The following is a 121,896-nucleotide window of genomic DNA, read 5'->3' as shown; positions in this document are numbered from 1 at the left end:
CCCCATTTGCAGCCGGTGTGACGTCACGTGACGTCACATCATGTGATCTCACTTCATGTTCAATAATGGCCACCGCCGGGAGGCGACCGACGGCGCGATATGAGGCCCCATCTGCAGCCGGTGTGACGTCATCACGTGACGTCATGTCACCTGACCTACTTGGTCACTTGAAGGTCAATGGTGGCCACCGCGCCGGGCGTCGCACGAAGGCCCGAAACCTACGTTAATATGCTTCGCATAAAATTCCTTAAAAAGATACTTGGTATGCCACTGCTCCTATCAGCTGTAAATTGATCTAGGTGCTCGTCGCTTCTTTACAAGAACAAAACCACACATACTTTTATAAACAACAATACTCTTTATTAAAAGCAACGAAATATACGACAATAGAGGGCAGCACTTGCGAAAAGTCCAGTCGCTCGCCAAAATGCACGATATGGCATTCCAACCCTCACCTTCCAAAATTAATAAAAAAAAGGTCACTTAAATGCAAGCACATAACCGCTGCAGACACACAAAAAAGTTGTCAACTCCAAGTGTACAAACTAGACAAACACTTCAATGGTAAAGTTAGTACACACTTTCAAACAAATTCAAGTGCAGCAAGTAGTAAGCAACGCTGTTAACGTCTAGCAATGCCATCTGCTACGATCAGCCAACCTTCAAACAATAACTGAAGCAAACTGCGTCAACATTTCAGTGTTCTAAGCACAGCCTACAGAAGCGAACAAAAATAAAAAATATACAGGTGTGAGATTATGTCGTAATTGTTTCAATGTCGCTACTAAAAAGAGTTGCGTGTCGTGAGTGCTTGTTAAACAAGGTCGTGCATTGTGACTTACATAAAACTGTTCACCGCAATGTAATTTTTGGTGCTCGTGCAAAAAAAAAAAAGAATGAACATATTGTGCATGGTTAAACTATAAAATGTATGCAGTAAAAAGGTCTTCTATGAAACTGTGCCAAAAGCTAACACAGACTGAGGAACTAATGCTAAGCGAGTTAGGTTCTGAAATCATACACATTTGTTGACAAACACCTGTGACCTTACATGAGACAACAAAACTAAGTGTTGTGAGGGGCGTCACAAATAACACAGACTTACTAAATGAACCAACCTTCCGAGGAGGCCATAATAAATAGGTTGCTGTTTTCAGAACAGGACAAGAAAACAAATACTGGCTCCAAAGCAAATGGCCTTCCAGGGAATGTGTACAAAACTGTGTATAAGTTTTTGGTTTCTTAATAAAAGCTAAAAAATCGCACTTGTCCAAGAAGAGAGAGAAGGAGTGTTCCTGCTGACTCATCACTGTGACCGTGTGCTGAGACTTCTGTCCCAGGTGAAGCAAAGTTGTGATGTTAAAACAAAAAAATTAAACCGTGACCATACAGGCAACAGCTAAAGATTTCAAACCTACTCCTAAACAGAGAGCTGTGCTGTATCTACAGAACACAGTGCAAATGTAGAATGCACATAACAAATTGAGCATCAAGCGACATTTGTGCCATGACTTACAACCTAGACAACAGAGTTGCACTTGCTGTGCACATACACATCCATACACATTGTTGCACACTCTCGACCTCCTACACAGGCTCTCAGCACTCTAGCCAATGCTCAGCAAGGATATAGGGATGGCAAAGCCATTGGCGACGCACACACGCAAGTTGAGTAGAACACCTGTAACTGCACACAGTCTCTGTTAAAAGTTAGTAGTCCACTGCAGTCGTGGCCGGAGCACGAGCGCCACCAGGCGGCGCTCCAGCTCCGACTACGACTGTGGTGGACTGCAAACTTTTGACAAAGACCGCACACATAACTATGCTCATGCAGAATAGTCGCACATGAGTGGAACACCCTCCAAGTGCAACCAGTCTTTAAAGGCCTGCACTTATGGTCACAGACACACATGAATGATGCGGACATTGGTCACTGAAAGCTAGAAGTTGCACAGTTGGCCTGTTTTCTCGTCACTAGATTTTTTTTTTGTAGTTTACACTACTATCTTCTACTATCTTAAGTATGAAACCACACAGGTGCAGCAGGCCCTCAATTCACGGACAACTGTTGACAGAGAGACCTGCTCTGAGCCCCAAATAAATATCAAGACTTGACAATGTCATCCACTTTTCAGTCTGAGAATGATCCATGCAGTGAACCCATACCCTGCACCATCATGAAACTAAGCCTGAACAGAGCCCCTGCCACTGCTTGATATCACATTGAACAACGGGCATAAAAAAAAAATTGGATATCTGCATTCCTGCTGCTTGAGTCAAAAGCAGTATACAGCAGTTACCTAGACACATGTCATGGCGATTAATTTCTTTGAAAAATTTAGCACGATGACCAAAAGAATGGGCAGTGAACTTCCTGTCAAACCTCCCTGACATGCAATACTCAAAAGAGCTTGTCCGCCATCAGTATTTCACATTGTTGCATAATGCAATGTACACGCGAGAGCGCAATATGTTACACAACGGACGTTGCACCCCATATTTCTACGAGCAAGCATAATCGTGTTGTTGTATACAAATAAACAAACAAACAAAAAAAGAAAAAAGTGGGGGAAGACGGAATGACTAGCATCTCATAAATAAACCAAAGAGAAAAAAAGTGCTGTAACTGGTAAGAACGATCAGGAATAATAGCAGAGAAGCTGTTTAGTGACAAGTCAACCACTCTCTCCAATTATGATTTGAAATCGGCAAGTTCCAGGCTAAGGCTTTCCGGATAAGCTTTTGGAAAAGTCCAAACTTATCACCACACAAACACTAACTTACAAAAATTAAGCAAAAAGAAAAACACCTGCATTCAACAATCAGTCCTACTAGTCAAGACACCATCGGGCCTATTTGTCAGCGCACGAAAGCCAAGTCTCCTCAGGTCTGGTAATATAAAAGCAAGCGTATGCACAGTCAGCAAAAAAGCACACAAACACACACACACACACATAGACCAGCGCAAGATTAGTAATGTTTCAGCATGCACATATGGTGGTATTAAAAGCCACAATATTGTAAGTTGTATACAGTAGACCATTGACCAGTCACAGTAAGCTTAGACTACATGTGACCCGCAGGTTATGTATGACAAATAGGAAAACATGAGCACTAGGCTTGACAAAAAGAATTGAAAGAAATACATAATTCAGGAATATAACCAAGCCATATCAGAACAAAGCTGACACCACAGTACAGCGTGCACTGTACCAAGGCATGTCATGACCAGAGTCCACATCTTTATGCTTACCACATACACTAGTGATACATGCTTTCAAACCTTCCTTGAACTCATTAAAAGTGAACGTACCCAAGTACACCGTGCATGAGCACATGTGTGTTTAACGACGTGAATTCAAGTGACTTTAACAGAGCTTACTCTGTGGACTTGTTCCACTGCTGAGCTTGAGTTATCAATGGTCTACTGCAAATAGCATCAATCCTTCCATGCATTAGGCAGACCTCTCCTGTATTCATTAAAGTCTCTCTCCTCCTCCCATGCATTCACCTCACACGAGCTCCCACGCATTTCCAACTTCGATGCGAGCTTCAGTCTCCTAGCCTACCACTGCCTTCTCGGGGGTCCTTCCAAAAATAGCACCTCTTTCTACAAGCCTACACGGTGCAAACCCTGGTAGCAAAACGGCCACCATACAGCAGCAGCCGCGGATGATGCTCAGGCAGAAAAAGCAATGCCTTTACATAAAGAGTGGTTTGGCAGTATATCTTGGTTTGCAATGCGCCTTCTCTCTACCAAAGTTCGCCGGAAGACATCCTATTACGATTCGTTCAAAGAACTATCCGTCAAAAGGAGCGGCGCTGTGCCGTCCGTGAACAATTTCATTTTTGTGTAGCTCTTGCTGCTCTTCGAAGCTATACAATGTATTTGGAGAATATCGTCGGAAAGAATGCCAACCCGGTAGGACTCTGGGCCACTACTGTTGAACTCGTTCAGTTACAATCCATTTCCTGGCCTAGAGCTGTGCATGCAGCAATACTTTTTTTTCACCACTACAGTGAGACACCCTGTACAACATTCAGCAACCCTGTTGCCCCTCTATACAAGAACCGACCATTTTTCCAACAGCCTTCCACGATTCAGCTTGTTCGGAGAACAGGTTTGACACATGCCATATCTCAACCTCCACTGCGGAACAATGACCAAGGTGCCCTTGTTTTAGGATGCTAAACGATATTTTGCTCATTTGAGCTTGCAGGTTCACAAGGCCAAAATTCAGAGGGGGGGGGGGGGGGGGGGGGAAGCATTTTATCCCAACATGAAAGCATGACCTGCCTAACTCTGGACCATATTGCCTCATTTCAAATGCTATAAGTGCCACCTAGTCCTAACCTTCGTAGCGTGTTTTCACAGCAAAGCAGGCATGAAGGCTAAAAGGCATGCCCTACACACTATGAAGAGATGCTTCACGTTAATTTTTTTGTACACTGATGCTTGTGGAAATTATGGCTGAGATTGCAGTAAATCATCACCACTCCCCAGTCCTTTCTGGTGAGGAAAACAACATTTTCTCTTCCTACATTTCATTCCAAACAAACAAGACTAATCTGAATCCATGAATGCAAAGCAGGGAGACACGACTTGAAAGTCTTTGTGGTAGACCACATCCCAGTGCTGCCTCTGCACTGTCCATGGTATGATGGGTAAGATATATGTTTGTTCGAAAGCCCACACGTCATTCACTAGACGACAGCAACCATCAAAAGGCCAAGTCATGTCTCCTCGGTTTGCTGACAGACAATGCGGACACAACTTCACAACAGTCTGCCCCTTCCTTCCAAGCTCAGGGCCCATACTGTCGAACAATCACTTTTGGTGACACTGTTTTCGGCGTGCATGTATGCACCACAGCTCCGAAGCTAAATTCGGTGAATGCAGTACTGCGCACAGAAGAACAGGTACACCGTTGGTTCGCTTTAGAACATGCAAACAATATTCCTGCAAACCATGGCTTAACCGACATCGGCCCCACCAACTGAAACGAAGCCCTCATTACCACTGCAGAACCCTCAACTACAGCTTGGCTACCCCTACTACACCATTTGAGGTGGTGGGCTTTACTGCATTTCACAAAACATGTTACCAGAAGCACTGTGATGAGAAAAAAAAAACTCGAGTGCAACACAATACTGCACTGAATGTTCCATCACAGGGAAGAGACAGTGTCACTGTTGCAAGATAACGACCCTTATTTTCTCCAGACATATTCACCACTGTCGTCACAGCCTGATTATGCCCAGTGCAGGATAAAGGCCTCCCCCATAGTTCTCCACTTAACCCTCTCTTGTAGACCCTTAAAGGGACCATGCAAAGAATTAAAAGCCGCTTGTAAATGTTAGAAGTGATGCTCAGAAGCATTGACACCAAGTATGAGTCTTCGGAACTGAGCCGGCAATTTATTATGAATTTTTAAAAATCGTGTTTTTTAAAATTCGCGGGCCGTTTGGTGTCTTCGTAGGGAGCCATTTTGGAACCAAAACGGGGAAAACAGACGTCACTAGTCCCATGACGTCGGCAGGCCACCACACGCTGTCATTCACTCGAGTCGCGGCAGCTACGACGTCACGGGCACACTTCCGGTAGCGGTGAAAATCGTCTGCTCGAGCCGCCGCGCGACCCCGTCGGGCAAGCGCGAGCCAGCTAGGCATTGCCTTCGCGCGTATGGTATCAATTTACCTCTGCCGCCTCTTTCTGTCGCGAGTTCGGGAGCCAAGAAAGCGCAGAGACCGGAGAGACGCTGCCGACGCACGCTGCTCCTCGGGGGTGCGACAACCGGAAGTCGTAAACCGAACGTCAGCGAATGACGTATTCATGGGTGGTGCCCAGTCCCGGAGCTGTTTTCTTAATTTTTTTATGGTGCCCCGCACGTACGAGTTGAGGGGGGAGAGGAGAGGCATGATTTTTAATCGTCTATAACTTCGTTGTTATTGATGCTAGCGCAAAAATTCTTGCGCTGGGGTGACAAGTGATGGATTGCCTATCTTCACGTAATCTCGATAAATTTATTTCGTAGTCCCTTTAAGTGCGATCCATAGGAGCCGGGTATAAAACCTTGCCCAGTGGAAAGTAAGCCGTTCGCTGCTACTTTTCCCTTCCTTGCCACAGCTATGCAACACAACGTACAGGCTTTCCCTCTCGACAGTCAGATAGAAAGCATGGAGAATATGTCCTCAGAACGCCACTTATATTACTTGTAAACTTACGGTAGCAACATCGGTACCCTTGCACGCCACACTACACTCGCACCCAATACATCGTGCAACACACGAGCTGCGTCAGAAAACTGCATTGACACAAGCTTTGTTGTGCAACTACATGAAACAGTCCTAAGAGAACAAGATTTCCACGTGACAGCACACAAATTCCGTAGAAAAAGCTTAACATCGTCGTGGTACAAAAAAAAAAATGCACACAAGCCTCAGCACAGCTTGCCACTGTGCGGGCCGGCAGTAATTCGAACTAGACAAGACGTCATGCAAAGTTCCGCGAGTTAGCCAGACGTGCATGCATGCATAAGAAAAATGAGAGAAAAAAAAAAAACCAACGTGGGGACACTGACTGCGTGGCACGAGACACACACAGGACTGGCAGCTACTGTTAACCATCAGGGCTTAATCACAAATAAAGCAGGAAAAGTGCCCTAGTAAAGGAAGTTGAAAACCCAACTTAGAGGGTTAGAAACAGACCTGAGTCAATGTAAAACCAATGGTTAAGCAAAAGCAAAATAACAGGACGGTCACAAATGCGAAAGGCTAAAGGCAAAAAACGTCCTAAAAAAAAAAAAATCTGTGCGAAAGCAGAGTAAGAGGATACAAACATGACCAAAGCAAAAGCAGAGTCAAAGAAGTTCCCGCAAACAAAACAATAAAAACAAAAAAGGGGTGTAAAAGCAGTCGAGGACCTAAAGCAAGCGAAAGCTGAGTCGGGAGTTAAGACCAAAGCTAATGCAGGCACGACAAACTGGACCAAACATGTGTTCCTCCAAGCAGACAGGTTCCTTGTCAAGAGGAGGCCAGGAACACATCCCAATTCCTTTCCAAAGATGCAAGAGCGTAATAACCGACACTCAGAGCGCAACCCGTATGCCACGTCCAAACCATGGTGAAGAGGAAGCAACAAGTTGAACGTTGAAACGTCTGTCAATGCACACGACAAGAAGACAACAACAGTCCACTGAATGTGCACCCCGTAGCCTGCTCAACACAGTTGTGACCAGCGAGTGAGTGCCATTAAAAAAAAAAGGGGGGGAGTGGTCCAGTTCACTTCCGTCAACCTGTCCCCACCCACTCTCGTTGTAATGAAACGGAAAAAAAGAAAATCACAGATGCTGTTTAAAATACAAATAAAAAAAGCACTACGTCCAGTGCAGCGCGATGGCCGCAGATGTCCGCGATGACGACAGAAGACAACAGGCAGGCGGAGGAGCAACGCCCGAAGAAATGACTGCCGCAGCACGGTTCAAGTCAGGCCAGCAAACCTTTGATGTTGCGTGGTGTCGTCTCGTCATTGAGGTGACGAGTTGTGTACCTGGGTGGATTAAAAAACCCTGTTCAACCCAAACATCTCACGACAATCCACACATGCGCTGCTTGCTGCATAATACCCACAGCAGTGTGTGGGTTCAGGGGGACACTGGCATCGAACTAAACTAGACCTTCATTGAAGCTTACCACAGTTTAAAGGGACACTGAGGAGAAATTGAAGTTGGCTTGTATCGACAGAATACCAGCTCCTGATTACAAAAACGCCACTCATACTGACAACAAAGCTCTTGTAACGTAGAAAAGAGCAAGAACCTAAATACAGGTATCGCCGCCACAGGCCAAACTCACAAGTACAAGTGTGATGACGTCATAGGACAAAACAGTGTTGATAGAACCAATAGTTCTAGCAACTCTAGGACACGAGAAGCCACGAATCACTGAGGCGCAGCAAATGCATGCGCAAATCTCCTTGACGTCGCCAGATGGCGCCACGTACCCGACAGCTGCGCGCGCTCCTGCAGCGCTGGGACCAATCAGCGCCTGCTCACAGCGGTATGGGGGCTCCCGGTATTCCGCTAACGGTAACAAGGTACACGGTATGCTAAAGGTGTCTATTGGCGAGAACTTCGTTGACGACTTCGAGAACGGGTACCATTGTAACGCTGGCAAAACGCCGGTGCAAACGTAAACGAAGCGACGGCCGCAATAGCCGATAGATGGCTTCAACGTGCGGCCGGCGGTAGCTTTCTTTTCGGCTGCTGCTGGGCCGCACTGCTGGCCGCCAGAAATCACGGAGTCTGCGTTACGTCATGTGCACGCCATGTTTCACGTCACTTAGTCCTGTGTCGTCATAGGAGAATCCCAAGTTTGAATCAGAGCGGCGGGAAAAACTTTTTCAACTTCGAATCCAAATTTCTTAGAAATAAATGCATCTTTCGCTGCGGGCCAAGTGGCAACAAAGCCATGAAATGCCGAACTATCGGATTTTATTATAAAAAAAATATGAATAGAGCTCTCCTCAGTGTCCCTTTAATGACAGAGATGACACTTTCATCGAAAACAAGGCTTTCATAAGCTAGAAAAGGTAACAAAGTGAAACGTAGGAATCCTTATCGGAGACCATTTTTCAGCAAGAAAACTCAGTTGGTGGTGCTTTGCGCGCGGATCGCCAAGGCTAGACGATATCATCTTTTACTTCAAACGGTGATCACGGAGTTCTTTTGGTCTTGATGACATGAGTCTGAATTGAGTGATAGGCAAGTATTCAAGTCCAATTTCCTCAGCGTTACCATGTTTTGATGTTGAAAAAACAACATGGCAGGAGATAGCCATGGAATCAATTTGTACTAAGAATGCGAACTGGACTTCAGTGTCCTTTTTACAGTAAAAGCTCGTTAATTCGAACTTCACGGGACCAGGAAAAAAGTTCGAATTATCCGATGTTCGAATTATCGAATGGCCGCGAAAAAACTGGCAAGAACCATTTGCATTACGGTATATATGTCCCGTATTAATTCGCGCAAGCAACGAACCCACTCACATAATGAACCCACCCACCCCCCATTTTTGCCAAAGAATTTTGAAAAAAAAAAAAAAAATGCGTCGCTCCGTTTCACGCCGTCGCGGTCCACAACGCAAATTCATTCCTTGGCGGCGCGCCAAGATGCTGCTGCGCAGCGATAACATCACGGCGTGTTTACTTTTGGCGTTAGCTCTAGCAAGGGGGGAAGCGAACTTGGCAGAGTGCCAACGCTTGTCCGGATGTGCAAGCCTCGTTTTCAGTACGTTCGCCTTATCGTGCCATGGGCGATTGGGGCGGACACCGTCTACTGACACTCAATCATTGGAACGCGCGATAGCAGCAGCAAACGATGCTAAAAGCCGGCGTCATGATCGCGGCGGACCATGTGCTTCCGTTCGCAACTGATGGGTGGAAGGATATATACGACACTCGCAAAAAAAAAAAAAAAGTTTTTCGCATGTAATTTGTAGCCCCCGTCCGAAGTTATAGCCTTCGCGCCGACAGTACTTATCTGTATTTCCGAATCAACAGGGCTGGAATTAACGAGCTTTCACTGTAGTACCTTTTGATTGCAAGTGTCCTATGATACTATATGCAGGAAAGACAATTACGTGACATAGCTGAAGCGCACCTTCAGTTGGCGAAAAATGAATTCGAGAGACTCATTGGCACAGGCAACAGGTTAAAGTAGGCAACAGATCCATCCATTTGCATCGAAATGTTGCCGATTTTCTGCACTCCAATGATCAACCATGTACTACACTGGTCACAGTTAACCTCTCGAGGCGCTCTGTACACAATTGTGCATGCAGTAAACCCGCAGCTTTTTCTCACAGTGTGCTACATCTCGCAGTAATTTCTTCGTTTCTGGCCAATTCAGCACCCCTCATGTTGCAAACAGGACGCCTTTTTTTTTATGCCAACCAGTGAACGCAGTAAATATTTTTCAAACCCGTGAGCTGGCAGCGCATGCTCTCCACTATTTTCATGCATGAAAATTTGGCTGCCAGTAATGATATTTAATATTTCTTCTTTTAATTTCTAGCATCAAGTCTTTGAAATATTAAGTGATTCCAACATCCCTGAGATATTCATCTGACAAATCCGAGCGTTTTTGGTGTTCCGACTTGTAATCATTGTAATGCTTAGAACAAAATTTTCGTACGTGTCTGCAAATAATTAAATGCTGGTGTTTGGCACTGGAAAACTAATGAATTAGCTTTCTTGCCTGGTTATGCTATTTGAGCAGAAAGATACCTCCTTTGAATCGAAATAATGAGCAGTGCATGAATGGGCTAAAACAAAGCCCCACATAGGTCAGAAAAATGAGGGACACTTGCGGCAGTAATATACAATGAGTCACGTGTACAGTTAATATACAATGAGTCACGTGCATCTCAAGCAGATAAAATGATGCCATAAAGGTTGCAGAATAAGCTGCACAAGGTACTACTAAACATTTCAGCCACTCTCTCAGGCTCTTTACATAAATGCAGAAACAGAGAAGGTCAGCAGCGACTCCATGAGCCACAATGCGTGAACTAATTTGTGCGACATGTATCACGACAATTCATTCCCATTGCTTTGAGCATTCTGTCTTAGTTGCATGTTAGCTGATGCTGTGGGCCAAAGAATACAACCCATTTATGCCAACGAGTTGGCACCTATCTAAAAAAAATATGCTGCGTGATTTGACTTTCACAGCTGTCATGACATAATGTATAAATTTTCCAAATGCATTATGACAGTGGCAATGCACAGTTTTTGTCAAAAGTAACCAGGCGGCACGTTTTTCTTCTCAGACGTATAGTAAAGCTATTATGCCAGCCCTCAAGCTCTAAATCTCTGTATGGTAAGGAGAACACCTGTCCTCACCTTAAAAGAACTTTTCGACCTTAGGGAAAGCCGTAAAGGCTATACTATACCAATGAGAAGCAAACCATGCAACCTGGTTACTTTTGACAAAGGCTGTACCAATACTTCCGTGTTGCCAAAAAATTAGTTGTGCTTACTCATTGATCTTGCATGTGAAATGCACAAGCTGTAGTAGGTTCTTGAGCTTCTCACAAAGAGTCAGGCATGTCGTACTCTCTCAAATATGATATAGAAGAAAAATTTCGCTTATTCCAACCAAGCAAGCTGCATAGCATCCTTTGTTGTTAACTGCATTGCTACAGTTCACAAAAAAGACTAGCCTGCCTGCTATTGCCATATTGCCATATCAGGAAACTTAAGGGGGGACGTGGCTTTTAACACCTACTTTCTTATTTTACGACGGATTTCGATGAAACTTCTTTTGCATGTTAACAATGCTTTCAAAATTAAGTGCACAAAATTTCAGCGTTATAACCCAAGGACTTTTCCTCACACAGACTCTTTCTCCTCTAAACCTGGTGGAACGTTGTGCCGACTAGAAAAAACTTGGTAGAAGAGTGGATAAACATTCACTGCATTTCAAAATGCATGCTGCATGTGATGACTATCTTAGATTTTTTGTTTTTTTCCGATGACACAGATTTTTGTTTTCATTTTTTTATGAAATAGTTGGCAGAGACGTGTCCAAATTGTAAAACAAGATGTCACATGAAAAAAAAAATCTACAATCCAGAGTGGAGTTTGCTGAGCTCAACAAAGAGGGCAAAAAGAGAAAACAGCCGTGAAGAAATCTGTCACACAAGCCGAGCATCTCACCGCAAAACTGGAACGGAGAAGCACACCGATCGTTCGAGCACTTCTCAGATATGCTGTGCCACCGTAGTTCACGAAACAATTTCTTTAGAGCCTTTCCGAGTTGATTTCAGCAGTGAAACTTTGGAACAGCGCATGAAACGAGGCGCACAATCAGATACAATGATTTTCAGAAAAATTGATTTTTTGGTCATTTTTTTTTGCGGTAGAAAGCCGTATCCGCTGTTAACACCAGTTTCTAGCAAAAATTTTTATCACTAATAGAAAAGAAATGCATTTCTCTTAAAAACACAAGTAAAAGCAGTGGGCAATAAGGTCTCGAAAGTCAAACCGATGCTAGTGGTTAAGACTAGATCATGGTTGGTTGGTTTATGGGGTTTAACGTCCCAAAGCGACTTAGGCTATGAGAGACGCCGTAGTGGAGGGCTCCGGAAATTTCGACCACCTGGGGTTCTTTAACGTGCACTGACATCGCACAGTACACGGGCCTCTAGAATTTCTCCTCCAGAGAAATTCCAGCCGCCGCGGCCGGGATCGAACCCGCGTCTTTCGGGTCAGCAGCCGAGCACCATAACCACTGAGACACCGCGGCAGCCCTACGACTAGATCATGGTCAATCAGTCTCACCTTAGTGCATTCAGGAGTCCCTCTACGACATTAGGGGGCTGCTCCTTCAGGACCCTTATGGACCTTTTGACCTGTGGACAAGAAATATGCTTGCATTCAATGGACATATTGCAACAGCCTTGACAGAAACAAAGTTTCCACACAGCACCTCGCCTTAATCATTTTGGAAGACGCTAAGCTAAGTTATGCGATGCGATACTTCAACAGTCCACTAGGAAACTGCCGTACTACACTGCAGCTACAACTGATGTTGATGATGACTTGATTTTCAACAATGCAAGGGCAGTTTGGCAAAAGAATGCCATGGGTAACAAGTTTTCGGTACGCTTAAGATGTGATCAAAGACCCATTTTCCAAAGAATTTCACCCACGAGAAAGCCAAGCAAAAGCCAGATGAGGGGAAAGCCTGTACTCAGTGAAAAAACCAGTGAGTGCCCAGTAGGTCCCCGTTGGCACCAGGGAACAATCCCCGCACCTACCGTACACATGGGGGATGCTCGAGCTATAAGGCCACAACTGTGGTTTGTCTTAGTTAAAACCAAGAAAGGGTGTGAAATGTTTTAATACACAAGTAGGCAGATAATAATGTACTAACTGTATCGGGGTCGTGAAAAATGTCAACTATTAACTAATTCCAAAGCTTTCTTCCCTTAGGCGCACTAATTTGGTTGTCTTTTTGTCACGTTCTCACTGTAAGTATGCGCACTGTCATGTTAACACGTGCCCTTACGGTACCAAGTGCGCATGCTCATGCTTGTACCTGTCCTTATATAAGCAGCCGCTTGTCTGATAATAAACACACTTTGTTCCCTGCCTCCCGGCTGTTCACATGGTGTCAGAAGTGGGGCGGCGACGCGTTTTGCAAGCCGCGTTCGCCGCTGTTCTTCGCCGCCCCCTCGTCCAGCTGCACCCCTAGTACCCTCCAGAGAAAGAAGCATGGCCTCGACGGTTCTTCCACCGCCAAAGCCACTGGAAAGTATGGGTGACGCTTACCAGAATTGGATCATCTGGAAAAGTGAGTTTACTCTGTTTTCTACGGCGACCGGACTAAGGAAGCAGCCTAAAGACGTTCAGGCAGCAACCCTTCTTGTGACGATTGGAGAAGAAGCAAGGCGGGTGTTCTATACCTTCGATTTCGCAAATGAGGACGAAAAGAAAGACCTCGATAAGCTGATTGAAAAATTTGAGGCCCACTACAAGCCAGCGAAGAATTTAACATTCAACGAGTTTCGTTTCGGCTCCCGAGATCAACGTGAGGGCGAATCTTTTAACGAATGGCTAATCGATATCCGAAGTCTTGCTCGCTTGTGCGAATTCGGAGAGCTAGAGGACAGACTACTGCGCAGTCGAATAATTCTAGGAGTTAAAGACAAGGACCTGCAGCAGAAACTTCTGTCTGAAAATCCGTCGTACGCCAAAACAGTGGAAATATGCCGAGCAAGGGAACAAGCGAAGGAGCATTTCAACGAGATCAGGGAGGCAGAAGTGAGCGGAACAGATGAGGCCGCCATACATGCAGTGAAATCGAAAGCTAGCCTCGGAATTTGCCCGAACTGCTGTTTCACGGAGCACGGAAAAGGAAAGTGCCCTGCGCAAGGAAAGCGCTGCAACAAGTGTGGAGGCCGAAATCACTTCGCGCGTGGATGCGGTCAACAAGCAAGACCGAGGGGCCAAGGACGCAAGATAAAACAGGTCGAAATGGCAGAGGACAAGGGTTACTTCCTTCAAACCTTGGAAGTCAATGCAATTGATAACCAAGACCGCTGGTCAGCGACTGTCGACATCGCAGGTTCCGCCATACGCTGCAAAATTGATACTGGAGCCAACTGCTGCGTCATGCCCGAAGCGACGCTCAGTAACATAACTACGAAGCCAGCACAAGACTGCTGCTCTACGCTACGGTCGTTTTTCGGGCACATAGAAAAGGCCACGAAGAAGATTGAGCTTCCGGTCGCCAGTACAACGCAGGCTACCACTGCGCTATTCTTTATCATTAAACAAGCAGTTCCTGTTACATTGAGCGGCAAGGTCGCTGAACGCTTAGGGCTGATTGGCCGCATAAACACCGTGGACGCCTCGGAAAGTAAGGAAATAGTAGAAAGATTTGAAGATGTTTTCCAGGGTTTGGGAGAAATCAAGGACGTAGCCTACCACATGGAGCTGAAACCTGAAGCTCGAGGCGTCGTCAAGCCAGCGCGACGAGTCGCCATCGCACTTCAGGAGCGCGTCCGAGCTGAGCTGGACCGGATGGAGCACGACGGCGTCGTTGCTAAGGTAACAGAACCGACTTCCTGGTCTAGTCACATGGTTGTAGTGGTAAAGAAAGAAAAAGTACGCATATGCTTGGACCCTTCTGACTTAAATAAGGCACTTCTGAGGGAGCACTACCACATGCCGACGTTAGAAGATATCCTACCGCAGCTGCATGGAGCGAAATTCTTTTCTACTCTTGATGCATCATCAGGATTCTGGCAGATTAAGTTGGACGAGCCGAGCTCCCGCTTATGCACAATGAGCACGCCCTACGGACGATACAGATTCCTGCGCATGCCGTTCGGCATCGCTTCAGCGCCGGAAATTTTTCAGCGGGTGATGCACCGGGTACTAGAGGGCTTGAAGGGCGTTGCTGTCGTTATGGACGACATATTGGTTTGGGGAAAGTCGCGAGAGCAACACGACAGCAATTTAGAAGCTTTGCTGTCCCGATGTCGCGAACACAACTTGAAGCTCAATAAGAACAAGTGCAATTTCCTCCAGCCCAGAGTCCGCTACATGGGCCACATTCTGACTCCAGAGGGGCTGCGCCTGGACCCGAGCAGAGTCGAAGACATCATGCAAGTTCCGCAACCACAAAACCGTAAGGAACTGCAAGTTTTCCTCGGCATGATCAACTTCGTGGCGCGGTTTGTTCCTAACATATCCACGTTGTCAGCGCCGCTTCGCGAGCTGTTGAGAAAGGACGTCGCGTGGGTCTGGACAGACCGGCAAAGATAGCAGTTTTCTTCAGCTTCGAGCGACTCTCACGAAGGCGCCAGTCCTTGCCTATTTTAACCAAGAAGAACCAGTGACCTTGTCAGTAGACGCCAGTCAGCATGGAGTAGGAGCCGTTCTTCTACAGAATGGGCAGCCAGTTGCGTACTCATCCCGTTCGCTAACAGAAGCACAGCAGCGCTACGCGCAGATCGAGAAGGAAACATTGGCAATTGTTCATGGTTGCACAAAATTTCAAGATTATATCTTCGGGCAATCAGAGGTTATCGTCGAGTCTGATCACAGGCCTCTGGAATCTATATTCAAAAAGCCACTTTGTGAATGCCCTCTACGATTGCAACGCATGAGGCTTGTTTTGCAAAGATTCCCAATCAAGGTGACGTTCAAACCAGGAAAGGAGTTGTTTCTAGCCGATGCGCTTTCTCGCTTCCCGAGTACTAAGGAACTATCCGACGAGACAGAACAATTTCAAGTCAGCGTTGTTTCTTCGCTTCCTGTGTCCGACCAGCAGCTCGAAAGCATTCGGCATGAAACTAACAAAGACGCTAGTATGGCTGAACTGCGCCGTTACTCGAGCACAGAATGGCCGGAAATGAAGGACCATGTGCCGCATTCCCTGCGTCCATACTGGTGCTACCGCAACGAGCTGCACGTTGAGGAAGGCCTGCTACTCAGAAGCAACAAAATAGTCATTCCTCCTGCCAAGCGACCGGAAATTCTGCGCTTGCTGCACACCGCACATGGAGGCGAGGAAAAAATGAAGATGAGAGCTAGAGAAGTAATGTTCTGGCCCGGCATGAACGCAGACATCTCATCTCTAGCTAAGTCATGTGCAGCGTGCGAAAAGTACAAGCGCAGGAACACTAGACTGCCTATGCTTAGCCACGAGATACCAGGCCTGCCATGGCAAGTAGTAGGGCTTGATATTTTCCACCACGATGACCAGTCCTACCTAATCCTCGTGGATTTCTACTCGTTCTTTTTCGAGGTTCAAAAGCTACGTCAGACAACAGCGACAGCGGTAAACAATGCGTGCATGCTCGTCTTCGCGACTCATGGAATCCCGGCAAAGCTGTGCAGTGATAACGGCCCACCTTTCAACAGCGCCTGTTTCCGCTCTTTTGCTGCGCAGCTAGGAATTGCCCACGTAACGTCAAGCCCGTACTATCCTCGTGGTAACGGCATGGCGGAGCGTGCGGTGCAGGAGGCGAAAAAACTGCTCACGAAATGTCCTTTCGCAACCCTGGAATTTTACAGCGCCCTGCTGGAGTGGCGAAACATGCCAAGGGACGAGCAACTGAAGTCTCCCGTTCAAAGGTTGATGGGCCGCCAAACAAGGACCCAGTTGCCGGTTCTTCCCCAGCACCTCGAACCACAAACTGTGCCATCACAATCCGTTCGCAATCGCCTCCAGGAAATAAGAGAAAAGCAGCGCGTCTTCTACAACCGAACAGCTAAGCGTTTACCACATCTCCGCAGCGGGTCTCGAGTATCGGTGTACGACACCATACGCAGAACATGGTCGCCAGCTGTGGTTGTAGGCCCTGCAGGAACACCTAGGTCATACACCCTACTTACAGACAGCGGACAAGAGCTGCGGCGCACTAGGGAGCATCTCAGTTCCAAAGAAATGTAACCAACGTCGGACCCTGAAGCGACCATTTCTCCGGAGTCGGTATCCCAGCCTGACCAGATGGCGGAGCTACAACCTGACGGCATCCTTCGTAGAAGTGATCGTCAGCGTAGACCGCCACAACGTTACCCCCTGCCAGAGAGACCGCAGCCTTAGGTCCCTGACATGTGAATTTGGAAACTTTTTCCTTTTTTTTCTTGTTTCTTTTTCTTTCTCTTCGAAAAGAAGGAAGATGTAAGTATGCGCACTGTCATGTTAACACGTGCCCTTACGGTACCAAGTGCGCATGCTCATGCTTGTACCTGTCCTTATATAAGCAGCCGCTTGTCTGATAATAAACACACTTTGTTCCCTGCCTCCCGGCTGTTCACACTTACAAGTCATCGGGAAGGAAGCCTCCAATTAGTCCTGACAATGTAGCATCACGTTCACCTCACCGACTGCATTCGAAGAACGAAAGGAAGGGGGGGCAACTTACGTCAATGTGAGATGTCTTGGTGAAAGCTCCCTGGGGGTGAACGTGGTCGTACAGGATGATCACACCGACCATCACCCTCAGCACAAACAGGATGGTCTCTTCATTCCTGAATCTTGAACAGATTTCTCTGCACGATGCAGTGAACACTTCCAATGTAATAAAGTCTCGGTTATCATCTTTGGAAGTTATATCATGGAACAGAACAGCACTGAACAGCTTTTAGCCATCATTCTGGACATGACCTAAAACTAAGTCCAAAGAAAGCTAACAAAATTCAACAAAATTCAAAAGGTTCCCTATTATATACCAGTATCCCAGTTTCATTTTAAGAAGTCCCTAGAAATTGTAAAATACTAAATCACAGAACATTTTCTTGTGTTCATTCTCTACCTACACCAAAATGTCCAATGAAGTTCAATACAAAAATGAACGGGAATATAGAAGAATTCACAAGACTTTCCGTGCGCCTTTAAGGTAATTACAATATTAAATTTCATCACAAAATGATTATTGGCTCAGAAAGACATGTGCTCAATGCGGCCAAGCTTAATGAAGTTTTATCAGTTGAAAATTCATAAGAGTGAGTCTTAAGGTACTATCAATCAAATTATATGCACACAAAAACTGAATGTAAAAAAAAAAAAAGAAGTTCATAAATACTTTCAGGGTTAACTATCAGTTTTTCAGTGTGATTTTATCTGAAAGCAATTTGTATTCATTCTTCGATTACTAACATTCCAAGCTTTTCAGTTGAAGGAGGGAGAAGGGCCGTAAACAAAAACATTTTCTAATGGTCATAATTATGCCATTTCATTCCGTATAAAAACAGGTCCTTATGCACATACATAATGTGTTATTGAAGTTTTTTGCACAGAGCCTATGAGAAATTTTGCTGCAGGAAACTTGCTAAAATGCGTGCCATTGGTTTATCTTGGCATGAAGAAATGGCGTAAGTGTACAATTATCCTTTCATTCCCATTTCTGAAGCGGCAACTTCAGAACCTCAAACTTCAAATAGGCAGGATGATAGCTTTACCCTTGTTAATTTATTTAATTTAGTACATACTACTAGCCTCATGTATGAGGCTGTTGCAGGGTTGGGTGAATAAACACTTGCAGAAACATATAAGAAGGCGGAATGCGCATATTGACGCCAGCGCTCGTGCAGATGGAAGCGCCTCTCAAGAAGAAGAGGAAGTGTGTGTGTGAAAGTGAAAGTGATCTGGAAGCGCACGTCTGTTGACCCGCTGTGGACCCTCAGCCGCTGCTTACCAACGTGACATCTGGTGGAGGTGCTGGGTACGTCGTTAATGCACCGTACGCCCCCTTCAAGCCGCAATTCGAGCCCCGGATGATGCTGCTGACGACGAAGAAATATTCCTGAGTGCCGTCCATACCAACGATTTCGCCGAGCATCAACACGCCGACCCCGATCTTCGCGACGTCATTCGTTATCTTGAAGGAGCCAGCAGCACAGTTCCTAAAGCCTTCAGGCGCTCTTTGTCGTCTCTCTGCATACGTAACGGTGTTCTCTTTAAGAAGAACTTCGCTGCCAACACTAGGCCGTACTTGCTGGTCGTCCCCGTGTCCCTACACAATGAAATTCTTCACGCCTGCCATGACGAACCAGCTTCCGGCCACCTTGGGATTACAAGAACACAAGCCAGAATTCAAGAGAAGTACTACTGGCCGCGCCTGAGTCATGACGTTGCACACTATGTCCGCACTTGCCGGGATTGCCAGCGTTGTAAGGTCCCGCCCGTGAAGCCAGCCGGATTCCTCAAGCCCGTTGAGCCGCCTTCGCAAGCATTTCAACAAGTCGGCATGGACTTGCTGGGACCTTTCCCTACATCAGGCTCCGGGAAAAGCTGCATAATAGTAGCCACTGATTATCTCACGCGTTATGCAGAGACAGCATCCCTTCTGAGTAGCACCGCCCTCGAAGTAGCCCAGTTCTTTGTGCATCAAATCGTCTTACGTCATGGAGCTCCACAAGTTTTGATTACGGACAGAGGGGCTGCCTTCTCCTCTGAGCTCTTGCACCATATTCTAGTTTTTAGTCACACCAGTCACCGTAGGACGACTTCTTATCATCCCCAAACTAACGGACTGACGGAACGTCTAAACAAGACGCTTACAGACATGCTTTCCATGTACGTGGACGTGGAACATAAAACCTGGGACGACGTCCTGCCCTATGTGACGTTCGCGTATAATACAGCCGTACAAGAAACCACCAACATGACGCCCTTTAGCCTCGTTTATGGCCGTCAGGTGACGACAACACTCGATGCCATGCTGCCCCATGACGAAGACCACCCAAATGACGACGTTGCATCCTTCTTACAACGCGCCGAAGCTGCCCGCCAACTCGCACGGCTTCACATTCAAGATCAACAGGGCCAGGTCGCGCAACGCTACAACCTACGGAGACGGCTTGTTGAATGCCGTGACAATATAAAAAACCTTTTAAAACTTTTAGGCGGCATGGAACCTAAAAAGCCAATATTAGTACCAGCAACTCTTAAAATTCACAATAGAGAGTTTTAGTATAGCATATGAGCGCTTACGTATGCTATACGCAAGCATTTGGCGGGAGGTTGCTGTGGAAGTCGCAAGAGCACTTTTAGTTTACCGTACAACCGCCGAACGCAATGATAGCTAAGGCCGCCGTGGCGCCATCTGGTGTTATAATGTAAAAACATTCTGTGTCGTATTTTTCGCGCTTAGCCAAGGCATTGGCCAAGCTGATCCAAGTCGTATCACGTAGTTAGCCTGTTGCATAGCGTCCCCCATGGTGTCCCCGATGAGTCGCGCACTGCGCAGTCGAGGCAGGGCCTAGCTTTTTTTAATTTTTTTTAGATAAACAAACCGAGCAAGTTTTTTAAAGAACGTCATGGTACGTACTAGCATTCTTTCGGACCCCTACTGCCCTACAGCCGAAACGGCTACTTTTGGCAAGGCTATGACTACCTTGGCATAAGAATCCAAATCAAGCCAATCCACAGTCGGTGGTGTTTTCTTAGGGTTAGGAACGGCGGAATCGTTACACAGAATCCAAAATAGGGCAAGTTTATCACTCATTCGTTTTGCTGCTGGCGAGAGGAGGCAAAGCGAATATCACACGTTCCATTTAAGGGCAATGAATGTGCCTAAAAACCCAATAACATGACATTTTCTCTCCGAAGCGGGCGACATGGGCGCCGCCATGTTGACAACGCTATTTTTCCTGGCGTACGCAAGAGCACGCACGCTAAATTCGGAAAATAGCGTACGTAACGCGAATGTACGTATCACATCGGTTTGAAATAGCGTTTAGCGCATGCGCAGCACGACTCGCGTTCGCTATGCCTTTGCGTATGACTACGTACGCTATACTAAAACTCTCTAATATCAACAGTATTGCATTCCATCCTGTCAAAACAAACTAATGGCACGTATTTTAACAAGTCTCACTGCTGCAGAACTTCTTAAAAGCTCTTGGCCAAAAACTTGCATAACATACTATGTAAGTGCATATAAGCAAAATACACAGTGCCCGCCCATGCCCGAATAAGTGATCCCCCCCCCCCCCCCCCCTTTTCCTTGAGATTTTAAATCGAGGAGGTGCCGGGAGAAGTTCAAAACGACGGCAAAGACGCATCAAGTGGCCATTGTTTGGTATCTCTGCGACGCTTATCACAGAGGGAGGGGGTGAACGGACCGTGAGCTACACCATTCTCAGACAATACGCTGAAGTTCAAGGTGAAGTAGTTTCCATGGAAAAGTTCAAGAGGGTATAAAGAAGGAACCAGAAAGATCTAGGAACTAGACGAACGTGATGATAGGAGCATGGCAAACGGGAAGCCGACAAACTGTAAGTCATGTGCAATGGTGTTGATGGAGGGTCTACGATCACGTGGCCATGTTATCTGTCAGTTCGCTTTCCTTTCACGCACATTTCATTCTTGCAAGTTACCCCCTCTGTTGCGTACCTGTTGTCGACCATCCGTTGGCAGACCTTGGCCATGGTGCCCAGGGTTTCGGTGGTGTTCTCGATGGGAAGGTCCTTGTTCTCAGCCACAAAGCGTGTCGTGGCATCACTCAGCACCTTTAGCATGGGCGTTGCGTGCGCGTAGAACAGCGACATGTGGTTTGCCAGCTCATTGGGAACCTCCAGGCCATCTTCAATGTTCTCCTGCAGAGTTTTGACACGCATGAGAGTCCACGACAAAGTGTTCACAGTTCGTGCCCCTGTATTTCCTGGTTAGAATCAAACCCCGCTAACACACACAACTACAAATTCACATTCCCTGTCAAGCTTCAGCAAACTATATAAAGTAATGCAGTTAATTACCCCTCACAATGAAATTTTTTTCAGAATGGAGTTCCGCCGCAACGAAATTAATGAGAAGTAAAAATAAAATTGTCAATATATTCGGCAGTGTAAGCAAAAAAGGAAGCAGTGGAAGAAGAGGAAGCTACGCTGAGATCCTGAACAATAAAAACTGTGCAAATCTAGGAAGCATTGGCTTTAAACACAAAACAAAATGCTTTGCAATTCTGACTTTAAACAAGTCGATGCTAATTAACATTTCCTTTCACCTTATCTTATCTGAGCAGCAAAATGCAAGTAACGTACTATCTTCAGTTTCAAGGCTCAGCTTAATGCACCTTAACTTGATTAGGAAGTCAATAGGAAGTTAGCAACTCAGACTCACCTGGTTTGCCAGCCGTAACCTGCTAACCGTCCTGCGGTAGTAACTAAAATCGTTTTGGATCGCCGGGTTCGTCATCTGCAGAAAGGATGAAATAGTTCGTTTTACTTTTATTACAAAAAAAAAAAAAAAAGTTGCAATTTCAGGCCTACGTAGCCAAAATGATGGCTTAGTAGGAGTAGGGGTATCACGCACTGCAATAAGCAATCAACCCTGATCACACTCAAAGACAAGTGAGCATCAAACAAGCACGGTCATATCCTGAAGTGATGATTGCAGAGACACCTGTTAGTGGTTTAAACAACTGATTTTCCGGGTTCTCAGGTCCCACCTTTCGTGCTCACACACTGTCACGCATAGAATGGGCACTGAATCAACACCCATACATGTGCACATGTTCGCATGTACACACACTTCCATCAGCATCGTTACTGTCCTAGTGAGCTCTCAGTAATTCCAACCTGCTTAATTCAAACTATGGTTTATTTTAACTAGCACTTCGGTTCTTTCACACTAAGCATATTAAAAAGGCTACTCTTAATTCAAAGTACACATCATTCTGACCAATTTACAGTCCCTTTTGAGCTCCAGTTACAGACGGTTTATTGAACCAGCACAGCAACCATGCTGAATAAATGCAGGATGTCAAAAGTGTTAGCTTTGATGGTGAGCTGTGTTGTGTTTGTACCACCCACTTAAATGACACCCACAGAAGAACTTTATAAAGATGACTGCATGGCAATACTCATGGCCACTGCTGTCCATACATGCTACACGAGAACTTGTTCCTCGTATGTTTTTGATTACATCAAATTCACTTTAGCACAATGGCAACTGTCTACAGCAGTAGCAGACTAGATGTGGGAAAAGGATTTAACAGACACTGATCTTCTTTTTGAGCAATACTGCAGCCTGATGTGATTAAGTTTCAGAGTGTATATTGAAAGGTACCATGGAATGTGACCACTGCCTGTGGATTCATTTTGAACTGATCGAACAGCCACCTTTTTTGAGGTGAGTCCGATCCAGTTGATTGATGTCTGACGTATCTCGAGAAGCACTGCACTCCTCGTTTCATTGCAAAACGTTCACTTGGTGCGTTCACTCAAATGTGTTGCATTTCAGAATATGGAGCAGCAGTGACAACAAAGTGGTGTGTGTGACTGCCCTTTGCTGCAGCAAGACGTCGCGGCATCTGAATGTATAACAGAAACTAAATGTCAGTGGTTAGACGAGTTTGTTTGGCTTACCACTATTTCACTTTCATAGGGCCTCGTTTTCATGGCCAGATGCCGGCAAGAACACTTACATGACTCCTTCTTCGAGAGCTACACGACATCAATTTGACTATTTGAATACAAATTTTGCAGAAATCCTTTGTGTTGGAGCACGAATCACGTTATTCACTCACTACAGCTGAACGTAACAAGGAGTAAACTTGTGCTTGATACATAGGTGGTGTTCATGTTTTGATTCTGACAAGACAATATTTGCATACCATACGCCCCATCATTATAATTCTCATGATGTGCAGCTTAAGTCTGCTTCTGATAGCTAACCCCAAAAGGCCAGAACTACGGGGCCGAATATGTTCAATAATCAATCTGTTACTTGGGGTCCAACATTCAAATACTTGAAACCTAATGCTGCAACTTCAGTGAAGAGAGCTTGCAACTTGAGAATACAGTCGCTCAAATGGAATAATACCTTCATGTGTTCTTGCAGGTCTCGATAGACAAGAATGGTTAAGGTCCTACTGTGTTGAGATATGCTCTTCATTTTTCTTTTCCTTCCGGCCAGCACCAAGAAAATGTCATCCGCATATGCTAAGCCTTATTTTGTAAACTGTAAAGTAGTACTGTGTTGAATGGTTACATCTGTCTACTTTGGCACTGAGCCAGTGTGTTCAATGACTACAATAATTTTCCCATGCAACACTGTCTTGAGCCCTTGCAATGCTTAAACAACCGTGCAAACCAACAGAAAAAAATAAAATCTCCAAGCGAAGGGCAGAGAAGGCCGATGAGGCAGCAAAATTCTCAGTTGACGAGTTTCAATGGCGCGCACAATCAATGAGACCATGCTAAGCCCCACCTTGAGGTCGTCGAATTTGAGTACGAAGTCCAGGATTTCCGCAAACTGTTTGACGAGGGCTTGCTGTGTTTCCAGGTGTTCCCGTGGAGTGCGTGGACCGGAGCACAGCTCCCACAGGATGCGAGGCACAACTTCCTCTGAAGAGATCGGAATAGAAAAAAGGCGTGTGACTTGCTAGAAGTAGAAGACAGTGGCTGTTTAAGCCTCAGAGTAGATAATGAAATGAACAGCCTTGCTGAAATCACACAAGCCAATCGTATTAAGTAGCATTACATAACTACTAATTTCAACCCACAGTGTTAATTAATTACAACAAAGAGTACAGTTACAAGGAATGTGTTGGCAATCTAAAAAAAAAAACGAAACATACAGGAGACAGAACAGCACTTTCCAGAGACACATTTAACTTGCTGCCTCAGCCTACTAACGTGACTGATAAGTGAAATTGCCCGAGTGTGCAACTGATTATGACTAGGGGTGTGCAAATATTTAAATTTTCAAATATGAATTGAACGAAGATAAAAGGCCTTTATTCGCACACCCCTAATTATAACGCGCAATATGGCTACCCTCTTCTACTGCTATCTTCTACGCTGCTATCTTCTTCAGCACCCGACTGGTGCGCCCATTCGGGAACAAATCAGGTGGCAATACACAACAGCCCATAAACAATGGCAACTTTCAAAACAGCTTATCAAGGCTACAATGATTTTACTTGCTCTTTTGGGACATGAGTGGCCATAAAACTTTTCACCGCTCCCCAATCAGAGTTGAGTCAGACCAATGAGGCTTCAGTAAGCAGGGTAATGAAGACTAAAAGCTAGGACAGGCTACTTAATGCCAGCGCTCACCAAGGCTCTGGGAGAAGATGTAGAACTGCTTTAACTTGGAGACAAGGGGCAGCACAGCCTCCCAGGCTTTCATTTGTCGGGCTTCACTTCTCGGATTGGCTATGGCCTGGACAAAGCATGATCAAAATGCTGCATCAGGCCAAAGAAAAGAGCTAGACAGTCAACAAATAAATTTCATTCACACACAGTCACAAAGCAAGCACCAAGATTTAGAGCCAACAGTCTCTAAGGACACCTAGAAAAAACTGAAAAAGAAATGAAATTCAGGAATACTGTCGCCACCAGGCGCTTTCACATGCAAGCTGCAACAACGGCCACACTTTCCTTTTTTTATGCAGATCTCTCAGGCTAGACTATGCCACCACCCACATCCAATCAGTGCAAATGATATCCATAACTTTCTTGACTTTACTGTGAACATCACGAGTTTGAATTGAGTGCAGAGCCAAAAATATGCCATTATCAACTCTTATTTTCTCCGCAATGAACGCATCTTTTGCTGCTGAACGAACGTGAACAGAGCTGCGAAAAGCAAAGCAATTGAATTTTACCACAAAAACAAGATTGCACGAAGCTATGCTGAGTGCCCTTTCGATACAAATCCCCCACATCACCTACACATACCCAAGAACGGCAGTTTAATGCCTCTAGAGTCACTTGCAAATGATGCAACTGCATGCGAGCATGGTGAAAGAGGCACTTGACCTACTAGCATTTTACACGAGCACCTACGGCATCGCTGTAGCTTCGTATACCTGGTCAAAGCTCTGCCACATGGGTGAACACTTGAGCAGTGCTTTTATAAGCTTGTACCACAATGCATAGACATGGCCAAAATTTACTTTAGCATTCCTTCAAAATTCAAGTCATGGCACAAACCAATGCCAGGACACTGGCAACTATGCTGTTATAATGTTGATTATTACGCTAGTTATTGTTACGACAAAGCTAAATACTGCAATGAATGATCTAAAGAAAAAGTTAACGGACCCAACAAAGGAAACATAATTACTGCTTAAAAGTGTCACAATGCAATTCTATGTGGATGCAACTGAATGGTTACTACGAAGAAGTCTCAGTGCCCCTCCAACTTTGCTGCAGCAAGGCTCGACTATACTTCAACAGAATCCACAGCTGTGTTCCTTGGAGGCTCAGCCATGTTATTCAAGCCTTGTTAATGAGCCACCAGCTTGAAGACACCACTCTGAACCTTTTCTATCACAGCTGTGAGGCTGCCCCTGTGAAAGACGGATTTTTAGCGTTACTGCGAAATTCACTTCTGTTTTGATTTTCTGCTAAAACCTATACAGTGCCACTTCCAAGCACTTCATGTTTGAGAAAGCTCGCCATGTAGCTGCAACCAAACGAAACAATGCAGAAGGAAATTCCCACTAGGAGGTTGTCCACTAGAGAAATACACAGCCACAAAGAATCGATCAGAAATGTGCAAGTACACCTCCCGAGCTACTTCTGGCCCTGCTTTTGGCGCACACTGGCTCTAGCTGCAATAAAATTGCAATAAAATTCCAATACGGAAAGGTGTCAGGCAGGGAGACACGATCTCGCCAATGCTCTTCACTGCCTGCTTACAGGAGGTATTCCGGGGACTGGAATGGGAACAGTTGGGGATAAGAGTTAATGGAGAATACCTGAGCAATTTGCGATTCGCTGATGACATTGCCTTGCTAAGCCACTCAGGACATGAATTGCAAAGCATGATCAATCAGCTAGACAGGCAGAGTAGAACGGTGGGGCTAAGAATTAACATGCAGAAAACCAAAGTAATGTTCAATAGCCTAGCAAGAGAACAGCAGTTCGCAATTGGTGGCGAGGTGCTGGAAGTAGTAAGAGAATATGTCTACTTAGGGCAGGTAGTGACCGGAGATCCGGATCATGAGAGGGAAATAACTAGAAGAATAAGAATGGGGTGGAGCGCATATGGCAGGTTCTCTCAGATCATGAATGGTAGCTTACCAATATCCCTGAAGAGAAAAGTATATCCCTGAAGAGAAAAGTATATAACAGCTGTATCCTACCGGTACTCACCTATGGGGCAGAAACGTGGAGGCTAACAAAGAGGGTTCAGCTTAAGTTAAGAACAATGCAGCGAGCTATGGAAAGGAAAATGATAGGTGTAACGTTAAGAGATCGGAAGAGGGCAGAGTGGGTGAGGGAACAAACGCGGGTTAATGACATCCTAGTTAAAATCAAGAGGAAGAAGTGGGCTTGGGCAGAGCATGTAATGCGAAGGCAAGATAACTGCTGGTCCTTAAGGGTAATGGAGTGGATTCCAAAAGAAAGCAAACGTAGCAGGGGGCGGCAGAAAGTTAGGTGGGCGGATGAGATTAAGAAGTTTGCGGGGATACAGTGGCGGCAACTAGCAAAGGAGAGGGTTAATTGGAGAGACATGGGAGAGGCATTTGCCCTGCAGTGGGTGCAGTCAGGCTGATGATGATGATGATGATGATGGCTCTAACTGCTTACATGTCACAACACTCAACACAATGACATCATCTCTAGAGCTTCCACCCGCTAACCTCTCTGATCTCGCTGCCCGCCCCTTTGTAAGTCTGCAGCTCCAAGAGTATGTCCCTCGAGTGCTGCAGCACATCTTGCACTATGTAGTACGTTTCCTCTTCAGACTCCGATGGCTCAGCATCTGAAACAATAAAAAAGAATCCCAAACAGATCAGCTGCAACGATGCGACACTGTGAAATGGAGGTAACAGCACACACGCAGTTGAAGAACCATTGAATAGAAGGAAGAAATTTAAATCTGGCAGTAGCAATTTGCAACACACACACTAACACACACGCTTGAGCTCAGTTCCTTGTCGCATATTACTGAAGAATGAAATTCATTACCAGGTGCCATTTACTCATTTTCATCTCGCAAATCTGTACCCACAATTGAAGATGCATACACATACTGTATTTTCCGGTGTATAAGACGCGGGTTTTTTTCAAAAATCTTGCTGGTGCGCCCTATACAAGGGTGCGTCTTATATGCGAATTTTCCGGGGTTTTTTTGCGAGTTCAGAAATTACTCAGGTTCATGTTCAAGCTTTTTTCAACGAAAAATATTACTACCAATAAAGCGGTTGCAACATGGTTAATACTTCAATACGGGGACCGCCGTGCGCAACTTCTTTAGGTGAACATTATCGTGAAACGGCGAGGTTGACCACTTCCGGGATCTTAAACGCGGGGTCGTTTCGGAGGCCCCAAGCAAAGGTAATGTGAAATGCCAAAAGATGGCAACAGTCGCGCTTCTTGCCATAGTCAAGACAAGCCAAGAGAAGCCGATGTTTTTTTTTAGTCACCCTTTGCAAGTATGTAGTGCGAAGAGAATGATTCAGACGCGTTGCCTTTTCGATAGCGCATCCGAAGATGAAGACTTTGAAGGTTTTATGTAAAAATAAACTGTTATGGACAAAAAGAGAGTTCTTTCGCTTTTTTTTCTTTTGTGCTAAAACGTGGGCTGGTATGTCGTGAGTGTTGCCTTTTTCAATCACTTAGCGTTGCTTAAGAACTCACACGTACGGTTCATTTTGCGATGGTCGCATAAGCATGTTTAATTAAGCGTCACTAGCCTAACTAGGTAAATTGGGGTGCGTCTTATATACCAATTTTTTCAATGACAGCCTGCATATATGGCGGGTGCGTCTTATACACCGGAAAATACGGTAACCTTGCATTTCCGTGCCTGGCCACTTGGACATTTTCTGGCACTTTCTTTTCTGCACATCAGCTGCATTTTCGTGCAAAAGTGCATATTCATGCGCGTATACTTTATGGCCTAAATTACAACCTTTAATCCTACTACTGGCATAGCAGATCACTGTCCTGTAGTATGCAAAAATAAACAAATGAACAGATTAATGTGAAAATATGTGACAGTACTAAATGACACGCAAATAAGATCACCTCTCCCTTTCACTTTTTTTCTAACTTGGGGCTTTGGAACAGAAAGGGGGCAGTACTTGAGCGATAGAAAACGAACACTATCTGGCCTACATGTTCCCAGCTGTGGGAACATCAAAGGTGCAATTAACTTGCCGCGTTTACAACGCAGGAATAATAATGCCGTTAATCCCTTGAATGTCTACAGTGAGACATTGCACATTAACATAGCTGTGGCTGGACATACAACAGTATATACGTCCATCAGCCAAAGATAGATTGAGTAACACAGAGATTAGATTTAGCAGCTTAAAACAAGACAGTGTGAGCAAGAAACACAGTGTATAAAAACAACTTTTTTTTAACTGAGAAACAAATGCATTGCTCTGTGGCACTAGGTATTGAGCAAACAAATAAATTAACTTTGCAAGGGACGAAACACTGGAGAATAAGAAAACAGTATGACAGGAAGAACTTTCCCAGTCCAGGAGTCCGAAGAAAAGGGATTATTGTAACATGACAATATCTCGTGAATAGCACCTCAATCAAATGTGTGCATTAGCCAGGAATGTAACTACACAAAAATTCATAACCATCCCAACGTGCAGGTTAGGCAACGCTACTTACTTTCAAAGTCGACAAAGACATCGTATTTCGGGGTGTCATCCCTCGACAGCAAGCGCAGGAGGTTTCCCATCTCACATCTGTAAAGCCCAGAGTGAATACACAGGCCTTAAACACTGACGCAATTTTCTGGCAGGTGTTCAGGCAACTTCTGACTATTTGCTACACATGCTCTCATGACAGTACATGCTAGTCTTGTGATTACGCGAGACAGACAGAAATGTCTCAAGATTGCTTTGAACTTACTTGGCTTTCCTTCGATTGTACGAAATTTTTTTTATTTAAAATGGCTTCCTTCTGTTTGAGTTGTAAATGACATGGTGGAGAGCATTTCATGTTTTTAAAAAGGTTACATTTACGCTGATAGACTGTGCTTCTCATGAAAATAGACAGAGGTGGCAGCGCTTGACATGTGTGATGCCCCTAAGCACATCAGATTACATTCCAGCACACCATGCCAAAGATAAGATTAGTCATTTAATTACTACAACGAAAGCGTTCCAAGATACACACTGCAGATAACTGGCAGCACTACAACCTTCGTGACTCCACACTGTCGAGCTGCCATTCGTTTACGACAACAAAAGCGTTCCTAAAAACCCATTACAGGCAATACGGTACACTGCAATTCTCACAACCTTCCAAATGCCAATTTGCCTTTTGTTTCTGTAAACATAGGCAAAAGGGAACACTACAACCGTTATAGCTTTCCATGCGTCAGTTCACAGAACAATGACATCACTCATACTACTATGGTTTTTACTTTAAAATGAAACACTTCACGTGAAATGCAGTACACAGTGGAAATGGCAGTGAAAGGAGTTAGCAACATCAGCTTGGGATGTTGTAAGAAGTGCACAAAGGTGCCCATCTATCCCATGTCAAAATGCAGTTCACTAAAACAGAAACCTGGAGTAGCACGATGTACAATGGAGTTCCAGATATATTATGTATCTTTTCAATAGCCTGCATGACCACGGCAACATGCATCACAGTATGACTAACTTAAATGCTCCCCAAAAAACAACATGAAAACTATAATAGACAGCTATGGACATACGTAATGCCACCAATCGTAGAGAAAGCAATGCTATCTTCTAGCCAGAGTGCAGTGAGCTGTTAGTAAATGCTTGACAAAAACAGGTTACATGAAAAACATGCAAAGTACCGCTCCTTCAAACTGCATTGTTCCCAAGAGTAATACAGTCAGTGGCAAAAACTGCTTGGAGCACCTGGAACTATGGCGACAACGAACAGTGCCAACAACTGTGAAAACGTAAAATGGGGCACATTTACCGCACACACATCACGCCAGCAGAGCTCCTGGTGCTCAATCTAAAGCTTCCACAAGCTCCCATCACACAGCAAGCACAGAGGATACCGCGCCACAGAACAGAGTGGCATATTCGTCTGTCTCTCGAGGGAGCCTCCGGTGATTGCAGGAGCATCGGAGAGACGCCCTGACCCCAAAAACATGTGAGCACCCTGGCGTGACAGCACCCAGGAAAAAAAAAAAGAAGAAGAAGACACTGTCACACTCCCCTGCGACTCCCTCTGTTCTGCTCTGGCTCCTCTCGGAGGTCACGCGTCATTTGACGGAAGGAGAGGAACGTGCCGCGCGTCTCTCCATGTAGGGCAATCTCCCTTGCAAATGAAGCCTTGGCATTTGGCCAGAGTCAAGGCTGCTAACCTTCCGGCATGAGCGTTGGGACGACGCTGTTGTTGTGATGCATATGCGAGCTGCTAAATGCAGATGGAGCATGAGAAAGTCGTGAGCTGTAATGACAAGCACTTAGACCTTGGGGAAAACAAATTCGCTTGAATTGCTTTAACCTGTCGAGTTGGTAAAAGTAGCAACTTGTAGTGATGCAGCAGATATAACTATGCTGAAGAGTGATATGACTTGTGCTGGGGGATGTCACCGTATTGACAAAGAAACAAGAATTGCCCCGAAGACCAGGATAGTGAGTTGCTCGCCCTTGAAAGAGATATACACCAATTGGGGATGCCGACACTTTCCTTCACAATGTATGAAGACCTCAAATATTTGCAGCTGACGCGTTTCACTTCCAGTCAGTGTTTACGCGTAGTTGCTATAAGCAATTACAGCCAACCTGGTGTGAATGGGAACACACAACTATAGACAGCCAGCACATTACGGACAATACACACCTGCAGAGAAACATTTCGGCTATGTCTCTCAACTGGATATCAAAACTGCCAGCACCGGGTCCGCACCATGTCACTCACACATCACAAAAAACCAAGGGGGCGGATAACATCTCCGTCACCCACTTTGGGTGGATGACTAGGCACAAACACAAGCACTAGTTGCTCAGGCTTGCAACTCGGAATACAGCCCAGGGAACACGTGAAGGTGATATCAGCCGTGATTCAGCAGACGGGATCAAGCGTGGTTCCTACTTAACGAATCACTCCGCGCACACGGAAACCACAACCACTCACACAGACGGCGCGCGCACACACGGGAGTTTCAGCGGAGTGCTAAACTTGGGCACGTGTGAAGCGGTTTCGCCCCAGATGGAAGCCGAGTCTCGGGGGAGCGCGACTAAAGCGAACGAACAGAAAGAGGCAGTCGGCGGTTTCTTCCAAGATCGCCGCGCCGAGCGCTCGCCGCAGCCACACACGAACGCACAAAGGGACACGTAAAAATTAACACAGGCATAAAAGGCATATCCCTTCCTGCTATTTGTGCTCCCCGGAAGCCAGTGGCAAGGCGCCAGTTTAGAGCCCGCGATGTCGTTCACCTCAACTCGCAAAAAGAAAGACAGAAGACGAAGAAAAAGCCGCAGTAGCTACAGCAGCAGCAGCAGCGCGGGTGGCTTTCGCCTGCGGCCACCGCTTTTTGCAGGTTGTTCGGCGTTTGTGCCTACTGATACAAGGTCGCGCGATTTCGGTCCGGATAAAACATGGGCGTTGGTACCTACCGAGGCTAGGAAAAAAGGACAAAATGGAAAGGAAAAACCTTAGCAGCCGAGAGGCAATTTGGGGCAGAGTCAGACGCCACAATCTCGTAGCACATGTGTCCTTTTAGATTTCGAGCCGATTTCACGGCGTCGAACTGGTGACAGCGAAGTGTGTCCGCCAGTGGCGAGGTTTCGAATTCAGTTTTCCTTTTCTTGTCCAGATTAAAGCACCTTATCTGGTTCCCCTAGACGCGTGCCTCGATCGTGCTGGTGACTCGGCTATACATACACTGACTTCACCACCGAGGAAGGCGTCATAACGAAACTGATACGACACGCTTCTCGAGTATCGGGTAAAAAAAACACGCAAACTCGCAAAGGAACGCTATATAAAGGTTGAACGGCGACGGAAACGCGTTTGGAAACCCGACGCCCCTTCCAGGCTCCGGCAAATGCAGTCGCTGCAAAAGGAAGACCCAAATAAAGCTTGCGAAACATCCAAACACGCTTACGTTCCCGCTCGGTATCTTCGCAGGCGAAACCACCGGAGTGCACCAACTCGTCGAATGAAGCGACGGTCCTCACACAGCCGAAGCGACGATGAACGACGAGGCAGGATTACGGGTCACAAACGCTGACACGGACCGTGAATGCGTGCATAGGCAACGGGATCACCACACCACCGCGCGCTCGGGTCACTCCCTTGCACGAGATGCAACACCGCATCGGAGATCTGGCTCTACACACGAGCGGTGTAGGCCCTCGCAGTCGTCGTCGTCGTTGGGGCATGCAAGGATGAGGCGAGAGCAAGAGGCGCGCGCGTGCGGAGCGAAAAAATAGCGACTCACCGCACGCCAGACCAGGTGTGACCAAACAGGCTCGGAGCAGGCGGACGAGTTGATGACGAAAACAAACCGCGCGCACAATGGGAAGATGAGGGAAGCATGAAGTGGCGGCGCGGTGACGAGAGAAAAAAAGAGCAGAGCTGGGCGCGCAGTGACCGAGTTTCTTTCAGGAGTTACGCGCACGCTCTTTTTTTCGCAGTCGTTACGTATGTCGTATACGTCCGGGATGGTGTAGATGAAAAAAAGAGAAAAAAGAGGGCCAGGTCTGGCCGAAAAAGAGAGAGAGACACAAAGACCAGCGGTCTCTCGCCCTCAGAACAAAGCCGAGGCACGGAGCATGGTGCGTGTGTGTGTAAATGAGTGAAGTAAGAGGCATGCAACTTCGCCGTCGCCTCTCGGACGGGCCTGGGACTAGCTGGCCGCCGCCGCCGGTCTACTTCGACCGGAAACACCTGCTGCTTGCAGAGGAGAGCGCGAGCACGAGGCGGGCAAAAATAAACAAGTAGAAAAAAAAAAGGAAAACTAAAGGATCGACGCCACTCCAAGACGGCCGGCTGCTGAGAGGAAAACAGCCGGAAAGCGCTGCGGTCCGACTGACTAGTTTCCCGCAGAGTCGTTTATCGAAGACTGCTGAAGGAGAGACGGAAAAGATCCAGAGCCAGTTACGTGAGTGGAATATAGACTTGGACAGAGAAAGACGGGGAAGAGAGATTGGGGGGGGGGGGGGGGGGGGTGAGTAAAGAAAAAAAAAAGTTGTTTGGGAATGTCGTGCAACGGGGCATTTCGCTCAGCGCGCGCGACCCTGACGAGCCGACGGACGCTGGCTGGCCGACTGGCCAGGCGGTCTCCCCCACTGGCCGACTGAGATATCGCGAAAAATAAACACGCATGGAAAATCCCCCCCCTCCCCCCCCCCCCCCCCTCTTCCTTCCAACGTCGATGTATTTCCCACAACCAACACCACTACAGCACTGTTTGGAGCAATCGAAAATTAAAAAAAAAGATCGCTGCTTTGAATGCCCGCCAGAACATCGAAACACGCACGATGTGCCTCTCGTCGAACCTGCGCGGAGAGATCGCAACGGGCTATGATTATTTACAAAACGCCGCCCTCCAACCTGCCAAATCGGTTAAATAGCACGGGAACACCGGCGCGGGGAAGTGTTTTTCTTGGCTGGCTCTAAAGTGCAACACAGTCGGGAGAAACCCGGCTTGTTTGGTCCTCATTCAGAGACGAGCGCTGTTTGGTTTTGGATAATATATAGGTCGGGGATCTGCTTTCTTTTTATCCACAACGGACGTTCTCAAGGGCCCTATATGGCTAGCGAAGCGTTCCGGACATTCGAAGCGGCACTCAGAGCCATCCGGTAGCACGAGGAAGTCTACGGAAGAGTTGATATGAAGAGAAAAATAAAAGTCCCTGTCAAATCGGAAAGCACGCACGGACACATCTCGGCGCTGAACGAATTGCGCGCGCTGCTTTTCACGCTCGTGGTTGAGGTATGGACGTAAGGGGTGTACTTACAATTCGTAGCAGGCTCTCCCTGTGACTTGTGAGGGCTTGAGCAATCGTTGCGCGACTAGAAGGAAACCGGGCGAACATTATCAACGACGGCTCGAGAAGCTCCGCCGACACCCACCGACCGCTGCCATTGGGGAGGAAGTGTAGCACCGCCGTCGAAGCCAGTTTCCGGTTTTAGGGGGCGGACACGGCAAAGACGCAGTTGCGTATGAAATAATCTTTCCATTTTAAAGCCGCATCAAAACGCGCGTAAAACATAACTCTCTATATTATGTTACCGTACTAATAAATTTTATTGTATAGTTATGAAGTTTTTTTTCTGCCCATACCGCGTTTTGATTTTGAAGCAGACGACTACTACTGCCAACTGTTTTCTTTGAATTTGTTGGACTCACGTCGCTCTTCTGTTGAGGAATAATTTTCACAGCATCAGTGTTACTACGCAATATCAATATATATGATTTAAACGATGAAAGAAGTGGGGTTTTTATAATACACTTTTCAACACTGCTTACGCAGTCTCAGCTTAACCATCCAAGCATTTATCGAACCTTCGTTAACACTTGTCGCTCTGTTCTAGGTCATGGAGCAGATCACAAAGATAGGTGAGTCGTTCATTTAAATAGAATACTAAGTCATTTGCAACCCTGATTTGTTAGCAGTGTTGGATTACCGCACTCTTCACGCTGTAAATATTGTATTTATGCAGCCAACATACAGGTAATTGGTCGTGTTATCACATAGCGTTAGTTAAAAAACTGATCAGCGATAATTTTCGCTTCACATTGAGCAGTACGATGTGGTTGGGATAACACACATGAACTTTTGAAAACGCAGGAGCTGAAATGGCTGGCGTCAGCGGAGAACCAGAAACCGAAACTGAACAAACTGAGCAAGCCGGCGCACAGGAGTGTGGCGCTTCTTTTGAACCGAGAAATGGCGGCGACGACGCCGACGCCGAGCCAGCGGAGCGTCAAGGCCAGCGACGCGCCGGCGCCCCAAACGCCTTGTCGCTTGTCCTAGCCGAGCGTTCAATTGAAGAAGCCAATTGCACTTCGTTGCCCTTTCGTTTGGGTGCTACGTTCTTCGTCTCTTCATGCGAGCGTGCGACAAAGCGGAGGGCAGAGACGGCGTTCTTAACGGACAACGCTTCTACGAACTTCCCGTCTGCTGGTCTGGCGGTTAGGGCACAACAGAAGACTGCGACCAACGACACCTCAGCCGTGGTGACGGAGCGGTCGTCGGGTGATTCACTCTCCCGCTACCACGCAGCTGAAGGAGGGAAGCTTGTCTTTCATTACGAGAACCCCGGCACATCATTCACCGCTGATCTATTGACTCAGGCAGCGAGTAGGCGCGGTTTGCTAAGCCATGAAAGAGTTTTCGAAGTTGACGAAGGCCACGGTTTGCTGCTGAAGAAACTGGCCAATGAACTGCTTCCTGTGCTGCCTTGTGAAAGAGCAGAACGAGAGACAGATGCTGGGATCTCGCTTTCAACTCAAAACAGCAGTCTTCGTGCCCACATTCCGGGGCCAAGACAAGAGGTCAATGAACCGAAAGAAAACCCATGCTTTGAAACTGTGAATGTTGAGAACGAGACGGACGCCCACGCTGAAACTCAGGAAGGGGTTTTGCAATGCTGGGCCCTTCCTTTAAACGCTGAATCAGACGTTACTGTGGCCACTGACACGCCAGTTTTATCGCAAGACAGTGGATCAACAATACTGTCCCAAGTTTCATACCCAGGTGGAGGAGGGTACTTACAAGTCTGCAGAGTGGTTTCACTGAAACCTGGACTGACGAACGAAAGCATTAAGAGACCTCATGACTCTGGAGACATGGTTGCAGTGATCAAAAGAACTCGCACCATGGTCACAGACGAGGTGTTAGTCATCGACGGCGTTCCAGTAGGAGCGTTCAGGAACGGAGAAGGCACTGTCAGCTTCTACTACAGCTTAATGCGCGATGCCTGCACCGATGCTGCATACGGGGTAAAGCGTGGAGCCGAGGAAGGGCTACCCGTGATAGACGTCAGTGCTCACTTGGCTCGTGGCATGGTATTCTCCGTGAGCAACGGACTGGTGTCCATAGGATGGACTAGGTCTGCTAACAGGGACGAAACAATCCCTATCTGTTACACGAAGCGACAGTATGTCGACCCTACCGACTGGCGCCAACAGACCCGAGCTATCGAAGCAGCGCCGATGAACAATGCGGCAGAATGCCGGGAACTTTCACTTTGTCAACCGGCCGTGTTTCCAGGACCTCTTTCAGACCACGGATATTGTAAGAAAGGCATCACGTTCAACAATCCGGCTAACAGCCAATACACTTCAGTCACTCCATTGTTGCTCGGAATGAAGACACTGTTGGCGGCATGCGGGGAGCAATATAGACCACGTGGCCTTTCCGAATGCTTGTCGCAAGAATCCCTGGACGATGAGTTAGCAGCAAAGGCAAGTCGTCGAGCCGAAGAACCAACGACGTGCCCCGATGTTCAGGCAGAAAGCTACACTTTCGAAGCACGAAGTTGGACTCCAATGAAGTCCTCTCAAGCACTTTCCAGTGAAGAACTGAACTGTACCAGAGTACTTCCGATAAGCTACAAAGCATTCGCGGAAAATCCGAGTTCCGCCGTCAACGAGGATACCTGCATGCCTTCTAGTCATGCCAGGACTGAGCACACTGACTCGAGCAACTTGGAAGTACAAGATGGCAGTACTGATGCTGAGTCGAGAAGCATCACCAAGAAATACGCAACGATCTACTCCTTTCCACGGCTTTCGTTCTCAGGAATCGGTTCAGATGGTCCCAGTTGGCAGCAGTACGCAGAATCGGCTGGTTCCAGTGGTGGCTACAATGACCCCTCACTCGCACTGTCCTCACCGTGGTTTGAGACATACACAGGATTTCCTGCTGTCCACGCAGATCGACACGAAGCTTGTGATGGGCTGGTCAGTTCTTGCGGCGGGCTCCCTAATGTTGGACAGGAAATTAGGGACACCAGTCTGGAAAAAGAAGCACCCATTGGCCCAGAGGACACGGATATGGACGAATCGTCAAGGTCGCCGACCTTCAAGACCCAATGTAGCGACGACAGTTTTGAAGTGCCTTGCATTCAGCGCCCGGCCAGTCAGGTCGAAGACCAAGACGCTAGCTTCTACGATGAAAACACAGCCCCCGGGTCTAGCTTGCACCAGGAGAAGTTTCCTTACCAGATTTCCTCACGAAGCATTCATAGCGACGACGACAAAGAAAATTACAATAAGACCTCACTCTCGAACTCGCATGCAGAGGTAGGTCGCCGTCAAATCAAGCTGAGGACTCCGAATGACTCCTCCACAGCAGCTTTGGGTCCGAGTGGCATGGTACAGCGCGCCAGACTTCTGGGCTACAGGTCTTTATCAAGCATTAAACGTTACGATAGTGAAGAAGACGATGACTACTCTGAAGACAAGTCCTGCACCCTGTACTCTACGAGTGACGAAGAATACTCGTACATCACGGATTCGGATGACTTCGATGATAAGGAACCGCTATCGTCCTGCTATTCTGATTCGGATGGTTCAGAGTCTGGAAACAGTGCCTCAGCTGTAGATCTTCCGCTCAGTAATGTTGCTAAGAACCCAGAAGAAGAGGCAACGCACCCAAAGGAAAGAGAGTTAGATGAAGACACCGAATTGTTCAGCTCAGAGAGCTCTGCGTCGACTTCACCCAGAAAGAGGAAATGGGGTTCGGTCTCAAGTGATCCTTCGGAGTCACCAATAGCAGTGAAGGTCATGCGACGGTACCCTGTCCCGGGTCCTGACGACGCGACTGTTTTCGAACCCGGAGATCCGGAACGCCCTAATCAGCGTGCAGAATGTGCGTTGAACGAGCTGGGGTTTACACAGAGCTCGGAGTCGGAAGTCTGTAACTGGGAGAGTGCGCACAAATATTCATGCAGCGGAGCTGATCAGAAAAGCTGGGAGTCGTTTCATTACTTCCGGAATAATACCCCAAGCGCAGCCACTCCTTTCAGCAAGAGGACTTCGGGCGACGCAGAGAGACATGACGTTAGCGAAAGCTTCGCTGGTTGTCCCGGAAGAGACAAAAGGAGTCCTGACTCAGGAGCCTACACAAAACCAACGGGTCCTGGTGCTTTGGACAGGGAACCTGTCAGCCTGGTGGATTATGAAGAACTGACATCGGAGGACTATTGCGAGAGCAGTCCGTCTCAGCAGCAGTCTTACGAAGAGCCAGAACAATGTCTCCCAGAAGACTGCGAACAGTTGACGGCATCAGCAGAGGGCGAACAGATTGGGAAGGGGACTTACAAGAAGGTGATGGAGGTCTACTTCGACGAGGACTCCAAGCGATTCGTGGTGGTACCGACGTCGAACGAGTGTCTCGTCAAGGATGAAGCGACAAAAGAAAAGACCCTGGTAGGAGCCGCAGACAAGAAAGAAGCTTCCGCCAGCAGTGACCCTGCCCCGCCGGTTGAGCTGTGCAAGATACGAGCCCTGAACGAGAAAGTGTCTCCAGACAGAAGTGCTGCTGTCGCCGTGGATTCGTCTGAAGACACGATGTACCCAGAGGACGGCCATTGCGGAGGTGAAAACTGGCATGGAGACTGAGCTCTAACCGCTGCCATGAGCTTAATATGTGCCCCTCGGGAGAGGCATTGTTTTAGACTGAGCTGCTCGTCTCATTCTAGCTCCAGCTCGGACGTCAGTGTAACTAACTAACTAACTAACTAACTAACTAACTAACTAACTAACTAACTAACTAACTAACTAACTAACTAACTAACTAACTAACTAACTAACTAACTAACTAACTAACTAACTAACTAACTAACTAACTAACTAACTAACTAACTAACTAACTAACTAACTAACTAACTAACCGACTGACTGATTAAACAACTAATTAAATTGACTGATTAATTCATCAATAATTTAATCAACTAACTAACTATCCAATTGATCAACCACCTACTTAACAGTATTTAAATAAATATACTTGATAGTTAATTATTAAACTTCTGAAACTAATTAGTTATAACCTTTTCGAGACGAAAAATAACTGATTAAGCGGCTATCGACCTAGAAGTAGGAGAGCACGTTCTAGGGCGAGTCAGTCGCTCATTATCCCACATGTGTAACTGCGCAAACAAAAACAAGGACGTGAAGGGTGCACAAGTGCGCTTGTTGTATGGCCTTGACGTCCTTGTTCATGTTTTGCACATCTGACCGAAAGGTACGTTAAGTGTAACAAAGGAAGGCTAACCAGTAAATTGACTAAATCATGAAATCAAATGAAGAAAATCTTATTTCTTGTTGTTGTCCTTACAGTTCCAAGAAAGATGCGCCGGATCGGGCTCCCCAAGCGCTACAAGGGCCCTGCCTTGCACCCAAAATGGAAGGCTGATGCTGACAACTAACGCGAGCCTGAATTCTATTCTTCGTTACTTTCTCGACACATTTCGTTGAGTCAACGTTATGTAACATGTTTCAGTTGGAAGAGCACGTGAAAGTTCTTCCCTTTGTTTGAATGCAGCTGCTTCATGTTCCATGTTCTTCTTTGATGAGCACATTAAAGTTGTGCCCTTTTTGTTTTCACGTATAAGCCCTAAAGTATTTTGCGCACATATTCGTTAGTATCCAACGTTTCTTGCAATAAAACTACGTTCAACATTACCTTGCCTCATGTGTCATTCTTTAAAGTCAAAATTGCTACGACGTCGGTGCAACACGATGAGGAACTGATATTGTTAGCTGTAACGGAAAACTGTGTTTTCTGCTCACGCGTTGACAAGTTTTGTTGACGAGTTTATGAGCCGTGTTTATAAACTAAAGATGGACCAAACAGTCGCTTAAGACAAGATCTTTTGTCAGACACTTTGTGGGCATTAAACATCACAGGGACACCTAATTACATTATATGCTGGCAATGCGATATCATTAGAAGCTGTTGATGCTTTAGCCGGAAGTGATGGCACTTCCGGTCTGGTGACGTCACTTCAATCCAGTCAATCAGCGAATTTTAGGACTGACGACACATTTTTTTTCCCCCGATGACGCTTCTAGTGCCATTGCAGCGTCTGGTATTAGAGAGCAAACTGCTTTACCTCAGTACACCATTGCGTGAGGTGAAGCAGTCTAACTATCCAAGGAGTGCTTGGCGGTCTGGGGAGGCTAGTTTAATAATAAAATTCAATGAAGCACGAGGTGAGATAAATAGTCAGATATTTATTGCACTTGTTCAATGCAGGCACTGAAATAAATATGTTTCGTAAGTGCATGGTATATGTTCCAAAATAGTTTTTATGGGTGACACTAACACTCGAAAATCGTAACAGCAGTCATAGGATAAGTCTCTCAATAACGATTTACCGATCATGCACATTCAGTGAGTGGTCACACACTCTGTTTATGTAGCATGGTGTTGTGAGGAATAGCACAATAAATATTAGACCAGCAAGCTACATATGAAGATGATGCAGCTCAAAACACAACCTCTCGAGATAATGGTTTGTCTGTGCTGTTTTCCGGTGGTGTAAAGTTGATCGCGTCCGCTGAGATATACGAACAGTTTATAGTAACTGACGGCCTAGAACCCGCTGTTACACAAACAGTAATAAGGAAAGCTAAATATGGACGGTTCTTTTTTCGGCTTTTTTTTTTTCATTTATAAATAGGAATGGAAAACAGGGATACTCATAGATAAAAAGATTGCACTTTTATGCCAGCCTTTTCTATACTTAGTCTCTCGGGCGCTATGTCTGAATCTACAGCACAATCTTTCAAGGCAGCAACTCACACTAAATTGCTGTCATCCTCTCAGAATAACCGATTAAGGCACATTTGTAATGCAGAGTCAAATGTTGAGAACTTTGTGCCCCTTGCGGCTTCTTCAGCCGTCAATCAGGTTAGGCTTAGTTAGGCAGTACTAACGACGAAACAGAGCGACTAATTCTTTCCTGAAGTGGTCCGGTAACTATTCTTTGTTCCAGGGCTTTGCTACGGCCGACAAACTGTTTTGGAGGTTTTGCTTTTCTGCTGTATTGAAAATATACAAATATAGTGAGCCACGAGCTCCAGACGGTAAAATAAACTGACGCATATTCTGAACTGCAAGGCAGTGTCGTGTGTATTCGGATAGTGTTAGCATTGGGCCATATACTTTAGTACCAGGCGACGTCGAAATTGGAGATCTACAAGATCCAATAGCGTATCACTGTTCGCCTGAAAAGAAGCACTTCCACATCAAAGAATGTTTGCTACGCAGTGAAAAGAACAAAGTCTTACCTCGACGCTAATCAAAGGTAAAAAAATAAATACTACGTAAATTCTCAGGGCCATATTTTCCAACGTTTGACGTCATATCCCTCTATCCTGCAGAAAACATACGGTCAGGCCATGGTGTGGCCGTGCGATCCTAAGAATGCGCTTAGATCAAGAGTCACTTCTCTGACAGACAATTACTTCCACATGCTGATGAAGCTGTGCATAGCTTTTCAGTATTCGAAGTAACAATTTTTGGAAGGCGCACTATTAAAGCCTGTCGGCATCAAAAACTTTTAGGCATTTTTTTGCGTCATTTTTGTTTTCCGTATTTCAGGTATAGCTTTTGAAGCCCGATCTAAATATCTCAGAACTCTTTCTGTGTATTTCTCGGCCAGACGTAGTCCTAACAAGTGGTCGATGACCATTAACTAAGCTCACAGGTCAATCATGCACCGTTAGTCTGAAATGCTAAAAAAAAATTGTACCGATTTCTATACTGCCTTATGTCAGCAGAACTTGGATGTGAAGAAAACCGGAAACGTGTTTGAGTACGAAAGCACAGTAATGTAGATCTCTGAATGTAGGTCTACAGTAATGTTGTAAAGTAGCATCGGTGTCGAACTCGGAACAATACGCGAATCAAATCGAATCGCTGTTAATCGGTTTCGTAATTGGCAACTCACAAAGGATACCCTGGGATGCCTGGACGGTCTTGTATCGTCTCTAAGACTCTTCATAACATTCGGCAAAAAATGTGCCTCAGAAATTTTTTATGAGCGATTTAAAATAACCCGATATGCTGAAAATTATTATGTTGTCGACATCCACGACAGTTAGGAACAATATGTCGATCATGAAAGTCAGGGTCAAAAACATTGAAGTTGAAAACAGCGGTTGCGATTAAAGAAGAGATTTGTGAGCAAAGCCTTCTTCTGCAGGTTTTAACCAGGCTTTTTTTACTAAACCAGTCTTTACGCAATCCTTCTATTCAACTTGAACGTCTTTGACCTCAGACTTTCTGGTTGGAGTCTACCTATGGAAATCTAACACCCATCCGGACGTGGCTGTGTATTGCCATCCAGACGAGGTTTCCTCATGCATGCCATTGATCTCATCATGTTTCACGATTGACACAACACCGAACGCAGAGTGGCTTAGGAGGAACACATCGGCCGGTGGTTGGCCACTGACAAAAACCGGCTGCCGTGGGACGGGTGCGAAGGCCCCGAGGAACTGCTCAAGTAGTCCAGGAACGAGTCGAAGCCATCGTCCGTGGTTGGCGGGAAACGATGACCGCCTTGACAAGAAGGCTGTTGCTGATGCTGATGATGCTGCGGCTTCATCGATCGGTGTGAGGTCACAGACTCGTCACCGTCGAACACTCGGCAGGAGGCGACGTGCCGCACCTTGTTCTCAGCCTCCTCTCCCGCAGGACTGGGCAGGCGTTGATGGAACGAGAACGGCCAGGTCTGAAACGACAGCCCGCATAGTGTGTCTGTTTTGAAAGGCTCGCTTTTTTGCTTCCCTAAAGCTGTCCCTAAACGTACTAGCAAAAATTCACTATAAACTTGCGGTGCATGTCATCTTCTATTAGACTGATGGCAAGGTCGGGAATGCCCTGGACAGAATTACTTTTGCATTAAAAAGAAAAAATACTGACCACCTCTAAGGCATGATCGGCTGGCGATCTAAATGATTAGTATTACAGGGTGGCCGGGAGCTGCAATATAAAGGAAAATATAGGATTAGCATAAACATACAGTACAGAAATACTCGGTAAGTTTATTAAGACCTACACACGTCTCAATAAAAATGTAAATCAGTCTATATGTGTTAGAAATGAAGGTCCCGTAGTAGCTCATCACCGACGCTATCTTTTTTCATGCCAACCTGGTTAACGTTCCTCTGTGTCGAGGGTACATCGGACATCACTGTGCTAAGTGTTGGTTTAATTAATACTAAGCATTAACGCTGATTGCACCGAAAGTGTAATCGGAATGCCTCGAAGATAATGCATAAGCAACTTGGTCGATCATCCTTCGATGGCACAGAGTACGATGAAACCGAGTTCGATCAAACGATGTTCGACCACGATTCCGAAACTGTTCTAGAACTGTTTATAGCTACGTGGAACTCACCAGCGCCAGGGGGTGTAGACACCGCGGAGGACTGCAGGCCTCTTCAGAAGGCCCTCCCGGAGACGACGCCTGGTCGTCGTCGGCCAGTAGCACCCTCCTCAGGTGGGCAATGTAGCCGGCAGCGAGTCTCAATGTGTCCAGCTTGGACAGCTTGGTGTCCTCGGGCACCCAGGGCAGGGACGTCTTGAGCCTTGAGAAGGCCCGACTGAGGACTCGCATCCGGGCTCGCTCGCGGGCGTTGGCCGCGTTCCTTTGAAGGGGCCGGGGTTTGAGTCTTGTGCCCGAGTCGGTGTCCGAACCGGGGATCCGGCGCCGAGCTATGGAAGACGAGGCGTCGTGGGGAAGACGGCGTCTTCGCGCCATCACCGAACGTCGGAGATGATGGCCCGGAGGTAAGACGCACACGTTTGGGAGAACCTGGGCGATAATGGGTGAAGCTTAGCAGCGAATAATTTTTGTATCAGGCTCAAGACATCACAAAGTACGTTGAAATAAAAGAAAAATGTCCAAGGAGCGATCGCTTAATGTGACACGAATTTCAACGTCACCTGCAAAGGAGGTCTTGTTTAGTGAGGAAGTCATTGGGCTTACGCATGTGTATGAGGTTTAATGTCTCGCTGCTAACCTTACATTATGTGTTCATAGGGTAAACTACCCATTAATCAATAGTGCATGCGACGTTGCAATTTCATGACTTCATTTAATGCGGACGGCGACCACGAGATATGGGAGAGAGCGAGAGAGATTTTAATAGGTCTGCCTGGTTGCTAGCCTGGCATGCTACTCCAGGAGATCAAGGAGGGTTTTACGGCTAATGCTATAAAAAAACAAAGGAACAGTGATGCAGCAGATTATACCGCAGTAACGATGATCGTTTTGAATGCACTAACCTCACTAGTTGGAATAGCGTAATCGGAGAAGTTATTAAAGTCCAGGACAGTTTTTGGCTCTAGGTTCAAGACTATAGCCATTAATTCCAGATCGAGCAAGATTTATTTAGCAAGGCGGAAACTGTTTATGGCCATCGATTGAGCCAGTTCATCAGTCTGTTTTTTTGACGCATGATTGTTTAACACCTGCGTCATTCATCGTGTAGTACATGCGCCATAGTAGCCTCTGTGTAAATTAAGTGCTTTGCGGATAATAGCAGAATTTTTTAAATCATCAAATATGGTTCCGTCCAACTAAAATGAGCAACTGCTGGAAAAACGAGATACGGGAGAAAATGCTCAATATTGTCCATAAAAAACCAGTATCTGTGCACTAGAAATAAAATTAACAAAGTCGAGTTGTTAATTAACTCTAAAACTCTCCACAACGAATTGCCTCAAAGCCAGTAGTGTTGCATTTCCATGTGCACTGACATCGCACCGCAAAAGGGCGTATTTTGCGCTCCGCCTCCAACGAAACGTGGCCGCTGCAGTCGGGTTTAAAGCCGGGTACTCCGGCTCGGTAGCCGTGGGAAGGAGTAAGGTACCAAGAATCAGCACCATTAGGATTCTGGGATATTTCCTACAGCAGAATGGCAAAAACACCACTATGCTTAAAAAGCTTCAGACGTATATCGACCAAGTAACGGGGATATTCAGGCGAATCTCCCTCAGGAACAAAGGCCTCAGAGAACAATGCGTACTAAGGCTGGTTCGTGCCTTCATAATCGGCAGGATAGCTTGTGCCACTCCCTTTCTCCCCTCCCTTTCCCTGGCGAAGCGGAGAAGTTCGAGATAATGATCAGAACGTCATTCAAAAGGGCTTTAGGCATCCCCCCCAACTCCTCGACAGAGAAGCTTCTAGCTATGGGAATGCATAATACCTGGGAAGAGATTGCCAAAGCGGACAGGGAGGCGCAGATATGGCGGCTCAACTCCACTGTAGCGGGCCAAAAAATACTACAAGAACTACGGCTTCCGTCAGGAGAACGACCCTATGTCGCTGAACCCCTGGAGCTTGAAACACGGAAACTGTTCAAAATTGCACCGATTCCTAAGAATATACACGCGATCCATGACAAGGAACGAAGGGGGCACAGAACAAAATTTATTCAAAGGAAACTAATGAAAGACCCTCCTCAGGAATCAGCCTATTGCGATGCTGCCTGCAGGCCAGAAGGGGCCACAGTCATAGCGGTGGTAGATAGGAACCCCTTCCAGAAGTTAATTGGATCCATTGATACGCGTAACGCTTTAATAGCTGAAGAGGCTGCGATAGCGATAGCATGTACAGGTACCAGAGCCAAAACTATTCTCACAGATAATAAGGCGGCTGCTAGGAACTTCGGCAAAGGCCTAATTTCCAGGCAGGCGGCCAGACTACTGAGGAAGCACCCGCTAAACCAGGAGATTTCAGTCATCTGGGTTCCAGCTCATGAGGGTCTACCAGGCAATGAGGCTGCCCATCGCCTCGCTCTAGATGTATACACCCGAGCGGCCGTAGAGACCCTGCTACCCGGAGACAAGGACCCCCCTCATCACCTACACGGAGCTCTCTGAGACTCCCAGACTAGGTCGAAGGATCTATCCATCATCAGATAGGTCCCTAACAGCCTCAGAATGTAGGGCCTGGCGAAGAATTCAGGCCAATCACTTCTTACCTTAAGTTACTCTGCATAATGAGCTTACAGGCGACCCGGAGGCTTGCAATCTCTGCAACGTACCTCTGAGTCAAAATCATCTAATCTGGCAATGCCCCGCATCTCCGGGAGCTGAGCAGACTGATCCCCTTGATCAAGTTGCCTGGGAGTCCTACATCCGCAGCCCAAATGCGGATGCACAAAAGATTGTCCTGTGCCTGGCGGAGGAGGCTTACTCCAAGACCTTCTCTGCGGTCACGGCGCAGGAGTGTCGGCAAGGGGGAGACCCTCCCTCTGGCTGAGCCCCTGCCCCCGAGGCCCATGTCGGTGTGAATAAAGTCGTCTCTCTCTAGCCGAGCGCTCTAGCCATTCAGCCACCACGGCGGGTCATTTCTCACTCTATTCCGAGAGGCCTGTGTATTGTGCGTTGTCAGTGCACGTTAAAGAACCCCAAGTAGTCGAAATTTCCGGAGCACTTCACTACGGCGTCCCTCATAGCCTGAGTCGCTTTGGGACGTTAAACCCCCCTAAACCAAACCGAACCAAACGTCTTGCCCTCCTTCAGCCCGGAGCGTACTCGCCGGCCTGTCGCTTATGTGACAGCCCAAGAGCCGACTACGCTCATATCTTTTCCTCCTGCGCAGCACACTTGCCCCCTGCCTCTTGGCATCTAAACAGTCCGCAGCAGTAGGAGGCTGCTTTGTCCAGCTCCGAGCCGAATCTCCAACTCCGGCTGGTGACCTGGGCAGAGGACGTCGCGACTAGGCACGGCCTGGACGCCAACCGGCAGCCTGAAGGCCGCCCACAATGCTGCTGCATAATTTTCGTTTTTATTGCGAAAGCAATACTACGCCAGGTCACGGCCGGTCTCGACGCGCGCGCTCTCTCCTCTGCGAGAGAGCGCGCGCGTCGAGACCGGCCGTGGCCAGGTCTAACCACTCGTCGCGTGGTCCGTGGACCCCCCTTTGCCGTTGCCTAGCAACAGCTTCAGCTGCGCTCCAACAGTTGGCGCCGCGCCTAGCAAACCGAGTTACCTGCGCCTACCCGAGTTACTCGGATGAGCTGCGGCAAGTTCGGAAGAGCGTCGTGCCAGCTGCGCGAGAGGTTTCTCGGGAAGAGCAACATGGGTCGCACAAAGCCTACGGGTGGCTGGGATAGAAACAGCCACCTGCGCCACTGCGCTGGTAGTAGTATGAGGACTTAACGCCATCTACGAATGTTAAATAGAGTTTGAAAAATTCTGCATACATGTGCATTCACCTTCTGCTCGTATCGCGTCGTGCCTCCAGTTGAAGAATGAAGACCTGCTTTCGCACGTGTTCTCGGTTGAACCACGTTAAACCCTCACCAATTTTTTAGGCCTTCTTAAATAGTTTTTCACCCCCACCAGCAACGCCGGTGGCTAGGGTCTACGCGAAGACGGCCCGAGCGCATCGCGCTTTCCCTACCGATACTGGCACCCAAAACGCATGGGTTCGAATCCAACTCATATCTACACACCTCCGCCTGTGTTCTGCTTTCTGGAGTTTTCACGTGGTTCTGACCGGCGGACAAAATTCTGCGGATAAACATAGGTTTCATCGCAATCCTGCACGAAAACAGACAGAACCGACCGACCTTCGAACATTCCTTCGCTATCCACCGCTGTCCACGAAGAGAATTAATTGTGTACTGAAATGACTGGTACAGTACAAACATGACATTTCCTGCGGGGTTCTACAAAACAGAACAAAGAATGCACAAACAATGCAAAGAGTGCACTATGTCTCCCCTACAAAATCAACGCGGAATGAAAGAACCCTGAGGAAAAGCGGATAGGCACTCTGCACAAAAAAAAGGGGGTGGGGTACATATGTGCACATAACCGGAACGAAAAAAAAACGACACTCCATAAAACATCTAAACCAGAAATGAACGTTAAAGCAAAATCCAACAATACCTTCCACGGCAACCTTCTTGCTACTGTACAAAACAACCATGGACGTACTGATTTTGTAAAGAATATCTGAAAAAAATTCCTGCATTACACTGCAGGGAAACAGCCAGAAATATTCAATTACGCTTTCTCGCCGGGACCACAGAAGGCTTTTTACTTAGCGGGACACAGTGCATGCATTTTTTTTTGGACTTGGTAAAAATCTATTGCATGCCTCTTCCTGTGTATGATAACATTTGTCCAGCGCCAAAGTTTTATTATCGCCAACCGCGGCGATTTAGAGATGAGGAGGAGGAGGAGGAGAGAGACTTTAATTATTACAGGAGAGGACTGCCTGATTTTAGGGTTAGGTAAGGGCGCTCAGAGCTGCTACGGAGGGTTGGATGGATGGATGGAAACACCTTTATTGGACAAAAAAAAAGAGGAATCATCCAGGGTGGTCCCCCACTGGTCCAGGACTCCACAGGCTTGAGCTTCAGGGAGGGCGACAGGGGTCTCTGTTACAGCCGGCGTCGTCGCTTCGGCGGACGCGGTTGTTGCGACGAGCGTCTGTTCTTTCACTCTTTCCTTCCATGTCTTACAAAAAACTTGTCTCCAGGTGGCAGCGATTGTGGCTCAGCTCGAGCCAGCCAACCGGGAACAGGTGGCCTCGGATCGGGGATTCACGAAGGAGCGCATGCACTCATTCAGCGAGCTGACGCAGGCATACAGAGCCTCTCGCCAGCTCTACCCCCCGCCCCACCCCTCCCTATATATATATATAACAAACATGCAACTCTGGCGCAGACTACAGACACACTCTCTACCCTCACTCCTTACCCTAGCCCACTATCATTCCTCCTTCCCCAATCCGGCATGCGCCCTATGCCCAGAACCCTTCGCCTCTTCCCTCCACATCCTTTCCCTCTGCCCGGCGGACCCTCCCCCGCGGGACCTAGAGAACCTCAAGACCTGGGAGGACTGGGAGCCCCTGCTGCGCTCGGAGGACCCGGCCGTGCAGACTATCGCCACCGGCCGGACTGCCAGTGTTATGGACCTTAGGAACATAAGCACTTGAGTGCAGTGGGGTCGTGTGGGGACCCTGGGGCGTGCCCCAAATTCCTTGTAAAATAAAGTTTTTTTTCTCTCTCTCTCTCTCGAGCCAGTGGGCAGGCCCGTACACTTTCCTGTTCATCCTTCCTTCAGTCGCAACAACAACAACAGCTTCGTGTAAAGCCCGATCCACCAGCCATTTCTGGCCGGTGGGCTGAGCGGTCCGTAAAGCAGCCTCCCAGGAAGAATGAGTGGGATTGGGGATAGGGGGTACTGCCTTTGGGGAAGGACATTCCCAAAGGTAGTGGAAAAGTGTGGATCGGGGCACGCCACAGGTGGTACATTCAGGAGGAAAGGTGGGGTGAAAGCATGAGAGACAGTGGGGGGAAATAAAACAGCCTGCCTGTAATTGTCGCCATGTGGCGCTGGATGAGGGCGACAAGGTACTGTGGGGTGGTGGCAGTGTCATGCGGCTGAGTTTGTAGAATGTTGTGATGTGATGATATGTAGAGAGGACCAATGTCGCAGGGTTGGGTGCCTGATCATCCGGGGTCCCGGAGGAGAGTTCTCGGGCCAGCGCATGAACGCGCTCATTACCGGGGATCGAGGCATGCCCATGCAGGGACCCACGACAGAGTAACCGTTCAGTCGAGAGAGGTGACTGTGGCAAGAATACGGTGTGTTGCCAGCGTCGCCACGCCGTTTAGGCAGTGGCGGTACGCAGCCTGGGAATATGTGCAAATTTCGGTTATGCTTTTGTCAATAGTGGAGTGAGTGGGCCAGCGCAAGTGCGATGGCGGCTCCTTCCGCTTCTGCAGGCGAATCAGTTCGGATAGTGGCGGCACCGTGCCCACTGTGTCGTTTTCACAGGCTGCGACTGCCGTGAAATATCCTGCTTTAGAATTGTCTGCCGAGTCGACATAAAGGGTATCGGAGCGGTTGCTGTATGTTTCGATGTAATAGCTCGCTCGAGCCTGCCGCCTACCCTGATGGAGGCTAGAGCTCATAATGCGCGGTAGGGGCTTCTGTGGTTCTGCGTGCACAGAGAAATCATGTAAGGTGTAGGACTTGCTGGGGTGGGAATGGGTGGATTGAGACGGAGCTGTCGCAGTAGGCGTAGTCCTGTTTCCTTGCGGCTCTGCATTGAGCCTCTATTAATTCGATCACGGTATTGTGGGCACCAGTGGCCAGGAGACATTCCGTACTGACCGTCCGTGGAAGAGTTAGGGCGGAGGTGACAGCCGTGCGTATTAGGATGTCCGCCAGTTGTGTTTGGTGTTGAGTGAGTATGTGGTATGGGAGGTGGTATGTAATGCAGCTAATGATTAATGCATTGGCCATGTTGAGGGCCTCGCGTTCAGACAACCCGTGATTTCGGGCTGTCAGGCGCCTGATTAGTGCAGCGACCTGTTTGGTCTCTCTTTTCAAGAGCTGCAGGGCGGCGGTTGCCTAGAGTGTGTTGTTAATGAGAAGGCCGAGAATCTTCACTTGAGACACAATGGGCACTGGATACCAGCATGTACAGGTGCCCACAAAAGTTTTCAGAACATGCAAATTTCCACAAAGCCTAATTACTGCGCATCATAAGCATGCAGCCGTGGACTGAAAGGTGTGCTTTGTATTTCCCAGCGCGACTTGCCGAATGCGCTCCTCAGTCCAGGCCAAACACACGACAGTTTGGGTGTCGGGACATACCGACATTACGGGAAATCAGGAGGCGGATAGGATAGCTCGAGGGTACGCAACAAACCGAGCATCCAACATTCCCGACACCGCTGAGGAACCCGAGCCGGTAGCCCAAAGCTATACAGACATTCTTAACTACTACAGAGGGATCAGACGAAAATACCCGCCCCCACACAAACAACTCAATAGAGAAGACGCCGTAGCATGGCGACAGTTACAAACGGGAACATTCCCGTGCCTAAACATCCGAAGTAAAATCTACCCCACAGAGTACAAGAGCGAGTGCCCGTGGTGGGGAGACAAACCAACATTATACCATACCACATGGGCATGCCAGAAAATAGACAAGCTACCCATAATTGAAAACCCGAGTGCGGAAGAGTGGGAGAGGATGCTATCCAGTGACATCCTGAAAGTCCAACAAGGTCTAGTAAGGCGTGCACGCAGGGCAGTTACCCTCAGCGGAGCCCTGGACTAGGGGAACCGACCCTGATGATAAGATGGAAGACTCCATCTGAAGCCGCAAAAAAAATATATTGTAAAATAGAGCAAATAAACGTTTCCCACCACCACCAATGTCTGGCTTCGCTTCTAGCCAGCTAGAAAATTGAAGTTTTTCGTGGTTTCGGCGTTCTGCAAACTTTTGTGGGCACCTGTACATGTGCAGTCCAAAGCGGGGTCCATCAAGCCAGGCCGCGGCGGCCTTGTTTCGATGGAGGCGGTATACGCAGAAAGGCTTCCATGAGCTGTGCGATGTCAGTAGACGTTAAAGCTCTACAGGAGGCCGAAATTATTAATGCGAAATCATTTCTAGGCTATGTCGACTGTTTCGTGTCGGCTGTTTCGTGTCCGTGTCGGAACTACAAATAGACGCCGTCTAAAAAGTGGTTATAATCGAAGTGGGGTGCTGTGAGGATGCCGGACAAAACATTTGGTGCCAATCGGATCATTAGTTAAATAATTAGAGCCAAAAAAAGCGACCAAAAGTGGGCGGGGTCGAGGCGCGAGAGGCGCAAAATTTGAATCGCCGCAAGTGTCCTACCACGTGACGCCCCCTCGTGACCTTGATTGGCCCACGTGACAGGAAAAATGGGCGGAGCCAACGCGCGGCACGAAATTTGAATGTCCGAAATGAATACCGAGGTGAAACGATGGGTGATGGTGGTGGCGGTGCTGGTTACAACTTTACTGCCACAAAATGGAAGGGATTAATTAGTTGGGGCTGGGGCGAGTCCAGGGTGGCCTCTTGAGCTCGCGTGATGAGGCCCAGTTTCGTTGTTTTTCTTGAACTGGCCAAGAGCCTGCCCCATTCCTCCGCTGAGGGAGCTGGCAAGAGTGTCGTCGGAGGGGGTTTGCTAACGCATTCCCTTGAAAATATGGTCTTGGGTAGCGTGCTTCCCGTCACCGCAGAGCGGGAATGCAGGGTCATATTCACCGTTTGTCATTAGACATAATCGGTAGGGGCTAAGAATTGCATTTGTTTGTAGGCGTCTGAGTGTCGTGGCTTGCGCCCTGTTAGGTCGGGGTGAGGGGCGGGATACCTGCATCTTATTTACTCGCTATAAATGTTTGTAATCTCCGCGTACGAGCGAGGCACCTCGGTGGGGGCGTCCGTTCCCGCGAGGTCTTCCGTCCCCCGGTGGGTTAAACTCCGGGCTACACGGTCGACCCCCTCGTTTCCGGAGTTACCCGCGTGAGCCGGAACCCACACGAGATTGATGTTGTGATCGAGAGTTCGGTTGCGCAGGATTCGCATTGCGAGCGCGCTTACTGAGTTTTTGGCGAAATTTTGGATGGCGCTCTTAGAGTCGCTTAGAATAGTTTTGGTGCGGGGATCCGCGATGGCCAGTGCGACAGCTGCTTCCTCTGGTTCGCGTATAGAGCTAGCGTGAAAGGTTATGGCATTGACGGGGGCAGACTTTGGAGGGGCCATACATGCCACGTACGTTCCGCCTTTGATGTGTTGGGCTGCGTCCACGTACACTGCTCGTGGTTCGGTCTCGTACTGTTTCTCATGGGCCTGCGCCCTTGCTTCCCTGCGGCCGTCGTGTCTGCCTGGCAGCATGTTCTTGGCCACTGGTTTAACAAGTAGTCTGCTAGTAATGTCAACTGATAAATGGGATGTTGCACATATCTCCTCAGCGGGGTTGATGTGGAGTTTGTCGAGAATTACGCGTCCCGCAGCAGTGCGCGACAAGCGGGTCACTTGTACGTCTTATGGGCTTCGGTTAGCTCAGCGAGCGTATTAAAAATTCCCAACTGCAGCAGTCGATCTGAGTTGGCATACGCAGGCAGGCGAAGGGCCGCCTTGTGTGCTGTTCTATTGATGCTATTAAGTGCATCTTCATCCCTGCGACGCAGATGATAGTGCGGGTAGCGTCACGGCGCACCAGATAGGCGGGCTGGTGAGGCGCATTGCCACCCGTCGCAGGGGCATGAGAGAAGCCGACCTATGCAGGATCACGCAAAATCATTTATGAAAAGTCGACGCCCGTGGAACGATGGGCCTTTGGAGTTAATCGGAATCTACAATCAATAATAACAAATTACAGAAACGCCAGTAGTAAATGAAGATGAATTAAGGTGCATTAGAGCGAATTAAGGTGAATTAATCATAAATTAAAGTGGATTAATGTGGGTATAATGTGACTTAGTGATCAGTTGGAATGAATTAAGGGTAAGAGTAAACCAACTGTGAATTAAGTGTTAATTAAATTAATAAATTCCGAACAAATGAGTTAAATGTGAATTAAATTGATTGATTGCGACAAAATTTTGAATTAAGTGTGAATTAAATGCGAATTAATTATGGAATAAAGTGCATTAACTATGGTTTAAGGTGCATTACGTGATTCGATTGTTAGACGCGACGTCACAATCCACACAGAGGCAAATATGAGCAACTAGAGGCAAAGAGGAGCATTTAGAGGCGGCGAGAAGGCGTCAGTGCTTGCGCATTACTCGAATGCGGTTTCCGCAGTGCCCTCTAACGTTTTGAAGCGAAAAGCTTCAATAGGATAGTCAACACCGGGTCTGGCGTATGCTCCGTGATCATAATTAGCCACAGCTGCGCGTGCGCAGAACCAAGTGACGTCACAGAAGAAGCGCAGGTGGTCGGAGCGGCCGCCGCCGCAACCGCCGCCGCGACTCCGCCGCCTGACCTTTCGGCGCAGCCGCGCGCTACTGCTCACGAGCGCCGCCTCCTCACCGTCGTTTGACCTTTCGTTGCAGCCGCGTGTTTACCACATCTACTACTCATGCGCAAGGAGGGCTACATAACGCGCTTGCCTACACCATTACTTTATTTATTTATTTATTTATTTATTTATTTATTCGATACTCAATCCCATCAGGGATCGTAACAGGGAGGGCATTCAAAAGTACAGAGACACAGAAAAAATAGCAATGGTAGTTAATCAAAGTACATAAAAAATATGACACGAGATTATACATTAGCAGATACGAATAACAAATAAACCTGAATAAGGAGCGTGTGACATGATTTTGGCGGACAATAATACCACAAGTGAAAACACAAACGGAAGGAATGACTTGGTAATGACATATATGAACTCAATAAATATTAAGATATAAGTAGTTCATTTTCCACACGTGTGCTAAAGGAATTCAATGATGGACTACTAACAATAGATGTGTTCAAGGTGTTCCATTCGCGTATAGCACGAGGGAAGTATGAATATTTGAAAGTGTCAGTACGGAATGAAAACTCGTTTAGAGTGTGTATGTGTTTATTACGTGTTTGTCGCGTTTGTGATTGTGATATGTATCTTGAAGTGGCGACTTTTAATTGATTGTGTACGAGTTGGTACATGGTTTTAAGGCGCGCTAGTTTAAGGCGCACAATGCGCTGGGGGCGCGTGGTGCCCCCAGTGCATTGTGCGCGAACTGCGAAAGCCATAACGTCAGACAAAGCATAACTGCAGCTTTTCGCTGGTGTACCCAGGCTTGTATATCCAGGAGCTAAACCACTGCCATTTTTTTCCCCTCTGCAGTTTCTCGCGTAGCATCTGTTTAGAAAAATATTTATTTACATATGTACACATGCCAAGGTTACCAGATACATTGACATTTACAAGAACACATGACACTAAGCATGTAAGGCGAGCAAATTGAAGAGGTACCACAAACATCTCAAAGTAACTAACAGGAATTGCTCGTGGGCGATGTAAAACAGGATAGCATACCTATTGACAGAAGAGCGAAAAGGCAAAAGTTTGACTCTTTCTTCTTTCACTCCTACCTTCCTCCCTTCCCTTACGGCGCGGTTCAGGTGTCCGCCGAGATATGTGAGACAGATACTGCGCCATTTCCTTTCCTCAAAAACCAATTTACCAATAGTTTGTTATTGAAACACTGAAAAGGAGACCTTAGCGCCAGTTTGGATTAAAAACCAGGACAAGACGACTGTTGCTTACAGAAATGAATGGGCAAGACCACTGCCGGAGAAACTCTTCCTCACCTAAGAAAAAGAGTTCTTCGGACAAAAAACTGATCAGCTCCCGTCGGGGACGGCCGAGAATTGGCCACACGGCGCGGCGTCGAAAGCCACCAGCAACCGCGGCGCATCGACTGCGCCATAAACTAAAAAGACCTGCAACAATTAATAGCCGAGCAAAACGGCCGCTGGGGAAGCGGCCGCGGGAGACGAAGCACGGAATGCCCTGCCCAGGGAATCCCGCAAGAACCGCGCGCCAAAAGACACGCGCTACAACACAGGTGACTGTAGCGTGGCGATTAGATTCCGGGAGCGGGCAATTCGGACAGGTACTGCAGCGTTGCAAACCCCACCGTTCTAACCGATCACAAGTAGGGAGCACTACCCAGCCAAGTTTTCGAGACAAAGTCGCGTAGAGGTGTCGACACTAAGGTGTCGACGAAGTTTACATCAGGTGCTACTGCTGTTACATGCCTGTAAAAGGCCACTGACGAAATACAGAAAGCGGTAGGTTGCTCTGACTGTGGTCCATGATTAACAGGGGCCGCGGGATCCAAAAAGCGTAAAGAAGGGCCCAAAAAGTACCAAGTCAGGATTCGCGCCGGAGACGCGTTTCCTAGCAGGATACGCAAAATGCCCTTCAAGCTAACAGCGAGGACGTGACGGACAAATTTGGAAAGGAACTGTTTTACTGTGCAGCGCCAGGCAGCAGCGGACTCCCGAGGGGACCACACAGAAAAGAGGACGAAGAAGAAGCACTGCCGGCCATCATGGCTAAGGCTAGCCAGAATAGCGGGGAAGGCAGTTCGGCCGGGAGACGGCGCCACGAGAGTGCCCAGGAATGTGGCATTGCTCCCCCCCTCTGGAAAGCGCCGCCCTCGGCGCGGCAGGTCGTGTGGACCGACGGCGGCTCCCCCGGGCACGAGATTTTGGCACACGAACACCTGCTGTTCATAAGGTGCCCGTGCAGAGGGGCAGTAGTCCGGGTGCATGGAGCAGTTATCGTCGACGGGCGCGGAATGCACTGTCTCGGGCGTCTTGATCTCGTATGCGAGGAGGGAGAAACAGCTCTCAGTGGTCTGGACATTTGCTACTTCCAGTGCGAGCAGCACGCGGTCGGTGAGCGTTCCCGAAACTGAGGCGTGGGTACTCTGTCCGACGGAGTATTCAAGCGGCAGCGGGTTGTGGTTGGACAGCAGGGCGAGTGTGGCATTCCATAAGGTGGTTCTGGCCGACCACCATCTCGGCGGGCGCGCACGCTGCACACCTTAGTCTTCGGCGCCCGCAGGTAGAGACGAGTGAGCTGCTAGCGGGCGTGGTACGGCTTCATTCGTGCGACATGCACAACTTCAGACGTTGGTCGTCGAGGGGAACGAACAGTTCCTTGAGGGAGAACTTCATAGTTTACCTCGCCGAGTTGGCGTATCACTTTATAGGGGCCAAAGTACCGCCGAAGCAGCTTTTCAGAGCGCCCTCGTTGGCGGATTGGGCTCCACACCCAAACGTTTTCTCCGGGCTGGTAAGTGACATCCCTGTGGCGATGGTTGTAACGGTGAGCGTCTTTTGCTTGTTGATGCCGGATATGTTGCCGAGCAAGTTGGCGGGCGGCCTCAGCTTCGTGAACAAAGCGGTCGGCCCCCACGACAGCGGAGTTTACACTACCAGGAAGAAGCATTGCGTCGAGCATATAGTCGTGGCTTCGCGACCATGGACTAAGCGAAACGGTGTGAAGTGAGTCGTCTCTTGCAGATCAGTGTTATATGCGAAAGTTACGTAAGGGAGTACTGCATCCCAGTTGCGGTGGTCGTCGTCGACAATATGTAGGTTTGGGAAAGAGCCTGTTTGTAATTGTCTCCAAGTGACAGCTTCCTCTCTGCTGAGAGATTTGTGCGGTGGGGGATATCGCATTCTTCTGTCTCTATAGTTTTGTACAAAAGTATGGCCGAGTATTCCCTGGGTGCTGGCGCGAGTTCCGCGGTCTCGTCGGATGCTCGGAAAGTAATGTATCCTCAAGCTATCCTGTCGGCCTCTTGGTTCCCTGCCACCCCTGTGCGCCCCGGTACCCACACAATTTTGTGTGGGATCTTGTCGTTTTGTTCTTCCTGGTTTTGAATTCTGTCGCTCGCTGCGAGGAGTATACGGAGCGCGTGACGACCTATCCTGCCATTCGTGTAATTTCGGCAGGCTGTTCAAGAGCCCGTGAGTTTCGCAAGACCCTCAAGGTAGCACCAATACTAAAAAACATGGATCCCAACCTCCATCGAGGCAGAAGAGAAGCGAGGGCTCTCTGTGGTTGTCTAAGAACAGCACGAGCCACAAGCTCGGTTCCGCATGACCAAAAAAAGAAAAAGAGAAAATTGGCTGTGGCTTAGCTAAGGTTAAGCCTGGATATCTCGAAGCGAAAAACTCTCGCTGCTTTTCAGCCAACTCCCAAGCTACCACTTCTAGATCGGTGTTTCTGCGCCGTCCGACTGTTGCTTCTTCTCCTTCTATGGTGAGTGTGAGCGCCGTGCGTGACGTCATTCGGTTTCGCGCATGCGCAGAAGTGTCAAATCTGTAGTGTGGCTCACGCGAAGCGCGGTATTGACTAGCCTAGTGAAGCTTTTCGCTTCAAAACTGTAGTCTGTGCCCACCTTATGACACGAAGGGGTGGTTTAACAGTGCAGCAGAGGTACTAGAAGGCACCGAGCATGACGGACTGAACCAGGTAGCGTCTCTGAAGCAGAGGCAGCTCGAATGTCTGCGCCCTTCGCACACGAGCTGTAATGTCTTTGACGACCGAAGACCACACACAATCCCATATTCCAGCCCAGTCGTAGGTCACAACTAAAATGCGCATCTGCGCGCACCTCTGCAAATGTATTGCAGATGCAATACGAGTCTGGGTAGACCCCACAAAAAAGTAACGACTCTTCGAGAGATACACTTCGGCCCTCTGTCTTCCCCCTCCTACACGCTTCAGAGTATCGGCACCCCTCAAGGGTCCGTCCTTTCCCCCTTTCTCTTTAACATTACCCTCATCCTCCTTGCCCGAAAATTGGCAACTATTCCCCACCTGAAGCACACTCTATATGCCGACGATATCACCCTGTGGACCACTCACGGCCATGACGGCGACATAAAGATCACCTTACAGGAAGCAGCCACCCTCACCCAAAATTACGCCCGGACCATCGGACTGTCTTGCTCCCCAGAGAAGTCCGAACTGCTCCTCATCCGTCCTAAGAACTACCGCTGTCCCCGCTCCCCCATTGCCATTGAACTGAATGGTGACCCAGTACCTGATGTTGGCACCCTCCGTGTATTGGGTCTGCACATCCAGAACGATGGCAAAAACACCATTGCCCTCAAGAAACTCAAGCAGGTTGTAGGCGCGATATCGCACCTCATCCGCAGGGTTTCGGGACGTCATAGAGGCATGAAGGAGCGCGACCTATGTCGCCTCATTCATGCCTTTGTCCTCAGCCCTGTGCTGTACACTACCTCATACTTACAACTATCCAAACATGACATAAACGCTTTGAATGCTTTGATTCGCAAGGCATTCAAAGTAGCACTTCATCTTCCCCTCAACACACCAACAGAAAGATTACTAGGCCTGGGCCTCCACAACACGATCGGGGAACTGGTGGAGGCCCACCGACAGGTCCAATACATCAGGCTCACACAAACTTCCACAGGTCGGCATATCCTGGACTCCCTCGGCATCAGAATACCGGCCAACGACCCAACCCTTCTCGCCATCTCACCCCTTCACCGGGAGCTTCTCATTAGGCCGCTCCCGAGGAATATGCACCCGTCCCACCATGAGCAGCGCCGCAGAGCCCGTTCGAAGGCACTCCATCGAGCGTACGGCCCCGAGCCGGACGCCGTATGGGTGGACGCTGCCTGCACGGGTGATGAAGCGATAGCAGCTGGGGTGGACTCCTCTTTATCTGCCCTAATCACACTACCTCTCCCTCCAGACACATCCCCAGAGGCTGCAGAGGAAGCCGCCATTGCACTTGCTATCACTCGCACGGAAGCCCGGTATATATTAAGTGACTCTAAAACTGCGATCGTAAATTGTGCTCGAGGCCGAGTCCATGTCCCTGCTTTCGGCATACTGGACTCGCCCGATGCACCCCCGCCCCGCCATGTAGAGCTGATATGGGTGCCTGCGCACTCCGGGAATCCCGGAAACGAGGCTGCCAACCTTTTAGCCCGAGGTTCTTTAAACCGGGCTCAGGTGGCCTCGGATCGGGGATTCAGGAAGGAGCGCATGCACACATTCAGTGAGCTGACCCAGGCATACAGAGCCTCACGCCAGCTGTACCCCCCGCCCCACCCCTCCCTAGATAACAGACACGCAACACTCTGGCGCAGACTACAGACACACACTCTTCCCTCACCCCTTAACCTAGCCCACTATCATCCATCCTTTCCCACTTCCGCATGTTACCTATGCCCAGAACCCTTCGCTTCTTCCCTCGACATCCTTTCCCTCTGCTCGGCGGACCCTCCCCCGCGGGACCTAGAGGACCTCAAGACCTTGGAGGACTGGGAGACCCTGCTGCGCTCGGAGGACCCGGCCGTGCAGACCATCGCCACCGGCCGTGCTGCCAGTGTTATGGACCTCAGGAACAAACACTTGAGTGCAGTGGGGTCGTGCTGGGACCCTGGGGCGTGCCCCGAATTCCTGTTGAAATAAAGTTTGTCTCTCTCTCACCTCCCCATCAAAAGTAAACAAAAACGCCCTGTGGCCACACCGTAATTACTACCATCAGAGCAAAGAACGCTGGGGCAATAATCACCAATAACTCCCACTGCAACCTTTTGGCCACTGTACAAAACAACCATGGAGATGCTGATTTTATAAAGATATTTGATAAAACTGGCTGCATCACATTCAAGGGAAGCAACCAGAAATATTTAATAACGTTTTTTCGCGAGGAGCAGCAGAAGGCTTTTTACTTAGCAGGACACAATTCATGCATTTTTTTTGGCCTTGGTAAAAAAATTGCCGACGATTACGATACTTCCTAATGCGAAATTTTAGCGCAGCACATCAACTGTTTCAGCTTTTCGATATATTGAGGCAAAGAATTCGAGCAAGACGTGTGTACAATTGCAGACAACTCGTTATTTCTCACCATATTCCTTTTTCAAGAAACACTCCACTAACAGTTCTTGATTGTCTTTCTTTCTTTGATTGTCATGAAGGAAGCTGTGTGGCGGGAGAAACAAAATTCAGGGGCACTTTGACTGTATAAAGTGCGTAGAGGCGAAAGCGTTTTCCGCACCGCTTTGCCTAAGTGACACTGGTGACGTCACCACTGAAGGACGTCACACATAATTGATGACGAAGCAATGACAAATTACTAATTAGTGACTGAGTACTGATTAATGTCTAAATACTAATTAACTGCTAATTAATGAGGCTTAAGCTTCGCCTTTAGGAGTGGAACGCGAACGCGTGTTGTAGCGCTGCCAGGCAGTCCACGGAACGCCACACCCGTTCGGCGCGATGCCTTGCCCTTTGAACGCAACGCTTTTTGAGGAAAGGTGGTGGTGAAAATATTTTAATGAAATGGTTTAGGAGGTTGTAGCCGTGGTTGGAGCTCTCAGTCCGGAACCCCATTGGCGTAGGCTGCTGTCCGGGCTCTTTCGATGAGTTGCTTTTGACTCTTTCCGTCCGAGCTGGACAGAGCTGCCTCCCACCCCTCCTGCGTTGGCTGGTTATTAACAGTGATCGCCTGATTTCGTTGGCAGGCCCATACCATATGGTACAGGTCCGCCTTCTCCCCGCAGAATTTGCATTGTGAGTCAAATGACTCCGGGTCTATGGCATGCAGTCTTCGTGGGTTGTTGTAAGTGTTGGTCTGTAGCTTTCGGAGGTGTTGTTCCTCCCCTTTATCTAGTGTCTTAGCCGGCGGAGGGTAGACCCGACGGGATAATCTTAAGTGCTGAAGTATGTCATTGTAAGTTAGTAGTGGGGTAGGAGGTTCCACGGCATCCGCACTGGGTGCCCGGGGGAGAAATGCTCGGGCTGAGGCATGTGCGCTCTCGTTCCCTGGGATGCCCTGGTGACCTGGTACCCATATTAAGTGTTTGTGTGTGGGTTGGTAGCCACGGATGTAGCTATCTTGCAGGATTTTAGCTGCTAGCGGTGCGACCCTGCCCCTGAGGTAATTGCGATACGCTGTCTGTGAATCTGTGAGAATGTATATTGAGCTAGTGTGTGTTGCAGCTAGAGCAATCGCCACTTCTTCCGCAGCCAGTATGTCCTGGCTAGCCAGTACTAGTCCGTCGACTGTTGTATTTTGGTGCACTACCGCGACGGCCGTCATTCCCTGCTCGGGACCCGCAGCATCGACATAGAACACGCCCTCGCGCCCGCCGTAGTGTCTTTTCATGGCTTCGGCTCGTGCTTGTCGTCTTGACTGGTGAAAATCAGGGTGCATATTCCTGGGTAGTGGAGCTGCCTTGAGTTGTCCTCTCCATGAGGCTGGGATGTCGGTTTTGGTGTCTAGCTGTCGGGGGCAATTGATGTTTAAATCACTCAGGACTTGTCGGCCAGTTCGAGTTGTGGAGAGCCGTACCACCTGCGCCGTAAGGTGTGCCTCTATCAGCTCATCGATCGTGTTGTGCACACCCAGTCGCAAGAGCCGGTCCGTCGATGTCGCAAGAGGGAGTCCCAGGGCCTTCTTGTAGGCAGTTCTGATTATGATGTCGAGGTTTTTGATGTCACGCTTCTTAAGGCGGAGGTAGGGCGCTACGTAGACGACGCGGCTTACAACGAAAGCCTGCACCAGTCGCAGAGTATCATCTTCTCGCATCCCCGATTTGCGCGTCGTTATCCTGGCGATCATCCTGGCGACTTGCTCGCTTACGAGCCGTAGTTTCTGGAGGGCAAGAAGGTTGTTGCCGTTGTTATTTATGTACAGACCCAGTATCTTCATGGTCTGAACTTCCTTGATGGGTGAGTTGTCTACGCGGATATTGATGGTGTCTTGATTCTTGCGTTGACGGAAGACTAGCAGTTCGGATTTTTCGGGTGAGCACGTTAGTCCACACGCCCGGGCATAATTTTGAACTGTTGTCGCCGCGGTTTGTAGTTGTTCTTCAATCATTCCCATACTTCCCGTGGTTGGCCAGATGGTTATATCATCAGCGTACAGGGCGTGGCGTATGCCCTGTACCTGATTGAGAAGAGGTGGGAGATTTAGGAGTGCAATGTTGAAGAGAAGTGGGGATAGTACTGCCCCTTGCGGAGTGCCTCTCGTGCCCATCTTCACTTGCGTTGTGTGTTTTGAGCCGGTGCTGATGTTGACGGTTCTGTCCGTAAGGAAATCGCAGATGTACGAGTAGGCTCGCTGTCCGCAGTTCATGCTGTGGAGGTTGTTGAGGATTGTGGAGTGTTTGACATTGTCAAACGCTCCCTTGAGGTCAAGTGTTAGAAGCGCTCGGTTACTGTTTGTGCGTGCGGGATCAATGACTTCACGTTTGATTTGCAGAAGTACATCATGGGTGGACAAGTGTGCCCGAAATCCAAACATCGTGTGTGGCAGTAGCTCATTGTCCTCAAGATAATTGGAGAGACGGGTGTGGACTGCCTTTTCCATGAGTTTGCCTGCACACGACGTGAGGGATATGGGGCGCAGGTTTTCAATGCTGATTTTCTTGCCGGGTTTGGGAATAAAGTGTACATTGGCTGTTTTCCATGCTTGTGGAATGGTGCCGGTACGCCAACATTCGTTTATGTAATCCGTGAGTTGCTGCAGAGCCTCCGTGCCGAGGTTGGCCAGAAGTCCGACAGTAATTTTGTCTTGTCCCGGGGCTGTGCCTCGGCGCATATCTGCTAGTGCTGCAATGATTTCCTCTGAAGTGAAATCTCTGTCTAGGTCTTCGTTCGGTTCCCCACGGTACTCCTTATTGTAGGGTTGTGGGTCTCGCGCGGTGCAGATATAGCGACGCGTGAGTTCATCCACGAGTTCATGATCCGTGCCTTGAAAGCTGTGTAGGGCTCGATGCAAATTTCTGTGTTGTTCACTCTTCGCTTTCGGAGGGTCAATTAGGCATCGTTTTGAGGAAAGGAAATGCTCTGTCACCTCGGTGGACGTCCGAACCGCACCGTACAGGAAGGGAGGAAGTGGGAGTGAACGAAGAAACAGAAAGAGGGGCCGTAATGAAGAAACTGAGAATTGTATTTGAGGAAAGGAAATTACACAGTAGCTGTCTCGCATATCTCGGTGAACACCCGTCAAAACGCGGACACATCTGCCGACACGGCTGTCGACACGGCTGCCGACAAGGCTGATAACGACAGTATGAGGCATTAAAGGCTTGCGCCTTAATTATTGATGGATATGTGGTCGACTTGCTGCACCAATGCCTGGTTCTCAAAGACGTGGTCTGCGCAAGTATTTCGTGAGGTTGTCACAGCCGTGGGAAGCGTTACGAGCGAGAGGAACGGAATGTTCTCCCGCATGTAAGAAATTCCTGTTTGTCTTTATATCTACATAAAATTCCCCACCCACCCTGCCACCCTGGCAGGTGGCAGTTAATAGTTGATCGCGAGAGTTCGCTCACCGTTGTCAGCGCTAACGCCTACAGCCCACACCTCTCTCTCATCATCCCACGTATCTATAAGCGCGATTCAGGCGTCCACTGACCCAGAGAGTCAGTTATGTGCACTTCCTTTCCTTAAAATGATGGAGTGTAAAACATTCTCGACGCCAACGCCAATGAACACATTGAACGCCGACGGCCTATGGCTTCAGCGCCGCATTTCTGGCACAACGTTGTCATTGCCAACTCATGCAGCGCACATCGGTGACTACCGTCACAGCTTAAAACACGATAGTGGTGTCCACTGTTCCATGGGGGCAGTTATGCGCCTTCCCTCTGCTTCAGGTGTCCACCGAGATGTGTGAGACAGATAGTGCTCCATTTCCTTTCCTCAAAAACCAATTTACCAATTTTGCCCTCTGCTTGCCAAGCTACCGTCGCTGCTCGAAGACACCGCCAATGCCACCTCCACGACTACCCAGGACGAGGATGGCCCCTCTCCCGACGCCAAACTCATACACATGTGGGAGGCCCAGCGCAGTCTTAGCGCTCGCTGGCTCCGCCAAAAACACAATCGACCCCTCAAGCTCCGTCTCGTTCGCCTCGAGGGAGAGATCGAAGCTTACTCCATCAAACTGAGTCAGGAGCAATGGCATCAAACCTGCGACCGTCTTAACGGCCAGTTAGGATGCAAAAACTCGTGGTTCTTGCTCAGACATCTACTGGACCCAACTCACACCAAATCCACATCTCACAAGAACCTCACCCGTGTCATACACGCTTTTCAGGGAACAAATGAGGAACTCCTCGCTACCCTGAAAGACAAATACATCAATACTTCCACTGAAATTCCCATCCCTTCAGGATACACGGGTGCTCAGAACACCAACATGGACGCCGACATCACGGCAGGAGAAGTCCGCGCCGCCCTCAACCAAATTAAAACCACCGCGGCCGCTGGCGACGACCACATAACCAACAAGATGCTTCGTAACCTCGAAGATCAATCCGTCGAGGCACTCACGGACCTCTTCAACCAACACTGGCATGAGGGTCGCCTTCCAGACACTTGGAAGCATGCCAAAGTGATTTTCATACCTAAGCCAGGCAAACGACTCGAGCTGGGCAACCTTCGGCCCATCTCGCTCACGTCCTGCCTGGGAAAGGTCATGGAACACGTCATACTCAATAGACTCCACACTCATGTAGACCAAGAGGACCTTTTCCCCCCCACTATGATCGACTTCAGGACCGGCCTCTCCACTCAAGACATTATGTGGCAAATCCAACACGACATCCTCGATCCGAGACCCATCCGAGCTACACGAACTATCCTAAGCCTAGATGTCAGCAAGGCTTTCGACAACGTGTCACATGCTTCCATCCTGGCAAACCTCTCACAAATGAATGTAGGCACTCGCACTTACAACTACATCGCCGACTTTCTTCATAACCGTACAGCAGAACTTCACATTGCAGGCCTCCACAGCGAGAAGATCACACTAGGCACCCGAGGAACACCACAAGGAGCAGTCCTATCTCCGTTCCTTTTCAACACTACAATGAGAGGCCTCCCTCCGCTCCTGGAAGAGATACCTCACATTAAACATTCAATATATGCCGATGACATTACCCTGTGGACCAACTCTGGCTCTGGCGGGGAAATCCAAAACTCCCTCCAAACAGCAATCAATAAAGTACACTCCTTTGTACAGGAGAACGGGTTCACATGCTCCTCGACGAAGTCCGAATTACTAGTCATCAGGGACAGACGAGCTCGCCTGCCCGTACCCGACCTGCAAGAACCTATTGTGCTTCAAGTCGACACCCATCCCATACCTCCGGTCCGCACCATCCGCGTTCTGGGTATGTTAATACAGAACAACACGCAAAACTGGGAGGCCATTCAGCGCCTCCGCACCACAGCCAATCAGATCAACGGCCTTATCCGCCGCATCAGCACCCGCCGGAGAGGTATGAAGGAGGATGACCTCTGTCGGCTCACGCAAGCTTTCCTCATTAGCAGGATAGTCTACTCCTACCCCTACTATCACCTCCGCCGGAAGGACGAGGAAGCTGTGAACAGCATTATACGTTCAGCGTACAAAGCGGCACTGGGGCTACCTCAGTACGCCAGCACACAGCACCTCCTCCAACTCGGCATCTACAACACGTTCACAGAACTCATAGAGGCACACAAGACCGCCCAAATCCACCGCCTCTCACGCACTAAACACGGGCGGCTCATACTTGACCGTCTCAACATCAACCCCATAGGCGACGTCCACCCCACGACGCCCATTCCGATAGGGGTCTATAGCCGCCTAGTTATAAAACCAATCCCCAAAAACATGCTACCTGGCCGCCATGATACGCGCCGTCAGCTGAAAGCCCAAGCACTAGATGCCACATACCTTGCCGACGAACACGCAATATACGTAGATGCTGCACGGCAAAGTGCAAACACATACGTGGCTTGTGCAACCACGCCACAGTCTTCTCTCGTCACCGCCGCCACAGTAGTAGCTCACTCTCCGACAGCGGCAGAAGAAACCGCCATCACGCTGGCCATCGCTGACCCACGTACGCGCACAGTCCTCAGCGACTCCAAAAGAGCGATACAAAATTACTCGGCAGGTTTTATCTGCCACCCCGCTGCACGCATCATTCGCGGCTGCACTCCCGACCATAAGGTCAATCTGGTCTGGGTACCCGCCCACGCGGGAAACTCTGGAAACGAAGGGGTCGACCGACTAGCCCGAGGACTAACCAACCGGGCGGCCGGCCCCACGGACCCAGACGCTCTTGCCGAGGCTCCCCAGACCTTTGCCGAAATTACCAACCTCTACAGAGAGATGAGACGCCAGTTCCCGCCTTCACACCCCGACTTGAATCGAGCGCAAGCCACCTTGCTCCGCAGGTTGCAGACACACTCCATCCTTAGCCATTCTAGACTTTCACTCATCACAGACGGGGAATACTACCCCGTCTGCCAAAATTGTTACCAGGGAGAAATCGCCACCCAGGCTCACATCCTCTGGGGTTGCGCGGGAAATCCGCCCCCTCGAACCTTATTGCCAGCTCCCTCCGAAGACGGATGGAACCAACTCCTCAGAAGGCCAGACAAGAGCATCCAACTGGCACTCATTTCGTGGGCCCAGGAAGTCGCCCCCACCTGGGGGCCACACCAAGCCCACCTGCCCTAAATCCCGCCAATCTATGGCAATAAAGTTGTTTCTCTCTCTCTCTCTCTCCATTGGTTCGTTGTTGTTGCGACTGACAGAAGGATGAAAAGGAAAGTGCATGGCCCTGCCGACTGGCTCAAGCCGAGCCACCACCGCTGCCACGGGCAGATAGAGGAGAGTTCAAAGATAAGAGGAAAGAAAGAAAAAGAAAAGAAAAGACGCGCGTCGCAACAACCGCGTCCGCCGAAGCGGACGCTGGCTACGCTGGCTGAAAAAGATAAGCGGCCGAAGCCGCGAGCGGCCGAATCAGCGCTCCCATCTCCATTGGTTTCGCAGCTTAAAGCGCGACTGTGTCTACTGCTGGTTACAACAGACAACGGCGACGGCGACGCCGCAAAATGCTGAAACGGGCTCCAAAGAGCTGCGCTCTAAAATCTATTGCATGCCCCTTGTATCCAAACCTTATCTCCGCCGCCCTCATACCGATGGCCTGAAAATTAGAGCGCATCCCACATTTATCCCATTCCACCTTCTACACCTCTGGGAAGCCCGTCGCAGCCTCGTCCGCCGTTGGCGACGCCAGAAACACAATAGAAAGCTTAAAGCTCGAATTGCCGAGCTTACCCAGAAAGCGGCAGAGTACGCGGCCCAACTCGCCGACTCCAAATGGGTAGATAGATGCAACACGGCCGCGCGACAAATGTCCAGCCGAAACACGTGGCGTCTCTTTCGAGCCCTAATCGACCCAACACAAACACGAACCGAAACACAAAAACATTTGCACCGAGCCCTGCACGCTTTTTCTGGCAACACGACTCAACTGGCACAGAAACTTCGGGACCAGTATCTGTGTACAGCCCAAGACCCCCGTGGATCTGCGTACTCTTATGCAGGCAGACAGAACACGGAGCTGGATCAACCTTTCCAGCTCCATGATCTGCGGGCGGCTCTCGCCAAAATGAAACGGGGCACTGCGCCAGGACGGGATAAGGTCACCGTCAAGCTTTTGACGAACCTGCCCGACTTGGCATACCAGTCCCTCCTGGAATACGTCAATGCGATTTGGCGCGGGGACACCCTCCTGCCAATCGAATGGAAAACGGCTTTGGTCACTTTTATTCCTAAAGCTGGCAAACCAATTGACACAGATAACCTCCGCCCCATCTCTCTCACCTCATGTGTGGGCAAATTAATGGAGACGATGGTGCGGGATCGGTTATCTACATATCTTGAAAACAAACTAGTCTTTGCGAGCACCATGTTCGGATTCCGCCCACACAGATCCGCACAGGATGTCCTCCTGCAACTCAATCGGGAAGTCCTTGACCCCCTCGAATGCCCCCATAATGACCGGGTAGTACTCGCCTTGGATCTTAAAGGGGCATTTGACAATGTAACACATGAGATCATACTCACTAACCTAAGTCACACCGACTGTGGCCTCAATACATTCCAATACATAAGCCAATTTTTAATAGATCGTCAATCCTACATTCGAACTCAAGATAGAGACCACGGTCCTTACCTACTCGGCACGCGGGGAACCCCTCAAGGCGCGGTACTTTCCCCGCTGCTCTTCAATCTGGCCATGATGCACCTGCCGGCCCAGCTGAGTGGTGTCGCCGGCGTGCAGCACGCCCTGTACGCCGATGACATCACTCTGTGGGCCACGCAGGGCAGCACAGGAGACATTGAGACCAGCCTGCAAACAGCGGCGACGATAGTAGACCGCTACGCCCGCCGCTGCGGTCTTCAATGTTCCCCTCAAAAATCGGAATTTGTGCACCTCCGCCCCTCACAGAAGTGCACAACTAAAATATCTCTCTCTCTTGAGAGTGGTCCCATACGCGAAAGTGATGAGATACGGGTACTCGGACTCTACATCCACAAACACAGGCGGCCAGACACTACATTGGCCAAACTCCGTAAGGTGGGGGACCAGGTGGGCCGCATGGTCCGCCGGGTTTCCAACAAACGCGGAGGGTTACGAAGTAAAGATGCCTTGCGGCTGGCAAACGCCTTCGTAACTAGTCGAATTCTCTATTCGACTCCTTATCTCCACCTACGGAGACAAGAGGAGGACGCCCCTGAGGTCATCCTTCGCAAAATTGTTAAACGTGCCCTTGACCTCCCCATCACTACTTCAAACAGCCAGCTTATGGCTCTTGGGGTGGTGAATACTTTCCGGGAACTCCGGGAGGCGCACCTTACAAACCAGTACACGCGCTTATCGCTAACGGAGTCGGGTTGCCGCCTTCTTGCTCGACTCCATATCCAACACACCCCTCCAATGGAAGACAGGTTTCGCATCCCGGAACTGTGGAGACGTGCCCTCCACGTGCGGCCTCTTCCAGCAAACATGTCACATGAAGACCATAATGGTCGGCGCCTGGCACGAGCGGAAGCGCTAGCCCGATATTATGGCAACAAAACAGGTGTATACTACGTGGACGCCTCCGGCCCTCACCACGGGGGATGGTACACGGCCACGGTAGTTCACAACAGCAACACAGTTAACGGCCTAACTTTCAGAGCCCGCAGTGCAACACAAGCAGAAGAGGTCGCGATTGCTCTCGCGGCCTCACATTCCAATTCAAAATACATAATCACCGACTCGCGAGGGGCCTGTCGGAACGTCGAACAAGGCTGCACTCCCTTCCTAGCCTATCGAATATACCAAAATTGCATACGGGATACGGACCCCGCACACCGTTACCTCATATGGGCCCCTGCTCATCAGGGGTTGGCAGGAAACGAGGCAGCAGACGCAGCCGCCCGCGCGCTCTCTCACCGGGCTGTTTTCTCCTCCCCGTCCGATCAGAAACCCGATTTTAATCCGGTCTATACATTCAAAGATATTACAACATATTATCAAAATTGTCATCGCCTTTACCCTAGCCCATGTAAAGGCCTGAAGAAGGCGGATGAGCGGCTCCTTCTCCGCCTTCTCACCAATACATTGCTGTGCCCGGCAGCGCTAAAACATTTTGACCCCTCCTTTAGCGGCAGCTGCCCACACTGTAGTGCAGTGTCTTCTGACACTTATCACATGGTGTGGGCCTGCCCCTCCAACCCCGCTATTCCCCCCATCCCCAACCCAACCCGGGAGGACTGGGAGGCGACCCTGCTCGGCTGCCACGACTTACAGGCCCAACAAGCCTTAGTCGGGCGCGCCCGGGCGGCGGCAACCGCCACTGGGGTCCCATACTAGGGACCTCCACCTTGTGTTTGTAAGGATCGGTCCCATACGGGCTGATCCAAACATACCTCCTGCTCATTCGTAATAAATGTTTTCACCACCACCACCATCCCATTCCTTCTACGCAGATGGTTTGGTTTGTTGGAGCTTAACGTCCCGAAGCAACTCAGGCTATGAGGGACGCGCCGTAGTGAAGCGCTCCGGAAATTTCGACCACCTGGGGTGGGGTTCTTTGACGTGCACTGACATCGCACAGTACACGGGCCTCTAGAATTTCGCCTTCATCGAAATTCAGCCGTCGCGGCCGGTATCGAGCCCGCGTCTTTCGGGTCAGCAGCCGAGCGCCGTAACCACTCAGCCACCGCGGCGGGTTTCTACGCAGATGACATCACCCTGTGGGAAATGTCGGCGAAATGGAGGAAACCCTCCAAGCGGTAGCGGACGCGGTAGCCGGGTGCGCGGCCTGTATAGGCCTCGCATGCTCGCCGACCAAATCCGAAATCCTGCTGCTCTACCCGACCGCGGACCGTCACAAAAAGGGAAACCTTCTATACAAGTGAAGGTCGACGGCCTCCCAGTACCGGAGGTACAGAAACTCCGCATTCTGGGAATGTTCAACCAAAGCAACGGCCTCAATACAGAGACCATCTCCAAACTCTCGATCATGACACATCAAACCATCAGGCCAATCGAAAGAATAGCAAACAAGCACCGATGCATGCGAGAACATGACCTCAGGCGGTTAGTGCAAACATTCGTGATAAGCAGAGTGGTATACTCACTCCCTTATCTTCACCTCACACAAACAGAAGTGGACAGAGTAAACTCGCTAATAAGACAGGCCTACAAATCGGCCCTAAATATCCCACAAGGGACCTCGAACAACAGACTTTTCCGCATGGGGGTCCACAACACTCTACAAGAACTGACTGAGGCCCACCGCACAGCACAGTTGGACAGACTATCCTCCACAAACACGGGCAGACACATTCTAGCCGCACTAAACATTCTACCAACGGATCTCCCTCCGGACAACATCCACATTATTCCTAAACAAATCAAGGAAAATCTTATCGTCCACCCACTACCCAAGAACGTACACCCAACACACAACCGGGAAAGGCGCGGAGCGCACGCGCCAGAGCCCTGTATAAAAAAACACGCGGACAACGAAGACGCAGTCTACGTAGACGCGGCAGAATATCCATGCAACCCGGCGTACGCCCTAAGGATGGTGTTACACGACCTCAGACACAAGGCTTCAGGCTCGATAAGGGCAACCACCTCCCTCGAAGCGGAAGAGGCGGCCATAGCACTGGCCATAGCATCTTCCACTGCCAAACTCATAATGAGCGACTCCAAAGCCGCAATCAGGAATTTTACAAAGGGACAGATCCATTCTGCCACCTTCAAAATTCTTCAATGAAGCCCCTACGGCCCCAGAACAATTCATTTAGTTTGGGGGCCAGCCCACGCAGGCAACCACGGAAACGAGGAGGCGCACTCTATTGCTCGATCGTATACGTCAACCGAGCAGGCCGAACAGTCGAGAGGGATTGCGCGCGGGACAGACCAATCACCAATGAAATCACGCTACACTCTGGAGAGGAAAGGCTCACATATCCACCACCACACCACACCCTCCCAAAGAAACAACACACTATAGGGAGGCAACTCCAGTCCAGAACGTTTCCTTCACCGGCCTATCTGGCACTAATACACCCGGATCAATACAAGCCAGAATGCTCTCTTTGTGGGGCTCTGAGAGCAAACTTCGAACACATACTCTTCATATGCCGGGGTGGTGGTGAAAACATTTATTACGAATGAGCAGGGGGTATGTTTGGATCAGCCCGTAAGGGACCGATCCTTACAAACACTAGGTGGAGGTCCCTAGTATGGGTACCCAGTGGCGGTTGCCGCCGCCCGGGCGCGCCCGACTAAGGCTTGTTGGGCCTGTAAGTCGTGGCAGCCGAGCAGGGTCGCCTCCCAGTCCTCCCGGGTTGGGTTCGGGATGGGGGGAATAGCGGGGTTGGAGGGGCAGGCCCACACCATGTGATAGGTGTCAGAAGACACTGCACTACAGTGTGGGCAGCTGCCGCTAAAGGAGGGGTCAAAATGTTTTAGCGCTGCCGGGCACAGCAATGTATTGGTGAGAAGGCGGAGAAGGAGCCGCTCATCCGCCTTCTTAAGGCCTTTACATGGGCTAGGGTAAAGGCGATGACAATTTTGATAATATGTTGTAATATCTTTGAATGTATAGACCGGATTAAAATCGGGTTCCTGATCGGACGGGCAGGAGAAAACAGCCCGGTGAGAGAGCGCGCGGGCGGCTGCGTCTGCTGCCTCGTTTCCTGCCAACCCCTGATGAGCAGGGGCCCATATGAGGTAACGGTGTGCGGGGTCCGTATCCCGTATGCAATTTTGGTATATTCGATAGGCTAGGAAGGGAGTGCAGCCTTGTTCGACGTTCCGACAGGCCCCTCGCGAGTCGGTGATTATGTATTTTGAATTGGAATGTGAGGCCGCGAGAGCAATCGCGACCTCTTCTGCTTGTGTTGCACTTCATATGCCGAGAACTCCAACCACCCTCTTGCTGGAACCTGACAGACCTAGAAGGTTGGGAGATCGCGGTCTCTAGCTCACAGCCGGCCACACAGAAGAGGCAGGTGGAATGGGCGGAGAAGGTCGCCAGAAGTCATGAACTGATGGCCGCCATCCGGGATTAAGAACAAAGCCAACCAAACTTCCCCTAACGCCTTCCCTTACTTGGTTCGTCAAAAAATTTAAGGGGCACTTTGACTGTCTAAAGTGCGTAGAGGCGAAAGCGTTTTCCGTACCACTTTGCCTATGTGACACTGGTGCCGTCACCACTGGATGACGTCACACATAATTGATGACGAAGTAATGGAAATTACTAATTAATGACTAATTACTGATTAATCACTCAGCACTAATTGAATGCTAATTAATGGCGCTTAAGCTTCGCCTTTAGGAGTGGAACGCGACAGCGTGTTGTAGCGCTGCCAGGGAGTCCACGGAACGCCACCGTCCGTTCGGCGCGATGCCTTGCCCTTTGAACGCAACGCTTTTTGAGAAAAGGAAATGGCGCTGTAATTCTCAGTCATCTCGTTGGACACCTTAACCGCACCGTACAGGAAGGGAGGAAGTGGCAGTGAAAGAAGAAAGAGGGGTCGTAATGAAGAAACTGAAGATTGTAATTGATGAAAGGAAATTATGCGGTAACTGTCTCACATATCTCGGTGGACACCCGTCAAAACGCGGACACATCTGTCGACACGGCTGCCGACACGGACGCAGACACGGCTGCCGACACGGATTGCTAATGACAGCATGAGGCATTAAAGCGGACACATCTGTCGACACGGCTGCCGACACGGACGCAGACACGGCTGCCGACACTGATTGCTAATGACAGCATGAGGCATTAAAGGACCCGCCGCGGTGGCTTAGTGGTAAGGCGCTCGTCTACCGAGCCGGAGTACTCGGGTTCGAACCCGACCGCGGCGGCCGCGTTTCGATGGAGGCGAAACGCAAGAGGCGCCCGTGTGCTGTGCGATGTCAGTGCGCGTTAAAGGGCCACTGCCCAGGGTCCGGACATTTTTGAAAAACTAGCCCACTGCATAGATGAGGCATCGAAGATAACCTCTGCAAAATACTAGAGCCATGCGCGCCCCGAAAAGCTGCGAAAATTCAAATCAAAGCCCGTTCGTTCTTTCCTTCCTTCAAAAACGGGCCCGGCCCACTACTCTGCACCCCGCTGACGTCAAGGGGGGCTACTTTCGCTAAAGGCACTCCATTGGTGCATCGTTCTGACTGACGGGAGAAGGTTGGGCGTAGTCTTGGCGTCGCGTCGTCTGCACAAGGCTTTCCGCAGCGCCTTCTGTTCTGGCTCATGCCTACAAACCCGCATGAAGGAACAAAAAAAAAAAAAAACTGCGGAGGGAGCGTGCGGCGACAGCCTTGAACCCTAGCCATAAAAAGTAAAAAAATAGTAAAACTGAGGGAGTTGGTTCGCCCCCTCGCCTCCCCCCCCCCCCCCCCCCCCCCCCCCCGCCGTGATCACGTCACGAGACGCTCTGCGTGCGCGCTCCCTTCTCAGTTTCTTTTCTTCTATGCGAGCCCCCCAAAACAAGGTTTTAATTAGTAGTGCAGCAGAGCCTTTCCCTCGCTCGCCGACTTGGCCGCTCCGCACACCACCGCTTATCTTTCGTGCATCTTGCGTACGCCTTGACTCCAATGAATGACATATGCTTTGGAGCGGAGAAAAGACACAAACACACAGAACACAAACACGCATGGAGAAAAGCAAACGGGCGGTTGCCGGGTCCGCGCTTCGCCGTGTGTTTCGAACACAACCGACTTCCGCCCCTCCGCTCGTGAAACGGTGGGGAGGCCTAAAAGAAAATGAAAAGGTGGCTCGTTAACTGGGAATGACAAACAGATGTATGAAAGGATGCGCTCGCTAACAAGTCTAGGTGGTCGAGCCGATCGCGCCTCTCGATCGTTCAGTGTGCGGAGAAAATGCAAAAACCAAGAAAAGAATTCTATTGAAGGCGGGGCCATGACGTCGCCCTGTGACGCACTCCACAGACACCACGCCTCCGGCTTACACCGGAGAAGGAAGGGGTGATTTTGCCTTGCCGAGCCTACTCGACGAGGAGCGGGAGAGAAGAATTTCGAGGAGGGAATGGAAGGAGAGGAGGCTCGCTCAAAGAGAGGTAGAGAGTGTCTGCTGCGCTGGGGTGGGCACAGGCCCTTTAAAGATCCCCAGGTGGTCTAAATTATTCCGGAGACCTCCACTACGGCACCTCTTTCTCTCTTTCTTCTTTCACTCCCACCTTCCTCCCTTCCCTTACGGCGCGGTTCAGGTGTCCGCCGAGATATGTGAGACAGTTACTGCGCAATTTCCTTTCCTCAAAAACCAATTTACATTTACATGCATTAAAGGTTTTCGCCCTAATAAAGTTTCTACTTACCTACCTTGCATGCCCCTCACTATGCATGATAACGTTTTTCCGTCGGCAAAGTTTTATTAGCGCCCACCGCGGCGGCTTAGTGGTAATGAGGAGGAGGAGGAGGAGAGAGACTTTATTGAATACAGCAGAGGTCTGCCTGGCTTTATGGTTAGGCAAGTGCGCTCAGAGCTGCTACGGAGGGTTCAAGCCCGGCCGCGGCGGCCGCGTTTCGATGGAGGCGGTACGCATATAGGCATCCATGTGCTGTGCAATGTCAGTAGGTGTTAAAAAATTGGCAGAGGCTCAGCTTGGTTAAGCCCGGAAATTGCGAAAGCGATTTCATCCGTTTCTTCAGCCCGCATCCGCCGTGTCTACCGCCGCTCTGCGCCGACGACATGTTGTTGCGACATGATGGATGTCCAACACCCATGTCCAACTACCAGCAGAACCAAGCGCAGCCAGGTGTTATTGCTTTCGCAATCAGCCAGGCTTAACCAAGCTAAGCCTTCAACCAATTTAGCAAGCCACTCTTCTTTCTGTTCCGGCGTTTCTTCCGCACGGCGTTTTCTTCTCTTGTGATTATATCGCTCCGCACTACTCATAGATTCTTTTAAGAGCGCCCATCAAATACGCACGTTGCTTCGCCAACCATTGTTCCCTTTCTTCGTCTGTTTATTCGGCACTGCGCCGTCGCTTGGCCGCGGCACACCGTTCCAGCCTCGCCTTGCACGCATCCTCCGACATAGCACAGCACTGCGAGGAGCACAGCCGCAGCCCCGTTTTATCCCTGTCTAGCGAGCGCCCTCACTCGGCAGCTGCACCGGAGCGAAGGATGAGCCTCTATCGATGAGACGAGTTGGGCCCTCAGCTCTCCTCTTCTCGTGACGTCACGCGGTCACGTGTAGCGCGCCGCAGCTCCGCCGGAGTGAAGGATGAACCTCCATCGATGGCAGAAAAGTGCAAGCAGTATTGCTTTCGCCATAAAATCTCCAGGGGACCAAAATTTTTTCGGATCTCTTCAGTATACGGCCCCCTTTCTTCCGTTTAAGGCGAAAGCCTTACTAGCCCCATTGCGAGAAAAGCCGGTGGCGTGCGAGCCGCCATGGTGGCTCAGTGGTTAGGGCGCTCGCGTACTGAGCCAGAGTTCCCGGGCTTGAACCCGGAAGCGGCGCCTTATAGCTTACATGTGCTAGTCAAGTTGCAGGCTAGCTTGCGACAGGGATTCGAAGCGACGGCATATATACACCTTCAAGTATATGCCTTCTCGGAATCTATACTTTTTTACCCGGAGGCGTGGTTGAGTTGTCCATCGGTATGTGAGACAGTTACTGCGCCATTTATAATTGCGAAAGCAATACTACTCAAAAGAACGGCCTTTCGCGTAGCGGCGGCCACTTGCCACGTTTGACCTTTAGAATGACCTCTGACGTCATACCATGCCTATAGTGACTCAAAACGTGTCGTCATAGCAGGAGCGAGAGACGGGCTACCAACTCGGCTCGTCGGGTAACGGCGGCCGCTTGGCACGGCGCGCCGCGCTCTACCCACTAGAGGCGCTGCACATGCAGTATAAAACACCTGCTTTCGCAACCTAGCAGGCTTAACAAAAGCTAAGCCCCCGCCGGTTTTTTCCTCAAAACCAATTTTTGTATTAAAATCGTGACGCCACCGCTCGCCGTACAGCATTGCGGGTAGTGTCATATGAATTTTCGTTGCAATACAGCATACTCTCCTACTATAGTCATGTTGGAGGTTATACCTCATGGCAGGCATTCGAACCAAGTGTCCGAGTGTTTCAATGGGATAAAATTGGTTCTTGAGGAAAAAAGAATGGCGCAGTATCTGTCTCGCATATCTCGTTGAACACCTGAACTGCGCCGTAAGGGAAGGGAGGGGTGAAGGAGAACGAGAGAAAGAGATGTCATAGTGGAGGTCTCCGGAATAATTTCGACCAGCTGGGGATCTTTAGCGTACACTGACATCGCACAGCACGCGGGCGCCTTCTGCTTTTCGCCTCCATCGAAACGCACTCGCCGCGGCCGGGTTCGTTGAACTCTACTTCTTACTCAGAAAATTTCATTAAAAAGCTTTTTCCCACCGGATTCAAAGTTGTGACGTCTACACCGAAGAGGATCCTGTGATACTCGTTTTGAGTCAATGGCCTAGCCCCTCCCATACCCAACAATTCTGGACAAAAGCATTTTTGAGCTGGCAGCAGTTTGTGAACGCTATTTCTTTACTATAATGTAAGATTTCAGCATAACAATCAATATATCCTTCGACCGCCCGACGGCAGTCCTGAATACTTTTTGCTATTAGCGTTTTTGCTGTCGTAAAAAGCGTTCCCCATTGGATTTCGTTGGCAGTCCTAACTGCTCGATGCAATCGATAGAAACACGTTAAAATAAAGATTTTGTTATACATCAGAATGCTGGACCATTGCCTTCAATATTTTCATAGCAGTACCTTACAATTTTCTAATATACAAAATTTTTATCCAAGAATGTTCGACATGGCGTACAAAAAACTGTGTCGATGCAGCGCAGTTTACAAACGAAATATACCTGTGATATGGGCACCTGTGTTCCATTTTTAGGCCTTTTCTAGCTTTGTGGTGCTAGCTATGTTCATTCGTACAAACTGTACGGTACCGGGTCTGCCTTTATAAAAAAAAAAAACGACATGTTCAGCGTGTGGTGAGAGCCAACTTCGAGCACTCTACTACAGTTTACAGTACTAGTCGCCTCGAGACCGGGGAGCTCATTGAAAGCGACGAGAAACGGGTCAGCGGAGGTAACGCAACAGTCATATCCACACTTGAGGCTCCAGCCAATCGGCGTACACCGAAGGGGACACTTCCAAAATGCGGGCCCATATGTTTTACTTGAGGCATTCAGCGGGTACAATCTCGAAAAAAATTGCTCCTTAGGAAATACTGCTACGGACAATAAGTATTAGGGTGTCAGGAGACAAAGACAGCACGCATAATTCCTTTAGTTGAAAATGAATCTGTTCTTTTCGTGAAATATGTACCAACAAACCCAACTAGCCACGTTACTGAAGTTTCAAGTTTCAGCAGAAATCTATTCAAACTTCCGAATAATCTGACTTACGTGGGCAGACAAGCTGTACGTTGTCAATTTCGTTTCTAAACACAGCTGCAAGTTTTACCGCACCGTTTCCTTTCCCCGTAACCGCCTCCTCCAAGCACAGCTGCCATACAGCAACGGCATCCTACACTGCAGCGGTGGCGTACTGAAACGTTTGTTGAAATCGGTCTAAAATGATCTTTACTATACAAGCGCAACGCTGATAACACCGCACTTCTCGAGTGCTCCCTTCACAGCAAAGCAAGTCTTTCTGCAGCAGATATCGAGACGTAGGTGGGATGTGCCATCGTCAGTGGAAATTAATAATTGAGACACAGGAATACTTTTTGCTTTGTGGCGCTAAAGCGATACTTCTTTAATATTTTATACCACTTTGCTCCAAGCCTTTTGTTCATTGCACACCCCCCGGATATAGGTTGTTCCACTATTGCAGCCTAGCGAATGATGATTCACCTCCCTCCCCTTCCTGACACGCATCCCCTCCCACACCACTTTCCTTCCCCACCCCCGGGGCCTTCCTCCTCGGAGCGAAGGCCCTATATAATCCCTGCCGATGATGAACGCTTTGCCCAGACGAAGACAAGTCCCCTTGTCGAAACGTTGGCTCCAGCAACCTGAGGTTTTCCCCTCCCTTGCTCATTTTGTGATCGCCAAGGACCATCTACCGCACCCTCTCTCTACCATTTGCTCCAAGAGGTCATGCCACGCTCATGGCGACGCTGCAAACACAATTTAGCTTGACGCAAAAAGCTACAAGTATGGTATGCTTTTTATGGAGCATTTGTCTGCATGTATATACTCCCGTATGATTTATTTTAACGGACATATCAAGGAAGCCAACTGTTCAAGAATAGCTTAGTGGAATAGTTTTTTTTTATCCGTGGTGTTCACTTTATCACTCTGCCGGAAATCAAGCTATACCTGAGAAACAATTGGTTCAAAAGTAGAAGAAACAGAGCCATTTTGTGGGTCAAGTGGAGTGCTGTGTTCCGCAATGTGGATTTTCTCCTATAGCAGTCTGTTTGTTTTTAGAGTGACATGTCGTCGAACAGACGAATCACTCTACACATCCTATCATATTTAATGGTTAGCAGGAACCCCGCAGAAACGTCACTAATAACAATGTCTGCAGCATATATAGCAGTCAACATTTTCAACGGGCACATAAGCAGGCAGTGGGGAGCTATTTTGACCCCAGGTTATATGGATATATGCGTGAAAATATAACAGCAGACTCGCTCGCCTGTGTGGGTACCGAGTGGGCGCCAAACATCCCCAGTGAACAGAATCCCATCGAAAGTTAGAAGAAACGCAGTCTACTCAAACACTTCAATATCGCAACGAGAATCTCGTACATACAATGCAGACAGTGCGAAATGTGGAGTTCCCTGCAGAGCCAGCCCCCAAAATGCAAATTAAGCAATGACCAACCATTCTCCTTCCATATTATATGAAACTACCCAGAAAAAAAATATTTAGAAAGATTACGAAGAAATTCCCTCTGTGTATTTGAACCTGTGTGGCCGCCACAAGCCACCTGTTTATATATCAATGAAACATGTAAAAAAGGTATTGTAATTGCGCATAGGCTAAAATAAACATCAGAAATACCTTTAACATAAAAAGTCGCATAACGTCTACCATAGCATAAAATTTTCTTCTTCAGACGCTTCTTTGCTCGTATCGTTTTTAACTACATGTACCCTGTCCAGCTTGCACCAAGGTCTGACTTGGAGTGGCTGAAAGGAAAAGATACATGACCTTATCGCCACGTCCAGAAGCCTCGCTATATAACCCCCCCCCCCCTTCCTTTCATGCCGACCTACCATGGCAAGCTACATCACGTGACGAAAGATGGCAGATTCTATACAGAACCCGCAACCCTGCCCGCATTTTCTTTGAGGCTCAGATCGGACGGCATCCACTTTTATTAGCAGGTGAACGCTGCAGTTTTCGGTTAACACGTACTATACTGACCGGTCGGCCCGCACGCCTACCTCTAATTCTTTCATTTCATTTCTACCTCTCCTCGTTTTATGTGTGCCGTATGGTGTGTGACATAAAGTCTCACGAAAGGCGAAAAAACCGTGTTTGACACCTTGCTCATCCTCTGAATGGCTATCCGTGAGAGGGGTTGTGGGTTGGTTGGATGATGACCTACATTAAGATATAAACTGCGCAGTGATGTCATCATCATCAGCCTGACTACGCTCATTGCAGGGCAAAGGCCTTAGGCATTCTCCATTAACTCTAATCCCCAAGTGTTCCCAATCCAGGCCTCGGAACATCTCCTGTAAACAGGCGGTGAATAGCATTGGCGAGATCGTGTCTCCCCGCCTGGCACCCCTACTTATTGCAATTTTATTGCTGACCTCATGAAATGCTATGGTAGCTGTGTAGTCGTTGTAGATAGCTTCCAATATTTTCACAGAAGACTCTTCTACACCCTGATTCCGCAATGCCTGCATGAATGCTGAGGTTTCCACTGAGTCAAGTGCTTTCTCGTAATCAAGGAACGCTACATATGGGTTGGTTATATTCTGCGCATTTCTCTATCACCTGACTGATAGTGGAAATATGGTTCATTGTCGAGTACCCTTTACGAAAGCCTGTCTGATCATTTGGCAGATTGAAGCCTAAGGGTGTCCTGACTCTATTAGAGATTACCTTAGTAAATGTAGGAAACCGACAGTGCGCTGATCGGTCTGAACTTTTTCAAGTCCTTGACGTCTCCTTTCTTATGCATTAAGATAATGTTAGCGTTCTTCCAAGCTTCTGGTATGCTTGAGGTCATAAGGCATTGCGTATACAGGGTGGGTAATTTTTCTAGCACAATGTCCCCTTCGTCCTTCAAGAGATCTGCTGTTACCTGATCCTCACCAGCTGTTTTGCCCCTTTGCGCAGTGACGACATGGAGCTAAAAGGACGATCAGGGCACTCTCAGAGAGGAGGTAAACAGTCGACCTGTGCACGGTCATGTCGCTCTATAAAAGGTCAATAGCAGCGCTCTGCTATGCTCGATTTTATCATTGTGTGTCCTCCCTGTAAACATTGCTTTTCCCATGACCCATCACTGTAAAAAGAAGTAAAGGACATAGCGTCCTTGGACAGACTTACCTTCGCTACGGTTAACCCTTTCCTTTCCGGCCAGTCCTTCCGTCTGCTTGTCGTCAAGGTCTTCTCGAAGCAACGACACGAGGAGACGCAAACAACGCAGCGAGGAGCACGACGACCCCGAAGAAATCAAAAACTCAAGTTCATCACGACCCGACACTACAGTCAGCAGCGCACAAAAGCAGCCGGTGGAACGCGAAGAGTCTCGCAACCTAGCGTCTAGCGCACGTGGTTTCGGCGAAGCCGAAGAAGATGCCTTATCGACCGACAAATTGCGCCAGGCGGACCGGGAGTCTACAAGAAGACCGCCTTTCAAAAGACCTTCTACTTGACGCGAGCCAAGAAGCTGGTGCTCGCATTCGGCTCCGCTAGAAAGACATTCTGATTTTTTTAGTGCGGCGTTTTGCTTTCTTCGAAACTTCGCACCCGGAGACGCGCTTTTTCCTCCTCTACACTTTCGGTGTGGTCGGGCGCCGAAAGCAACGTCTTACCAGACCCTAGAGAAAAACGAACAAGCTAATAACACGCTCGCGATCGAGGTGGGTGGAGTCCCGCTGGTTACGGGCTCAACGAAAAGGGGGAGAGGGGGGTCGTCTGTGAGTTCGTGTGTGTGCGTTAGTGTGAAGCGGGGCTCAAGGGGAAAGAAGGACACCCTGGGAGCGTGCCCGGGGTGCCAGCGACGAGCGGAGAAGGCTCAGCCGTCGCTCTGTGCCGAGCGAAAGAAAGATTCGAACCCCGAGTCGTCGCCGCTGTGGAGGCGTGGCTTAGCCCCTCCCTTCACTCTCGCCGCCACGCCTGCTGCCTGTAATCTCACCGCCTTTTTGCACCCTTCGTCCGACTAGCGGCTGTCTGGTTTTGTTGAGTTCACAGAGTTACGACGAATGTCGAGACGCAGACGTGCTTCACACGAGGATCGCCTTGAGTGACGAAGTGGGGTCCCGGCGGTTTCACTGGAATGATGGCTTGTATATATATGTGGGAATATATGCGCAGCAACGTGCGTCCTTCAGGCAACCCCAGCTGGTGCATAAGCATTAATTTTAAAGTTAATTAATTAGTGCTACGCAGCTGCTTTTGTAGGCTGTACGTGAGAGGACGTAAATGAGCGTATAGGTCAAGCAATACGGGAGGAATGTGTCACGTGACGAGAAGGAATCAGCAGTATGGGGGAAGGAGGATGTTAGAGACGGACATCGAAGGAAAGATCAAACGGGGATGACCAGAGTATATGGAGAGAAGATGTGCAGAGAGGTATTCGAGAGAAGAAACGGTCAGTGGTTAAAGCTCGGTACAGGAAGAAGCAGAAGGCAGTGGTTAAAATCAGCGACCCAGCTTAATTAAGTTGGATAACGTGACTGAGGAAGAAAAAAAAATACGTTGGGAAACGTTTGATTCGCGCGCTTATCAACCAAATATATTTGTTCTTCTGCGTCGAAGTTTAGACCCGTTAAGGGGTCATGCGTCTAGAGGAAAACTACTTGCAAAATAAAAAGAACAGTTGTGCTAATTATTAACCCCATACTTGTGATGTGCTCCATTTCGTATTTATCCTCCCTGCGCTTAGCGCATGAACCGAATCAAATTATGGAAACGTGGTCAATGAGGAAGTGCGGTAGGCTGTACACGATTACATCACCTTCATGATTGCAGCATTTGTAGTACTCTTAAAAGACATCAGGTGGGGCATTATATAGAAGGGGGAGAGGGGGGGGGGGAGTGGCTGATAAAGATAGCATGAACATAGATGGGCAAAACGGAAGCAGTAATGAATCAAAAGCGCTCGATTAAAAAGTTACAGAAAGAAGAAGGCGCTGCCGTGAAAATGCGAGATAGCAACATTCTATACTGCAAGATGACGCATTTGGCCTTCTTTGAATCTAATGGAATAACATTCGATGACAACATGTCCGGGAAGCTGAATATAATCTTGTATAGCAGCTGGCAAAGAAAGGCGTTAGTTGATCCACGTAAGCGCTGGATGCTCATGGAACTGAACAGACGGTATGACGTGCGAGCTGGTGGAGCTGGAAGTGACTAACGCAGATTAGAGATGTTGTGATATAGTTCATGGAACAGATTTTGGTGAGATATAGTGCGTCTGAGGGCTAGTGGGCTAATTCCGAGAGATAACTAAATACTACTAATGCTGAGTCGAAGATCATAATTTGAAAGTATAAAATGGCCTGCGCGGTTCTGGATGGATTCAGTTTCGTTAATTAACCAAGCCCGATGAGCGGAAGAAATTGTTCAAGCGTATTCGAGCTTCGTGCGGATAAAAGTTTTGCACGCACGTTTACGGATGGAAGGCAGTGATTGCGAAAGTGACTTTCTGAAGAAGCTCGGTGTTCTTGAAGTGTCAACAGCGAGTTTTGTTATACGCTCGTTTCATGCCAGTTTTGTTGCTGTTTAAGACGCTTATATACTTACATGAATGTACCTGTGATATGATATATGAGTTTAGTGAATACGCATAGTTAATTTATTTATTTATTTACAGAAGACTGCTGGCTTTATTGCAAAGCCTTAAGCAGGAGTGGGTGTCAAATACACTTTGACAAAAAGAAAACCTCCTTGAGGCACACGCAACTCAGCACACAATACCGAAAAAATGAACGACGAAAATAAACAACATTATATAATACTAGACGACATCTCGCGTCAAAATGTTGGAACATTTACTTGAGACTTGCATGCATAGGCATTCAGTTACGTTGACTTCTCTAATCCAACCTGAGCACCAATTTTAGATTCTTCGTAAGTCATTCTGAAGGGTTATCTGGTCGTCGTGAGAAGAAATGCGGCGACATAACACGTAGTCATCGACGAACAGAACGAAAGGACGATGATACGCCAGCGTGGAGGTCATTTACGAATATTTGGAAAAGCAGGAGCCCAAGGACGGAGCCTTGGGGCACGCAGGAAATTACTTCATGAGTGACGGAGTGCTACCCTCCGATTACTGTGCATTGAAAGCAGTTCATGGTGAGACAGTACAGATGCATGATGCAGATGCACAGTACATCTATACAGGTGCATGAAAGTTTAAGCATCAGTAGTTGGAGAAAGCACTCGCTGGCCAAAAGATAACATTTAACCGGAAGGTGAATGCGTGCATGCATTAGGAATTCAAGGTTCTCTGCTAACTGGTAGTCCGATATGTTCCATGCAAGACAAAAGCAGGTCTGCCAGTGGTTTGCTGGACATTTTTCTTGAGAACGTTGCCGCATGAGAGCGTATGCAGTACAGCAGGAGAAACGCAAGATAAAGGAAGATTAATGCGAACGCGTACGGGGCCTCAACTATCATGACAGTGTGCGGTTCCGTTTTGCGGGTAAATAAAGATTGGGACCCAAATCAGAAGTGAGACGCTATAACGTCTCTTTCTATATTCAGTGTTACAAAATAATGTTGCTCGAGCGGATGCTACAGGTATAGCTGGCCACCTATTTTCCCTCATAGGCAGGAATACTGGAGCATGTCAGAAGCGGGCAGTATCGAGACGGCCAACCGAGCACGCATCTCGTGATTTTTAAAGCGAGTGATTTTATCCCCAGAATTCATCACGAACCGAGCAAAGATAACTTCGACCAATGAGCAAGTTTTATTTCTGGCTTGCTAATCGCCACAACCCGACGTGGGCAGCTAAGTTTAATTAAGAAGAAAAGGGAGGAAGGTATTACATACTGAAAATTACCATTTAAGAGCATATTATGCTTGAGAAGCGCGAACCGCACTTCTCAGTGCCGTGCTCATAAGAGTTTCCTACAGCAGCGGTGGGTTACACTGATCCAAGTACTGAGAGATGCGGTTGTACCTTAGGTCAAAGTTTAACGAAAAAAAAAAGAAATTAGAGAGCTCAGAGCTCTCAAGGGAAACATTCTAGAACAGCCAGAGGTGGCTTGTGTGCATCTTCAGCGTTTAAAAGATTTTAGAAAGACTTTGGGGCGGGGGGATGCGAAAAGTTTAGTGCTAGGATGCGTAGAGAGCCAACCTGAGGCACTTGTCGCAGGTATGCCCCTCAACACGTCTGCGGCGGTTCTCACTTTTCCCTAACTTCAAGCAAACGGAGGAGTATTTCTCCACTCTGCCACAAAAGTTTTCAGTTTACTTGAAACGCGGCTACGATGTCACATTGTATTCCATACCCAACAATTCTGGACAGAAACATTTTTGAACGGGAAAGATTCTATGAACGCAATTTTTTATATGTTGTAACATTTCACTATAACAATCAATATATCCGCCGATCTCCCGTCGGAAGGCTTGTATTTTTTGCTATTAATGTTTCTGCTTCCTCAAAAGTGTTCCCCATTGGTCTTCTGTGGCAATTTTAACTGGTCGATGCAAGGAATAAAGGATTTTTCTACATACTGGAAGAATGGGCCATTGTCTGCAATATTTCCACATCAGTACCTCGCAGTTTTGTAATGTTCAAAATTTTTTTCTCCAAGAATGTTGAACATGAGACAAAACGTGTACACAGCTCATTGTAACTGCAGCGACCTCTAACCGCGGCGTCAGCAAACACTGAACAGCAGGAAAGCGTGGCAGCGAATACCACACTACTTGCGTCCTTAAACTTTTTCAGCACATGTAAATTTTTTCTAAAAAAAACACGTCATTTGACGTCGCGTCTCCGACAGTCATTCGTACCAACCAAATGAAGTTTCTCCTTACCCACCTCTCCGGCTTCGGCAACGACCGAGAACTCTGCATGGTTCAAAGCTTCAACTACAGTATCTGTGGGAGAACAAAAAATTGAAAATAACAAAGGAAATTAAAGAAGGAAGGAAAGAAAGAAAGAAAGAAAGAGAGAAAGAGAGAAAGAGAGAAAGAAAGAAAGAAAGAAAGAAAGAAAGAAAGAAAGAAAGAAAGAAAGAAAGAAAGAAAGAAAGAAAGAAAGAAAGAAAGAAAGAAAGAAAGGAGGAAGAAAGAGAACTAAGGAAAGGAAAAGTGCTGAAATGCGTTAACTTTCTTGCTTACGGTGGTGTTTTTCCGCCATTTACGTCTGATCACACAAAGCAGCCGTCGAAATGTGTTGCCTTCAAGAAATCTGCGAGCTCATGAACTGCGTACAAAAAAAAAAAGAAAACGCATGCTACACAATCTTCTTGGTGGCTACAATTGCAGCTGTCACTGAAAGGCAAACGCAAAGTTCCATCGCCGCCGGTCTAAAAGACGGCGTCGTGGTAGTGACGCGGACGTAATGGACGACCTGAACGGACGTAACGTACGATGACGCCACGACACCCGATATCTCAGTGCTCGCTCCGCTCACGCTGACGCCCTGAAAGCCCGCAGGGGATCCAGAGCGTTGGAAACATCGAGACCGCTTTGAGTTGTCGTGAAGTTTAACAAGTCACACTCATGAAGGAAGTGATCTGCTACGTGTAGGTTGCTTCCGTCTTTACTTCTTTGCCAGAATTTTTCCTTCCTGCCTTCTTATTTGTTTTATTTTTTCGCATATAAGTCGTGACAAGGACTGAATAAATGAAACAACCCAACAGTTTGTGAGACAAAGCGAAGTAGAGGGGTTGCCATTTCCCAAGCGACACATTTTATAAGGAAAAATCATGCTTGACACAACATTTTTTCGACGAAAAAGGTGAAACAGCATAAGCCAAATGGGACTGCATCCCCCCCCCCCCCTTCTTTCCCATCACTACAAGAGTGATCCTAAACCCGCCCCTGAGGTCAGCAGCTATATACAGAAAATTTCCCTATGCATTCCTTGGTTTCAGTAACTGTTGGCTTATTTCATATGTGTATATACGCGTATATCGTAACGACGCTGCCATTATATCGGTACTTTAGTCTGGTGATATGCGCTGTATACATAAACGCTAGGTGTCTGAACAAGTGAAGCAGCTGTAAAGCAACGGCGAGCACTGTTCCTTGCTTGCAACTTTCAGTTCCTTTCTTTCTTTCTCTCTTCCTTTCTCCCTTTCTCTCTTTCTTTCCTTCTATTTCATCCTTTCTTCCTTTCTTTCCTTCTCTCTTTCTTTCCTTCTCTTTCATCCTTTCTTCCTTTCTTTCCTTCTCTCTTTCTTTCCTTCTCTTTCATCCTTTGTCTCTTTCTTTCCTTCTGTTTCATCCATTGTCTCTTTCTTTCCTTCTCTTTCTTTCTTTGTCTCTTTCTTTCTTTGTCTCTTTCTTTCTTTGTCTCTCTCTCTCTCTCTCTCTTTCTTTCTTTCTCTCTTTTTCTTTCTTTCTTACTTTCTTTCCTTTTTTCTTTCTTTCTTTCTTTCTGTTTTCTTCCTTCCTTCCTTCCTTTCCTTCTTTCTTTCTTTCCTTCTTTCTTTCTCTCCTTCTTTTTACAGAGGAGCCTCAGGGGCATAAGCTAACAACATGGCCCGGACAAAAGTCTAACTGAACACAACTCAAAGGGGTTGTCAACTAGTCTGGAACCTTCCTCCCTACATGCGAACAACTTGCACTGCGAACGTCGACTAGCTGATGCAAGATTTAGTTTCTACTGTGCTGCGTGTTTTTGTGAGAAAGGACGTCATGTGCGCTTAAGTTACGGCAAGGGATTAAGCGTGGATTGCTCGAGATGCAGCAGCCGCGGAGCAACATCCGCGAAACCTCAACCGAGCGGCAGCGGAAATGCGATGATCCCGGTGACAGCTTTTCTCGGTGACGTTGGCATGTCTACGTAGAGGGAAGAACTGTGACCGGGGTTGGAGCTGTGGGAAAAAGACTCGGCGGCGCGTCGTCATAGTCAAGTGCTGCGGATATTCGTAAGCTCAAATATATATATATATATATATATATATATAACACGGTTATATATATATATTACATAAACTTTAAATCTGATGTAGGACGGCCCACCGTCCGAAACCGTTGGTAAATAAATCTAGATAAACGTACTAGTTATGGCTTTCTCATTGCGCAAGTCTTCACTGGCACACTTAGCAGTGCAGACTGCTTCCACTATACAGGGTGTTTCACGAAACTTGAACCAGGGATTTAAAAAATGCGGCAAACCGCTGCCCGCTGCAACCAAAGATACATTGTTCGCCATCATGTGGCGCTCCTAAGAATATTTGTTTATTGCGCTTAATTAGTTAATTAACTAAGATGAATTACGCAAATTTTCAAATACTCATTTTAGTGCAAAGATCGTTACGTGAGGCTGTAGAGCAGGTTTATAAACAACCGATCCAGTTTATTGTAGCATCGTATCTCTTACGGCGTTCTTTTTTCCGGCATCTAAAGAAAGATCGCGAAATATGAAAAAATACCACGTGACTGCGCTCGTGCGCTACGAAATTGCAGCGCTCTCAACGGCGCTTCGAGCAAACGGAGCGTGCCCACTGACCGTGGCGACGTGAACGTCCGCCGCGCCGCTGCGGAAAGTGCTGAGGCACTATCAAGCCGCTACTAAGAGCGGCGGCCGATAGTTCGAATTCGATTGAGACGCGCGCAACTTGCAACGGTTAGACGTTCACACTCTAAGCAGCAATGCTCCTGTACGGGAGTAAAAGAAAGGGTGTCAGCTGTCCTGTAGCACACTCCCTTTTATAAAACGCAGTGCGTTCGAGGGCAGTTTACTCCATTTGTATTCCTTTTTGCTTAGAATGCAGTTACGCCCTTACAAAAAATGTTTTAGACAGTCTATAGAGTGTATAGACTTCTGTCAATAAAGTCTATAGACTGTCTATAGAGTAATTCTAGACAACAGTCTATAGGCAATACAAGTGCCATACACAGTCTATAGACAATCTATAGATTTATGGCCATACACTTTTAGTTGACGTTTGTCTATAGACAGCTTATAGACTATGAGTAGACAAAAAGCATTATCTAAGGAAGTCAACAGAGTCAATAAGAAGTCTATAGACTGTCTATAGACCATTCTTATATGGGCGGAATGGGGGCTGACAACTAAGGCGATTGTGTCGCAATACTGACTAAAGATCCAAACAAATAAAATTAAACAGTCATTAATCACAGTGCGCGCGTTCTTTCATACGGCACAAAATATCGCAATAAGACAACCTATCATCAGACATTGCTCTAGGTTGTTACTTGAGTTTCAAGAACCTCACGGATCACGAGCTAATCATTACATTTGATACCTGGTTCGGTACTCAAGGCTTTCATCGCCTTGGTTCTGTATTATTGCTAAATTACTTATGCAGCTCACATTTTATAGTTGCCTTCATTTCCTGTTATATTTCGTGTTCCAGACTTGTTATTTCTTCACTGGTTATTTCTGTGTATATCTTTTAATTTGGTGCATATACTTTTTTGATACGTCACCAGTGCCTGCGCTTCCACGCGCCTTGTAATACCATTGCAGTGATGGTCTTGGGAGGATTGCGATTAAGTAGAAAATACACAAATAAGAAAAAGAAGGGAAGTGAAGAAGCCGCAATTCTCGGCAAGTGCGGCCAACTTAAGGCAGCCCGAGAAATCATTGACTTAGGCCTCGTCAAGACTGCAGCACAAAGAGAAACGGAACGAAGCGAAATGGAAACTGTGTTGACCTAAGCGAACGCATCGCTGTAGGCGCGACTCCCGCACACGGCGCCGTTCAAGCGTGTCGTTATGAAACGCAGCCCCATTGGCGACAGGTTTCGAGTCGGTTTTCCACGCTGGCCAGATAAGGACGCGCTATACACGCTCAGTTCATGAGCGACGTTTTGACTGCTCGCTCCCGACTGGGTGTGAAAAGTGGCGCCGAGTTCTCACGCCTCGAAGGGGAAAGAGGGCGCGAAGCGGCGCGGTGAAGCGGAGACACGGATTGCTTTGCGTGTCACCGCGTCTCATCGAGGTTGACACGAGCGCCCCCACGAGACGAAGTATCGAGTTTCCACGAGGCCTCCAAGATGCGCTACGAGTAGCGATAATTAGGCATCTCGGAGTCGTTGCAAAACAAAAACAAAAAAACTGGACGGGACACAAGCTCCGCTTTGAGGGAATGACGCGATACAGTGATGGGTCAATTCCCATATATGCAGAACGTCCTTCTCGACTTTACATTCATAGACCCCTGGGAGTCCTCGTACCGCTCCTGGCGCAGTGGTGCAGCGGTTAAGCGATGCGCCACTGCCCTGCGATGGCAGGTGCTTCCAGCGGTGGGCCTTGTGCGACCTAGGTTACCTTTCCAGAACGACCAACCATTAATTTAACTGCCACCTGCTACGGTGGGCAGGTAGTGATGACGCCACAAGGTCACGTGACCACCTGCCAGAGCCATGTCCGTGATTTTTCGCCCATAACGCCGATGCCGACACCGGATTTTCTGGGGAACAGTGCCTTTAACGCTACGGCGTTAAAATGTATCCGTCATTTAAGACAGCGCTACATCTACCCCTAAATACCTCAACCTGAAACTTCCTGCAACTGAGCGTACACAATATGATAGGAGGGCTTATCGAGGCCCACCGACAGACGCAATGCACACGGCTCGCGAAAACCACCACCGGCAGACATATCCCACAGATCCTCGGTATCCCACACTGCTCCAGGTCCCCCGCAACATTTACCGCGAACTACTTATTAAATCTTACCCCAAAAACATTCACCTACCACTAACACCGCCAAAGAGCCCGCGCACGGGAGCTCCACAAACACTATGGAAACAAACCGGATGCCGGACGGGTGGATTTCGTATGTGCGGTCGAAGAATCGGCAGTGGCCGGCAGTCCAGAACAGCTCACTTCATTCAGGAGAACCCGAGTTCGATCCCGGGCGCAGCTGGGCAATGCTAGCGCATGTTAGAGATTCCGAGTTGGTCGAAATTATACAAGAGCCCTCCACTAGATTCACATTTCTTCCTTCTTTCATTGTCTGATGCCTTCCATCATGGCGCGGTTGAGGTGTCCAACGACGAATTAGACATTTACTGCGCCCTTGTTATTACGCATTTTTCTTCTCTCAAAACAGGTTTTCTAGCCCGATATACGCTTTGCAGTGCTCATCATTGCACATTAAGGCAACATTGCCGTTATGGCTAAAAAAACTTTGACATTTGACAACGTAAACTAGACGCTAGAACGGCGGAAGTACAGAGTATTGAAAAGTGTCCATGTCAGACCTGAGAACACCACAAAACAACAACACAGAATATGTCGTTATTTACGTACTAGTCACTTGTCCTTAAAATTATACACAAAGAGCACAATGAAAAAAAGAAAGAAGAATTTCTTGTGCAAAAATCAGTTCAGAACACACATTCCGTCCCCCAGGGGATTTACAAACAAGCCGAACGTCATCAAGAATCGACACAGAAATTACTGGAAGTACATACATGCTGCACAGTCATTCCAGCAAGTCAAAATTAAATACACCAAAACTTGCACGGCCAATACAGCCACAAGATCAAAGACTGCTCATCTCTCACCGTTGCGTTACCGAGTCTTGCACGCCGTTCCAATGGACGCGAAAGCATTCCCGCATTATATATCGCAGAGCAATATACAAAATACTCACCTGACTTCGAAATATCCTAAATAACTTTCCACTGAGACGTTACGCTTTGCAAGTCCCGTAAATATATTAGTCAACGAAAATATGAAGCCGATAAAAAAATGCCATTAACCGATTTTTTGACGATGAAATGCCGCTTTACTGAGGTACTTGCAGAGTCGCTGTAGCACCGCGTCCTAACATCTGTACTCGTGAGGCGGGAGCGCTGCTTGGACTCTGCAGTAGATATCGCGGTCACTATTACGTCATCAGGCACTATATATATATATATATATATATATATATATATATATATATATAAATATACACACACACACACACACACGCACACACACACACACACGCGCACACACACACACACACACACACACACACACACACACACACACACACACACACACACACACACACACACACACACAATTTTCTTCCCCCTCATTGCTCTCCTAATCCTCTCACATTCATTCGCTTTGTGAAAGTCTGGAGTGGATTTAAACCCAACCGCAGCGGCCGCGTTTGGATGGAGGCGAAATTCTAGAGGCCCGTGTATACTGTGCGATGTCAGTGCACGTTAAAGATACCCAGGTGGCCGAAATTATTCCGGAGACCTCCACAACGGCGTCTCTTCCTTCCTTTCCTCTCTCAGTCCCACCTTTATCCCTTCCCTCATCGCGTGGTTGAGGTGTCCACGCAGTCGGACAGTTGCTGCACCTACCCTCTTTTCCTCCGAGACCACTAACAAACAACACGGATTCAAAAAGTGTGGGGGGGGGGTGAGCGTCCCACCCCCCCCCCCCCCCTCCCCGAAAGCTTGAAATTTTGCATGGGGAAACCATGTTTAACCCACTTTGTCTACGAAAATGTCCAAGGAATAAATGGGGATCGATTTGTTCAAAGGAACACGGTACAGCGAGCATGCGTTTATGAATATGTGGCCCGGGGTAGACAGAATTTTCTGTGCTCCCTTTTTAGCCGGCTGTTATAACAAGTAGAACATTGCTCCAGGAAATGTTTCCTGTTTTTTGTTTGTTTTGTTGGAATGAATGCCAGATCCATCCATCACCACTTGGTATACTACATCATGCGTCACAATAATGCACAGGTGGCTGCAGTCACTGTCACCGCCTACAGTGCAGTAGTCCAAGACACAATCTGATTCTTTCTCATCTTCAATATTTTGCGTTGATGGAAACAAACTGCCACTCTTCTCATAAAAGCGAGGATCAGCGATAGCTGAGCTTCCGGCATCATTCACCTGCAATGACACCGGCTTACTAATTATTCGTACTAACGTTGTCTTCTTTCAAGTTGGGTCTATAGCGGGTGATTCTAAAATGTTAGCATTAGTTTCCTAAACTGATCAAATTACAGCAGCAGTTAATCAGAACAGTTTAGACGGTGTTTCATTCCTTGATGTTTCTAAGGGTCTCTCAGCCGTGCGCTGGCACGTCTAGATCCTCGGCCACTGGCGGAAGTGAAGATTCTCGGCCACTGGCCGCTGCGATCGTCGGCGGTGAAGGCCTCCAAGGCACTGCTCCGCTTCTTGAGAACTTCTGGCCTGCACGATAGGCTGTGACTTCAACGAGCAGTGACGTTTTAGAGTGACGTCAATTTTCTGTTACTCTCCTTTCTCGCTCTTTTTTTTTTATCCCCTCACTCCTTTCCCCCCGTGTAGGGTAGCAAACCGATTATTGCCTTTCCTCTTCTATAATACAACATTTTGGGCGAGTTGGTTACCTACATTCATTATTACAGCGCAAAGACGGCACAGAACATGAAGGGGACACAACAGCGCTGACTGTCAACTAAATTTTATTCGAGACCAGTAGGGTTTTTATACCACCTGGCGATCAGAACAGGAAAAAACATACAAGAATAGCTGTAGGCATGCGCAAGGGTACAAGAACGGCGGTTATCCGGCCCGTGTCAGATTTCACATTCTAGATATCATAGGGAAACACCGATACACATTAACAAGAGAAATAATAGAAGCGTGTATGATTATAAGATTGCAGGACGAGTGCATAAGCGCACCATCAGTGGCATTGTCCCAAAAAGAGATCAAATATCTAGAATGTGAAATCTGACACGGGCCGGATAACCGCCGTTCTTGTACCCTTGAGCAAGCCCACAGCTATTCTTGTATGTTTTTTCCTGTTCTTATCGCCAGGTGGTATAAAAACTCTACTGGTCTCGAATAAAATTTAGTTGACAGTCAGCGCTGTTGTGTCCCCTTCTTGTTCCGTGCCGTCTTTGCGCTGTAATAATGAATGACTTTCCTCTTCTACCTCCTCCTCCTCCTCCTCACTTTGCATTGACAGAACGAACTATGCAGTTCTACCCTCTCTAATTCTAATTCGATGGGTGTAGAAAAAAGTTCGGATTATGTGGAGCTCGAATTAGGAGGAACGTTTTTCATGCACCTGATGTCGACGGTACCTAAGTGTAAATTCGAATAATCCCGAAGTTCGAATTTAGCGAGTTAAAATTTATTACGCTGCACATACTGTTGTTACGGCGGGGCTACGCGGAAGCTCGCTCTATGTTGGTCGCATGGGAATACGTCATTCCACACTTCAGGAAACAGAAGCGGGAACGCGTTAAAGATTACAAAAAAAAAAAAAAATCAACGGCGTAAACAGCAGCATCAAAGCGGAAGCGGGCATTACTCCGCGTTATCTGGAGGGAGGATGACTCACCCACCCAGACACGCGGGCGTGCGCTGTCCGAGTGTTGGGTGTCCCCCGCCTCGCACGTAGCCTTGCCTAGACGCCTGAGCGGAACAGACAACGGTCCATAATCTCCATATATGGCGATGTCAGTCGCTTTTGTTTCTGAAGCACGTATTCAATATTTATTTAAGGGCGAAAGGTCTACTTCACGACCAAGGCTGCTAAAGCCGACCATCCCTGAAGCCTTAACCTTGAATAAATAAATAAGTAAATGAATGAATGAATGAATGAATGAATGAATGAATGAATGAATGAATGAATGAATGAATGAATGAATGAATGAATGAATGGTTTATTGGGGTTTAACGGTAACATATTATGTGAAGCTGTATCCGATGACCAATTAAGCGTGTTTTATGCCATCCACCATGACGATAATCTCGCAATAAACTTATTGTAAAACAAGTATCGCAAATTGAAATCTCCCCAAAAACATCTCGATAGTCAATGATTGAGAACAGATCTCCCACATTGTGAATGGCAGCAGTTCTTGCTCCTCCCACAATGAAGGATTGGTTTATTGGGTGGTTTATTGAGGTTTAACGTCCCAAAGCGACTCAGGCTATGAGGGACGCCGTAGTGAAGGGCTCCGGTATAATTTCGACCACCTGGGGTTCTTTTACGTGCACTGACATCGCACAGCACACCGGCCTCTAGAATTTTGCCTTCATCGAAATTCGGCCGCCGCGGCCAGGATCGAACCCGCGTCTTTCGGGTCAGCAGCCGAGCGCCGTAACCATTGAGCCACCGCGGCGGGGTGAATGAATGAATGAATGAATGAATGAATATTACTGTGACTAGGATTCGAACCCGTGGCGGAGAGAACAGACCCGCTTCGCTGGCCACCTCACGAGGGCGCTGTGCTATCGCCCTTTTTTCTTGAAGATGGTATTTATTATAATGAGGCGATGTTTTACGTGCACTCGCCATCAAAAGTAAATGGAAGGCGACTTGGCCAAAAAAAATTTAATTTCTTTAAATCTAAAGCATAATGGTCCATGTTTGTTGGTGCACAGTGCAATTCGCGCAGTCACAATTAGGCTGCACATATGTATTCAAGGATGCATGAATTGGGGGGGGGGGGGGGGGGGGGGCAATAATTAAATTTTTTCGTTATTATTGCTTTCCATTTACTTCTGACGGCACCTGTACATGAGCTATTCACAACACTATGAAATGAAGACAGTGGCACATCAACACACATAAGCAACGCAGCACGATAAAAGAGTCAATTCAGAACACATAGCGAATACATCATAACGCGACACATCTAAGCAACAAAGTTTTTTCAGAAGTGTTTCGGGACATTTTCTAGTACTACACTTTGATCTTAGCCAAAAGGCCTCAATCCATCCAAGTGTACCAGTCTCTCTCTCTCTCTAAGCAACGAAGAACTAGAAAAAAGGCAATGAACAACACAACATTAAGAGTGAGTACCACACCGGTTCATACTCTTTCGGAGCATACATTTCTTTTAGGTGTACAATAATTCTACAGAAATGGTCTTAGGCAGAAACAACAGATTCACATTGTCGGTCCATCATGTGTGTTTTCTACAGGCTGTGTAATCCAATTGAAAATCGCCGCAGCCGATCACGCCTTTAAACTGCAACACACTCTCGCACTGTGCATCTCACATCGTAGTCTTCATCAACTTCCATCAGCTGCTGCCGCGAACAGATCACATCGTCTTAACCTCGATCAGAGCTTAATCTGTGTCTAATATCGTCGCCAGACGTGCCGACGAGCCAGCAAAGGAAAACCACGGGCCAGGCATGCTTTCGTACGTCTATGCGGTTTAACTGCGTTAAAACCCTGCAATTTCGCATTAATTTTGGGCTTGTTCTGATTTATGTTTCTTAATGTAAAATAAGAAAGCAAAAGGTACTTTGCCCGCCGCCGTGGCTCAGTGGTTACGGCGCTCGGCTGCTGACCCGAAAGACGCGGCTTCGATCCCGGCCGCGGCGGCTCAATTTTGATGAAGGCGGAATTCTAAAGGCCCGTGTACTGTGTGATGTCAGTGCACGTTAAAGAACCCCAGACGATCGAAATTTCCGGAGCCCTTCACTACGGCGTCCCTCATAGCCTGAGTCGCTTTGGGACGTTAAACCCCAATAAACCAAACCAAACCAAAAGGTACTCTGACGGCTCACCCCGGCCAGCTTGTAGTGAAAATAACCCTGCGCAATATACTACAAAACTCTACAAGTCCCACAATTTAGAAAAGATGACAAAGAAGGGAAATAGGAAGTCATGATTACAATAATAAGAGAAACAGTAAAGATACTGACTGCAGTATTACGAGAGAAAATCAGAATACAGCTCATTCCAAATACGTCGCTTCGTACAAATATTGTGGGGAATAAAAAAAATTTGCATGTTCCCAAAACAAGGAGAGAATCAATGCGTGAGAGAATATCTCACAATGTGGTGGTGACCGTTTCTGCGTGCATGCTCTTAATGCACATGGAAAGATGCATCGTGAACGAGGAGTTCAAACTTGGGCGGTGTCTGACAGTGCCACAGACGATTCATGCCCATCGGAGCGTAGGTTTTGCCTCTATCACCATAAAATGAAACACGTTCACTCTGACTCTTCCCGTCTTTTGCCGCCGCGGTGGCTCAGTGGCTATGGCGCTCGGCTGCTGGCCCGAAAGACGTGGGTTCGATCCCGGCCGCGGCGGCTGAATTTCTTTGGAGGAGAAATTCGAGGCCCGTGTACTGTGCGATGTCAGTGCACGTTAAAGAACCCCAGGTGGTCGAAATTTCCGGAGCCCTCCACTACGGCGTCTCTCATAGCCTCAGTCGCTTTGGGACGTTAAACCCCATAAACCAAACCATCATCCTGTCTTTTACGGCGTTTATTCATGCCCCGAATGGGAGATTGGAGGGGGGGGGGGGGGGGGATTTCCACTTTTCCTTAAACGAGAAATTTTCCATGGAGAAAAGCGCGGCTCCCAATATTTAAACGACTAAATTTCAAGAATCGCACTATGGGATGCCTCGATTAGTCCTGTTCATACCTGCTCGTATGCATCCCGCGAAGCGCTGGAATATTCCTCTCGCGTACTTTTCCGCGTACGATTCCGACTATGACGTCAGTGCATACTAGGAAAGCATCGATCAGATCTCAATGATGCACGCGCAATACATTCGTCTAGTTTGTTGATTTGCCGCTGCATTGCGAGTGAAGTCGATTTCCATCTAGCGCTCTATCGTGCATGGAGGGGAGGGGGGGGGGGGGGGGTAGCGGGATCCACGAATAACCTCTATTGCGACGCTCACGGCCGCCCGAACACTCTATACGCCTTGGGTACACACTCATAACAACGCGATCGACGCGAAAAACTACGAGACTGCAGTGTCACGAAATCCCAGGAAAAAGCCAGAACGAGTACGTCGTGGAAAGGAAAGGTAAAACAAGGACGGAAAAAAAGAATATCCGTGTGGCCTCGACTGGAAACCGACACCCGTACTATATACGAACAAGACAAATAGTGCAAAGCAGCGAGAAAGAGACAGCAGACGAAAAACGGTGAACGCCGTCTGCTAACTAATGCTTCAACCGTCTGCTTCCGCTTCGTCTGCTCGCCGCGCGTCCGCGCATGCGTATTCGCGGTGCGAACCGTCAAAATATGAGCAGCGCCCCGGGCGTCATAAATATCGCGCAGCATGTTAAATGTCGGTGATGACGCGGTTTAGTGGAAGCGACAGAGATGCCGTCCCCGCGAGCTCGCCGGAAGGGCCGATCGACTGGCCTCGACTCGTGGTGGTGGCGGCGAAGGCAAATAGCGACCGGATGCGCGTGACAACCAATCATTTGTAGCGCAGCTTGGCCGCGTGGCTGGCCCCGCTCGCCCCCTTACTTCTCACTACCTTCGCCAGGCGTCGCCTCTGTCGCTTATCGCTTTGCGCGCAAATGACTGTGTGAACGCACGAAAACCTCTACATACATGCATTTGGGAAACTGCTGCGTGCTATGTGTATTAGTTTGGGCTTGCAAGAGTGTCCACTCGCCCTAACCTCGCACAGCGTTAGTCCACTGTGTTCCGCCGAAGGTTATTATACTAACATCTGCCCGTGTCGTCCGTTGGGTGTAATGAAGTAGGAAATGTGGGTCTCTCTAGACCAAGTCGTCGGAGTGTGCGTAAATAAATGTTTGTACCTGCTCTTCTGCAGGCTTCCCTTGCTTAGATTTTGATGCCGCATCTGACCCACATTGTTTATTTTTCTGTTTCCCTTGAACTACACCTGCTTCGACCGGTCGTGTAGACGGTGAAGTCATGACAGTTACTATAAAGTTACCTGAAGTTCAGAAACACGTTATTTCGCAATCTGACCTCGTGGTATTTGCATGCAGGGCCTAACTTAGACGACATGCGGTTTTTCATCGCGCAAATATACATGGTGTTTCACCTAAGATTTTACACAATTATTAACATACGCTTTTGAGTTACAAAAACGCTTTCTTCGGCACACCACTGTCAGCGGTGTAGTACGTCAGAGTACAGCTAAGTAAGCTACCTGGCAGGCTGATTGAAGAATAGTGAATAGTTAACTTTTTAACTATTACTGTCAGGCTCCTTAATTATTGAGCAGCTTTTTGCCCAGCGTAAGTAATATCCATATCAGCTTTTAGAATGACGAAAACATGGTTACCCTCATCGCTGTAGCCTAAAACAATTTTGCCAGCATCGTTCGAAAAATCATGCACTTTCGGAGACGCTAGCAGGCAAATCAATCTCTCCAGTTCCCGTAACTCGTCGAAATTGCCAAAATTTGTTGGGCCACAGCGCCGAGGGTAACTGCGTTTCGAAATTCTAAAGTTGATATGCATATTATTTACGGTGTGCTACACGCCTCTCAATAACAAAGGAGCCTAACTGCAGTAGTTAAAAAGTTAACTAATCAATATTATTTGACCAGCCTGCTAGTTAGCACATTTTGTCTGTTTCTGATGTACTACACCGCTTGAAAATTCTATGCCAAAAAAAGTGCAGTTCTAAACTCAAAAAGCCTATTTTTAAAAATTGCGTAACATCCTAGGTGAAACACCCTGTAAAGAATGTGACCTGCTGCGGGGTGTCGGCGGCGTCATTTGCGTACGCTTACCCCATTATTGACATATATCACAACAAGCCGTTTCATTTCACATTACCTGACCTTTTTTTCACCGCATAGATTACCTCACCTTCACCACTTTACCGACGGGACTTATCGCCTCCACATTTGCATCTATGATTGCACCTAGTGTTTGTCTTCGCCCCCTCTACAAATTGAACCGAGTGCTGCTGTGCTGACCCAGCTAAAAGCAGGGTCCAAAGACAGACGGAAGGCGAGAAAAAAAATTCGCTGTGGCTTAGCTTTGTTAAGCCCGGTAATTGCGGAAAGCAATATCCGTACCTACGCCATGGTTCTGCTGGTAGTGTAGCTGGTGGTGGTGCTTGTGATTAGACTTGTGGCGATGCATCTGTTATACAATCCAATCCAATGTAATCAAATCTAATCTATTCTAATCCAATTCAATCCAATCCAGTCCAGTCAGGCCGCCGTTCATGTGCACCGCCGTCGCACACGGACGGCGCGAGATCGCGAAGCAATGTTAAGCTGCTGGTGGTTGGCACAGGCTACCAAGGTAGATGTACTATGGTAGCGTAGGCTGCATAGAAGCCCATACGTTCAAAACATGGCGGCTCATGGTGCGCAGCCAGCGCCGTCTTCGAAATGCGTGGACAACTAAAAAGGTGACGTCATAATTAAAACAAAAACGCGACGTTGAAGTCACGTGTTTTAGTGACGTCATATTCGTGACGTCATCGTCACGTGCTGCTTGGCGGGAAAAATAAACTGCTGAACGCCGCGACGCTTTAGCGCGATTAATCCGCCGCATAGCTAACCGCAGACAAGGGGTGAGGGAAAGAGATTTATGCCGCCTAGTGCAGGCCTTTGCGCTAAGCAGGATACTCTATGCCACCCCTTATCTCAAATTTTCGAAAGCAGAAAAGGACAAATTGGATAGCATGGTACGGCAGGCCTATAAGGCTGCGTTAGGACTCCCACTAAATGCCTCAACCGAAAGGCTTATGAGGTTAGGAATACATAACACCTACAATGAACTGAAAGAAGTCCATTTAATGGCTCAAACAGCGCGATTAGCCAATTCCAGAACTGGCAGGAGTATTCTTACCAGGCTCGGAATTAACTTTCAACCTACGAATAACGATGCTAAAGTAGACTTACCCCGCGACTATAGGACGGCCCTACTAATCAAACCACTCCCCAAAAACATGCACCACTTACACCATGAGGGTAGAAGACAAGCACGAGCCAAAGCCTTACATAAGAAATACAGACAGTGCGCTGCAACACTTTATGTAGATGCGGCAGAATACAAAAATACCAATGCCTTTGCAATTGTGGTGGTGAACGAGAATGGTGACCACATCGTCTCGGCGACAATCAAAACGAAATCCTCTGAAACGGCAGAAGAGGCGGCTATAGCCCTCGCCCTAGCACATACTCAAGGGAGCATCATCCTCACCGATTCCAAAATGGGTATCAATAATTTCGCTAAAGGGCGAATTACAAACACCTCCCTTAGAATCCTTAACGCAACCAAATTCTCACCAAATTATTCCGAATTGATATGGGTCCCAGCCCATTCGGGGAATCCGGGGAACGAGGCAGCCCACAATAAAGCCCGAGGTTTCGTCGACCGGGCAGTGGATGAGTCTGGCTCCCTGAATTTCACGAAGGACTCAATGATTACATATCATGATCTCACCAATCATTTTAAATTAGAGAGGAGAATTTTTCCCCCTCCAGACAAAAGACTTACTAAAGAACAAGAGGTTACGTGGCGTCGTCTACAGACGAGATCGATACGCACCCCATCACTCCTCGCGCACATTTATCCAGATCTTTACAACCCAAACTGCAAACACTGTGGCCAACGTGCTACCTACGATCACATCCTGTGGGACTGCAAAATAGAGCCACCTCCGGGTGATCTAGTTACAGCTCCTTCTCTCGAGCGGTGGGAGACCGTGCTGGCTAGCTCTGACCCCAGAACGCAAGTTTTGGCGGTGGAGTGGGCTGACAAAGTCGTCGAGGGCTATGTACTCTCGACCACTTAACGCGACCTCTTGCCAAGCTCTTCCCTGCGAATAAAATGTTTTACAATCAAATCAGCGCGACACCCGACACGAGAACGAAGAAAGAAGACACGACGAGTGCCGACCACCAACGCTATCTTTAGGTAGTCAGTTCTCGTTGTGCCTTTTTCCTTCGTCCTCGCCTCAGGTGTCGCGCTGAATGTCGCAGGTGTAGCGCTGAAGCGATGAAATGTGATGCCGCCAGACAGGTTATCGCTCGCACATCGTGCAACCGCACACCTCTTTTTTGCGTACTGGGGCCCCATGGCCACAGACAATGCCCTTTTGGGGCAAAAGCGACAGAACCGCACCCAACCGAACGAAACTACACAGAAGCGCTGGCAAAAGGGAAAAGCGGAAACTGTACACGAACGATGCACACCAAGAACCCGAGCAACAAGCAACGAGGAAAAAGTAGGGCTAGCAGAATCGAGTTTCAAACAAAAGCAAGCAGAATGGTCAAAAGATATGACAAGGGTACGACATCAGAGCACCGTCAACCTTGGCATCGTCCCGCTGCCATTGCCGCTGCTCTGAGCGAACGCTGTCATAAAAATTTTTACAAAGCAAGCGCTATACTTTCTAACAAAATGCACACAACTAAAACATTTTAAAAAGGAAACACTGCAATTGTTTTCGAATGGTTTTGAAACACAAAATATGTCCTAATTATTTTCCTCTTCTAGTCGTGTTTGTCCACTCATTTCATTTTGGCGCTTTAGTTCCACCCCTAATTTGATGTCGCTAGCACTTGGTTCTGAACCGCATTCATGCTCCGGCTTCGCGACCTATTTCAATTGACCTTGCAGCTACTGCTTTCTAGCGACGTGAGTCGAGCCTAATCTCTTCAGCGTAACGCCACAATCGCGCTTCTAGCGGAGAGCGCAGGAGGCGCCGGTGGCGCGGCTTGCGACGGCGCGAGTCGGTCGCCCTTCTCTTCGGCGTGATGTCACACATGACGTCACACAGAGGTCAATTAAAGCGCAATGGTGGCACCGCCGGCTGAAAGTGCAAGTAGTAAAGCTTTCGCTTTAAAAAAAATGCTTTTTTTTTTTGCTAGGCTTGTGAGCCGTAGCGAGGGCCTATGCGTATAATGACTGAGTCTTCGCTTCGCATGCGGGTGGTTTTTATTTAGAATCCCAAACCCGTAAGGGAAACAACTCATCGATATTTATTGAAGCGAAAAGCTTCACTACGAGGGTCGGAGCCGAGCTTCGCGTATGCCGTGAAACCGAATGGCGAGTTCTACGCATGCGCGAAACCGAGTCACGTCACGCGCGGCGCAGGTGGCCACAGCCGTCGCCGCCGCCTGACCGTTCGGCGCAGCCGCGCGCTACTGCGCATGTGCGCCGCCTCTTCACCGCCGCTACTACTGCGCGCCCGCCTCCTCGCCACCGTTTGACCTTTCCTTGCAGCCGCGTGTTTACCGCAGTTACTACGCATGCGGAAGGAGGGCTATATAACGCGCTTGCCTGCACCGCTACCGTGGTGCTCCCAGTGCATTGTGCGCGAACTGCGACAGCCATGACGTCAAACAAAGCATAACTGCAGCTTTTCGCTTATATATCCAGGCTTAACCAAAGCTAAGCCACTGCTAATTTTTGTTATGAGTCCCACCTGCGCCCCCTGGAGTTGTGACTGCTTAATAAAGTGTGGGCTTGGCCTATGTAGAAATCCATTTTTGACAACAAAGCGAGCAGAAAAACGACGAAAACAAAAAGACAAGAAAAAAGCAGACAAACGCTAACTTCCAACTGCATTTTACTCGAAACAATGGTCGAAATATATACGAAGAAAAAACAAAGAAAGAAGAAAAACAAAACAAATGGCTTACTACACAAAACCAACCTGTCAGTCGCCGCCTGTGTCTTGGCCAATCCCTCGCTGTGGGTATGCGTCATTATTTAGAGGACAACAACAACAACAAAACCGAAGTCGAGATATCGAATCTCCTTTTGCGAAAGAGCGACTGATGGCGCGCTTACGCGGTCACTGCCTGTCCTGTCTATCTCCAGCGCCTCAAGTATTTCTCGCGTGACCTGCGTGCGACGGCTGTAAATAACTGTACACCTCTCGAAATCAGGAGCACAGTGACTGCGCCCCCTCGGAACTCACTGTCGCGAAGTCAATAACGAGGCTTTTACGCATTTTTCGTTCATCGCTGGTGTGCTCTCGCAGTCGGTCATTCGTCCGCTCTGACACATAGCCCGCTCTGGCCAAGGTATAGGAGCGGCCGCGTGATAATGGTATCTTGCTGGCGATGCCCTCCATACAGTCGCCATACCTGTTTGCATGCCGTGTCTGGCAACCTGTTTTTCTATTCATCAATGAGTTCGTCAGCCTACAAAGCCTGCCCAGTTTGTGGGGTGCTGAAAGTGCGACATTTACTTTGACCCTGCGAGTAATCTTTATAAGACTGTGGAACGATGAGTGGATGTGTATGGCAAGGTTACCACGCATTTCTAGTTCTTTTTTTCATCAGCTGCCTTATCGTGGTTATTCTGCTTTTTGAGCAAGCCCTCAGCTACAGCATAAAGTGGATAAGCGGGACAGCTACTCGACCTTAGTCGATAAATCTGCCGGGAGAAACTTTGGTCAATAAGGTGCGGGCATGATTTTCTCAGGTCATTCCAAGGGCAGGTTGCCACGATGCCCCTTTTTGCGAGCTCGAAAGAAATTCAGTTGGAAGTTTGAGCTTGTTTGTGTTTTTTCTCATCTTTGTCGTTTTCTGCGTGCTTTGTTGTAAACATTTTTCTGACTGGTCTGCAACAGGTGCGAAGTACTTGTCATGAGCGCCATTTTTACGCTTAAACTGAACCGTTTCTTCATTGTGGCTCAGTGGTTACGACACTCGGCTGCTGGCCCGAAAGACGCGGGTACGATCCCGGCCGCGGCGGCGGCCAAATTTGGATGGAGGCCAAATTCTAGAGGCCTGTGTGCTGTGCGATGTCAGTGCACGTTAAAGAAGCCCAGGTGGTCGAAATTTCCGGAGCCCTTCACTACGGCGTCCCTCATAGCCTGAGTTCCTTTGGGACGTTCAACCCCGAATAAATCAACCAATAAACCAATCATTCATTGTGGCCTGAGGAGCAAGAACTGCTGCCGTTCACAATGTGGGAGATCTGTTCTCAATCATTTACTGTCGAGACGTTTTTGGCGTGATTTCAATCTGCGATACTTGTTGTACAATAAGTTTATTGTGAGATTCTCGCCATGGTGGATGGCATGAAACACGCTTAATTGGTCATCGGATACAGCTTCACCTAATATGTTACCGCGGAAGATGTCAGTTTCATAAGTTATAAACGGTCATGGCATGTTGGAAAATGTATAGCATCAACACACAATCTCATGGACTAATCGTTCTCAGTGGGGTAAGAGGTGGGTGTCGAAGCTCGAGCTAAAAGCTCGAGACTTCGCAGATAAAAAAAAAAAAAAACTGTGATGGCAAAGAGCGTACATCGGGAAGGCACCGTGAAAGCAGATCTCATCAGCGTAATTTCCACCATTCAAAGGTGGAAAGCTTCGAGCTTTTAGAAAGCAGGTTGTAGTTTTCTTCTCCTACAAAGGAAGGCCAAGCCCTGCTTCTTGGAGGTCTATTTCTGTGTCACTACAGACCGAACTCTGATAAACGCCATCACAGGCAAGCAGGAGCTTGTGCACAAGTTCGCCATCACTGCGGCTGCAAGCAAAAGCCACCACAGCGTGCGACAGATAACTCACGCTACACGAAGTTCGTCACGACAGAGAAACAAGCGCAAATTAAGGAAGGAACGCGTTTCGCAGAAGACAGTGAAAGTGGCGCGTGGACGCGACAGTTCCGGATTAGTCACGTGACTTCCGTTTCCGCGAAACGTGTCTTTATGCTCCAGTTTTTTTCCTTTTTCCTGCCGTGACGACAAGTGCGTAAAGTAGTCCGGAAAGGGCATTACGTAGTAATGTCATTTCCCCGAGGGAATAGCGCAGTGAGCGCGCGTAATGACCATGAATTCCCAACTTCCTGAGCAAAGTTTCCTTTAGAACATCAGCGTGTTTTCCAGTCGCGCCCACAATTGTCGAATACAGCTATACTGATGCCCTTCTCTCAAGCTACGTTCCAATCAAACAGAAAATTTGTGCATTTATACCACATTTAGCGCTACAAGAACCTGAAAAAAAAAACAGGAATAAAAGCGTTCGGGCTTTTGTATTATTTTTCTGTGCCCCTAATCGCCTTGCTGACCTGCAGTGTTCAAATTGACCTCAGAACAAACGCGACAGCCCTCGCTGTGGGAGATTAGCAACACAACACAACACGACACGACGCAACACAACAGAACACAACACTACATGACACGACACAACGCAACACAACACAACACAACACAACACAACTCAACACAAAAGTTAGTAACACAACACAACAGCTCACAGAGTTATAGGCTGCAGCAGAACGCTGTGGTATAGACACTCGTGGTCACTGCTACTGCGGAATCAGCGTGTACACAAATCTCTCCTGGGACGCCGGTTAAAGGGAAAATACAAAAAACAAACAGAAACGAAGTAAGAGCAGCTTGCAGGAAACGAGGGACCCCCATTGTTTCAGCTCGTTACCCCTCAGCACCGCGGGGCGTCGTTTCCGTTTTCAGAACTCGAACCGTTTCAATCAGCGAGGCGCCGTCGGACACCGTCGCCCCGACAGGGTTGATCGATCAGCAATGAGCCTCGTTGTCGTCGCCCTTTTCCCGCCTCGGAAGAATATGACAACGACACGGGCCACGGCGCTTCTCCGTAGCAAGCGCAGCAGCAGCTTAGGAATGCGGATCACGTTCCTCTGGTGTCCGAAAGCAGCAACACCGCTTTCCGGAGTGTCGTTACCTTTTCCCGGTACCCGTACGCACGCGCACGCAGGTATTCATGCACGAACATAAACACACGTAGACGCACAGACAAGCACTACTGTACGTACAACTTAAACTCATAATTATTCGGGCCATGTGGTTAGTTATTGCTCGCGTAAAGAGTTGAAATTGAAACTGAAACTGAAATTTATTTCGCGAAGGAAAGAATGTTGCGAGAAGGTCACGTAAAAGCTGTTAAAAAACGCTTGAGGAGCAACGTCCTCTTTGCACACAGAGCAGCACAACAGCTAGCGACGAAGGCGGTACACATATCGACACATATGTACACTGTAAACACGAATACACCTATATGGGTGTAAAAAGGGAGTAAAGCTGTCTTCTAGCACACACCGTTTTTTAAAGGCTTTGTGCTTTCTGTTTACAGTGTAGGCTACGCTACATCACGTCAGATAGCAAAGAGAAAAAAACAAACGAAGTGAGAAAAAGTAAACAAAGTACATTACCATACAAACAGGGCACGCAATTCCCTTGATGAGATTGTGGATATGTCACTGTTTATCTCCATAAAGATCTTGTTTAAAGTCGTCGGTAATGGATATATTAACATCTGTTTTCCGTAGTTTGTTAGTCGCTTGGTGACATTCCAGGGTTCCAAATAACATACGTTGTAAATGGTGCATTTTTTTCCGCAAACTCGCTCGGTGAGTTAAATTATCATTACATTTAATTGATTCTAGTTTATATAGGCGACATACGTTTTAAATATGCAGTGACGTAACAGGAATGACGTTGCGCTCTTTAAAAAGGTCTGCAGTGTCGGAACGGTATATACGGAGTTACAGCACCACTAATAACCAGCAGCACTTGAAAGCTTTGAGGACGAATGTTTTCCTCACTGTATAGAGATGTAAATGCCCCACAATAAGACGCGCACGCACACAGATGCTGAATAAATTGATGTGATCGTGGATATACTGCGGCAGCTAAAAAAAAAAAAAAACTACAAGGTACCTATACACTTTTGTGCCTACTTTGTCGTCGTTTTTTTTTTTCAGCAGTGCAAACAAACATACGTGCACACGCAGCAGACACACGCATGCATCATATCACGCACTGTTAGGCACACACTTCGTGGACCCACAAGCGCGCACACGCACGCACGCACGCACGCACGCACGCACGCACTCGGTCAGTGCCCACACTGATAAAGAGGAACCAACGGTCAGTCGCCCATGAGCTGCGCCATGCGTTGACCTTCGCTCTTCCGTGCTGGCTACACGGAAGGCTAGCTGCCTGTCACCCGGCCATCCACTTCTTTTCCCCATCCCCGCGTGTTGCGTCGCCGAGGTCGGGGAACCGGGAGGCCAGCGCGCCCGTACCGAGAAGGGGGCCGAGGGTGAGTCGCGACCCGGCCCCCCGACACCACGCGCCGTGGTGGTGGGTCGAGTTCAGCGACGGTCAGCTGTCAGCCAGCCACGCACCCTCTGCCGCTCTTTTTGTTTGCTTCGTTAGTATAGTGCGCTCACCAGACCGTGCATGCCGACGGGGTCGCGGAGTTCGGCGGACGACGCGGTTAGGGGTTGGTAAGGTTCGGGCAGAACTAGTGACAACACGGCATCATGTATATTGGCGCGTGCCGCGGGCACATACAAACTACGTCTTCCAGGCGCTTTATTGGTTGATTGGGGTTTAACGTCCCAAAGCAACTCAGGCTATGAGGACTGCCGTAGTGAAGGGCTCCGCAAATTTCGACCACCTGGGGTACTTTAACGTGCACTGACATCGCACAGCACACGGGCCTCTAGAATTTCGCCTCCATAGAAATTCGGCTGCGGCGGCCGGGATAGAACCCGCGTCTTTTCGGTCCAGCAGCCGACCGCCGCAACCTCTGAGCCACCGCGGCGGCTTCCAGGCGCTTATGAGCAGTCGTGAGCAATTGAGGGGGAACAAACTTTTTGACGAAGGTACCGAATATAAAGATCATTTCTCCAATAAATTTGAAAATGACTTTCGGATATCGTACGCCAAGAGAAAAGATAGCTCGAAAACAGAGAAAACTGTGCTTGTCACGCATGATAACGGAACAATCGAAAAATGGACGCGCTAACTTTGTTCTCTCTCAAATTGCCCACGACTGTACGTTCCGCCAGCAGCCCTGAACAAGTTTGGTGTAGCGAAAGTATATATATTCCTGCTTTTTCTTCCAGTAACTAGCTGTACTTGTTTCTGTGAGATTATTTGTGCTTTCCCGTAAGTTATGTATAAATTGCAATAAAAGTTTTTGTTCTTCTATGCTTTATTGTTCTTCTAAAAAGAAGTCTATCCTCCAAAAAGAACTGTAATCATGTTGTTATGCTTCTGTCACTGTTGCTTTTCCGCGCCTTTATTTTATCACTCTGTACCGTCATGAGAGAGAGAAGCTCTTTAATTGCAAAACAGAGAATTCAGCCGGTGTTTAGCTCCGCTAACTTCCTACTCTGGAAGGGATTCCTGGAGAGAAAGATGGAAAGAGAGAGGTGTACCAAATGGGATAACAAGGCTCACTGTATAGGGCATGCGCAGTGAGAGTGGTGAACGGAGGGATTCGGGATTTGATTTTTGGTTTGGTTTGGTTTATGGGGTTTAACGTCCCAAAGCGACTAAGGCTATAAGAGACGCCGTAGTGGAGGGCTCCGGAAATTTCGACCACCTGGGGTTCTTTAGCGTGCACTGACATCGCACAGCACACGGGCCTCTAGAATTTCTCCTCCAAAGAAATTCTGATTTTTCAGATTGACATTGGCCTTCTGTACCGCCCTGCCGAACCAATACTGAAAACGGGAGCATCGTCAAGCAGCTACGCACGGCTTTTATCTCCCATTGCGGCAAACACGGTACCTTGTTTTATCTTAGAAATAAAGATATGATTGTTTGGTTGATAGCTATATATTTATGATTACACTGCCACAAATGCAGAAAATTGATTCAGTAATCTAAATTTAAAAAATTGATTCAGTAATCAACGCTATTTCGAAAGCATCTGCGCTGACAAGCTTTGTCTACATGCGGGTCGAACCCGACAGCTTCGGTTTAAACAACAACAACAACAAAAAAAAAGATAAAATTACGGCGAGTTTAGGTTTCAGGATTAGGCATGTCCAACATTCCCGGAGAAAAATTTTGAAAATTGGAAAATTGTAAGACACTGCTAGAGAAATATTGAAGGTAGTGGTCCATTCTTCTGACATGTAGCAGAATCTTTTTCTAAAGCGTTTCCACCGATCGCATAGAACAGTTAGGATTGCCATAGAAAATCAATGGGGAACGCTTTTGACGATAGCAAGAACGTTAACAACAAAAAAGTAAGACTGCCGTCGGGCGATCTGCGGATATATAGATTGTTATAGTGAAGTCTTACATTATATGAAACAGTTGCGTTCCTACAAGGTTTCCGGCTCAAAAATTCTTCTGTTCAGAATCGCTGGGTATGTTTTAAGGAAAGAGTCAGTATTCTGACTCGAGTTACGCTCAGAAGTTGAAAAGTAACTAAGTAAGGAAGCCAGGGGCGGGATGCTATGGTTTTATGGCTGCGTAAGCAGCGCAGTTGCGCGATTTGAGGTATATCACGCCGCTAGCTTACACGCCCCTGCGTACCAGGAAATACCATCTGGCCACTGTCAGTTAGCTAAGCACTGTTCAATATCATCACACGCTTAGAGCAGGGTTAAGTAGGTTTACGAACTGTACATAGGGCAGTAACAAGAAACCATGCATGGACGTCACAAAAAATCTGTCTTGTTCTGGCTACCGTAACGACTGAGTGGCGTTTCGATTGCTGTTATCAGCACGCATAGTGATGCTCCACCCCCTCGCTCAGCCAACTGCCTGACAGCCAACATGTCAGCCTAGTTCTTACAGAAATAAACTGTCACTTGTGTTTTCGTCTGCTGGCTATCGCACTTAACTTCCGTTATTATTTTAACGACAATAGCAATTATTCCTACAAGCACGGCCCCAAATACAACCATTTGCATGTCGATTACTTGGCAATAAACTCTCAAAGGTCACAGTAACGCTGAGATAGACTCAAACTGACTTTGGACCACGCAGGTCTGCCACGTTAAATCCCCGGAAGGTGTGAGTAATTCATTAATCGAAAACAAAATTCGCAGAAAAAAAAACTTCAACTTGCGTTATGAAATAAACAACGAAAAAGTCCTCTAAATTTTCAAAAAATAAAAACCGACAAGTCCAGCTCCTAGATGCCCAAAAGCACGCAGTTGTAGCAAAGCGCACAGTCGCCGCCATTGGCTAATATGATCGAGGTCTACGAAGCCTCTCTCAGGGTCGGACAAGGCACCGAAATAAAAACGCTTTCTCTGTTGTCCTCTATCTCACTTTCAGGATAGACGCATAAGTGAAGCTCCCGTGGCGCCTAAGCTTTTGTCTTTGCCAAGTTCACGAACTTATTAGTGATCGAGGATGTACCTGAGGTGGTCAAACAAGGCATGTAGACAAGACAATTTTTGCAAGGTACTACTGAACATGATCTCTGGTCGATAGCGTCTATAGAGAGTCAAGGGCAGGCGTTTCATAACTCGGGGTATTGTGATTTGAAGGAACAGATGAATGAATTGACGGACGAATTAACGAACAAAGAAGGAAGAAAGGAAGGAAGAAAGAAAGAAAGAAAGAAAGGAAGAAAGAAGGAAAGAAAGAAAGAAGGAAAGAAAGAAGGAAAGGATGGAAGGAAGGAAGCAAGCAAGCAAGCAAGCAAGGAAGGAAGGAAGGAAGGAAGGAAATACACGAAGCAGACAATGCTCGCAGCTCGATTACAAAATGATTTCAGCCATTAAAAAAAAAGTCCATGTGGGAAAGGCTTCGTCTGAATGCTTTATGTACAATACGTCCCCTCAAAACTCACTTCTATTGCTAGCGCTCGACTGACATCCGACACAAAAGAAAAGAAAGAAAATCGAGCTAGCTATCAACATAATCTGTCCGAGTGCATTTTAAGCGGATCGGTCAAGGTAAGTAAAAAAACGTAGCCTCCGTTGCCTCTCATTGCAGGGAACGCACATAGCCCATCACAGTCCTGGACTTCTGTCATTTACTCATCTCCTTCGGTTAACGCCGACGGCTTCTGCACTTCCGTTCCACACCCGCTCTACCGAGAACAGCGGATTCCTCAAAAGAGCGAGCCGCCTTTGAAGTGGTAAGAGAATCGCGGACAGCAGCAGCAGCACAAGCGGCGGCAAAGCAAGCAACGGCACAAGCTTCCTCGTTCGTCACACCTCGTAAAAACAACAGCGACGCGTCCTCCTCCTTTTCCGCCTCTCCTTTTTAACGCCCGGGAGCAACCGCTCCCGGCACACACGCAGAGCGTCGGCCTTTTTCTTCAAAGCTGCTCCGCCGAAATCGCCCCCGCACCCTACCATGCGTTCACGCCGTCGTATTCTTTAATAGTCTCCCGTTAGTGCAGCAGCTCTGTGTGTGTGTAGTAGGCGCTAGTCAAAGCCAAAGAAAGAATAAGGCAGAGAAGCTTCAAGGGGACCACGTCATTCAGACGCGACGCCGCGCCATCGTGCGGAGCGCTGATGCGTCGCTCTACCGACTGCGACGCTGAGAGGAAGCGAGAAATCCCTTCCGTACTTGCGTTAGTTGTGTGCAACGCGTTTGCTTAAGAACCGCGAGTTTGAAGGATTGAAAAAAACTTTGAAATCACTGCGGCGACCCGCACTGGAGCAGTGCCGAAGCAAAAAGTCCACACACTATATCGACTTGCGCGGCTGTTCTGACGTCCATGTACTATATCGACGTCCGTGGCTAATTTGACGTCTAATTGTATTTTTCGCGTTTTTTTTCGCGTTTTTTTCGCGTTTAATTAATGAACAAATTGCACCTCATCAGCAAAATTCTTTCCACGGCAGCTAGCATTTATCACACACTATCTATCACAATCACACTTTCAGAGAACAACGTAATCTTGCGGGCGATATTTGCGGACACGTTTAGCGGACAGCTTTTGCTGACGCGACATTGCCGTATAATGCTCTGGCATTAAAAAATGCGGTGACGGTTGAACTGTTTGAACAATTGTGCGTGAGTGGGATATCATAGATTCCACTCCGAGCTGGGCGTTTTTCTCTTATCTTCTGTCAGCTTGTTCCCGTAGCAGACGATGTCGTCGAACGCAAACATTTTGATCGTGCTGTTCTTGGGTTTGCCACAAAGAGGATTTACTCGTGATGGTGTTTCTGAATGAAACCATTGGCAGCGAGGGAAAGTGCTGCTCCAGCTCTAATATCGCAGCTTATACTGAGCCGCATTTCATTTTTTGTTTCTTTTTTTTTCTTCCGAGCCCCTCACTGGTGCTTAATTGGGCGCTTTTGTGCTGTCACTACAATAGGGCTACCTAGTCTCTTCTTGAATTTTTTTTCACATCGTGTCGGTCTAAATACCCGCTGTAATATATATTTTCTATAAATTTTCTGGTTTAAAGCTTTGGCAAGCTCAGTTTTGCACGGTATAATGACAGGGCAGCCGGGTTCTAAACACCCTTATAAAAATCGTCTAAGGACTTTCTATGGACTTCTTATAGACTACTGCGTTCCTATAGATGCTTCCTTTTGTCTCTTCATAGTCTGTAGACTATCTAAAGACAAAAGTTTACTAAAAGTGTACGGTCATAAATCTGCAGATTGTCTTTTGACTTCTTATAGGATTTGTAATACCTATAGACTAGTCAATATGATTTGTATGTGAAGCGTCTATAGACTTTACAGATACCAAGGTGTGAACGTTCGATAGACTGTCTAAAGAATTTTTTTGAAGGGCAGACACCTCTCCGCAACGAACACAATCGGATTCGATCCGATCTAAATGTCGTCCCTTCTAATCTCATCCTGTCAAACGAAACCGCATTCAAGTATATCTTGCTTTGCCTTGATGTTATAACTTTCGTTTGACAATGAAAGCGATAGAAGACCCGGAGCAAGCGAGACGTTCAAGAACAGAATTACACAACCTACTTCCAATCCTTTCTCCCATTCCTTATTTAATGTCCACGAGCCATTCTCTTTCTAAGAATAACTACGCCCTCGCTAAATCCACGTAAGCCCCCTGTAAACTTACAAAATGCTTTATGTCTGTCCCGTGTTGCAGCGACAGTGGCCATGTCTGCACTGCACATCACGCATGGCACTTTGCTTACACACCAGTGCACGCAACTTCGCACATCGCCGCATGGCGGCTGTCAGCAGGCAATTAGAAAACTCTAGATGGCAGCAGACGTAAAGGGGTTCCAGTTCTGTGCAGCTACTCAAGGATTGCGTGCAATTGCCCTTCTGCTTCGAAGAGGTCTGCCCCCTAACCAAATACAAGAAAGTTCCCGGCATGCGTCAGACAGCCGAAGATGCGGCGCAAGCTGGGAGGGCCGTTCCTAAAATAACAGCCGCTGGCGTTTGCTTTGCGGCGAGCGGCATTGGTATGACAACACGCTCTCTTGGTGTTCCTCGTTTGTGCGAGCATTCTTGCCGTTTGTGAGAGCCTGCGTGTGTCCGTTGTCCATCATGTCCTCACCTTTGTCTCCAGCAAAACGTTCGCGAGCAAAATCAAAACACTCTTGGCGTCAGGGGCATCGCTGCTTACACCTCGATATGATAACGCTGAAGAGCCACTAACATCACTTAATTATAGCCATTGTTTCGTTATGCTGGAGAAGATAAACCGTTGTGGGGTTGGTTAAGCTATTGCATAGAGCGCGATTCAGGAAAAGCAGTGAGGGAGTACGCAACACAGCGCTATATTTATGGTATATCGTTGTGTTGGTCGGAATGCACGTTATGTTTCGAGGATAAATTTGCTTACTACGTTATACCCACAAGCAGGTTATATATAGTTTCGGGATAGAAAGATTTCACTTCGCTTTTCAAGTGCTGTCATTACCAAAATTAACTAGGCTTAAAATTAACTAGGCTTAGGCTTCAGGAAAAAAGGAACCCTTGTCCTGTTCCTTTCCAGTCCTTTTGGTAGTTAGGGGTTCCAAAAGGGTTTCACTACATGGCTGAGTAGCAAACCCTGTTTCCTGGTTACGCTTGGCAATGAATCACGCCTGTTTGCCGTTGGCAAGGCTAGACAAAAACAGCAATAAACGGGGCTAGTTGTGGAAAGGATGGTCACGGTTTGCCAAGGATGTGAAAGGCACAATACGCAGTCTTCGGCCTCAAGCATGTGCTGCTCTTATCAAAAAGAGCCAACCGCGCTTCATTTGAGGTATGAATTTCCGCATAAACTGACAGCGCTGCTATACTGTAGCGGAACAAGTGAAGCGAGCACCATACTATTAAACGACAAAACAACATTGGCAGCGGTGTCATGTGTGGCGCCTTCATTGTCCGGAACGGAAGCGTGAAGTCGTCTCAGTCGCTGGGCGAACGGCCGTCCACAATGTGGCGATAGTTGGCTGTAGGTATGGACACAGGGCTTAGATGGCTATTATACTCGTACCTGAGAGATGATGGCTGTTATACTCCTACCTGAGAGACCTTAGACAGCAGACGTCGTGAGGTTTGGAGCATTTTTCTCCGAAGTATAGGAAGTCGCTGGCTTATGTGATATCAACTGAAGATTAGAAGAATACCAATTTCTCGGGGCTCTGAGAAGGTGAGCTTTTTGTTTGTTATCCGAGCGTATAGTAATAGAAAAAGAGCATGTTCTCTTCATAGGCGGTGTTCACCGCTTCATTAAGGCTTATTGTGCGCCCTCGGGGCAGCATTTGCGTTAAAGCCACTACTGAGCCGACCTCTGCAGCGAGGAGCGGGCGGTGCGTTTCTCAAGGAAGGCCACTGGACGACTAACCTTCAGCTGGGCGACATGGGCTGTGCCAAGGAAAGGTTATTAAAAACGCATCTGAGGCCACAGCTATTGTGCTACTTATTGTGCTCCATCATTAAAGAATTCACGGTTTGCTGCTCGCCAGATAAAGCGACGCCACTTCACAGCGTGATTTGACCTCCCGATCTCCCACTGAGAACCAGCCTTCAGTGCGAAACGTTGAAGCCTTATGGGAAGACAGAGGACAGAGGCAGGCATCCTGTACCGATATAAACACGCTTATAGTCCACCATGGTCAACGCAGTTGCACGTAAGGTCTATCACATCTTACTGTCCCTCATAGTCTGAGCCGCTTTGGGACGTTAAACCCCCATAAAGCACATACTACCATAGACTGCAGCAATTCGTCGCCGAGTTTAGTAAATTGTACACTGTTTGATATTTGTGTAACTTTAAAGGAATATCTATCGCTCTTCGAAGAACTTTGCGTCTATTGATATCTACCTTTAATTCCCAGGGCAAAAAATTGGCACAAAGGCTCAACCCCCGTCACTATATCTGTTTAGTTTGGAAGGAATTTCTGTTAAGGTTCAATAATTAAAAAAAATCATCTAGTTGCGACTCAGCGCTCGTCCGTGTCATTCTTCGACTTGGTTTTCGTTAGTTTCGCGCCCTACCACCCACAATGAACTGAACTCTCCTGGTACGTTAATATTTCTTTATGAAGCCACCAAGTGCTGGCGGAAGCCTCCGACCGGTTCGACCGTCGTTTGAAGCGTGCAGCCCATATGTTGGAGCGATATACGCGACATATACCTAGTTCCGTATGCAGAAATAAAATAAATATTCCCGCCACTCGGTTTCGAACCCACAGTGGCGAAAACAGATCAGCTTCGATGCCTACCAGCTTCGCCCAAAGGCGGAGCACGGCACATCGAGGGACAGAACAGCCCTGAGGTGTCGCGCCTCCATGGTCCCTGCCCTACAACCCACAGGCGGAGCACGGCACATCGAGGGACAGAACAGACCTGAGGTGTCGCGCCTCCATGGTCCCTGCCCTACAACCCACAGGCGGAGCACGGCACATCGAGGGACAGAACAGACCTGAGGTGTCGCGCCTCCATGGGCCCTGCCCTACAACCCAGAAGCGGAGCACGGCACATCGAGGGACAGAACAGACCTGAGGTGTCGCGCCTCCATGGTCCCTGCCCTACAACCCAGAGGCGGAGCACGGCACATCGAGGGACAGAACAGACCTGAGGTGTCGCGCCTCCATGGTCCCTGCCCTACAACCCAGAGGCGGAGCACGGCACATCGAGGGACAGAACAGACCTGAGGTGTCGCGCCTCCATGGGCCCTGCCCTACAACCCAGAGGCGGAGCACGGCACATCGAGGGACAGAACAGACCTGAGGTGTCGCGCCTCCATGGTCCCTGCCCTACAACCCAGAGGCGGAGCACGGCACATCGAGGGACAGAACAGACCTGAGGTGTCGCGCCTCCATGGTCCCTGCCCTACAACCCAGAGGCGGAGCACGGCACATCGAGGGACAGAACAGACCTGAGGTGTCGCGCCTCCATGGTCCCTGCCCTACAACCCACAGGCGGAGCACGGCCAACCTGGATAGCGTTTGCCACCGGCGGCTGGTACAGTGAACCTGCCACCTCCCATCTGCATACGTGCTTGCATTCAGAACACTATGCATATGGTACTGCTGAGAGGCGCACAATGGCCTTATAAAGGAGCAAGTTGAAGCGGTGAGAAGCCGTGCGAAAGGTGTCGTCGATTCCCCATCCCTCTTTCCTTTCCTTTCGTTGTGAGGGCGAACTGTTGCAGGCTAAAATGAGTGCGGCGCCTGTATTACCTTGCACAACAAGAAATGCAATACGGTAATATTTGACGCACGAGAGCACGCATGCAACCGTTGGGCCTCTCTTGAGGGCGCTCCCTTGAAGGCCCAAGTCTTTTTTCTGGATGTCATCTTCGAGCACTAACTCTGTACTCACGGTCAACTTCCTATGACACGGAAGCAGAGGTTAGGCAGAAAATGAAAGGAAACGGGCCTGTGTCCCCGCTCGGTAGTGAGTTGGATATTCGCTGTTCGGGCACGGAGTGTGTAAGGGTGAAGGTGGGAAGTTGGAGAGACGGTCCGAAGTCATTGATGCTTCTTTCCACGGCACAAGGACAAAGGTTTGCCTCTTTCCTTTTCCTGCTAACCTCTGCTGCTGTGCCACAGAAAGTTTACCGCTCCCTCTTTTAAAGCGGTAAAACTCGATCCCTTTCCTTTTTACTGAGTTCGGGCTGAACGTAGATCGCAAGGGGAACGGGGAAATAAAGGTTTAATGGGCCTGTTCTTGTGGCTACTGCCGATTGAAATTTATGATTTTTAACACCGTGGTTCTGAAAAGCAAGCGAGGTTTCAAATTACCCCCCACATCCACATAGCTCTAGAAGGTTTCTTCGGCAATCATTTCATGGGAGCAGAAACAATCTGGAATTTTTTTAAAGAGGAGCTTTATCGACCAAACGCTCTTGAAGCATAGGCGTCCCTGGGATGAACGGCGCCTGGTGCTCTAGCCCGGCGCGTAGGCTGGCACAGGAGTAAAGGATAGCGCACGACTTGGTTATAAGTTCTAGGAAGTAATTTACGATGAGATTAAAATGAGAGGAAACTAACAAAACACACATTCTCAGAGTACCGCGGGGGAATCCTCTCCATTGAGTTGATTAGAACGATGAAAATGCCTTGGCCATAACTTAAGCGTCATAACGTCGCGAATGCCGCTGCTGTGCCCTCTTCCCTCTTCCTTTATGTCCTCCGTCGTTTAACGGCTGCCTTAACGGCGCTGAGCGAGGGAACTGTTATTTATTTCCTCTTGCTAGTGTGTGTCGTGTTTGAAGTCGTGGCCTGGCCATCGCCTTCCGGGTTGATTTGGCACGCGCCCTGCCTCGGGGCCAGCAGCAGCGGACAGCTGCCATTTAACGGCACGTGCCACCAATGGAGGGCGCTGGAAACATTAGTGCCGCCCCCTGGCGGAGGACAAGAGAAACGACACCGCGTCCGACAGCTTCCGACTCGTAAACAAAGCGAGCCCCCGGGGCAAGAGAAACAGGGAGATACTTGTGTAAATAAACCCTGGCCCGTCGCAAATGTAGCTGCACGCCCCCTGGTGATGGGAGAGCCGTGTCGCTGGTGGTCAAGAGGACGCTGATCCCAAGTTCGGAAGTTCAACGGCGTCGCAGATGAGAGCGATGAGCCAGCTCTGACGTCACGCAGGGTCGATGTTCAGCGCCAGCGAGACATTTATTGACGGATGAGCCTGACTTGAAAGGTTCGAGTTTCTCCAAATGGTCATTGCCAATTTCGGAGGGGGTGCAACAAAACGACCGTCTCTGTACTCCAGCTACAACACTAGAGGGCAGCACTTGACCTTCAAATGCATCCCAAAATCAATACCCTGTCTTCTTGTTATTTGTAAAGTGCTCTGAGTACAGGACACGCAAACGCTCAAATACAAAAGAAAAAGGATTAGGGCTGACTTAAAACCGATTCGGCCATCTCGGTTTGTGATGGTCCACTCCTCTTGCACTGATTAAACGTCACTCTGAACAAATGAAACAGTCAGAAGCGTTCCGATTTCCTGCCGAGGGTTCCATCAGCTAACGGTTACGCCTGTGAGCGTTTACCTTCGGCTATATCAGTCGGTCTACAATGAAGAATCATCACGCTTTCAAGGCACCGTTCGGCTAATGGCATTGGCAAATCTTCCTACTCAGAGACAAGGATTCACTAGGAATTCACTCTTGTTTACGGGCCCTTATATACTTTGATGGTTTTGACCAGTAAAATCAATGTGCGGTTCACAAGAGCTGGACAACAAGCTCAGATTCAACACGAACGGAGAAAGAAGTGTTAAACATAAGGACAACACATTAAATTTAATCGCATTAGCAAGCCGGAGATTTACTGCATGCGTTCGCATTACACGGGATATACAAAGTAGTCTGGCAGGTACAGGGTACAAGAAGCTTGTCTGCCGATGAATGGATAGCCTTATCTGTGCGTGTTAGCGTGGAAGGCCTTGTATCTCTTCGTGCTATTCGTGCAATGACCGCTTCGCTCAGGCAAGAAATAAGCCCCACCGAGCATCAAGGGCGTTCTTCCTGTTCGCCTTCGCTTTGTCGTCCAGTCATTAGCGACGAGAAGCGTGTTATTGATTAGGCGGAAATAGAAAGTCGCGTGAAGCACGCTGCGCACCGAGGATCCTTAAACGACCATCCCGCCCTCCAGTCCCCCGCTATGACGTCACCACAGCTCACGCTTATAGCTCAGCCCCGGTTAAAACAGGACAGCGCCCGGTAGCCTCGGGAAATCATGGAGCGAGTTTACAAAGATGTTCAACCCGCCCCCCCCCCCCTTTCTACGCACGCAGAAAGATAAAAATAAAATAAAAGTACAATTTAACGATTGCTCTCGATGCCTCAGCTGTAATGATGGGCCGGTACATTGACGGTGGTCAGCCAGGAAGCGTCTTTACATGGGAAAAAGCTTGTGACTCTGACCACTGATTCGCTGAAGGTTGTTGTGTTGATCTTGCGGCTCCGCATTTCTCAGGTGAGACAAGAATAAAATGGGGCGGGAGTGTTGGTGCGACGTGGTCTAATTAAAGAAACGATAAATAGAGATTGTGACCCACCCCGAGCAGGTTTCAACTTCGGAGAAAAGCTTCCCAGCAGAAAAGAAAGACAGGCGCTCGATCAGGAAGTTGCGAAAGGTGTTTTTCAGAGGAAGGGATAGTAATTTCCGCCTCAAGTTGTTGTTACTTGTACTACTCGCTAAACTGGGGAGATACCGCTTAGAGGGCGAACTATAAGTGGGAGTAATAACTTGAAGGTAACAGAAATTCGTTCTAGAGTCCTTTTTCAACGGCGTTGGCTTCGTCGAAGCCTTTCCCAAAGTAATTTATTTCCTAAGCGAATTGAGTGCGAGACGATAACTGAAATGGGTAGAAACGACCAATGAGAAAATCATACTGATTTACAATTCAAATAATGAAGCATTTATAACTAATCTGGAAAGGTTTGTAATTAGTAAAAGTGTTTTCGCACTGTGGGCGCAACTACACCACTACACCTACACCAGCGCAAATTGAATTTACAGCTCGGCCGCCTTACGAGCAAACGCGTGTCATCCGTACCCCTAGAGAATCCCTGCCAACACATGGTGTTCAGGAAGAAAATCTGAGCGGCAGCTAGACACGAGACATGAAGAATAATACTAGGCTTCGAGGCTCATCATTGCTCCTAGCGCGTCACCCATTACAAGGTAACATCGGCAGAGAAGACCTGCTGTTCGCAGACTTAACAGCAATCCCACATAACAGGCAGCCGCCTTCATAACAAACGACTATTGCACCTTCCTAACGAGTCTGCCTTCGGCGGCATCTGTCGGCAAATCCACAAAGGCAAGATATCCTCTTTTTACAAGCGCCGCCGCGGAATGGATCGTACGCGCGTATAAGCGTGTAGTTTAGGCTCGTAAGAAACCACTCCGCTTCCTGCTAGACCACGCGCCGACTCGTAAACAAGTACGCCAATGACGGCTGAACACAACCGACCGACGGCCCGCCCGGCCCCGGCTCTCGTACCACCCCAGAATTCGGGAGCGAGTGGAGAGCGAAAGGAGGAAGCAGTAAATCTTTTGACGAGTCACTCCGTTTTCTTCCTTCGAGACCCGTCCTCCCTCCTTCCCTCTCCCATTGCTAACCCCTCTTCCCTCTTT

At 48.2% G+C, this 121,896-nt stretch overlaps 4 protein-coding genes across 7 annotated transcripts; 2 read left to right on the top strand and 2 right to left on the bottom strand.

Annotated features, from left to right (window-relative positions):
- Window positions 1-338: 338 nt before the first annotated feature.
- LOC149335413 (CYFIP-related Rac1 interactor B) lies at window positions 339-35,044 on the bottom strand. 3 transcript variants are annotated; one of them, XM_089552104.1, is made up of 10 exons: window positions 34,912-35,044; window positions 29,618-29,694; window positions 27,625-27,746; window positions 25,088-25,193; window positions 24,237-24,373; window positions 22,146-22,220; window positions 21,420-21,622; window positions 17,446-17,572; window positions 12,344-12,414; window positions 339-7,549 (listed from the first exon to the last, which is right to left on the bottom strand). In XM_089552104.1, the coding sequence occupies exons 2-10, from the start codon at window positions 29,685-29,687 to the stop codon at window positions 7,486-7,488; spliced, it is 975 nt and encodes a 324-aa protein (XP_089408230.1). In that variant the 5' UTR covers window positions 29,688-29,694; window positions 34,912-35,044; the 3' UTR covers window positions 339-7,485. The 3 variants fall into 3 exon arrangements, with proteins under 3 accessions (XP_089408230.1, XP_089408232.1, XP_089408231.1); XM_089552106.1 differs by lacking the exon at window positions 34,912-35,044 and adding an exon at window positions 33,390-33,502; XM_089552105.1 differs by lacking the exon at window positions 34,912-35,044 and adding an exon at window positions 33,054-33,371.
- Window positions 14,381-15,337, top strand: LOC149335414 (uncharacterized). The gene is made up of 2 exons (XM_089553596.1): window positions 14,381-14,617; window positions 15,101-15,337. The coding sequence occupies exons 1-2, from the start codon at window positions 14,498-14,500 to the stop codon at window positions 15,335-15,337; spliced, it is 357 nt and encodes a 118-aa protein (XP_089409722.1). The 5' UTR covers window positions 14,381-14,497.
- Window positions 35,045-35,491: 447 nt separating the features above from the next.
- LOC149335412 (uncharacterized) lies at window positions 35,492-40,333 on the top strand. Its single transcript, XM_089553801.1, has 3 exons — window positions 35,492-35,513; window positions 35,746-39,501; window positions 40,245-40,333. The coding sequence occupies exons 1-3, from the start codon at window positions 35,492-35,494 to the stop codon at window positions 40,331-40,333; spliced, it is 3,867 nt and encodes a 1,288-aa protein (XP_089409927.1).
- Window positions 40,334-42,681: 2,348 nt separating this feature from the next.
- LOC149335411 (transcription factor 21-like) lies at window positions 42,682-82,440 on the bottom strand. 2 transcript variants are annotated; one of them, XM_089553800.1, is made up of 3 exons: window positions 82,137-82,440; window positions 44,318-44,734; window positions 42,682-43,648 (listed from the first exon to the last, which is right to left on the bottom strand). In XM_089553800.1, exons 2-3 carry the CDS (start codon window positions 44,678-44,680, stop codon window positions 43,334-43,336), a joined length of 678 nt encoding a protein of 225 aa, XP_089409926.1. In that variant the 5' UTR covers window positions 44,681-44,734; window positions 82,137-82,440; the 3' UTR covers window positions 42,682-43,333. The 2 variants fall into 2 exon arrangements, with proteins under 2 accessions (XP_089409926.1, XP_089409924.1); XM_089553798.1 differs by lacking the exon at window positions 82,137-82,440 and adding an exon at window positions 48,504-48,677.
- Between the last annotated feature and the right edge of the window lie 39,456 nt (window positions 82,441-121,896).

This window comes from Amblyomma mixtum, chromosome 7 (assembly GCF_055824585.1).
Source record: "Amblyomma mixtum isolate Tamu chromosome 7, ASM5582458v1, whole genome shotgun sequence".
Lineage (NCBI taxonomy): Eukaryota > Metazoa > Arthropoda > Arachnida > Ixodida > Ixodidae > Amblyomma > Amblyomma mixtum.
The sequence above is the reverse complement of the archived record's forward strand: the minus strand, read 5'-3'. Positions and strand labels throughout refer to the sequence as shown.

Excerpts from the sequence above, each read along its gene's own strand:
- LOC149335414 (XM_089553596.1), top strand. The coding sequence starts at position 14,498 with ATGGAGCTGAAACCTGAAGCTCGAGGCGTCGTCAAGCCAGCGCGACGA. Across the intron at positions 14,618-15,100 it reads ACGACGGCGTCGTTGCTAAG|CCCAGAGTCCGCTACATGGG; the intron begins GTAACAGAACCG and ends AATTTCCTCCAG.
- LOC149335413 (XM_089552106.1), bottom strand. The coding sequence starts at position 33,487 with ATGCTTCCCTCATCTTCCCATTGTGCGCGCGGTTTGTTTTCGTCATCA. Across the intron at positions 25,194-27,624 it reads CGGGCAGCGAGATCAGAGAG|GCCATAGCCAATCCGAGAAG; the intron begins GTTAGCGGGTGG and ends TGCTTTGTCCAG. Across the intron at positions 12,415-17,445 it reads CCAAGACATCTCACATTGAC|GTCAAAAGGTCCATAAGGGT; the intron begins GTAAGTTGCCCC and ends TCTTGTCCACAG.
- LOC149335412 (XM_089553801.1), top strand. The coding sequence starts at position 35,492 with ATGGAGCAGATCACAAAGATAG. Across the intron at positions 35,514-35,745 it reads GGAGCAGATCACAAAGATAG|GAGCTGAAATGGCTGGCGTC; the intron begins GTGAGTCGTTCA and ends TTGAAAACGCAG. Across the intron at positions 39,502-40,244 it reads AGAGGACGGCCATTGCGGAG|TTCCAAGAAAGATGCGCCGG; the intron begins GTGAAAACTGGC and ends TTGTCCTTACAG.
- LOC149335411 (XM_089553798.1), bottom strand. The coding sequence starts at position 48,584 with ATGTTTGTACTGTACCAGTCATTTCAGTACACAATTAATTCTCTTCGT. Across the intron at positions 44,735-48,503 it reads TAGCGAAGGAATGTTCGAAG|GTTCTCCCAAACGTGTGCGT; the intron begins GTCGGTCGGTTC and ends ATTATCGCCCAG. Across the intron at positions 43,649-44,317 it reads GTCTACACCCCCTGGCGCTG|ACCTGGCCGTTCTCGTTCCA; the intron begins GTGAGTTCCACG and ends CTGTCGTTTCAG.